General features: G+C 32.6%; 10 protein-coding genes across 18 annotated transcripts; 3 read left to right on the top strand and 7 right to left on the bottom strand.

The window, feature by feature from the left end:
- Window positions 1-8,227: 8,227 nt before the first annotated feature.
- Window positions 8,228-9,082, bottom strand: LOC110645140 (uncharacterized mitochondrial protein AtMg00810-like). The gene is made up of 2 exons (XM_058152102.1): window positions 8,775-9,082; window positions 8,228-8,594 (listed from the first exon to the last, which is right to left on the bottom strand). Exons 1-2 carry the CDS (start codon window positions 9,080-9,082, stop codon window positions 8,228-8,230), a joined length of 675 nt encoding a protein of 224 aa, XP_058008085.1.
- Window positions 9,083-25,186: 16,104 nt separating this feature from the next.
- On the bottom strand, window positions 25,187-30,098 carry LOC110645145 (transcription factor BHLH42). 2 transcript variants are annotated; one of them, XM_021798192.2, is made up of 7 exons: window positions 29,696-30,093; window positions 29,356-29,610; window positions 27,759-27,855; window positions 27,616-27,630; window positions 27,421-27,477; window positions 26,758-27,316; window positions 25,187-26,362 (listed from the first exon to the last, which is right to left on the bottom strand). In XM_021798192.2, the coding sequence occupies exons 1-7, from the start codon at window positions 29,797-29,799 to the stop codon at window positions 25,389-25,391; spliced, it is 2,061 nt and encodes a 686-aa protein (XP_021653884.2). In that variant the 5' UTR covers window positions 29,800-30,093; the 3' UTR covers window positions 25,187-25,388. The 2 variants fall into 2 exon arrangements, with proteins under 2 accessions (XP_021653884.2, XP_021653885.2); XM_021798193.2 differs by lacking the exon at window positions 27,616-27,630 and having other exon boundaries at window positions 29,696-30,098.
- A 34,489-nt stretch (window positions 30,099-64,587) lies between these two features.
- Window positions 64,588-66,936, top strand: LOC110638944 (aluminum-activated malate transporter 8-like). The gene is made up of 5 exons (XM_021789691.2): window positions 64,588-64,907; window positions 65,004-65,144; window positions 65,533-65,805; window positions 66,015-66,268; window positions 66,357-66,936. The coding sequence occupies exons 1-5, from the start codon at window positions 64,631-64,633 to the stop codon at window positions 66,675-66,677; spliced, it is 1,266 nt and encodes a 421-aa protein (XP_021645383.1). The 5' UTR covers window positions 64,588-64,630; the 3' UTR covers window positions 66,678-66,936.
- A 2,526-nt stretch (window positions 66,937-69,462) lies between these two features.
- On the top strand, window positions 69,463-70,260 carry LOC110638938 (antifungal protein ginkbilobin-like protein). The gene has a single exon (XM_021789683.2). It carries the CDS (start codon window positions 69,560-69,562, stop codon window positions 69,971-69,973), a length of 414 nt encoding a protein of 137 aa, XP_021645375.2. The 5' UTR covers window positions 69,463-69,559; the 3' UTR covers window positions 69,974-70,260.
- Window positions 70,261-71,976: 1,716 nt separating this feature from the next.
- On the bottom strand, window positions 71,977-77,014 carry LOC110638930 (protein trichome birefringence-like 11). 2 transcript variants are annotated; one of them, XM_021789673.2, is made up of 5 exons: window positions 75,889-77,014; window positions 75,083-75,221; window positions 74,832-74,977; window positions 73,530-73,688; window positions 71,977-72,826 (listed from the first exon to the last, which is right to left on the bottom strand). In XM_021789673.2, the coding sequence occupies exons 1-5, from the start codon at window positions 76,356-76,358 to the stop codon at window positions 72,445-72,447; spliced, it is 1,296 nt and encodes a 431-aa protein (XP_021645365.2). In that variant the 5' UTR covers window positions 76,359-77,014; the 3' UTR covers window positions 71,977-72,444. The 2 variants fall into 2 exon arrangements, with proteins under 2 accessions (XP_021645365.2, XP_021645364.2); XM_021789672.2 differs by having other exon boundaries at window positions 74,832-75,221; window positions 75,889-76,993.
- Window positions 77,015-93,514: 16,500 nt separating this feature from the next.
- LOC110638923 (F-box protein At2g27310) lies at window positions 93,515-98,224 on the bottom strand. 2 transcript variants are annotated; one of them, XM_058152710.1, is made up of 2 exons: window positions 97,621-98,224; window positions 93,515-94,652 (listed from the first exon to the last, which is right to left on the bottom strand). In XM_058152710.1, the coding sequence occupies exon 2, from the start codon at window positions 94,633-94,635 to the stop codon at window positions 93,541-93,543; it is 1,095 nt and encodes a 364-aa protein (XP_058008693.1). In that variant the 5' UTR covers window positions 94,636-94,652; window positions 97,621-98,224; the 3' UTR covers window positions 93,515-93,540. The 2 variants fall into 2 exon arrangements, with proteins under 2 accessions (XP_058008693.1, XP_058008692.1); XM_058152709.1 differs by having other exon boundaries at window positions 93,515-98,224.
- Window positions 98,225-98,375: 151 nt separating this feature from the next.
- Window positions 98,376-98,871, bottom strand: LOC110638922 (outer envelope membrane protein 7). The gene has a single exon (XM_021789657.2). The coding sequence runs from the start codon at window positions 98,757-98,759 to the stop codon at window positions 98,538-98,540; it is 222 nt and encodes a 73-aa protein (XP_021645349.1). The 5' UTR covers window positions 98,760-98,871; the 3' UTR covers window positions 98,376-98,537.
- On the bottom strand, window positions 98,376-103,273 carry LOC110638921 (small nuclear ribonucleoprotein SmD1a). The gene is made up of 4 exons (XM_021789656.2): window positions 103,021-103,273; window positions 102,840-102,916; window positions 99,815-100,006; window positions 98,376-99,627 (listed from the first exon to the last, which is right to left on the bottom strand). Exons 1-4 carry the CDS (start codon window positions 103,032-103,034, stop codon window positions 99,566-99,568), a joined length of 345 nt encoding a protein of 114 aa, XP_021645348.1. The 5' UTR covers window positions 103,035-103,273; the 3' UTR covers window positions 98,376-99,565.
- Window positions 103,274-104,351: 1,078 nt separating this feature from the next.
- Window positions 104,352-116,157, top strand: LOC110638935 (uncharacterized). 3 transcript variants are annotated; one of them, XM_021789681.2, is made up of 19 exons: window positions 104,352-104,434; window positions 104,602-104,726; window positions 105,207-105,345; window positions 109,592-109,740; window positions 110,292-110,375; window positions 110,465-110,527; window positions 110,817-110,948; window positions 111,044-111,241; window positions 111,899-112,018; window positions 112,496-112,545; window positions 113,231-113,393; window positions 113,504-113,641; window positions 114,096-114,218; window positions 114,320-114,418; window positions 114,919-115,008; window positions 115,101-115,185; window positions 115,427-115,557; window positions 115,645-115,784; window positions 115,868-116,157. In XM_021789681.2, exons 2-19 carry the CDS (start codon window positions 104,643-104,645, stop codon window positions 115,905-115,907), a joined length of 2,028 nt encoding a protein of 675 aa, XP_021645373.1. In that variant the 5' UTR covers window positions 104,352-104,434; window positions 104,602-104,642; the 3' UTR covers window positions 115,908-116,157. The 3 variants fall into 3 exon arrangements, with proteins under 3 accessions (XP_021645373.1, XP_021645372.1, XP_021645374.1); XM_021789680.2 differs by having other exon boundaries at window positions 104,431-104,448; XM_021789682.2 differs by lacking the exon at window positions 104,352-104,434 and having other exon boundaries at window positions 104,463-104,726; window positions 105,212-105,345.
- A 4,513-nt stretch (window positions 116,158-120,670) lies between these two features.
- Window positions 120,671-123,322, bottom strand: LOC110638946 (uncharacterized). Of its 4 annotated transcripts, none has more exons than XM_058152708.1 (6): window positions 122,989-123,314; window positions 122,674-122,877; window positions 122,186-122,245; window positions 121,583-121,744; window positions 121,058-121,141; window positions 120,671-120,943 (listed from the first exon to the last, which is right to left on the bottom strand). In XM_058152708.1, exons 1-6 carry the CDS (start codon window positions 123,016-123,018, stop codon window positions 120,836-120,838), a joined length of 648 nt encoding a protein of 215 aa, XP_058008691.1. In that variant the 5' UTR covers window positions 123,019-123,314; the 3' UTR covers window positions 120,671-120,835. The 4 variants fall into 4 exon arrangements, with proteins under 4 accessions (XP_058008691.1, XP_021645385.2, XP_058008690.1 ...); XM_021789693.2 differs by having other exon boundaries at window positions 121,934-122,245; window positions 122,989-123,276; XM_058152707.1 differs by having other exon boundaries at window positions 120,671-121,141; window positions 121,934-122,245; window positions 122,989-123,322.
- Between the last annotated feature and the right edge of the window lie 4,579 nt (window positions 123,323-127,901).

The following is a 127,901-nucleotide window of genomic DNA, read 5'->3' as shown; positions in this document are numbered from 1 at the left end:
TTGCATGGAGTGCCGTATCTATTGTATCGACAGAGATCCTAGGTTCACTTCTAGACTCAGGGTAGTCTTGAGAGCCCTAGGAACTAGATTGAACTTCAGTACTGCATTCCATCCACAAACAGATGGCCAGTCTGAGAGGGTAATTCGGATCTTGGAGGATATGCTACGGTGTTGTGTTATTGAGTTTTAGGTTAATTGGGATTCAAACTTGCCTTTGATTGTGTTTGATTAAAACAACAGATACCAATCAAGCTTTGTGATGCCTCCATATGAAGCTTTGTATGGCAGAAAATGTAGAACCCCGTTGTGTTGGGATGACGTGGGTGAAAGAAAGATGATTGGACCCGAAATTGTTCAACAAACTAAAGAGAAAATCAAGGTGATCCGAGATCGACTTAAGACTGCATCAGACCATCAAGTCCTATATTGATTTGAAAAGAAGGGATATTGAGTATGCGATGGGTGAGAAAGTTTTCCTCAAAGTTTCTCCTTGGAAGAGAATTATGAGATTCGCGAGAAAGGGGAAAGCGAGTCCTCGTTTCATTGGGCCATATGAGGTTACGGAAAGAGTGGGTCCTTTGGCATATCGGTTGGCACTACCTCCAGAGTTGGAAAAGATACATAATGTCTTCCATGTGTCTATGTTGAGGAGGTATCGATCGACCCATCTCATGTACTACCAAGAGAAGAAATAGAAGTGAATCCAGACCTCACATATGAAGAAGAACCCATAAAGATTACGGCTTATGAGGTGAAGCGACTACGGAATAGCGAATACCGTTGGTAAAAGTCTTTGTGGAACCATCATTCGGGCCAAGAAGCTACTTGGGAACGAGAGGAGGACATGAGGAGACAACACCCACAATGCTCGTAGATTGATACTGTAAAATTTCGAGACGAAATTTATTTAAGAGGGGAGAATTGTAACACCCCGTTTGCATAGCTGGTAGATTTCATCGTTCCTGACTGGTGTCGGACAATTAATAGGATTAGGGCCACACTTAAGACAACTTGAGAAGCCATAAACATAAATAATTAGTAATGTTTAATTAGTTAACTACAAATAAGAAAAAGCAGAACATAAGAGGTTAAAGCGAGCGAGAGTCACGGCGATGAGTGACCTCCTGAACGATCAAGTCGTTTTAAACTCAAATTTCAAACCGTAAAAGTGACGCTGCGGTCCTTAGGACCCTCATGAACACAATGGAAAGAGAAAACCACGAAAAGAAGCTGTTAAGCGGTCAAATAATTAGGTCGGGAGCCGGAAGAAATATTGGATTATTTGCTAACCGGATGAAGCGTGAGGGCAATTTGGTTAATTGACCCCGAGAGCTGACTCCTGACCTAACTGTCAAATAAAATCGGAGAAAAGAAAATTTCAGAATCGAGAATTAAATTAAAGAAATAAGAGAAAAAAAAAAAATAAATAAAAAAAAAAAGGAAAGCGGTTGGACAAGTCAAAAGTTATGACATCATGTATGATGTCATAACTAAATTAATAAATTGAATTAATTAATTTGGAATTAGTGGTCTTTCATAAGCAAAAACGTGTAAGGGAAAAACAAAAGAAAATCTCTTCTTCTTTCATCTTCCTTGCCACCCCATCTTCCTCCCAAGTTCCTCCATGAGTGGACTTCCATGTAAGCTTACTTTTAAGCTTAGTTTTCTTCACTTAATTCAAATAACTCCATTAAAAACCTCCTAGAGCTTATTGTTACAACTTGAGAAGAGGATTACAAGAAGAAGGAAGAGTTAAAGATAGGGTTTTGAAGCTTTAACAAAGGTTAGTATGTTAAATTGTTACTTTTCCATTCAAATGCATGTTTAGGTAATTAAGTGAGCTAATAACTTGATTTAAATGAAACAAATATGGGGAAAGAATTAAATTGAAATTTTGGGCAGCTTGAGAGGAGTGTGGTTTGCATGAATATGATGCAATTGAGTGAGTTTAGAAGCTTTACTTGGTGAAATGATTAACATTAAAATTATTAGAAGTAGTTAAATGCAAGAGTTAGTGAGATTAAGGTTTCAATGCTAGGGTTTATGGACTAAAATTTGGAGAAATGCATAAATGGCATGTTTAACCTATTGTGACATGAAATAATGATCAATTAGGACCAAATAAATTGGATGGGAATGGTGGAAAAATTAGCTAAATTCGTAGGTCAATGGTCATGCTGCTGGCAGCATGACCAAACCCACTTTGAAGGACCAAAACTCAAATTTTACAAGTCCAATTGATATTCCACCAATTGGAGATGAAAATAGACATAAAAGAGCACAATTTTCATTGAGGAACCATGACCAAAAACTGACCAAAACTTGGTGAAACAATTGACCAAAGTGAATTGATTGCAGGCTGCCCTGCACCAAAACTGACCAAATGAACAGTAACTGTTCATTTGGTCATAACTCGAGCTAGGTAGGTCAAATTGACCTGAAATTTTACCAGCAATTAGATATGATATAGACCTAAAACTTTCATGAAGAACACCAACCCAAATTAGGCCATTAACACATTCAAATCATTGAGCAAAGTTAAAATTACTGTACTGAAATTCTGCAGAATTTTCATTGAGCAGCAATGTTTGGAGGGCTATAACTCTCTCTAGAAAACTCGGATTTAGGCGATTCTTGAACCGATGGAAACCTAAGACATAGTACAACATTTCATATGAAGAAAGTGAGACCGAATTATGAACTTAACTTGATCAAACAATTGACCAAAGTTGGACCAAAAATCTGCCAGCACCTAAATTGCAGTATGAACAGTGCACGTGAACAGTAAACTTATTTTGGCCATAACTTGAGCTACAAAACTCCGATTGAGGTGATCCAAAAATGAGAATACACTTAAGACAATAAGGAACATTTTCTATGAAGGAAGTTTTGTCAAATTCCAACAGTAGATCGACCAATGGAATAGTGCAACTTCGGAAAACCAAAACCGAAAATTGGCAATTTTGCCAAAATGACCTAAGCTTTAAACAAATGACCAAAACCAACAAGTTTGGTGACCAAAATGTGGTATGTGGGTGAAGTTGGAGTTCCCATACCCATTAAGCCTTAGGAAGTCAATAATTTGACTTGAATAGTGCAGTGAATAGTAACCCGAAACACAAAATTTCGAGAACGTCGAATTTAACACGTTAGAGCTAGCTAAATGTAAAGTTAAGTTTATTTTGGATTTATTTTAAGTTCTAGTACTGAAACATTATAAAATTGTGTGTTTCAGTTGAAAAGAATATCGGGAAGGAACCCGAGGAACCGAGTCGAGGCTAAAGGACGACTCGTTTGAGGTTTGTGCACAACATATACTTTTATAATCATCTTTTGCATATCGTTTTAAATAATGTGAAATATTGGATTATGACATTATTATGATGTTGATCTAAATTGTTGAAAGTTATTATGTATATTTGAAAAGAAAATGTTTAGCAAATTGTTAAGATAAGTTTTGAAACCACAGTGTCATGACCACATATTTGAACACCTCACTAGCACGACTAGTGGGGGTAATTAGTTTCGAATTTTGATTCCTTCTCTGGAGAAGTGTTGAGGTGTGCCAGTAGAAGAGGATGTGAATGGATATCCATATATTTGAGCTAGCTAGCCTTGTGATGTGATTTCTCTTTAGCCTCTGGCTATTGAGATTCTATTTGTTTCGAATGGCATGATTTAACTGTGGGTTTTATGAAATGTGTTTTGATACTTTGAAATAAACTTGGTTTACATGTAAAATCTTACAATGCATGATTGTATTTAATTTTCATGTTTAATCAAATTTTTGAATGAATGTGCTTTAAGTTTTGCATAAAGATTATTTTAGTATATTGTGCACCATCGAGTCTTAGTACTCGTGATAGCTTTATTCTTTGTCGCAGATACTGAGATTAGAGGAAGCAGATCGAATTTCTTGAGGTGTGTGAAGTCATCGGTTTGAAGCCTTGGGTATAATTTATACCCTAATCAGTAAATACTTCTTTTGATGTATATATTGCACATAAATGTATGGACATGTAAAAATGGGTCTTGAGCAGCTTGTACACAAATTTGTATGAAGTTTGTAATAAAGTTTAGTTTGTGTTTCTTTTGATATAAATTTGTAAGGTTATGTATAAATTATTTTGTTTTTAATGAAATATGAATGATATTGATTGTGATATTTTGAGAATTATTGAACTTGTGAATTTTGATAAATTGATTGAGTTTGATTGTGAAACCAAGTAGTGGTTGAGAAAATCTTTTAGAAGTGCTTTTACAGTATTCAAGAACGGTTTTCTCAAAATACGAGAGAAACTCACAAAATTTTTATCAAATTTGCGGAAAACTAAAATGGCCAAAAATATTAATTAGTTTTAATTTCAACTAAATGTTTTAAATACTCATTAGAAATGCTCACCACTTGTCAAAGATAAGAAAATTGTTTTAAAATTCCTTGTAGGGTACTTAATGAGTTATCGGTAGGTGAAGTTCGGTAGTTCATTAGGTATTCTACGGGATCATGTTATGCCTTACAGAGGGGTAAGGTGTGACAATTGCATCTGCAGCCTGCACAGATACACACTGGTATCTGATCATAGTTTTTTATTTCATCCTATAACGTTTTGAGTCTTCCGAAATAGGACACGATTGGTTGACCTTCCTGCCTACAATTCGCCAGATCCGATCTCAGTTGCTGCATTCGTGGACCATTCCCAATCGAGAACCTCTATTTAATATCCTCCCACAGATCCTTTACGTTCTCTATGTGAGAGATGGTCGAGCGAAACGTCGGTTCAATGGTGTTAAACACCCAAGAAACCAGCATAGAGTTAACCATCCACCAATTTTCGAGTTCCAGTGAGTCATCTGCTGGTTGCTTAATAGATCCATCAATAAAATCATTTTTTTTTTGCCCGCAATGCAGTCCGCATAGCTCGCGCCCATTCTTCGTAATTCTCGCCCTTCAACTGAACTTGGATAATCAAGTTACCTGGGTTGTCATTCGAATTCAGTGTGTAAGAAGTATAAGTTTTTTTCCCTGATCCAGAACTCTCATTTTTCTTTTCATCAGTCATGCTCTGATACTATATAAAAGAATTAAGAAATTTTGAAATAAGAATTCTGATGTTTATTGCTCCAGAAATTAAAGATATATATAAAAAATTACAGCTAATGAATAGATTCCTAATTGAGCTAAACTATCAAAATTGTATCAGAATCATACAATTAAGAATAGATATACACACAAAAATTTCTAAACAAATACCCTAAATAAATACAAAATAAGTGACAATCAACGACTGCTTTTCCAATAATCTTTAATCACAAGCTACTCTCTCTAAAAGCGCCAGAGCCAAGTGAAGCTAATCTACTGCTCGTGCACTGTGCACGAGATGGAACAATTCGTCGCCGAGCTTAAGCTGTTGCACAATTACCAAATTAAGCATTTGGGATCCGATGCGAGGATTTGGGATATTGGATTGTCGTCCAGGAAGAAACTCTGCGTGAATGGACGGTTTTGGCGCCGCAGTATCGGGATTCGGTGGATGCCGCTTGTAGGAAGCTGACGGCGAGTTGGTTTTGGGCTATGGCCACAGAGAATCCCAATATACCGTCTTGTGAGTTTTTTGAGAACCACGAGAAGGCGGCTTCTGCAGCAGTGTTGCCGCCTGGAGTTTACACGCTTCCCATATTCCATTTTTACATGATGAATTTGACTTCGAGTCATTGAATTGTTTTGGGAGAATTTTGTGGGTATGAAATTATTCATTGTAGCATTTGTAATTGCAGCAGCAGTGAGTGTTATTTTTTTAGGCTTCGTTTGGAAAATTTCATTCGCAAAATTCTCACACAGAATCATTATCCCATATTTTGATACTATAATTTTAACATAATTTAATTAATTTTTTTTATCAATTATTATAATTAAAATAAAATTAAAAAAAATTATAGTAGTGAAAGAATTTTTTTTTTTGTAAATAATTTATTTTAAATATAAGAATTAAAAGAAATAATTGCTAATAGGGATTAGGAATGTGATGAACGAATTGCTAAATTTTGTTCCGCGGGATGAATGCCGGTGATAGGAAAACTGTTTACCTAGACCTCGCTATCATAGAATTGAAAATTTTTTTTCTTATTTCAAAGTTTTAGTATTTATCTCACATTTTCTTGGGCAAAAAGGAAAAAAAAAATAGAACTTGTTTTATTTCAATTTTTGAAATGGACTATTACCAGATTCTGTTGTGCAGAATAACTTCTACATTTTAAGGATTTGAGAACATCTATGAACTTTTTCTTTTGCTATAAAATAAATTTTTTAATCTTTGCAGATCATTATCAACAAGCAATAACAATCCCAATTTTGATGCATTTTAGGGAATTTATTATTTATCTTGGATATTCTCCAGTTATTCTTGACACATCTAATTGAATCCCAAATTCCAAGTTAGTCAGACATCAAATACTATTTCATCTAAACTTTTTGTGTTTCCACGGCTTCTGGATCTGAGAGCATATGGGAAGAAGAAAGGGCGGTGTCCATCCTTCTTACATATGGTGCACTTTGTAAAATGTGCTGGTTTATAGATACCAATACTTGCTTGATCCAAAGGTAGCTGGAATTATATCAAAGGAAATGCGAAAGGAGACTGTAGTTGTGTTTGATGAGGCACATAATATTGATAATGCTTGTATTGAATCACATAGCGTTAGTTTGATGAGCAAGACACTTGATGGGGCTTGCAGAAATCTCTCGAGGATAAACTCAGGAGATTGAGAAGAATGACTACATCCAATATTGATTTTGTTTTTCCAGTTATTTAAAAAATATTACAATTTCATCATCTGACATGAAGATGTATGAATACCTGGGCCTATAGACTACAATATGGCTATATATTTACTGCAGCATATGTTATGTTTTCATATTATCTGAAATATCTGTATATTTTATTACTTAGTTGTGCTGTGTGATTTCTGACCCAGATGCATGTAACTTGATCTAAACCTGAGAAACGAATGATGCATGTTTAATTTTGGAACACACGGCTGTAAATATACTGTTCTTGATGAATCACTTCATTTTCACTTTTGAGATTAATGTATAAATTTTTGGAATGAGTTTTTTTTCCTATTTTCTTTTTTCTTTCCACTTCAAGGTTTTCAAATTAATTATAAATACTTAAAGGTTCTTGCCTAAATTAATTATATATGTATAAATATTTTTGTTTTCTTTCCACTTCAAGGTTTATAATTTTTGTTCAATTTGTTTGACATGGTAGTAAGGATTAAGGCCACTGATGCTGGTAGGTTACATGCTGAATACAGCTGGCTTGTTGAGGGTTTACATAGCGAGGAAGCCTAGCTGGTACATGAAGCTAATTAAAACACTGAGCCGTCTTTCAAAAACCTACGCCTTTTCTTACAAAATCCTCTATTTTCTTATGTCTTGCTCCCCCAACTTGTGCGCACCCTCGGATACCTGGCTTGCAAACCCGGCCTTGCCTGATGATATCGGCATTTCCTGGCAACATTTGCCAACCAAAGCATTTTCTGCATGTCTCATGTAGATTGTTTCAATACTTGCCAGGGTGACTAGATACTAAGAATGTTGAGAAGGAAAGTCCTATTAGCTTGGTTGCCTCTTTATATGCCCATGCTGGAATTGACCAGAAAACATTAAGTTTTGTTATGATCGAGTATACTCACTCATGTTGACATTGGAAATATCGGATACAGATGAGTTCTTGCATATCCAAAGAATATGTGACTTTGCAACGCTTGTGGGGACATATACTAATGGATTTTCCATCATAATCGAACCTTTTGATGAGAGAATGTCCTATGTTGCAGGTTAGTGATCTTTCTTTCCTCATTTCATATAAATTTCTTTCATCTTGAGGATGCAAAACTAGCCAAACAGCTACAAAATAAGAAATAACAAAAAAGGAATAACTGGGAAGAATGTTTCTTCTGTATCTATTGAGTCACTACTCGTGTGTTTATATACAAAAGGGAAGAAAATTATAGACTGTACAACTGTGCTATAACTAACCAAAAAAATACAAATAAAAGAATTTCTATTTTCAGCTGTACAACAGAATTTAAAGCCTAATTGTACAAGAGTTTTCATCCCCCCTCAAGCTGGAGGCTGGTGAAGTTCAAACAGTCCCAGCTTGGACAAAATAAAATTAAAATTTTTAGCAGAGAGGAACTTTATGAAGATGCCTGCCAATTGGAGCTATGAGGGAGTATGAACTGTCATGAGAAACTCATCAATTATATGTTGCCAAACAACTTGACAATCTATATCGATATGTTTTGTTCGTTCGTGAAATGTGGGGTTATTACTGATGTGTATTGCAGCCTGATTGTCACAATGGAGTGAAATTAGAGTTTGCATTGGAATTTTGAAGTTAGCAAGCAGAAATGAGATCCATTTTAACTTACAAGTAGTGCTAGCCATGCTGCAATATTCGGCCTTAGCAGATGAACGACTTACGGTCGGTTGCTTTTTACTTTTCCATGATACAAGAGTAGAGCCTAAGAATATGCAGTACCCTGTGATAGATCTTCTGCTTGTTGGGCATGCTACCCAGTCAACGTCACTGTATGTAGTAAGATGAAAGGATGAGTTAGTGGAGAAAAACAGCCCCTTTGAAGGACATCCTTACAAATGTTTGAGAACTTGTATAGCAGCTTGCCAATGGGGAACTCTGGGTGATTGGAGAAACTGACTTAACTATTGTACTAGGTATGTAATGTCAGGCCTTGTAAGACCAAGATACAGTAATTTTCCAACAATCCTCCTATACTTTTCTGGTTCTAACATGAGGTCACCCATTTCAGTAGTTGAATGGAGGGATTTTGTCATTGGGAATGAAGCTGGTTTTGCATTTGAGAGACTAGCATCTTGTAACATGTCTAATATGTATTTTCTTTGGCTGATAAATAATCCATTAGAAGATTGGGCGAGTTCAATTCCTAGGAAATACTTTGCATACCCCATATCTTTAATTGTAAATTCATCATCAAGGAATTTCTTTATGGTTATAATCAGAACTTCACTTGTCCCAGTAATTAGGACGTCATCCATGTAAACCAGTAGAGCCAAAAATTCATTTCCATAGCATTTTGTGAATAAACAATGATCAGAGGTGCACTATGTGAAATCGAAACTTTTGAGTTTGCTAGTGAACTGTTTATTCCATTGCCTTCCTGCCTGTTTCAGCCTATAGAGAGATTTTACAAGCTTGCAAACTTGCCCATTTTGCGCTTTCATGTAACCCTCAGGTAGGGGAGAGCAGTTTACGGGTTAAATCGATTAACCGAACCGAACCGAACCAAAATTAGTGGTTTGGTTCAATTAATCAGTTTAACTAGTCCGGTTCGATTAGTACTTTCAAAAAGTTTCGGTTATCGATTATTTCGGTTCGGTTATCGATTATAATCGAAGAACCCAATAAAATCAAAATCAACACAAGCCTTTATTGATTTAAGCCCAACCCTTTCACACAACCCAGCCCATAATTGATTCCCTAACCTTAAACTAAAACTAAAATCCCTAACCTTTCTTCCCATCTGCCTACTGCTGTCTGCTGCCACTCAACTTTTCTCCCTCTTAAAACTAAAATCCCAAGCTTCCTCTTTATCTCTCTTCTTCCTTGCTTGTGTGTGTGGTGTGCATCTTCTTCGATCTTCATTCGAGGTGAGCATTCGTCTCTCAAAATAATTTTCTCCTGTATCCTAATTTTTATGTTAAGCTTGAATGCCATTAATCTATTCCCCTTTTCTCAACAATGACATTTACAAAATGATCATGCAGCCAAAGGATAAGGGGAAAACATCTTCATTGAAGGAGCAAGGCCTAAGATGTTTTACCCATAAGGAGGTATGTAGATTTCGCCAACATGCTTTTTTGAAATATTTTTTCATGTTGACAAAATTCTATTTATATATATTATTCTAATGACTAGGTTGCTAATTTGCATTCTTTCCTTGAGGATTTTCATTTTCCACAGCACATAAGCCTTAGACAACGGTATGTTATTATTTTCTCGGTATCAATATAGTTATATCAGGAACATAAGGTTGGCAGTTACCATTATCAATAGTCACTGGTGATCAACCAGTTTATAACTTGCTAACTAAGGCTAAGCAAGCCATGCAGATTAAGCATCATCTTTGTTGGACACATGTATAAATCAAGATAACAATATACTCGAGTAAATAAAATTGAAACCCTTTCCCAAAAAAAAAAAACAAAAAAAGATTATTGAAATTGATTTGATATAAAAGCAATCTAGAATCTCTTTGTGTTTATATGACACATATATCAAGTAGAAGTTGAAGCATTAGATTAAAAACCAAAGATATGTTAGTAGGGTATGTATATGTTTCTTGGCAACCTATGTAGGCTCAGGGTATTTTAATTTTCTATTGTTTCCAGAAAAAGATAAACTAATAATCAAATTTTGGCTACCATTTTGTGTTGTATTGTCATTTTTCCCCCTTTTTCTGAATTTGAATTAAAATAGGCCAATGGAATGGCATTGCCTTACCTGTGTGACAGTTTGATTGTTGTGAATATTAATTCTGTGGTTGATTTTCTGAATCATTTAACACTCAGCATACTAATCATTGAGTTGACTCTTTTAGTTAGGCTCTTATTTGTTATTTTGCTGTCCTTAATTAGAGTTTCGTCCTATTAAGTTAATCAAATCAACTAAGAAATAATAAAATTCATCCGAGCTCAATTAGAAGGATAATAGTAGGGTTAGTGGCACAAGAAGTTGAAATCTAAAACCACATGCATTTCCCTTTTTCTGATATGGAACCCACTACAAAAAGCTTAGAAAAAAAGTACTAGTTAATTAGTTGGCCCATAATCTATACTTTGAATTGTTTGTTATCATCTAACATGTGATGTTGGCTTAATTTTATTTTATGGACTTCTCATAACTCAAAGTTAACTTCTGCAGCTTGCTATGATGAGTGTTTAACTACTAACTGTCTCTTGCTTATTATAGCTGAATGTTATAATTAACTGATTATTCCTCAAGTTGGTCACTTTCTTGCATTTAATGCTTTTGACAAAAGCAATGGTTATAAAAAGTTGCTTATTTTGGGTAAAAGCTGGCCATGAATCAAATTTTGATCTTTATGAAAACCTAAATTCTTAATACTTATTAAAAGAAATTATAAATCAGTCATTGATATATATGAAAATTTATTAATAAATTACATATACTAATAATTTATATTATTAATGTGAATTGAAATTGCTCTTTCTATGGTAGCTTGTGCTCCACAATAATATTGATTAGAGTTCTAATGTTAATTATTTGTGTACTCTTGTAACAGTTGTACATGGATTCTAGTTCTAGTGGGCAAAATGACCCAATAAATATAATTGATTCCAATCAAAGTGAATAAGAAACTGCAACAAGTTCAAAATCAAAAGTGAAAAGAAAGCCAGTCATGCCAAGGTCTGCAGTTTGGGATCACTTCACCAAGTTTAAAACTGATGATGGTGACACCAAAGGCAAGTGTAATTATTGTAATAAAGAATTTTGTTGTGATCCTAAGAGAAATGGAACAACTGCACTTAGGAATCATATGAATATTTACAAAAAGCATCCACATGCCATTGAGACTAGGCAAGCACTATTGGATTTGCAACCAAATTCAAACAATGTAGAGGGTGAAGTAGGCACACTTACTACTTGGAAATATGATGAAAATGCAATTAGGGAGGCTCTTGTTTCCATGATTGTCATTGATGAGTTGACATTTAAATTTGTAGAAGGTGAGGGATTTCGAAAATTTATGAGAGCTATATGTCCTAAGTTTAAGATTCCCTCTCGTTGGACTATTTCACGAGATTGTTATTTAGTGTATGTTGAGGAAAGGTCAAAATTGAAGTCTTATTTGAAGAGAAATTGTCAAAGGGTGAGTCTTACTATGGATACATGGACATCATTACAACGAATTCATTATATGTGTATCACTACTCATTTCATTGATAATGATTGGAAGTTACATAAGAAAATCATTAATTTTTGTCCTATTACAAGTCATAAAGGTGATGCAATTGGTAGAGCTATTGAAACTTGTTTGCTAGAGTGGGGGCTAGATAAAATACTCACCATTACAGTTGATAATGCTAGTTCAAATGATATAGCCATTTCTTATTTGAAAAAAAAGCTTGCAAATTGGGGTGTCACTGTTTCTAATTCTGATTACCTTCATATGAGGTGTATGGCACACATAGTTAATTTGGTTGTCATGGATGGCTTAAAAGATGTTGGTGAGTCAGTGCTGAAAGTAAGGAATGCAGTGAGATACATTAGGAGTTCTCCAGCTAGGTTGAAAAAGTTTAAAGAGTATGTTGAATATGAAAAAATTGATGGCAATTCTTCTTTGTGTTTAGATGTGTCAACTAGGTGGAATTCAACTTACTTGATGTTGAATATAGCTGAAAAATATGAAAGGGCATTCGAGAGGTATGAGTCACAAGAACCTATGTTTAGGCTTGAATTGGGAGAGAATGGAGTGCCTAATTTTCATGATTGGTCTGAATGTAGGAAAATGGTTTAAATGTTATCTCATTTTTATGAGCTTACTTTGCGTATTTCCGGTTCTCGGTATATCACATCTAACATGTTTTTTGGTGAGATAAGTGACTTGGCTTTTATTTTAAATCAATGGGTGGATAGTACTAATATTGAGGTGAAAAATATCGGGGGCAGAATGAAGAAAAAAATTTGACAAGTACTGGGGGGATATAGATAAAATGAATAAATTGATTTATTTTGCCACTGTTATTGACTCTCGTGATAAGTTTGAATATATGAAGTTTCAATTTTGCCAAATGCATGGTGAAGAAAAGGGTGAGCAGTTGTTCTAGAAGGTGAAGTCATCTTTGATTGACCTATTTAATGAGTATAAGAAAATGTATCAAACTGATTGTGAGCAAACAAGTGATAACACTAGCTCACAGCTCTTAAGTGATAGTGGTAGTACAATATATCTAAAGCCCAAATTGTACTTGAAGCATCACTACAAGAAGTAAAAGTTAGAAAAAAATGGAGGTTTAGATTCAAAAACAGAGTTGGAAGTGTATCTCAATGAGGCAATTCAAGAGGACAAGGAAGATTTTGATGTCTTAAAATGGTGGAAAATCAATTCTGAGAGATTTCCTATCCTTAGAAAAATGGCAAGAGATATATTGGCAATCCCAGTTTCAACTGTTGCATCAGAGAATGCTTTTAGTACTGGTGAGAGAGTACTAGATCCCTTTAGGAGTTCTTTAACTCCCAGAATTGTGGAAGCTTTGATATGTGCACAAGATTAAACATGTTCCTTAAATTGTCCAATAAATGTTGAGGAAGATTTAGAGGAACTTGAAAAGTTTGAAGAGGGCATGTAATAAATACATGTATTTAGATAATTTTTATCTTTTAATATTTTCATTTTAATATGGATTGATTTTTTTTCCCATTATATAATTCAATTTTTGGTACTACTAAGTGTTGGCCTAACTCAATTAGGTAGATCAAATTGTTCAACCCCTACTCTTAACTCTTAGATGTAAGTTGTTTAAAGTTTTATATTATTTTATGCTTTCATTAATTATTATATATTGATTGTCTTTTTTTTTTATTATTTTGTTTGTGTAGGTTCCCAAAAGCTATTGCATGTTGCCTCTTCATTTGAGGATGTTTTTGGATTTGGTTGGACTGCTCAAAATCAAATTATTAGAGATTTGATGGATTTTAATATGGACTGTATTTAGCTTTTATCTTGTTGGAGATTTGGTATTTTATTATTATGTTGTTTTATGGATTTTAATAATAACTGAATTGGATTGTATTTAGCGTATGGTTGTGGTTATTTTAGCTTTTATTTCAATTATGTTTTGTTTTATGGTTTGACATTTGATGCTTGGATTATTATTTAGTTTAGAGGTTTTATACTTTTATTTATTTTATGGTTTATTTGGCATAGTGACATTTTATTAAATTGATTGTTTATTTGATGCCACACAATTGATTTTATATGAATTGTATACTATGAAGTGTGAACAAATGCAAATATGCAATTTACAGGTCAAGCAGGTTTGGCAATTGAAAAAAATTGAAATTTTGGTTTTTCATTAATTGAACCGAATCGAACTGATAATGATTGGTTCGGTTCAGTTCGGTTTTTCTCCAATAAACGGTTCGGTTCGATTTACAATTTATGAGATTTTCGGTTATCGGTTATTTTGGTTCGGTTCGGTTCGGAACCGAATCGAGCGAATGCTCACCCCTACCCTCAGAAGGCATCATATAAAGGTTTTCATCGATGAAGCCATGAAGATATGCATTATTTATATCCACTTGATGTATCGACCATTGTTTAGCTGGGGCGATGGCCAAGAAAATCCGTACAGTAACAATTTTGGCAACCGGAGAGAAGCTATCAACATAGTCAATTCCAGCTATTTGATTGTAGCCCTTAGCTACCAAGCATGCTTTAAATCTATCCACTGTGCCATCCTGATTATATTTGACACGATAAACCCACTTAAAAGCAATGGGTTTTTTTCTTTCTAGGAGACTTGTTAGTTGCCAAGTATTGTTTCTTTCAAGTGCTTTTAGTTCTTTCTTCATAGTGAGAACCCATCTAGGATCATCCTTAGCTTGATGGTAAGAGTATGGCTCTTTTATAGAAGACACATTAGCCATGAAAGCAATATAGTTATGGGCAAAAGTGGGAGCAGTAATGATTTTATTGAAAGGAAATGTCATACCTGTAGAATCACTGTCCTTGGGAGATGCCGCTATTGGTAAGGATTCTTCATTTATGATGTGGCCTACATAATCTTGTAGCCAAGCTGGTCATGTTGCATGTCTAGTGCTCCTCCGTAAGGGTATGGGCTGATCAGTGGGGGGTGTGTAGTGAGATGCAGGAGTAGTCATTTTGTGGTGGATGAATGCTTATGTTTTCTGGAGTACTATTGGTAGGTGTAAAAGTTTCACTTAGGGAGCTAGGTGACGTTACTGGTAAGGGAGTTTCATTCTCAGGAGCTGGATATTATGACCCTGTGGGAGAGTCATTTTTGTAAGGAAAGCTAGTTTCATGGAATACCACATCCCTTGACACAAAAAGTGTATGGGAATTGATATCATATATCTTGTATGCTTTATGGCCTGATGCATAACCAATAAAAATTCCCTTTGTAGCTCTGGGTTCAAGTTTTGTTTTATGGGGCTTGGTATTTGTGGCGAAATATAAACACTCGAAAACTTTGAGATGCTTGTAACTTGGTGATTTGCCATTTAGGATTGCAAATGGTGTCTCCCAATCTAAAACTGATGATGGTAATCAGTTTATTAAATAAACAGCAGTAAGTATGGCTTCCCCCCAAAATTTCTTAGGTAGGTTGGACTGGAAAAGAAGGGCTCAAGTGACTTGCAACATGTGCTTGTGTTTTCTTTCAACCACCTCGTTTTGCTATGGGTTATATGGGCAAGACCTTTGATGAAGTATGCCGTGTTCTTGTATCATTGCTTGATAAGAAAAATCGATAAATTCTAAGCCATTATTTGATTGAATAACTTTCACCCTCTTTTGAAATTGGTTTGTAACCAAGTGTAGGAACATAACTAAGTGAGCTAAAGTCTGTGTTTTATCTTTCATTAAGTAAGCCCAAGTTGCCTTGCTATAGTCATCAACAATAGTTAGGATATATTGTGCTCCAGTAAGGGTGTGGATGTGATATGGGCCCCATAAATCTATATGTATTAGCTCAAAAATTGCTTTACTGGTAATGGTGCTGGTAGGAAAAGGCAAACGTTGCTGCTTGGATAAAGGGCAGTTTTCACATGGCATAGAAGTTTTAATAGAGGAATGATCAATATATGGTATTTTAGGCAAGGTTGAATTAGATACATGACCCAAACGTTCATGCCATGAAACGTTGACATTATCTTGAACAACATTACACTCCTTATTTTGACCATAAGTAAACAAAGAAACATCCAGCTTATATAATCTAGCTCTTTCCTTTCCAATAGCAATAATCTCCCTAGTCCAGCGGTCCTGCAAGGTACAATGAGATGAGAAGAAATGAATAAGCACATCTATATTTTGGAGAAGTTTGCTCACAGACAAATGATTGTACTTAAAAGTGGGAACATAAAGGACATCTGTAATAGCAACCTTGGGATGCAATTTAATGGTGCCAATATGAGTGACCTTTTGTTGGTTACCATCAGGTAAATGTACGAGTGAGTGTTTAAGTGTTTTGTGTACATGAGAAAAGAGTTTCAAATCTGAACAGATATGGCCAGTAGCCCCAGTATCAATTATCCAGGTTGATGTACTCTTACCATCTTTACTAAGGGAACATAGGTTTAGCTTGTTACCTACAAAATTTGTACAATTAGTAATATTTGATTCAACTACCATCTTTTCCTTCATGTATTTTACTATTTCTTGTTGTATCATAGCTATAATATTAGGACTCCAATCAGGTGTTTGTGGTGGTGGATCAAAATTTTCATCATCCATCGGTGTCTCACAGGCTACACAAGCCTAGTTCTGGTTTGCTCATATCTGCTTAAGATCCTTGTACCAATTTGAGTACCCATGGAGCTTAAAGCATGACTCCTGGGTATGACCCTGCATTTTGTAGTGATTGCAATATCTGTCTTGTCACACCATACCCCTCCATAAGGCACGACATGATCCCGTAGTATACCTAATAAATCATTGAACTTCGTCTATCAATAATTCATTAAATACACAACAAGGGATTTTAAACAAATTTTCATTCCTTTTTAAGGTGGTGAGCAATGTTGGTAGGTATTAAAAACCTTTAATTGGAGTTTAACCACTTATCAAATATTTAAGCAATTTTAAATTTTTGCAAATTTTATAAAAATTTCAGCAGAGTTCCGTCTATAATTGGGAAAAATAAGTTCTTCAAAACCTGTGAAAACACTCTCAATAATTTCATATTTCTACCCCAACCTCCAATAAAATCTCAATTCAACACAGTCCAACCAAATTTCAATTCAAAATTCACAACTTAAAATATTTTCAAAATAATTCAATAAACTCAATAATATTACATTGAATTTAATTTACATACACAAGCCTTAATATACAGAAAGAAAATCCAAAAATAATATTATCACAGATTTAAGTGTACAACTGCTCATTTACTACATAGATACATATGAACAATATCATATTTACATCAAACTAAATTATAGGGTATAAAATAATACCCATACAAAAACTTCAGTGGAGTCCTTGTCAACTTAGCAGCTCACTCTGCTGCTTTTTCTTTCTCTTATCTGCGACAGCAAATAAGGCTATCGTTGAGTATTGTTTACTCAGTGGTGGATATGGAAATAAAATATTCATCAATATATAGTAATTCAAAGCCTTTCACAATCACATTTTACAAATTTCAAATCACATTTATAATACCATTTTGTCAAATAATTTATAAAGCATAGTGTTGCCAATCCATACACAACTTAGGTCATGACACAAAATTTTCAATCAATGCCGTGTTGTACACCACGATAAAGCAATCTCAACCCACTAATCGAAATCAATGAGGGAGGTGGCTAGCTAGTTATATGAGTACTCATCCGATCTCGACCTCAACTGACAAGCCAGAGAGGGAGGAATATAGTCGATCTCAACCCCGTAAACGGATGAGGAATATAATGATATTATCATGCTAAGTGTGAATCCGAAATCAATTTAAATCAAGTTATTCAAATATTTCACGCAAAACACAAATCAATTTCCCTTTTCAAATTTTCATTCATAAAATGGCAACACAGCAGTTCTCGAAACTCATAATTACTATAATTAATTCACAATGCATAGCTAAATAAGTTTTTAATTAGAAAACGATAAATTAAAGTTTATTGTGCACAAATCTGGAATGAGTCACCTCTAGACCTTAACTCACTTTTTCTTATCTTCCTTCTCAATTTCTTTTTCAAATGAAACACAAAATTTATAGTGTTTTAGTATCAGGTTTCATAATTAATCCAACGATTAATTTCATGCATACTTGGATGTACACCTAAACTTGCTTACAATGGAATTCTTTGAATTTGGTAAATTTGGAGTTACTATTCATTACACTATTCAAGTCAAAATATTGACTTTTTCATTCTTAATAGGTATGTGAATTCTAATTACACCCACATACCACATTTTGAGTGTCAAATTTGTTGGCATTAGTTGCCATTTTAATTTCTAAGTCTCCTAAGAGAAATTTTAAATTTTCAGTTTTGGATCACTATTTTCTATTGTTCCATTAGTCTAGTTACAGTGAGAATTTGGCTAACTTTCCTTCATCAAAGTTATTCCTTATTGTCTTAGATTTAATTCTCTTTTTGAATCACTCCATTTGGAGTTTTGTAGCTCAAGTTATGTTAATTTCAAGGTGGCTGGCCGGATTGGTTTTAACCCAGAATTCTGGGTACCAATTCTGTTCTGGCAGTTTTGGTGTGCCGATTGCGGCTCACTTTTCAGATAGGTTATGATCAGAATTTGGGTTTATATTCTCCATGAAAGTTGTAGTGCTATGTCTCAGCTTTCCATCGGTATAAAATTCAGGTCATTTGGACCTTCCTACACCAAGTTATGGCCAAATAAATAAATACTATTTATTTGGTCATTTCTATACAGTGGCAGTGTACCTAATCCGAGTTTGACCTAATTTTTCACTAACTTATTTTAGGGTAGGGTTTCCACACAAAAATTGTGGTATTATGTGTCTAATTTCATCCCCAATTAGCCTCACACCAATTAGAGTAGCAAAATTACAGTTTTGGTCCTAAACCAAGGTTTGGTTGTCCAGAATTGGACGTTCACCAATCCGAATTCAATTTCACTTCTCACCATTCTAATACACTCTGATTGGCCCTAATTGTTCATTTTGAGTCTCAATTAGGTCAATTTGCCTCAATTTCAAAAACTCCCAAAATTTTCCTCCAATTTGCAATGGCCAAGAATCCTAATTTCTCTACTTGGTTCAATTGATGAAATTAAAGTACATAATTCATACCTACACACTTAATTGAACTTGTATACATGTTTTATCAAATCAAAACACATCAACTCCTACAACCACCATGGCAGTCGAAATTCCTTAGGGTTCTAACATGCTTGATTTTGTTTCATTTTCTTCAAATTCTAATGTAATTCAACTACGTAAACATGAATTTAAATATACAATTGAAAACTAAATCACTAACCTTAAATGAAGCTTTTGAATCCTCACTTTTTCCTCCAATTCTTTCAATTTTCTTCCTTCAATTCTTCTTTTTTAGGGTAAATTAGAAGTTCTCTAAAGTTCAAGGTTAGGGATTGTGGGAGAAATTCAAGTTCTTAAAGCTTGAACTTACTCATCAATGGTGGAAATTTGAGTATAGAGAGAGAGAGCCAAGAGAGAGGGATGGCAATTTGAGTTGAAGAAGACAAAATGAAATTGTTTTTTTCTTTTTTTATTTTATGTGTATTTATCTCTATTTTGACCTAGTCAAATAATTAAGTAAATGGTAATTATTTATGATCTCATTTTGGCATCATTATGATGATGTCATTAATCTTATTTTTTTTTCTTTTTCCTTTGTTTTCTCCATACTTCTTCAATTTAAATCTATATTTTAAAATTTTAATTTCTTACATTTTATTGGATAGTTAGGCCAAGAGTCACCTCTAGGGGTGAATTGACCAATTTGTCCCTCGCCGATCTGATCCGGTTTACCAATAATTATGTATTTCTTTCGAAACCCTAATCTAATTATTTGACTTGATTTTCAACTCTTTTATGTGTTTTTCTCATTTTCACTAGTTTCGCAATAATTCTTAGGACTGCGGTGTTACAATGTCCTATACAAAATTAGGATTACAATTGACTTCGCAGTCACTTCCCGGTACGGTCACCCATCGCTGTGACCACCGGTTCATTTAACCTTTTATGCTTTATTTTTCTTATTTCAATTTTTCTTTCCGGTAATTGCTATTAATTTTTATTCTGGGCTTTTCTAGGTGACTTAAATATGGTTCTAATTAAATATGGTTCTAATTCTCTTAATTGTCCGCACTGACACCGATCACCGGAACAATGAAATATACAGAACTATGCATGTCTCCCTTTTCCTTCTTAGAGTATTTCTTGTTTTCATAGGCTATTTTCTCTATATCTAGTTCTTTGTTTTTCTTAAGTCTAGATCCCTTCACCATCATAGCACCAGAATGATTAAGTGCATCAGATACAGAATTTACCTCACGTTGCTTCTTAACACGGAGGACCATAGAATACGCTTTGTTGATGGTCAGAAGTGGTTCAATCAGCAAGATCTGGTTGCAAACATGGTCATAGCTATCATTTAATCCCATGAGGAATTGAATCAATTTATCTTCATTTTCCAGATCAAATACTGCTTTTGCAGATCCACAAGTACAAACAGGAAAGCTTTTTAAATAGGAAAGCTCATCCCAAAGCTTTTTAAGCTTAGTGAAATATGTCATCAATGACAGATTCCCTTGATTGAAGGAACTAATTTCGCGCTTGATTTGATAGAGCAAGGGGCCATTGCTCTCACCGAATTTTTGTCCAAGCTCAATCCATAGCTCATAAGCATTAGTTACATAAATAAATGATTCAACTAGTTCCTTAGAAATTGAATTTAAGATCTAGGATAATACCATGCTATTAACACACTGTCATTTCTCGAATGAAGGAGAATTGATATCAGGGGAAGGACACTTGCCATTGATGAAGCTAAGTTTATCTTTAGCTCTCAAGGCAATCATCATCGAGCGACTCCAGGATAAGTAGTTAGATCCATTTAAAGGGACAGTTACTGGCAACATACCGGGATGATCAAAATTATGGAGATAATATGGATCATTGGTTTGATCGGCAACAAGAGAGGTTTCACGGTGGCTACTTCCATTGTTAGTTTTGGAAGAGGTTTCTTCCTCCATGGAATGAGGTAGAAACTACAGTAGCAATTTATCAAACATAAGGAGGCCACTAGAAAGTGGCTCTGATACCATGCAAAACTAGCCAAACAGCTACAAAATAAGAAATAACAGAAAATGAATAATTGGGAAGAATGTTTCTTCTGTATCCATTGAGTCACTACTCATGTGTTTATATACAAAAGGGAAGAAAATTCTAGACTATACAGCTGTGCTATAACTAACCAAAAAAATACAAATAAAAGAATTTCTATTTCCAGTTATACAACAGAATTTGACGCCTAATTGTACAAGAGTTTTTAGAGGAACAATCTGTTGTCAGACTTTTTATTATTCCATGGGTGGTTTTTTTTATCAAAAATAAAAATTAATATTAAGAAATAAATAGAAGAGACAAGCTGTGGGATTTTGACCATATTTGTAGGATTCTGTTGAAACAGAGACAAGCTGCCCAATGTGTGAGCTGAATGATCAGGTGAAAGGCTGATTATGGGATGGTGATATTTGCTGATAAAAGTTGTGCATTTACATTGCTTCAACGCATTGATGTTTTTTTATTTTCCCCCTCCGTTGCAGATGTAAAAGTTATCCTTGTTAGACACACCCTATTTTTCGAAGCAAGTTTCATTTGCTTGGCAATGATCTTAACCCTGAATAGTTTTCTGAATAATGTCTTCATTATACATAATGAGTTAATAATTGGCCATCATGACAAAACACTCAAAATTGCCTAGTTGGATATACTGTCACATTTGCGTGTGATGCACACTTGAACTTGAGCACTAACACGGTTTGTATATTTCAATGAGGTTTGTCCTTTCATCCACATTTTATTTGTGCTTTTTGCGCTTTTGGTATAAAAAGAAAGCTCATGTATCAAAATGTATTCATTTTTAATATATTTTCCATCTTGAGCGCAGTTTATTTGGAAGATGGCTCAACCATATAATGGGACTGGCACTAGTGGTAGGAAAACCCTGTTGTTGCAAGACTTGGAGAAGATAGAGTGCAAGAGTCAGGAGATGTTGTTCTAAGGGTTTATTGCGACACAAGTTTACAAGTTTTCACTAAGATGTTCAGTTTGATTTGCAATCAATCTTTTTTCAGCATGAAGAGTCTGGCTTTAGATTGGCTGTGAGATTCGCTTTCAAGTTACACCTAGAAAAATTGTAAAAAAATTATCATGTGGACCATTGTACAAAATTCACCATGGTGCAGCGCTGTTGTGGACTGAAAACATGAGTAAATATCACTGACGGTCACTCAATTTTTAGGGTAATTACAGTAAAATTACTGAATTTTAATTTTTTTAAAAATAATTAAACTTTAATTTATTAAACAGTAAAATCACTTTAAACAGTTTTGTTAATAACTCCCGTAATGTGATGACATATTAATCCACGTGGCATTTTTATTTTTTATTTTGTTTTAAAAACTATTCTCTTTGATCAAATTTCTTTCCTTTTTTACCCAAAAATCAGCTTTCCTCGCACTCATTTATTCACGCATCGCTCAACACAACAGACTAGTTCATCTCTATCAATAACATTACAGCTCCTATTGGTAAACCATTCTTTTTCTCACTCTCAAAACCCATCTCCAATGCTATACTCCTCTACCCAATGATCCATTCAGACCATATGTAGAGTGTCTATTCTCCATCAGCTGAAGCAGAGTATTCGTCTTTCTGCAAGACAACAACTCCACCCACCATATTAAAGAAATGGAACTCCTAAAACCCTCTTTCTTGCTAAAGTTTAAATCCAAATATATGGACAAAGGCTTGCAATTGCAAGCATTACAATGCAGGCTATGCAATGCAAATTGATCAAAATGCCATTGAGAATGCATTGGATTTCCAGCCAAATCCCCCATGAGATAAGCAACCACCTCCTCCTTTTCTCTAAAAAAAATCCCTAAAAATTTGTTTAAGTAGCTGAAATATGAGGCCAATAAAGCAGAGAAAAAGGCCTCAATTAAAAAGCAGAAGACACAAGAGGCGAAGAGAAAGCACAAGGAATGGGAAGGAAACCCTCACCGGTGTCTCAGAAGAGGAGAGTTTAAAGCTTGTCAAGTCAAGAAGAGAGCTCAAGAAGGAAAGGATGTAGAACGGTATGAAGAAAGAGAAAGTAAGATCCAAAGGCTTATCATCTCTTTACATTGATGAATTTGAGTCCGTTTTGTCAAGAGATGAGATTTTTATGGTTTCATTTCTTAATCCAATGAAGGGGGCAATTGATGTGATTTATCAGTTATTTACCATGCAACCATTAAGAAAGTAGCATTTTATGCCGATGAATTTGGGTCTACTTTGTCAAGAGATGAGATTTTTTAGCTTGTACATCAAAGTCTTTAAGGATAAATTTTGACAACTGTCCCTGAACTTATCTAGTTGTAATATTACAGTCCCTCAACTTAAAAATGTAACATAAAACCCCATCAACTTTTAAATTTTACATAGTAAAATCCCTCTAACCTTCAATTACTAATTTTTCAGTTAGACGCTGACCTGGACAGTTCCAGCATGAAGTTTAGTCAATATTTCTCTGTTCTCTCTTAAGCCACGTGTAAATTGAATCATTTTTCTCTCTATAGAAAGAGAATAATTTTACACTTTGCTTAAGAGAGGAGAGAGAAATATTGACTAAGTGCCATGCGGGAGCTATTTACATCAGTTTCTAACTGAAAAATCAGTAATTGAAAGTTAGAAAGATTTTACTGTACAAAATTTGAAAATTTAGAGGGTTTTATGTTACATTTTAAAGTTAAAGGACTGTAGTATTATAACTATATAAGTTCAGAAACAGTTATTAAAATTTATCCCAAAAAGGTAAATGGAAAAAAGCAGAGATGTCATTACAATTGATTTTTTCTTCGTGATGTTGGGTATAGAAAAATTATAGCAAAATTTCTTCCATATATTAAGAGAATCAGCTTTTTATTCTGTTCATCAAATGAATATGCCAACAATTGCAATTGGATGGCAAGTAATATTGCAACAGAAAAAAACAACTCCACCCGCCTATACACTGGCCCATTTTGGTAGTTCCTCGACCCAGCTCTTCTTCAGTTCTAGACACTCAATCAACTTCTCCGTCAGTGCCCTTCCTCATCAACGCTATATATATTCCTGAGGTTGTTTTGGTTGTAGGTGAGACATAATTTTTTTCTTCTTATCTTTCTATTTTCTTTAAGCTTTCTTTTGTAAACCAAACTCTTGATCTTGCTAATTGGTTGATTCTTTCAAAACAACATTTTGTTGAAATTTTTGTCAATTTTTGATTGTTGGTTGTGTATTTGAGGTCTATTGATTTATTGATGGTTAACGGCAATTTTGGTTTTTTGACAACAATCGACATGGAGAATTTAGAGACAGAGGAAAATGACAGAGAGATAAATGAAAAAAACGAGGTTTCGAGAAAAAAGAGAATGGGTCTTGTGATTATGTTCCTTTGGTCAAATCTATCTTGCGTGGAGGAGAGAGGATGGATTTTTTAAATAAAAATGTCATGTGGATTAGCCATATCACTGCGTTGCCGGAATTATTAATGGAAACTGTTTAAAGTGATTTTATTATTTAATAAATTAAAATTTAATTACTTTTAAAAAAAATCAAAATTTAATAACCTTACTATAATTATCCTAAAAGTAGAGTGACCATCAGTGATATTTACCCTTTGAAGACACCTTTTGATTATCTCGTGCCGCGAGTCTCACTGGTCGGAGTAACGCCAATTTTGGTGACACGGAGTAGTGAGATTGCGGTGGAAAGATTCTTTCCTTGTACATGTACTTGTACTTGAAGAGACCCTAAAGTTTCTGATATTCGCGATGGCTGTACCTTATTGGACATCAGAATATGTTATTCGTGGTTTAGAGTACCTTTGGGCACCCGTGAAAGCCAGGAGGCATCAATTCCTAAAGCATCTTTACATCCAAAAGTTCAAAAAGTAAGGCAAATAAAAAGTGTTCTGATAGTCTGAGCACTTGCATACGTCGAAAGTAAACATTATAGCTATCCTTTTGATCAATTCGAAGGTTTCTTGCCCGCCTCTTTTGCGGAAAGTTTAGTTAAAAAAAAAAAAAAAAAACCTTGTAAACATCAATCTCAGGTATCCAATTGTTTCACTATACCCATTTCCATGTGGTGCTGGTTTCCGTAGGTTTAATTAATTATCTGGTTAAATGGAGCAGCAAAAATAATCTTGCATTTTTCATGGATACATGTTATACAATATAGATTACATTTCACAGATGACCATTTGGCCTCAACTCTACAATAATATGATACTAAAATTGTACATTGGCTACGTGAGATTATGATCATCACTAAGAGTCAGCACGTAAAATTATTAATTACTCTAAGCTAGTCCCAAAATAGAGAAAAATCAGTCATGGGGAATTATCTGACGTATTGCCCTCTTTACCTCTACAATGCTTACCTTCTTTCCAGCAACATTGTCCTTTACCTTAGCCCTCAATTCAGCCACAAACACCCCATTATTCAAAGATGACTGAACAGCCGTGGTTTCTATCCGAAGCTCCCTAAGCATTTGCATTATATCAAGTAACAGTCCCTCTCTGTACCCACATTGTATCTCTAGCAACGCATCGCACTCTATTATCGACACTTCTACATTGGTCTCTGCCTCCATCAACGCCGATGTCTCCACCGTCTTAGGCTTCGCGCAGCCACCACTAACCTCCACTATCCTTAATTTCCTCTTATCTGATCCTGGACCATTCCTAGCCCTATCCGTCACGGTGACCGTGCTTCTTTGTTCTTTCAAGCTAGACGTTCTCCGTGGTGGTTCTGCCAATCTTGACCGTTGCTCAATCTCCATATGTCGGTTACGCGCCTCCAATTCCTGAATCTTTTTACGGAGTTGCTTCACGTACTCGATGGTGTCCCCTAATATTGATGCCTTGTCCATTTTGGTGACGAACGGCACTAGCGACCTTAGTATTATAAACCTCTCGTTCAGCTTCTCTCGACGTCGGCGCTCGGCGAGCACGTGGTTGGCACTGAGCTCATCCTGAGGGGCGCCGCCCTTGCGGAAGCGATTAGCGGAGTCGCCATCACGTGACTTGGGTGAATTCTCTTCGCGGTATTTGTGGTGGAGGTAGGGTACGCTGAAGAGAATGTACTTGAGGAACCACTGGGATGTGCCCTCGACGGAAAAGTGGAGGACGTGATCGGAGCAGCGGTTTGTCCACTTAGTGAATGCTGATTGATTGGAGTATGAGAGGTAAGCGGCGGAGGATGATTCAGCCCACCGGATGCGCTGGCTCTGGAGAATGGCGGAGACAGTTTGGGAGTAGTGAGTGTCTTCCTGCGGCATCCCTTGGTGTGGAGGTGGTCCTGCAAATAATTTTATTAGTATTTTTAGATTAAAGTGATAATAAAAATTGAAAAGTTAGACAGATCCCAAAGACGCAGAGCAGTGGACAGGCGTGTAAATTCAAGCCCATTGGATCGCCATAGATTTTGTTTTGAATGCACACCAATACCTAAAGGTCGTGACTCTACGGGCAACAAAAGAGAGCGTGTAGTGCCTAGTCTAGCCACATGGTCACCGGGACCCACCTGCTACAATCTACTGAATCTAGTCGTGGCGTTGAATTTTCTTACACAAATGGCATTTTGTCTTTTAACTAACTAATTTTTCGAGATATGGGTCTCCTTACCTAAGTTCTTTCTGGTGATATATGCTTGCAATAGTTTCTTAAACACAACCCTAACTAACGGTCCATTACCTGCGGAAGGTGCTGCTTGAAGGCTACTACTCAGCGGGTCTTGCACCATCTCCCACCTCCGAGCCGACTCTGCTCTAAATGAGTCACCTCGATTCTGATGAACCGCCGGATTCTCTGAACCGATTAAATGGAAATCTGACTCCAAATTATTTGACCCATCGTCTGGTGATCCAAGCCTAATATCCTCGGACATCTCCAGTTGCATCAGTTCGCTTGGCTCTGCTGTTGTTACGGTTTCGGCGTTTTGTGCTTGCATAGCGACAGAGCGAGTGTTTCGACCTGTTTCGGCTTCTGAGTCAGACCCGTCTTCCTCTTCTTCGTCATCTTCTTCTTCCTCCTCCTCCTCATCGTCTTCGTCTTGTTTATCATTCGTACGAGGGTCTGTGGCGCCGTATATGGAAGGGATGGGGGGGTGGAAGTGGGGTTGATCTGATGAGGTGGCGGGGTTGGAAGTTGAGTGTTCCGAGAGAGCCGGTTTTGGTGGTGGGGGAAGAGGGGGATGGTGGTGGTCAATGAAGAAGCCCTTCACTTGTTGGACAAATCCAAGGTCCTCTTGAACCTATAGTTAAATGCCACCAGATTAAATTCCACCATTAACCAAAGCTTTCCGTACCCATGCAAAAGAAATCATCAAGAAAATTAACAACTATAATTTAGAATTACCTTCTCAGTTGTTCCGAGCTCCACGACACCATCAAGAAGGGGGATGCATACTACAGTCTGCCACCGTTACAGAAGCAAAATGTTATATATATGTCCAAATTAGGCAAACCATGCATAGATCGGAGAAGAAAGAAATTTGTTAAGGAAGCAACTAGCTAGCTACTAAAGGGGAAGCCGAGGTATAAGTAGATTAACCTGTATACGGGCACTCTAATGCGTTAATCATTTCGCCAACGTTGGTATTCAGAAATAAGAGAGAAAATATATAGTTAGAAAATTGAAGCTGTTATTCGCTATAACTAATAAGATATGATTTTAGAGTCTTGATGCGTATATACCTTGGCAAGAATAGCCCTAGAAAAAGTTTTGCTGTCAATCTCATTTGCACCGGTGAGCCACACATGCTGCCGTCGTGCATATGCCTTTCCCGGTAACCTACATGCATATATCATATATCATATATCATATATATAATTAACACCACACTCATATTATATGTGTCCATCAAATTTTTCAAGTGCTATATTTTATATGCAACAAGCGTATTTTTCACTTGATGCACGTTAACACTACTGCCACTAATAATAAATAAATACCATCGATAAAATATTGCATTAATTAGTCAATTCTCTATCCAAATCACTACTATACCCTTGATTAAATTAATTAATCTATCAATTAGTTTGACAATTAGATACATATCTATGGACAAATACAACATTCCGTGCATGAATATTGATAATAAATAACACCAATCCCATTGCTGAGCGTCAGATTGGTTCTATTCATACCCCAGATCCCTAGATTGGATATACAAATATTGTTTGATACTGGAATAGTCATAGCACTGCTAAGCACTAAACAGCCCTACATGGGCAGAAATCATCAATTGTTAGTGCAATTAGTAAGAGATTGGAGAAAACGAGGCAAAAGTGTATGGAATGAAATCATGGGGAAGAAATACTCAAGAAAGTTTTCGATAATTGCCATAGCACTATCTGCTTTAGAGCTCTCCAATGAACTTCGAAAGGCAATGGTTGAGTTTGTCTCTTTTTCCCAACAAGAAACATCCCTGGCAGGAAGAAGAAAAGAGAAAAGCTACAGAGACTACAATTGATAGTTTATTTAGCCATCTCGAGATAGTGGTTTTCGTTGTCCAACAACTACTCTAAGCAAAGTGGACTTCGGTTAACTTCTTTATGTGAATATCAGATGCTCTTCTGCCTCTTCATAGGAACAAGATGACAAGAAAGCCTCACCTAACGTGTTGTACAGGCAAAGAATCAACTTCCATAGCTACATAAACCGATAAACGAGAACAACTCATTTTTTTCTTCTCAGGAAATACATAAAGTCAAAACCATAATTTTTTTTTCTCGAAAGACTTGGTGAATGTGATGATTAGTCGATGATCACTATCCCTGATTATTCAAACAAGGCTAAATGTTATCTATCGTGCAATATATGCACCGTAACAGATCCCAACAATCTCAATTACTACTCTTCTGACCTGCCGCTCAATGGCCGCCAGGCCATTTAACTAAATGAAGGGGGGCGTTGTGGGATGGAGAGGCTACTCCATTATTAATTTTCTTTCACCTCTTCGTATAGGCAAACACTGAATTGAATTCCCAATAAAATAAATATCCAAGTTTCCTCCACGGGAAATCCTGGAATTCTTTATAACAAAAGTTCTCAGAGAAACAAAAAACTAATAGTGGGCTCTTCTGATACTAGCCAGTGAGAGTCAGTCTATATGACAGAGTGTAAGACAAAAGAGATCATTCACCCATATATTTTTCTATTTTTACTAGCGGGAGGACGAAGTGAGCTTTCGATAGAATAGGAAATTTACGTCCAAGTAAAGCGAGGGAAAAGAATCATGGAAAATAAAATGATGAAAAGAAATAAGCATCTTAATCCAGTTTAACTTACCCCACACCAGGAGGAAAAGAGAAGGACACACACATCAAATAAAACCACTCAGACTCCGTTAAGTCCTCCGGGGACAACGCTGCACAAGGCCTCCTTGCTGGCTGGTTCGTCTCTCCTGCTGACAATGACTCGTAAAGCTCTCTAAGCTGCTGGCTCCTTTGCAAAGAAGCCTCCTCGGCACTAACCTCCATTGGTTGCACTGTCTTTCTAGTCTTGATTGCTCCATTGTAATACCCATCTCCCCACACTAAGATCCTGAACCAAAGTCCATTCTCATTATAGAGAATTCTCCAGACAATACATAATATGAAGAAGAATTCTAAATTTAAGAAGAAATTACCCTTGCTGGGGACAAAATTGCCAGAAGAGACTGTAAGTCCACTGAACCGATTGCACCGCGGCCTGCAACATACCCTGCAAGCGGCTACTAGGCGGGGCAGCCATTCTTGCAATTAATAGTATGATTCTATATTCAAAATTGAGGGGGCTAAAAGGGAAATCAATGGGAAGTTTGCAAGATAAGTAAAAAGACAGAAAATAATAAAATCATTTGAACTAAAAATCAAGCAGTGATCAATCTCATCTGGAAAATGAAGAAAAGAAGGTAGGCCTTGATTTAAGCAAGAGAAGAAGGGAAGGTATAATAGCACTGGGCAAAAGCGCAGGTAATTGAGAGAGAGAGAGGGAGAGAGAGAGAGAGAGAGAGAGAGACAAAAGAAAGGGAGATGACTTTGAGGAGAGATAGTGTGAGTTGCCCAATGAATGCTTATGATTTGTAATGCATATTTTGGAGAGAGAGAGAGAGAGAGAGAGAGAGAGAGTAGTAGTTAGGGTTTAATTTTGAGAGATTTTAACGGAAAATGATGGGTTTTGACTGGTTGTTCTACCTGACATTTTAATCAGAATAGTGAGATTATAGCAGGGAGCGTGGGCCTGATTTGTTAGTTGGGTGGTTCTCCAGCTTTGCCACCGAAGAGCGCGTGTGATGACAGTTGAGAGTTTGAGAGAGTGAGATTTAGGTGGAGAAGACTGGGCGTTGGGATAGCACGGCAAAAATAGTTTCCACCAGCTACCAGAACTTCCTATCCGCTCATCAATGCTTCCTTCTCCACACCATCAAATTGCTCATAATTTAAACCTTTATAGATCATCTCTTCTAGTAGGCCAATGCTAGGGAAGGAAAAAAAAAAAAAAAATCCAACCAATAGGATACTTCAATTTCAAAATCGAAATTCAAATTTAAAATTTATAATTAATCAAATATTAATCAACTGAAATTCATTAATTAATTTACTCCGCATTTGAGTTTTGTATAGCAATTATAGAAATGATTAGATAATATTAATTAAAAACATATTAATAATTGATTAAATTATAATTTACTTCACTTATTAATTATTGTATACATATTTATTGTATTTAGTAAAACAAAAGATAAAATTAAAAAAATAATTAATATTTCTTGATCTTATAAATATAATAGATAATTTTAGATAAAAAAAAAATAAATACGATTAATAAAAATGGACAAATAAAGTAATTATTTTCAATATTTATTATATTGATGTTCCCATTCAAATCTTTCAATTCTCCAATGTTGTCAAGATATGTGGCATGAATTAATTAATGGTTAAAGGACGTCATTTTTAACTTATTAAGTGATAGAAGCTGCCCAACACAATTATAGTTAATTAGAAGATGAATTAAATCAAGTTATCTATTGGGATTATTTGATCCAATTTTATTAATATACTATTTTTTTTTTTAATACGTGTAGGAAACAACGATTATCAAACTAATTATCCAAGTATGTAAGTAATTACCTACATGAAAATTATATTACAATAAATTAAAAATACTACTATGGAAGCATACATGCCATTTAAAGTATACATTTCATCAACCTCCCATATTTTTAATTATTTTTTTTTAAGAGATGTATCTAGAAATAGCAAGAAAATTCATTAATGGTTAAATTGGAATTTTCAAAATCTAATTATTAGATTATTCATGGATGCTTTTGGCAATTATAATGTTCTATAGGTATTTATTATATACTAGTTTTCTTCCTGCATTAAATGTCAGCACTATTAGTCCAACATTATTTAATTTTAATTAGCTGCCACTGGCCCTATATGATAGGACAAATTAACTTTTGAATTTATAACATGTTTTTGATATTTTATATTATTTATAAATTATTATAAATTTTAGTCTCATAAATTAAGCTTTATAAGAGATGTCTTTTTCTACATGTATATAACTCTATTCTAATTTAATAATAATACAAATATATCTTGAAAGGATAGTATAAAAATATTTTATAATTCTATTATAATTTTAAAAATCTCTTCTTAAAAAAACACATGATTAGTTAATATTTACAAAATACTTGTTGTCTTTCTGCTCATTATATGATATCATTTAACACAGACAATGATGGAGCTAGAAAAGACTTCATTTATTTTTTCATTCATTAAAAATTTTGGTATGTTGCTTAGTATTTGGTTGAAATATAATTTAATTTGTATAAAATTTTATTTATGAAGTCTTACTCTCAAAAATGAGACTTATCTTTTTTTTTTTTAATATAGTTTTCAAGCAAACAATAAAATAACAAATCACACAAAATCGCGATAAAAAATAAGTTCAAATTCTCAAAAATTGAGGCAACAAAATATTATTGGTATAATTTTATTATTTTTTTTAAAGAAGAAATTAATGTTGTTGCCAACAATTATATGTTGCCACTAGAAAAAAAAAATTACATGCTGACAGGCAGTGGCTAACGGTTGAAGGGCCGAAAGCTAGGGTAATTATATATATATAATCAAGACTGTACATTTGTGAATATAATAGCCAATATAATTAATGAAATTTGATTGAAACTTGAAGTTCATACAATTTTAATGTTACGATCTAATCTATAGGCTGGACCGGCACTAGGGCTTGGGCCAGTCTAAAGCCTCTGATACCCGTAATAAACTTAACTATTCCTTAACCCAATCCTAAGGCCCATTTTAAACCCAATTTCAAGAATTCAACCGGACAGAGTTCTGCCATAATATGGACCATACAACGGGAAGTTTTTTACTCGCCCAACCTGTGAACACAATATATAATACTTTGGGGAGCTCAGCTCACCCTCCACATACTCATCATGTCATAAATCAAATGGGAGCTTAGCTCCCTCATCCAATCCAATCACACTCACACATACATGCATTTAATGTTCTTACAATTTCAACATAATATTATATTACAGTCCCAAATTGATTAAAATACTCCTAACACACGTAGAGTCTAAAATTTTGGCTAAATTATACAAAACACATTAGATATTACTAATTGACCTGCGAAGAAGAGGAGCAAGTTAGTCACAACAAGTAATCCTCTTGTAGCCTGAAAAAATAAGGTGAACAGGAGTGGGCGTTCGACTCAGAGAGTAAAATACCAATTTTAAATACAATTTCTATAGCTATCTAAAGCTAATGCATCCTAAGGAGTGGAATGCAACACCATCAAAATTTTCATACACATCACATCATAACAGCAAAAAGGCAATTTGAAGCATTCACACACCCAATAATGTTCAAACAGTATATATATGGGAGTTGATCCCCCTATACAGCTCTCTTAATCCAACCTCTGCTAGCGAGTGTCTCTCAAGCTGGACTTTCGCTTGATAAACCAAATGAGGGAGCCAGCAAGATCATCTCGAGCCATGCCTATCGTGACTTATCCATAAATGACCGGGTCCCAGCAAGTGTCTCTCAAGCCATGTCCACCCGTCTTATCCATATCTAATACCACACACCACATGCACGCCAACGCACTCACACGGCTCTAAATTATCATAAACAACATCTATGGCACTTCATCAATTAAGAATGCAATATAAAACGTGCCTAGTGTTTAATTACATAGATACATATTTATAAATGATGCATGGGCATGTCTGAACATATAATAATATTGAAATTATAATTAAAATTAATATTTTACTCACAGACTTGAACCGAGGTCATTGCGGTGACTGGGCGGAGGAGAAAGACTGTCCCGGCTCACCTGATAAATTTTATTGTAATTATTTAATATATTTGACTCAATATAAGTTTCAAAAGACCAAAAACGCTATAAATAATGCCGAAAATTTTGCAGAGTCTCCCCTATATCTAGGACCTACCCAACCTGCAAAAAGTCTTAAAATGCACTTCTATATCCACAAGTCACACATCCACAACTTAATCACATCACATGGCCCCTCCTGGGCTCATCAAAATAGTCAACAGCCACAATTTGAAAAATTAAAATTTAGTCCCTACAATTAACCTTTTTGCAAAAATTGCCCAAATGAGCTCTAAAAATTCTAAAACTTTGTCTCGCGGTCCTTAGCAATATTATTAAGGTAATGCAAAAGGAATTATAATTTTCTAACCTATCATGAATATTTTATAGATTTTTAATAGAAATCAGGCACTAGATAATTAAGAAAAAGTAAGATTCGGGTTTACCTATGCCAATTCCAACCTTGGGAATGTGTCTGGAACGTCTGAAAATGCTAGAGTAGCTTATAATTTCGACTCAATTCTGAAAGATAGCCTGCATGTCCGGCCCGAAATTACAAATTTGAGCAACTATTGAATTTCCGTGAATTAAAGGTACCTACGCGGAGCCCACAATACGGGAGTTAGTATATAATTTTGACGGAATTTTCTAAACTCATTTAATACTCGAAAAAATACTGCGAAATTTCGAGGAGCCTACCGAAAAATGGTGTTGAAAAAATTCGAAATGGGTATTAACTTAGTCCTCCAATTGCATTATAATTCAAACATTTATTAAAAATTTTGGTATGTTGCTTAGTATTTGGTTGAAATATAATTTAATTTGTATAAAATTTTATTTATGAAACTTACTCTCAAAAATGAGACTTGTCTTTTTTTTAATATAATTTTCAAGCAAACAATAAAATAACAAATCACACAAAATCGCGATAAAAAATAAGTTCAAATTCTCAAAAATTGAGGCAACAAAATATTATTGGTATAATTTTATTATTTTTTTTAAAGAAGAAATTAATGTTGTTGTCAACAATTATATATTGCCACTAGAAAAAAAAAAAAAATTACATGCTGACAGGCATTGGCTAACGGTTGAAGGGCCAAAAGCTAGGGTAATTATATATATATAATCAAGACTATACATTTGTGAATGTAATAGCCAATATAATAAATGAAATTTGATTGAAACTTGAAGTTCATACAATTCTAATTTTTTTATGGCACGCAAATTCAATTTTCCATCATTTAGTATTTTTCATAATGTATAATAATATTATACTATAACATATATATTAAGTTTATATTGTTGAAATGCAATTTTATAGTATTTATTTACATTCATTTTTATTATTTTTATTTTTATTACTAATTTTTAGTTGTTTTTATTTAATTATTTAGTAGAAGTATTATTTTATTATGTTTTAATTGGATTTTCATTGCTTTTGTGTAAGATTAGGAAAAAGTGTTGAGTTGAGGACCAAAGTTGCAATTTAGAGCATGCTAGAACAATTTCATGCGTGGAACTTACCTCTAAGCCGTGAGAATTGATAGATTTTCACAGACAGGCCATTAGATTTTCATAGAAAAAGAAGAAATAAAAATTAAGAGTTGAAGAAATTATTGTTGAAAAAGTCACAAGCAGGCTGTGCGATTTCAAGAAGTGCACAGCTTAACTATGCATGTGCTTTTTAATTCCTGTCTCATAAGTCACAGCCAGGCTGTGCGATTCAAGCAATGAGATATTGAAAACCTGGAGATTGAAGAAAAGACCCATTTGCTCTCCAATATTTTCAGAGTTTTTATTTCTCTTTTCCCTTATCTATTTTTGAATTTCTTCTCTAGAATTCATTTTATGATGATTTTGGGATTTTATTCAATTGAACTTGGGATTGCTTTTGATATTATGAGGAACTAAATTCTTGATTAGGTTACCTGATGTAACTTGACTTTAATTTTAATTTTAGATATTTTATATTAGTTTTCTTTATCAATACAATTATTTATTTGAACTTAATACTTTTGAGTATCAACTTTTATAGTATTTAATTGATTTCAATTCACAATTAGTACTAAGAAAGAAAGTTGTTGATTTGTGAATAATAATAAGCATCACAGGAATAATAAGTGGAGTGAGAGCAGAAACTTTGACCTATAGAATTTGGGGAATAATCATAGCGCTTAATAAATTAATTGAGATTCATTTTACTAGTGGGAAATAAAATTATAGGTGGAGTTAATATTTCTAATAAGTCCTGGGAGGAATTATTAAATAATTTAAAAATTTTGATCATTGTGTTAATAATTAAATTTGAATGGTTAGATAAAATAACTAGAATTAATAATTACATGAAGTGAAATCAGAATACCCTAGTATTTAATTTATTAAATTTTTACTTAGTTTTTAATTGTATTTTTTTAAAATTATTTTTAATATTTTATTATATTTATTTTCTACTCTCATCCAATTTCAATAGTTAGGGTATTGGTAGTGTTAGCACATATTTTTGATATATAAACTCAATATTCGTAAATTCATATTTTTCTGACTACTGAATTAACATATCATGTATATGAGATCTATTATTATGAAATTGTATTTTTATTTTAATATTTTTACTATTTTTGTTTATTTGCAATCATTTATTATTAATTTTATATTAAAAATTTTGATTAATATTACCATCAATGTTTTTAAACTATTCAAGCTAAAACCTTTAATACACTTATTTGTTAACAAATTTTAAGATTATCTATTATTTTTTAAAAAAAATAAAAATTTAAGAATATTTTATTTATATTTCATATATAACTCTTTGTAAAAAAAAAAAAAAAAACCTAAAAATATAAAATAATTTCCATTAATTAATAATCATTTTTATTTATAGAATTAACTAATAATAAAACTAAGATTAATAATTTTAATTTATTTAATTAAATTAAATTTTACTACTTTTCTTTTTACAAATAAACAATAATAAAATCATAAAATGTTTAATTAATGTATGTGCAAAGCATTTATTTTAAAGACTAGTATGTAAAGAGGGTGAACTAAGAAAGTTGATAACCTTAAAGTCATAGTATTCTTATGGAAATATAATGTACACCATGAACGAATTACTAAAGAAAGAAATTAAAATTTAATTATGGGAAAAGGAATCAATTTTCATTAGTACATACAACACTTACAATGGAATACATAATCCAACAAGCAATCACAATTACAAATCCCTTGGCATATATTTTCTTATGCATCCCTTTTGCATTTTCTTTCCTCTAAAATTAACTTTATTTTCTGCCTCCATCCATCATAGGTTCTTATACAAAAATATGTGTTCGTATACACTCAGTCAATTATTAATTAATATTTTAATTAAAATTGTAATAGATTTTATATAAAAAAATATATATAATTTTTATTAATTAGGGTCTTTATACATCTTAGTATAAGTAATAAATTTTCATTACAAATAAGCTAATTTCACATTTTTAAGAGAGTTTGATATTGTAATTTTTTATTAATTTAAATATAATTAAAAAATAAATTATTTGAATATTTAAAATTTTATAATTAAAATACAATACATTTAATTTGAAATTAATTTTTAATATTAGATAATTAATATATTTAAAATAAAGAATAATTGAATTATTATTATAAATATATAATACTCTAAAAACTTTCTTATAATTTTCCTTTAAAATATATTTTTTAGCAGCAATTAAAACTGTGGTAGACTCAAAATCGATGTGGAGGATTTGCTCCACCGACGCAAGCAAAACCAAAGCGTGTAAAATTTGGCTACGAAACCCATGTGTTGAAGATTGTGTTACGTGTCGGAAAGGCATCCAACCAAAAAACCAAAGTTCTTGATTTGCAAATTGCATTTCCTTTCTTATGAAAAAAGTCCAACTTGATTTTCATTTCTTCAGCTGCTATGAAACCAGGGCTTTGACTTTGGAATGGCAGATACTGCAATCTCCCATTGGATGGAGAAAGATTTTAAAATACATTCTAAATAAAGGAAAGAAAAATAATTTCTTCATCTATTTTAAAATATATGAGCTCCATATATTTTATAAGAGAGTATATAAACATTAATTGAATGCACTCAATAACTTTTCATCTACACGAGCCAATCAATCTATAATTGACAAATTTCAAAATTTCAATTTACAATCAATAGGTTATAGGTTTAAACTCTATTTCATCATATATTTATTTTGCTATACAAACATTCCAGCTGTAATTAATATGATTATGACGTAATATATATTGATATGGTTTGGGGCTTTTTTTTTTTTTTTTTGTGGGGGTGGAACTTTAAAATATATATTGATATGGTTTGGGGTTTTTTTTTTTTTTTTTTTTCAGCATGCACGTTCAAGGATGAGAGGCAATAGGCAAGTGCCTTCCAAAAATGAGACTACAAGTGCCTTCCAAGGAGAAGAGTGGGGGGTAGGAGAAAAGAAGTGGGTGTAGGAGAAAAGAAAAGCACAACCTTAATTTAAAGTAAGCATGCATGTGCAAGGATGAGAGTCAACAGGCAAGTGCCTTCCAAAAATGAGACTATCCCAAATAGGGCTGAGCAAAATTCGGTTCAAATTGAAATATCAAACCGAATCGAGTTAATTCGGTTCAATTAGTTCGGTTTTAAAATTTAATCGGTTTGGTTTGATTTTACATTATAAAAATTTTAGTTATTTCTATTTTGTTCGGTTTGGTTTTAAAGAGAAAAAATTGGTTAAACCGAACTGAAATGAATAGTAATTTATATATTCAAATAGAACCAAATTGAATCGAATTGATTTTTGAATTGATTTATTTTTATGAAAAAATTTTGAATTATATTTAATTATATATATATTAATTGTTTAATTTCATTGATTAATGGTTATTAGGTTAAAACCAAAGTCAAAATTAGATAAAATAACTTGACAATCAAGTCTAAATTAAAAAATCAATAAAAAATCAAAACTGATCGATTTAAATCGAACTGAATTAAAATAGAGTGTTTCGATTCAATTCAAATTTTCACTCATTTCGGTTCTATTTGATTTTTAAAATTTAAAATTTAATTTTTATAATTTAATTCGGTTCAGTTCGGTTCTACCCGAATGCTTTCCTCCCTAATCCCAAATGGTACACTGTAGAGTACATGCTACAGCACCACGAGAGCCGCTCTTATAACTTGTAGTACCATTATGCTGTTGCTATGCATTATTTTGTAGTGATTGCTTCTCTCGCTATCTACCTTTTTTCCTAACATTCTCACCTGCCATTCTTTCCATGACTAATGGACCACCAACTCACTCTCTGGCCCAACCCACCTATAATTCATACACCAAACACATAATTTTAACGTTCGCTTCATGCATCCTGCAGCCTACATCAACAATATAACTAAAACCTAAACAATCTAAGTACGAGAAAATTAAATATGAAAGGTTCTATAACTATTTCTTAATTATGCGATATACAACCATCTATCCTCTCATAATGCAATGAGGTAAAGGGGCGAGTCAATACCAATTAATGGAGGGTGACTAATTTCTAGTCATTTATAGTTACTAATAATAATTGGACTAGCAGACTCAGTCTAAGTACCAAGTACATTATTTGAATTTTTGATTTGAGTGCCCCTATAATGAAAATGGTTTTTTTTTTCATAAATTAAAAAAAAAATAAATTGAAAGATTGGATATTAATAAAAAAATACAATGCATTATCAGGGGTGTGCAGTTTTCGGTTTAAACCGAAAAATCGAACCAAACCGATTAATTCGGTTCAATCGGTTCGGTTTTAAAAGTTAATCGGTTCGGTTCGGTTTATAATTTTGATAATTTCGGTTAAATCGGTTCGGTTCGGTTATTTTCATAAAAAAATCAAAAAAACCGAACCGAAATTATTAATATATATAGGAAATCAAAAAAATCGAATCAAATTGAATCGAACCGAATCGAACCGAACCGAAATCAAAGGAAACCGAACCGAACCTAAAGATTTTTGAGTTTTGATTTCTAATTTTTTTTATTTTTTTGTTTTTATTATTTAGATTTAATGTTAAAAATATGAAATTTTATAAATTTCGGTTTGATCGGTTTAAAATCGAACCGAACCGAAATTTATCGGTTCGATTCAGTTCGATTTTCTCCTATCAATCGGTTCGATTCGGTTCGGTTTTTAAAATTTTTTATTTTCGGTTTTCGATTTTATCGGTTCGGTTCGGTTCGGAACCGAACCGACCGTTTGCACACCCCTATGCATTATAGTTTTTACAATATTTTAAAATTCATTATAAGAAAATTTTCATTTTGTTTCACCAAAATTTCCATTAATATAAGACTGATAAATTAATTAGATAATTTTAATTCATCGTCCCTTAATTTTAGAGATTGTTTCATTTTCTTTCATAAATTTTATTTTTATTTTAAAAATTTCTCTAATATGCTATAGCAACTTTATTATTAAAAATAAAATTACTCAAATATCCTTCCTCACGCCAATCATCTTTGTTTTTTCCCCTTTCCTTTTCTTTCCAATCCTTTTTACTTTTTTTTATTATTATTTTATTGTCAAGGCCCAAAATTTTATGTCGCGATCGGCGCATAATTTAAGTATTCTTAAATCATACAAGCCTTATCAGAGTATTTTGAATAAATATATTGTCACTTATTAACTCCAAAAAATAGATAAAATCCAAATAAACAAAATACTGAATAAATAACATAAATATCCCATAAGTAAACTACGGAATCTCTACAGATTTCAAATAAAAACTTAAATTGTTCGATAAACTAAACTAATTATTAGCACGATGAAACATGAATTCGGGCATATCATGAGAACAAATCAAAGATTGTCTCTCTCCAGAAAATAGACTGAATATTTGGATCAGCTACAAAATTCTACTGATCTGAAACAGATAACAGACAAAGAAAATGTGGTTTGAGCTAATGCTCAGTGAATGATAATTATAGCACACAACGGAATAGGAACAAGCAGACGCTTGATTAATTTCACCATAATTATCACAACCTAACCTATGGGCCGGATCGACACTAGAACTTGGGTCAGCCTAAAGCCTCCGAGGCCCGTAGTAAGCCTAACTATTCCCTAAACCAATTTCAAAAAATCAATCGGACAGAATTCGGCCATAACATGGACCATCCAACATGGAGTTTTTGACTCACCCGACCTATAAGCACAATATATATATATATATATATATATATATAACAATTTGGGGAGCACAGCTTACCCTCCACATACTCAAAACAATATTAATTCAAATGGGAGCTCAGCTCCCTCATTCAACCCAATGATCATCCATGCATATTCATATATCATGCTTACAATTCCAGTTAATTCATACGTAAGAGATCTAAATGAATACATCACTAATAATAATAATACATGCGGAGTTCTAGAACAGAATAAAAGAATAAAATATAATTAAATGCCGATAGTAGACCTGCGAAGAAAAGAGTAAGTTAAACTCAATAAAGGACCTCCTGTATCCTGGAAAAATAGGTGAACAGGAATGAGCATTCGACTCAGAGAGTAAAATACCAATTTTAAGTATAATTTCTATAGCTATCTAAAACTAATGCATCCTAAAGAGTGAAATGCAACACCTTCATAGTTTTCATACAAATCACATCGTAAACAACAAAAAGGGTAATTTCGAGCATTCACACACCCATATAATATTCAAATAGTATATATATAGGAGCTGATCCCCTATACAGCTATCTTAATCTAACCTCCACCAACGAGTACATCTCAAGTTGGACTTTCACTTAATAGACCAAATGCGGGAGCCAGCGAGATCATCTCGAGCCGTGCCTACCCCGACTTATCCATAAAATGATCGGGTCCCAGCGAGTCAAGCTCCAACTGCATCTACCCGTCCCGTCCATATCCAATATCACACACTACATACACGCCAACACACACACACTGCTCTAAATTACCATAAAATAACATTCATAACATTTCATCAAATAAAGATGCAATATAAAATGTGCCTAGTATTTAATTACATATATATATATATATTTATTTATTTATTTATTTATTTATAAGTAATGCATGGGCATACCTAAACATATAATAATATTGAAATTAAAATTAAAATCAATATTTTACTCACAGACGTTAACCAAGATCACTGTGGTGACTGGGTGGAGGAGAAATCTGTCCGGTTCACCTGACAATTATGTTATAATTATTTAATATAATTAACTCAATACAAACTTAAAAAAAATCAAAGACACCCTAAATTATGCCGAAAATCTGACAGAATTCCCTTTATATCTAGAACCTGCCCAACCTGCAAAAGAGCCCAAAAATACACTTCTATATCCACAAGTCACACAACCATATCTCAATCACATCACATGGCCCCTCCTGAGCCCATCCAAATAGTCAACAACCATAATTTTAAAAAATTATGATTTAGTCCCTACAACTAACTTTTTTTACAAAAACTACCCCAATGAGCTCTAAAAATTCTAAAATTTTGCCTCGCAGTCTTTAGCAATATTACTAAGCTAATACAAAAGGAATTATAATTTTCTAACTGCCCATGAATATTTTATAAAATTTTATTCTAAATTTAGCACTATAAAACTAAAGAAACTCAGAGTTCGGGTTTACATATGCAAATTCTGACGCTTGAAACGCATCTGAGGTATCTGAAAATGGTGGGTAGCCTATAACTTTGACCCGATTTCTGTCATGACCCAACCTATGAGCCGGACCGACACTAGGACCTAGGCCAGCCTAAAGCCTCTGAGGCCCGTAGTAAGCCTAACTATTTCTCATCTGAAAGATCTAAGATCAGACCTTGATCCATCAACTCATATACTTCTTGAATCAACTGTCTCTTCTCCTCTGATATGTGCGCCAAGCTGCCAAAATATTTTCTGCTCAAAGTATCTGCTACTACATTGGCCTTCCCAGGGTGGTACTGGATGGTACAATCATAGTCCTTCAGAAGTTCCATCCATCTTCTCTGTCTCAAATTTAAATTCCTCTATTGGTAGATGTACTTCAAACTCTTGTGGTCGGTGTATATCTCGCACACTTCACTATACAGGTAGTGTCTCCAGATTTTTAGTGCAAAGACTACAGCCTCCATTTCCAAATCATGGGTGGAGTAGTTCTGCTCATGCCTCTTTAGCTGCCTTGAAGCATAAGCCACTACTTTTCCATTCTGCATCAAAACACACCCTAAGCCAACTCTAGAGGCATCGCAGTACACGATATATCCTTCACCACTCATCGGTAATGTCAACACAGGGACAGTGGTTAGACACTCCTTAAGCTTCTGGAAACTCTCCTCACAGTCATCTGTCCAAATAAATGGAACATTCTTCAGAGTTAACTTAGTTAGGGGAGCTGATATCCTGAAAAAATCCTGCACAAAATGCCTATAGTAGCCAGCTAGGCCTAGAAAATTCGCACCTCAGTGACTATTATAGGCCTAAGCCAATCAGTTACAGCCTCAATTTTCTTGGGATCCACTTCAATGCCTTCACTAGAAATCACATGTCCCAAGAATGAGATGCTTTCTAGCCAAAATTCACATTTTGAAAATTTGGCATATAGCTGATGCTCCCTCAAAGTCTGCAATACCATCCTCAAATGCCACACGTGTTCTTCCTCGGTCCGAGAGTATACCAAAATGTCATCTATGAATACGATTACAAAACGGTCCAGGAATGGCCTAAACATCCTGTTCATCAAGTCCATGAAGGCTGTTGGTGCATTAGTGAGTCTAAAAGACATCACTAAGAACTCATAATAACCATATCTTGTCTTGAATGCTGTTTTGGACACATTCTCATTCCTGATTCTCAACTGATGATAGCCTGATGGTAGGTCTATCTTGGAAAAGAATCTAGCTCCTTGGAGCTGATTAAACAAATCATTGATCCGAGGAAGTGGATACTTGTTTTTCACAGTCACCTTGTTCAGCTGTCTATAATCAATACACAACCTCAAGGACCCATCTTTCTTTCTCATGAATAGAATAGGAGCGCCCCAAGGTGAAGTGCTTGGACATATAAAACTCTTGTCCAAAAGCTCCTGTAGTTGCTCCTTTAGCTCTTTCAATTCTGCTGGTGCCATCCTGTAAGGCGGCTTTGATATGGGGTTTGTACCCGGAACAACATCAATGTAGAACTCTATTTCCCTTCCTGGTGGCAACCCTGGAAGCTCCTTAGGGAAGACATCCATGAATTCTCTGAAAACAGGAACATTTTTCATGTTGACACCTTCTACAGATGTATCTCTTACCAATGCCCAATACCCTTGACATTCATGCCTCAACATTTTTTTAGCACTAATTGCTGACACCAAATTATATGGAGCCATGCTCCTGTCACCATCAAAGCTAAACTCTTCTATACCAGGTATGTGGAAATACACCTTTTTGTTCCTGCAGTCTAAAGTGGCATAATGAGTTGTCAACCAATCCATTCCCAAAATTACATCAAAATCCATTACTGGTAGAGGAACCAAGTCTGCTGGGAGGATCCTTCCATCCACTACTACTGAACTACACAGAAAAATCATATCTACATCTATGTTGTCACTAAGTGGGGTAGCTACAGACAAAGGCCATTCTAAGTTGTAGGGTTCCTACCCAATCTCATGGAAAACACTGGGGAGACAAATGAGTACGTAGCACCCGGATCTATAAAAACACGAGCTTCATAGGAATAGATTAGAAGAATACCTGTCACAACTGCATTGGAAGCCTGAGCATCCTGGTGGGTTAGGGTGAAAACCCGTGCTTGACCCCTACCCTGCATTGCAGAACCCTGATACTGACTTCAACCTCCTTATCTGCCTCCAAATCCACGTCCTTCTTGTCCTCGGCCCTGTTGGCCACTGAACTGACTGCCTGACATGCTAGAAGCACCAGGATAAAACTGACGAGGAACATTTACAACAGAACCCTGTGACCCCATCTGTGGCCCTGTTTGACCCGGTTTTGTAGTGATTCCAGTAACTTATCTGCTCAGCTTGAAATTATACATCTGGACGACGGTCGAATTATCACAAAATGAAAGTACCTATGCAAAGTCCACAATACCAGGGGTTAGACTAAAATATTTATATTTACATATAAAATAATTATTTAAAAATTAGGAGTGTTACATTCTTCCCCCCTCTTCCCCCCCTGCAGAAAATTTGTTCTCGAATTTTACACAAGACAGAATAAAGAATTATAAGATTACACAGTAGACAAATATGGGTACTTATTGCGCATGTCCTGCTCTGACTCCCAAGTACACTCTTCTACCGATTGGCTCCTCTACAAAACCTTAACCATAGAGATCTGTTTTGACCATAACTGCCTCATCTGAAAGTCCACTATGGCTATTGGCTACTCTCGAAGGTTAGGTTTTCCTTCAACTCCATTGTATCGGGTTGTAACACATGGAAAGGATCAGGTATGTACTTTCTAAGCATGAAAATGTGAAACACTGGATGGACGTGAGAAAGGCTTGGCTGTAACTGAAGGAATGAAAGTGTGAAAAACATAAGTTTATACCATTGAATTCAAAAATTTTCACCTAGGGTCACATGCATCATGCAAGATTTATTTTTATCTATTTGATTTCAATGATAAATAAAATATTTAAACTCTTTTAATATGTTTTTGGATTTGTATTTGCCATTTAAGATTTTAAAATTAATCAGATTAATTTTAGAACCCTAGATTAAATCAAGAACAAGTACACTAACCTCTTGATGCACTGTAGTGTATTTGTGCCTTTCAGATGCGTCTTCAGGACACCAGATATTGTCCCTCTAGCTTGTCCACACCAAGAACACCTATGGTAGCCCTTGAATAGCTTCTAAAGCTTTTTCTATTATTTAGAAAATCAAGTTCTGCCTTTTACGAGATTAAAGATGTAAACAGGACACTAGAAACAATTTCTAGTATTTTTAATTTAAGAGATTGTTTGTTAATCTCTTGAAAAGATGAGAGAAGAAGATGAAGAGAAGGGAACCTCTTGGGTGGCGGCACCAAAGGGAATAGCTGCTGGTTTTGTTATTTTTTTTTTCATAACAACACTTATACAGCTAGGTCAACATATTAAACCCTTACCACATATCACCCTCTGGTTGGTTCTAGGTTTAATTGACCCAATCACATTGTGCCAAGTGTCAAACCTATATTCAATCTTAATTTTAATCATCTTACATGATTAAAAGACATTTGGCAAGCTTATGTGTAGTGCAATGTGTCACCATTTCATGATGCCACATATCACCCTATGAAATGACCAAAATGCCCCTGTGTCTTAATTTTGAGTTCTCAACCCAAAATAATTATTTCTCTTCTTCTAATCAATTTATATTAAATATAAATTAATTAATTAATCTCTATTAATTAATTTCTCATCAATTAAATTCATATTTAAACACTTTAAATATAAATTTAACTTATACTATACATCCAATAATCTAGATTTGGTTTCAAGTCATGCTAGGGACTTTGCAATCTAATTGCAAACCAAACCTATTTAATTAATTAATTAAACTCTTTAATTAATTAATTAAATCATATTTAATTAGGTAATTATTTGTGCATGTGTGTGACTTACTAGGCTCATCACTAATTGGCAATGAGACATGATATCAACTTTTAATATCATCAGAACTCTTTCTTACCATAAATGATTTCTCTAAATCATTTTATGCACCTCATAGACCATGGCTAACACCTAGCATAGCATGCCATGGCCACCCAATTAGTAATAAGGTTTAACTTAAATGAACCTATAATCATATGTTACCATGCACTAGAATCTCTCTGTTACAAAATCCCAACTCAAGCTAGAGTCATGGTTTATGTCAAACTCCATTTGTTATGAATATTATGTTCTCTTTTAATTCTAGTTCTTGATTAAAAAGATTTTTCTCATCAGAAACTCTTTTCTGATTAAATCTATCTGTCCTGGCCAGGAACTTGAAACATCAAGAACAATTAAATGAACATAGGATTTTATCTCTATTTACTTAGAGGAACAGATTCCATCTTGATTAACACCTACCTCCATATATAACTAGTAGGAGCCAACACATGCTCATACACCCATAAATAGTACAAGTATGAAAGCAGTATCAAACTCAAACTACCTATATACAAGATAACTGTGCTATCTTAAGTCTAAAGATTATATGCACTGATATGATTTATGACAATTCATTGACAAGAGTAAACTCCATGTGCTTGTCATAAGTGTCACTGGTTCGGCCTACTTATCATTTATAAGTGCCTATCATATTTGTCATATAGCATGAGACTCACCATTTTATCTTATTTATATCTCATATAAATAACTTGGAAACAAACATGAATACATTCTTTCTGGATAAGTCATGTCTTTATTATGAAATATCCTCGATTGTGAATCTATTTATGATACTTTGTACTAGAAATACTGTCACTCATATTCTTAACAACTTAAAAATAGAATTTCTAACAAAATATCAATGGACCTTTTCTATTACACATAAATATCTTATGTAAATGGAAAAGTGGAAATGCCTTTTATTAATAAAAATATGTGCAAGATACATACTAAATGATATGCTCTAGGGCATACTACTAACAGTAACTCCAACTGGTCAGCAACTGTTCCAACCCTATCAATGACCTCAAAAGGTCCTATGTATCTAGGTGGTAGCTTGCCTTTCTTCCCAAACCTCATGACTCCTTTCATTGGGGAGACCTTTAGGAATACATAATCACCCACTACAAACTCTACATTTTTTCGCCTAGGATTCACATAGCTCTTTTGTCTAATGTAGTATCCTAGCTATCATCATCATTTCATAGCGAAACTCATACCTCAAACCACTCCTTAATCTTTTTCTGACATCTTCAGTACTCACTATACCTTCACTGTGTTTGACTTGATATCTCATAACTTCCATCATCTTTAGTGCTTACCTCTCCTTCATTGTGCCCTAATGTATCTCTTAGTGACTTTAGTCCCCATACCTCTGTTTCAACAATCTCTGCTTCCTACAGATATGACTTATGTTCCTTATCCTATAGTATCCTATGAGATGCTTTCCTGTAGCACCTATCATAGGTATCTTGTTCGATATCTTTACTTGTCCTATGGCCCCATTAGTCAACACTGATGCATCTTCTCATTCTGATAATACTTTGAATTCCCAATTTACTTGTGTCATTACTAAGGTCCTCAAATCAACCCCTGTCCATCCTATGCAACTAGTTATGTAGAGCTCTATCCAAGTGTTAAGTGTTCATATTCTATCTATTAATAGTAGAAAGTGGGCTGGGCCTCTTCTCTAACCTAATAAAAGTCTATGTATTCCTAAGCCATCTAGTCAAAACAACTTATCATATCCTAATCCTTTTCTGAAAAGAGAGTTACTTGCCTTCTGCTTGAAATTTCTTACTATCTGACATGGTTCCTGACACATTGGTACTTAAATCGAGATTTCACTACTCCTTGAATCTATCATCTCACCATAACTTGTTTTAAACATGCCTTATTGTGTCCCTAGCATACTTATTCTTCTTATTCTCATTATTATAACAAACTTTATCGAGCTTTTCTCCTGTCTTTTGAATCATATCCACTTCTTTTTTCTGTTTTGCTTTTGTTAACATCTTTCCAACCTACTGTAATTTTTTTTAACCTTTGTCCTCTCTCACCCTTATGCCTTTCCTTTAAAGATATCCATCCCAACATCTACTTTGACTTTTTTTTTATCTCTTAGTCCTGTCTTGATTACTAGTTCCATTACTTATGGGATTCTAACCTTACGATTTTCTCCTATCAGCACATCTTTCATATTATGTAACACTTGTAATTGACCCTAGAAAATTCTTTTTGTGTCTCCTTTCCTAACTTAACCATTAGAACATTATCATTCTCTACTACCCTTTGTAGGAAATTGCTTATCATAGTTAGATAGGAGCCCTTGAAACTATAAGTTGCAGCTGAACTAACATGGTTGTGGGAAATGTGTGCTAGGCTATAATTTTGGTCAAGATACTTTACGTGTTCATTCTCCTTAATGCAACCACACATACTGCCCACGGCTCTCCAGACTTCAACCTTAAAGTTACCCATTAGCAATAATTTCATCCATTAAAACTTATTCATAACTAGCTCTTCCTCTAACTTATAGTTTAGAAGGGTTGCGAGTCCTGGTGACTAACTTAACTTAATTCTGGTCACTACTCTGATCGTCCTTTCATACATAACATCAAGTACACGCTTACGGTCATTTTCTTTTTAAGAATAATGTGTACAGACTGGTGCCTATCATGTTCTTAAATACTAGGTCCTCACAACATTATTTCCCTTGCTTATGTAGACTTCTAGAGCCAAAGGTATGATCTAAACTTGAAGAGAAGGAGAAATCTCCTCCTATTAACATCAACACACCATTCATGTCTCTTGGTCTTCTCCTTGAAATTTCATCATCTCTATATAAAATATCAACTACAGTAATCCTTCTATTGTACACCAATTTGCCTAATATATCATCTTAAGATTTTCTATTTCCACTTGTACTCCATTTCTACCTTTTTATGCCTACCTTAATTCTTTTGCATCCTTATATTTTACTGTATTCAAGAAAATACCTCTCACTAATAAACTCTTCCAAAATGGATTCCAATCACGCTTACTATCATAACTCTTATCCTTTTACTTCTCAGTGACTTGTGATTATCACTCATATGTATCTCTTTCTGCTCTATCTTCTTCTGTCGTTCCGTCACTCATTTTCATTCATGTTTCCTTATAAAGTGAACCTATTGGTCATACTAAAAATGTTGACCTAAACCTTGATCGCAGACCCCCATAATTGCTATCTCACCACCTCTACTCAGGTGTTGAGACTATGTGCCATTTTCCACCATCCTTTTTGTTCGTCATGCCTATTTGAACCATTAGGTTTACTTTTATTTAACTTACAATTTATTAATTCACTCCTTTGCCTGATAGGACAGTTTAAAACACTATTGCACATCTTATAACTTTCGCTTGCTCTGTTTGCATTCCTCAACTAACTTTCCTCATACTGTTAGAAGTCTAAATGGACTTATCCCATTGCTACCTACTCCATCTTGGAAATAGGAATAGACAAAGTTTGATCCATATCCTATAACTCTGAACCCCATGTTTTGGCTCCTGACACTGCTCGAACCATGACTTGTTCTAAGTCTTACACTTTTGGATTCTATATCTTGGCAGCTATCCTCACTCATGTACCCTCGTTTTAGGTTTTCTAATATTTCCTTTCAGTTCATCCTATTTACCTTGCTTAGGATGACACTTTATATACCTTATATCACACTTTGATCTTTCTGACCTTGTCCTATTTTTTACTATTTAGTTTGCTCTTTAATTCATCTCTTTTATCTTACCCAAAATAGAACTTGACTATTTTATTCTTTAGTGCTACTCTCTTTCTTGATCTGACTATCATGTCAGAAACTTATATCCCTTTACTGTCTCTATCAAGTTATCAACACCTTGATGTTACTCAAAATTGGTGCTCTAACCACTCTGGCTAGTACTTCCACTGTCATTCGAATTTCTCTCTTGCTGCATCTAAAACCAACTATCAAAATTTTCATTTCTATATTTCCTTTTATTTATTGATATTTTATGACTTATTTTTGCTGACTTGCAGTCATTGTCCTTTCATTTGTTTAACTCTAAACTACCCTCTAATACCTCAAAGAGGGAATCTACAGGATCCTTTTTTTTCCCCTTACTACTCCAAAGCTTTTCATCCATAATGATCTGATCTCTTATGATCCTTCCAACAAAAATTGTACTCTTCCTAAGGGGATACCTGACCCACTATTTCCTATCACACTACAGTCCCATTTAGGACATCAGTCCACAGATCGCTATATTAGTGGTACTCTTATGTCTCTCCTCAGAAAACATTACCATACTCTACAGTATAACTGATTGCAAGAGAGGTATTACCTCAACCCCATTACCACGACTATATAAAGCTATTTGCTTCTTTTTATATTGTCAACCTTCCTAGAATGTCATTTCTCAGGCTACGAATATTATTCATAACCTCCAATCTCTTTAGGGAGTAGAGTCATACTTACGCTCCAATGTCATACGAAGGAGGTGTTATCTTCATTAAACTTTAGGCAATACATCCACTGTAATGCCAACACTGCCAACGATCTCATACTGGAGACCAGATGATCCCACCAAGTAGGTGTCACCATTACACTGTAATCATACTAAAAACCTCTAGTCTTATGCCACTTATACTCTAACTCTGCACTCAAAGGAGGATAACTAAGTCAATGACTTTAGTTATCACCCAACTGCAACCTTTGGTGTTCATTCTCTAGGGTCTTAAACTCTAACTAGGAGTTTTCCTAACTCTTCTGAAGAAATAAAACTCTTTCTTGACATAATTGTACCAAAACAAAGGTTGTTTACAAACACCCTAATCATGGTGCACCACGGGGAAGCATGTAGCTCTACACATTAATCTCATATCGGCATTATAATCTGCAACTTACAGTACAAACATCGAGAATATTCTATAGTTACTATGGTACATCCTGACATACTAGATCTCTTGATCTCTTATCTCTCTTGAATCTACTGATAGCATGAACTTACTATGACTAGGCTATCCACCGATGACTGCCAGCAGTGGTACCCTCACTCTCACTTAGGGTAACTATATTGCAAAAAAATCACCTTTATGTCCTCTTGCCTTGTAACCAAATAGACACGCCACTTAAACCCATACTGACAAAAACATAGTATTTCTTGGAGTACGTATCCTCATGGCAAACCTCAACATATCTGCTAACTCTATTTACATCTCTACGTACTTCACGAAAACCAAGACACTAACTGAAACACTCTTATATTACCTGAGGTATAACGCAGAAGTTAAAAATAAGGAGTTACAGAAGAAGACGAAATAGGATTCTATACTCCGTATGTGAATGCCTAACTAGACTCTTCTTAAGCCTTAGACATGTATTTCCCATGAATCTGGAGCCTAAGCTCTGATACCATAATTGTCATGACCCAACCTATGGGCCGGACCGACACTAGGACCTGGGTCAGTCTAAAGTCCTCGAGGCCCGTAGTAAGACTAACTATTCTTTAACCCAATTTCAAGAAATTAGCCGAACAGAGTCTAGCCATAATATGAACCATCCAACGGGGAGTTTTTGACTCACCCAACCTATAAGCATAATATATATAACAATTTGGGGAGCACAGCTCACCCTCCACATACTCATAATAATATTAATTCAAATGGGAGCTCAGCTCCCTCATTCAACCCAATGATCATCCATGTATACTCATATATCATGCTTACAATTCCAGTTAATTCATACATAACATATCCAAATGAATATATCACTAATAATAATAATACATATGGAGTTCTAGAACAGAATAAAAGAATAAAATACAATTAAATGTCGATAGTAGACTTACGAAGAAGATAGTAGGTTAAACTCAATAAAGGACCTCCTGTATCCTAAAAAAATAGTTGAACAGGAGTGAGCGTTCGACTCAGAGAGTAAAATATCAATTTTAAGTACAATTTCTATAGCTATCTAAAACTAATACATCCTAAAGAGTGGAATGTAACACCTTCATAGTTTTCAAATAAATCACATCGTAAACAACAAAAAGGGTAATTTGGAACACTCACACACCCATATAATATTCAAATAGTACATATATAGGAGCTGATTTCCTATATAGCTCTCTTAATCCAACCTCTACTAGCGAGTACATCTCGGGCCATACTTTCACTTAATAGACCAAATGCAGGGGCCAACGAGATCATCTCGAGCTGTGCCTACCCCGACTTATCCATAAAAAACCGAGTCCCAACGAGTCAATCTCCAGCCATGTCTACCCGTCCCGTCCATATCCAATATCACACATCACACGCACGCCAACACATACACACACTGCTCCAAATTACTATAAAACAACATTCATAACATTTTATCAAATAAAGATGTAATATAAAATGTGCATAGTATTTAATTACATAAATAAATAAATATATGTATTTATTTATTTACAAGTAATGTATATATATTTATAAGTAATGCATGGGCATGCCTAAATATATAATAATATTAAAATTATAATTAAAATTAATATTTTACTCACAAACATTAATCGAGGTCACTGTAGTGGCTGGGCGGAGGAGGAAGGCCGTCCCGGCTTACCTGATAATTACATTATAATTATTTAATATAATTGACTTAATACAAGCTTAAAAAGAACTAAAGACACCCTAAGTTATGCCGAAAATCTGATAGAGTTTTTCCTATACCTATGACCTACCCAACCTGTAAAAGGGCTCAAAAATATACTTCTATATCCACAAGTCATACAACCATATTTCAATCACATCACATGGCCCCTCCTAGGCCCATCCAAACAGTTAACAACCATAATTTTGAAAAATTATAATTTAGTCCCCATGACTAATTCTTTTTACAAAAACTACCCCAATGAGCTCTAAAAATTCTAAAATTTTGCCCCGCTGTCCTTAGCAATATTACTAAGCTAATACAAAAGGAATTATAATTTTTTAACTATCCACGAATATTTTATGAAATTTTATTCTAAATCCAGCACTATAAAATTGAAGAAACTCGGAGTTCGAGTTTACCTATACCAATTCTGACACTTGGAATGCGTCCAGGGCTTCTGAAAATGGTGGAATAGCCTATAACTTTGACCCGATTTCGAAGTAATTCTGACAACTTATCTGCTCAGTCCGAAATTATGAATCTGGGCGACGGTCGAATTGCCACGAAATAAAAGTACCTACGTAAAGCCCACAATACCAGGGGTTAGACCAAAATATTTATATTTGTATATAAAATAATTATTTAAAAATTAGGGGTGTTACAATAATTTTTCTATTCATTAAAATCATGTTTATGCTATTAAAATCATTAGTAAAATAATTTCATAAAACATATATATAAAAGAAATTTATTCAATAAAAATTTTATGGTACAGTACACCAGGGTGATGATACCCCACATTACCAAAGGCCAGATGGCAAGCGCACTATCAGATATTAGATACCTTCCTCCTCCTTTACAGATATCAATGCATATGATATTAATGTAAACCATAAATTGTAATGATACATGACTCAACAATGCAACCTAATACTGTAATAGTCCATACGGTGGGGCCAGATAACAGATATAGATATTGGGCATAAATACCAATTCAAAACAGAAAATCAATTTGTACAAAACAATCAAAATTCACAAAAAATTTCAAATAAAAAATAATAACTGATAATGTAATTTCAACAGTTTATTTCAATAATTTCAGAGAGTCAATAAGATCAAATCAATCTCAAATAAATTCAGTGTAACACATCGATAAATTTTATAGTCAGATATCAATCAATATAAAGACACTAAAGGCCTATTCCCGAAATCCTAATGGCTTTAATGCAGAGATAATTGACAAAATTAATTATTTAATCAAAATCGGAATAAAATTCAATAATAAAATAAAACTCTAGAAAGTTATATGTAAAATAATTATTAAAATATTGATTTAAAATTTCATTTAATAACAAATTTAATGCTAAGAAATTTTAAAAGGGACTAAAACGGTGCCATGTACTATAATTACCACTCATCTAAAGCCTCCAAAATAATAGTTAGATTCAATAAAAGAGACAATTTCAGCTGACATATTGAATAGTCGAATCTCCTACATATCCAAAATGTAGCAAAAATTTGATCAACCTAACTAATATGACAAACCCATTGAATATATATAAAATTTTATTTTGAAATCAAAGTTAATAATAATAATAATAATAATAATAATAATAATAATAATAATAATAATAATGAAATTAATAAAAATAGATTAATTTAAAATATATATATATATAAATAAAGTAATATATTATATATATATATATATATATATATATATATATATATATATATATATATATAATCTAAATTCAAGGTTTTTTTTTTGTCTCACAGTAATCATGATCAACTCAATTCAATACCAATGGTCAAAGAAAAAAAAATAAATTTTTAGAGTAATTGTAACAACTCAAGGAAAAAAAATAAAATCAAATTCATCCATTATTGAATAAAGAATGAGAATTTTGACCTTAAAAACATAATCGAAGGTGATGAATAGAGAAGTAAGAATTTAGAAATTTTATGCGCACATCAGATTATAAATCGTATATATATATATGATGAAAATACATGTTAAGAGTATTTAGTATAAAATAAGGTGATAAATAGGCTTTGAGAGTAAAACTTAGCAGAAAGAGATAATCATGGTATATATATTTCAAGAATTCTATCATGTGTAGAATGAGATAAGAGTTGTTATTGAACTGGATTGTTCAGATTACAGATATATATTTAATTTTAAAAATAATATATATAAATAAATAAGCAGACAATCTAATAAAATATTTATTTTTTTTAAATAAATATATTAAATTATCATTAACTAATTAAAATAAATAAATAAAATATTGAATTTCCATATTTATTTTTCTGGCTCTTCCTTGTTTTGATAAGAAAACAAGTTTCTTTCCCTCTTTCCTTGTCCTGTGAAACTCCCTCTCCCTCGTGGAGTTCTCTCCTCGCCATTCACTCCTCGTCGTCCATCGCCTACTCCACAAACTCAACAAAAGCTTAAACCCAATTACCAACTAGATTCTTTTGCTTCCTCCACAGCAGCTCTGTAACCATTTCTGCCGCTCAACTCCACGTAACTGCTATGAGCATTGGCAAGTCTTCCTTCAAGAAGCGTCAACTCCACCCTTATACTTCGACAACAGATGACCATGTTTTTCAACACTGGATTTGTTTCTTAATGATGGGGGTAGTTTCTATTCTAAATTATCCTCGTTGATCAGTCTCCTTTTAAGCGAATGCTGAGTCCTGCAACAAGAATTCACACGCATTAGCTTTGGATTAAAAGAGGAGGATGAGTCAAGAAATGTAAAGATCTCAGTGTTGAAACATAATCTAGCCAACTGGGCATCTTTAATTTGGTGCAGATGCTGCTCCTCCACGCTACATCTATCTCATAATATAATAGATATGCAACATTTGAGATGACCTATGGATAGATTTTGTCGTAGTTGAATAGTTGAGAAGTTGCTTTGGAATGTCCAGTCTGTTAGATCGATGTAGTTTTATTTTGAATATTTTATTAATTATTAATGGTAATTTTTTAATTTTATCAAATTATAATTCCAATCTGTGTGAATATTAAAATAATTAAAATTTAAATTATTAATAATTATTATTAATAAATAGAAAATATAAAATCATAAATAAAAATGATTAAAATTAAAAGAATTTGAATTAAAAGAAAATAAACGGTGATTTCATAATGATAATTTCTCTTTATTCATTCAAAATTTTTTACTTAGTATACCGCTTTCTAAATTAGGTGTATAGGATGAATCCGCTAGCCTGTATTTAGTTAAAGGTGTACATGCTAAATTTTTACTAGTATTTAAATTAATAAAATTTATTTATTTGTAAAAAAATGCTAATGCATATTTTTATTATAAAAAATTCATAAATTTTAATTTAATTTTATAATAAATCCTTTGACATACATTGGCTTAATTTTAAATGAATAAAGAGAGATGAAAATAAAACCACTCTCAAAGCCAATCGATCAGCTTAGTTTAATTCAATGGCTGTCCTAATAAGTTTTCCCTAGATTTTATATTTGCTTACTTATAACCTCATCACAATTAAGTTAGTTTAGTTTAAGTTAGCTCCTTTTGACACATGCAACCAATATATTTTTCCCAAAAGAGATAAAATTATAAAAATAAAAGAAGAAAAAAATTAACCAGAAAAAAAGAAAAAAAGTCTTATGAAAAGAAAAAAAACCCACCATATTTGGTTGGATAAGCATAAATATAGTTAAATTGTATCCACTTTTTAATTCTTAAATAGGAGAAGAAATAGAATATTGGCATTTTTATGGGGAAAATGAATATATATATATGCACTAACAGTTATTGGCTAATTGGCTAAGATAAGGGGCAATACACATTAATGCTTTTGAACTTGCAACAATCTCCTTGTCTTACAAAACAAACGTGAATGCCATTACTTAAAATCTTTTTCATCACTAAGCTGTAATGGTAATGTAAATTAAGGACGAGGGAGCACCACATCATTCTCATTTGTTTTTATTAGCAACAGGAGCAGCGCATGGTTAGTGACTTAGTGGACTCTCCACTTAATCATTTATCTTCATTTTATACATAGTTTTTTAGAAGAGATATATATATATATATATATATATATATATATATATATATATATTTTTTTTTTATTTATTTATTTATTTTTCCCGTGGATTGAAAAGTTAAGAGTAAATAAGACTTTCAAATGTTAATGTAGTGGACCATATTGACATATTTTCCACTTTGCTTCCATCCGAAGATCAGATAAGAAAAAATTAATTAAACCAACAAGTGTTGAATGCAACAGTAAAATTTATTAAATTTAAATTTTATCTTTGAAAAAAATATTATTAAAAATAATAATTATGAACTCCGAAATGATTATTTTTTTATAAGCTGAAAAATAAATGTAAAAGATATCATGATATTAAAAAAAAATGAAGATAGCAAGTAATTAATAATATCTTGCATATCTTATAGGCTATAAAATAAAATTTTACTTTATAAATTATAATTAATTAAATTTAGTCATTGACTTAATATTAAAGTTTTTTAAATTTGATGCTTAATTATGATAAAAAACTCGTTTATAAACAAAGAAAAAGAAAGTTTCTTACTTTCTTAATTCATAGAGATATGTACTTCAACACGTTGCTAATCCACCGAAAGCAGTGAAAAGTAAGAAAATTAACCAGAAGCACGTACGTCTTGTGGGCAGCAGCCCCAATAACTCTGACATGAACAAAATTACTCCAAAATATAATAAATACAAATATGACCATTTAATAATAAATAATAAAAGTGATTATTATTCTAAGAAAATAAAAAAATAAATAAAAGTGATTCTTTCAGATTATATATCCCAACATTTTCACAAAATAACCCTTCCTTTTTTCAGTTTTTTTAATTTTTTATACTTGGGGATACGGTGTGTGTAGTAGTGGTCAGGACTCCAGGGCTTCTGGGCTACCCATTTGTGGATAACAATTTCCCACTCTTCGCCTGCCATATCTCTTCCTCAAAGGCAACAAATTAAAGACTGATAAATTAATTCATTAATGTTTGCAATAAGAAAGAACCGATAAGAATTAACTTAATTGGTCATCCCAAGAATGATGGTTGATGGCTATATATAATGGATTTTAGACTCTGAAAATGAAAATGGTATACATTTCTCCCACCCCACAATCCAATGTTAGGACATCGATCTCTGAGCAATACCATTTTGCAATAATCATATTATATAATTAAGCATTAGAATTGATGTGTTGACGCTCGTAAAGATGAGTCCAAATACAAGGAAGAGATTGTGCGCGGAAGACTTATCATATAAATTACATACTGACCTAACATCGCCACTAAGCCAATAGCTGCTAATTCGCCATTATATAATAAATTAAATTCACTTTCCTGTTCATACATCGTTGATGTCGACGACGATAGGAAACTAGCGTCGTTTTCATGCAAATGACAAAAAAATGGAAGGGTTAGGTATCGGGTGTTGCTTTATTTTTGTTTTTCTCTTTGTAAAAGGTAAGTGAGACGAAGTACGGATTGATTGCCGTGGTACGGACTTCGACAGTTGGTTAAGCGGACTCATGTGGTGGCCACTTCCCTCCCTTCCCCTCCTCCCCCCCCCGGCGCCCCCCGCCCCGCCGCTTCTGCTTACAAATGCCTCACGTCAGGATTTTCCTCAAGTTTAACTTTCAGCGCTGCACGCCCCTCAATATCCTCCCTCTATAGTCTCATATCAATCACGTAAATTCTTTGTTATTTTTATTTTATTGAATCCCATGCAGTTGTTCTTCATATTACTCGACACAAAAGGGGAGGGGTAGGTGACATGTAAGTTCATCCACATAATAATAATCCGTCGTCTTCATTGCATATATGATATGATATGCTAGCAGTTGCTTTGGTGATCAGTGAGTTTGTTAGGTAAATATAAGCAGAAGCAAATAGAATGTAGTCTTTTTTAGGCAGGTTTTTGTCAACGTCAGCTGAGTATGTGCTCCTAATTAATTGTAAATGGGAAAGCACTCATAAATTTTTATTTATTTATTCTTAATAAAAGTTGACGCGTGTGGTTGTGGGCAACCATCCTTAACGCGTGGAAATAGTGGAAAGGTACAATGGTCGTACAATAAAAAAGAAACTAAGATTTTAAGAATCAGACATGCTCGTTACAGTACCAACTTTAGAGAATAGCGATTCCCATTTGACAATTGCCAGGGTCCTTAATTCCATTGATTTGTTTTTTTTGATATTATCTGGGACATCCCATTTCCTACAGTCCTTCCACAATACAGATGAGTGAAAAGATGAATCACTAGTTATATATATATATATATTAAGGGAGATTGGAGTTGAGGAAGCTCAGGTTGTCAAATCACAAACTCACACTACCATCGAGCTAGATAGGGTAATTTAATTATTGCGTTACTTTGTTTTACTTTTCTTAATGTTATCGCTCAGCAAATAAAAGAATCTAGTAGTGTAATAAGGAAATTTAGGACATTTCAGTGATCCATCAATAATAGGGAAACGGGATATACAAAAAATTTAAATAAATATTTAAGAAATTAATGACAAATATCATCACGTAACAAACAATAGAAAGTGGTATAACGTGAACAATCCCACTATGGCAACTAGGTGGTCTCACTTTCCTCACAATCATCACTAAAATATGTATTTTCAAAACTTTTATCTTATTATATTGCCCTCCACTCATTCATTTTTTGACCCAATGCGGACTTCTTTTCATACTTATTGGTGTTTTTAAAATCAAACTCATCACCCAAGTGATCAATCAGTCGATTAATTGATTTATCAGTTAGCAAGATTATGTGAATTGACTTAATTAGAAGGTGTTTAGTTAATTTGATTTATAAGCCAGTTAAATTTATTTATAAAATAAAAAATTATAAATTTAAAAAATTTACTTAAAATAAATTAAAAATCAAAGTGAGAATACCTTATTTATTATTTATCTACTTATTTTAAAATTACTATTTAACTAAGTAAAGAACTATATATATATATATATATAAAGAGGAACATTAATTTTACTCAAATTGCCCTTCATTTTTTAAATTAATTATTATTATATTTTTATTATTAAAATTAATTTTGATATTTGTATAAATTAAAAATTTCTAATCCTATTTATATTTAACTTTAATTAAATATAAAATTTTATAAGAAGTAATTAATTAAAATATGAAAATAAAAATAATATATTATTTATCTATTTGTTATTCATTAAAATATAAAAACAAGTATTTATAGCAATAGATAAATAATTTATCACTAATAATGCATATTAAAGACAACAACAGACTAACCCATATAAATTCATTATTAATATTATTTAGCGACACAAATATGCATCACTAGTAATTTTAAAAATTAATGCCTCTCAAATATAATTGTCGCTAATCTTTTAGTGATAAAAAATTTATTGCTAAATCCTTTAAAATACAAATTATGCAATATTCTATATTGTCTCTAATAACTTTTAGCGACAACATGTTTGTCACTAGATACCTAATAATTTTATTTTTTTAATATTACGGTAATTAATATAAATTAAAATTTTAATATTATTTTGATAATAATTCTACTTATACTACAAAATATATTATAATTCATAATATAGTAATTCTATAATTATAATGTTAATTCATTAAAACTTATTTAATTTATTTTAATAAGATTAATAAGTAAATAAATAAATATATATTTATTTATTTAAATAAAAATTTAGTGTTAACTACATATTAAAATTAAAAATTTTAATTTTTAATTGAATTCAAGTAGATGAACTACATATTAGTCATAAATTTATAGCCTTTTTTTAATTATTTATATTGATAAAAATATTACTTTAATCAAACTTATAATTTATTTCATTTTCAATAAGAATAAAAATAAATAATTTTATTTTCTCAAATTATTGTTTAATATAATAAATTAAAAATATTTTTTATTGAAAATTTTAATGAAATTATTATAATTACATTTTAATTTTGACTAATTTAGGTAAATAGAATGAAACTAACACTAATTTTATAATTTTACTAAAATAACTAAAATTTAAATAAAATTAAAAAAGTGCTTAGAATTTTTCTAATTAATTAGTCCTATTTTCAAATTAATTTTATTCTTTACATCAATAAAATATTATAATATATAATTATATTAATATTTTTAAAAAAATTATATTCATAAAAATTATTTATTCTCTATTTGGATAATTAATTGTTTAAAATAAAAATAAATTTTAATTTTATATTAAAATATAATAAAAAATCATAATATCAAATTTAAATGCTTATTCATTTCAAATTTTTATTTATTTATATAAATTTTATATTATCATTTAATGGTTAAATGACTACAAAAAATTAAAATCTTTATAAATTTTTTCAATTTTAGCCAAATTTTTAATTTTATCAATTTAATATTAAACTTTAACATTAGTTTCAATTTCAACAATTAGCCTAATTGAATTACTTAATTGACAAAAACAAATCAAATATTTGCATATATTATTAATATTAGCTATTTTTTTTTATTTTTATATCAATTTTTGCCATTATTCTCAAATTGATATAAAATATTCTTTTAATTAATTTATCTATTGTTTTGAAAATTACAATTACATTTATATTGGTTTAATTATTTGTTCATACTTTATTTTTAATTTTTTTTTTGCTTTAAATTTGAAATAAAATGACAAAAAATCTGTGAATTAAAAGTATAAGTAAAAAAGAAAGAGGGAAAAAAATAAAAAATTAAGATAATAATATTAGATATATTATTCATTTATTATTTTTTATTAACATGCAGTTTGTTAAAATTAATAAAAATACTAAAATTATTGTATAGATTAATAAAACTAAAAGGAGTAGCTAAAATTGATAATAAATAAAAAATTTTGAATTAGTTTTACCAATTGATGTGTTAATTATTTTTAATTAATTTTATTATTAAAATTGAAACCATTTGAAAAGGTTTATGATTATATTGATATAATCAAAATTTCTTACTAAAATTAATAATTGAAAAAAAAGTTTTGATTTTCTTTTTGTCTTTCAATATTATCTAATTATGTAAATATATGAGTATTTAGAGTTATATTAAAGAATAAAATTAATACATATTATATAATTATAACAATGTATTTTCAAATTACATAATTTAACTTTTCATCAATATGTTTACCATATATTATTTTTTATTTTAAATACTTCAAATTTTTAATTTTTAATTTACCTTATATATATATAATTAATAAATAATAAAAATTCATTCAATCATTAACCTAATTTTTTTACTTATAGTGTTGTATTCTTTTATAATAATTAATTAATAAATATAAAATTATGAATGGAAGAATTTACAAAATGATAAAATTATTTTATAATTTTTTAATTTACAATAAATAATATTAACATATTAAAACATTAGTCTTAGTATAATTCTTATTTCAAAAAATACTTATATAGATAAAAATCATAACTCAAAAATAATTTTATTGATAGTATATGATAATATGCAATTTAAAGACTTAATATTAAATTTTTTTTTTCAAATTTTTATAATTATAAATGATTTTTTTAACAAATTTTGCATGATTTTAATTTTTTTTTTTAAATCTATAGTCAAAATTGAGTTAAATCAGTTAACATAATGTAATTATAATTATTGATTTCTCTTCTAATCATAATTTTTACTATTAATTTATTTCAATTTTCACTGCTCACTAAAAATAATTCATGTTAAATCAATATATAAAATTAAAGATATAAGTAAAAGAATTAAAAAAAATCATAATTGTTATCAAAAGGTAATTATTATTCTAATATTTTTATTTTTATTGTTTAAATTCAGTTATTACTTATTTATGTTTTATTTATTTGATTTTATTAGTATTTATATTGAAGTAATAATCTTTGATCTTATAATAATATATGAAAAATTAACAAAAAGATTATATGAAAATAAATTAAATCACGAATAACAATTATATATCTTTTTGGTTAATTTTAATTAATTAAATTACTTTTAAATACTTTTTAACCAAATACATAAATTATTTAAAGTTATTTTTAAAGGAAATTATATGGTTATTTGATTTCATATAAAGTATAATTACTTTGTTATGAAAAATGAGATAATTTTACTTAAATTTACCACTCATCTTATTATAAATTTTCGTTAAATAATTCTTTTTTCCACAAATTAATTAATTAAGAAAATTTTATTAACTTAACAAAAAAAAAGTTTCCTCAAATAAAAAAGCACATATAATTTTAAAAAAAAAAAACTAAAGGATGAATTGTATATGGTAAATTTTGTTAAAAAATAATAGGAAGAAGTTTAGGTTTATCAAATATTATTTATTAGATTTTTAAAAAATATTATATGTTTTTTTACATGAAGAAGCTTTATTTTTTTCATTAAATTAATAAAATTTCTGTAATTAACTACCTTACAGAAAAAATAATCATTTTACAAAAATCTTATGAGATAAGTTGTAAATTTATATAAAATTATCTTATTTTCCATAATAAAGTAATTATACTTTGTATGAAATCAAGTAACCATATAAGACACTTATTTTTAAGTAATTTTATCAAACAAATAACTACTTATTATTAATTTAATTTATAAATTAAAAAATATATTTTAAGTCAAAAATTAAAAGTAAGTAATCAAACTACGTAATCTCTTAATTTCATAAAAAATAAATAAATAAATAATTTAAAAAAAATAAAAAATGATATATTATTTATTTTTAATAGAAATTGAAAAATTAGAAAATAAATCGAACTATAATTATTAAATACTAAATTATTTTGTTATCGACTAATGATGACTTTTTACTTAATCAATTTGAAATTTGGGTTCTTTTTATTTGCAAAATACTGATGTTTACTACTACATATACAACAATTATATACATTTAAGCATGATTCAATTAGTGTTAATATTTATTTTGCAGACATATTATTTTTTAGGAGATTTTAAAAAAAAAAAAATAAAGGAAAAGGGTTTAGGCAGTGATACCAGAATGACATATGTTACTTATAGACCTATTAACCCAACTTGAATACTTATGGACAAGTAAACAGGGCACGATGGGATGATCTTAAAAGAAGAATCACTTACCAAAATCTCCTGCAGGAAATGACATAGGCAACAATTCTTGCCGCCATTTTAGCCTGACAAGATAAAAGAAATGGAAATGCTTGTTGCAGAGATTAGTTTGGTGTACTTGTGTCAAGGTCCATGATCTTATACCTTTGGGCCACTGGAATTGCATGCAGCACCATTTGTCGCCTATAATGGAATCATTTCGAAATCCTACTTTCTATGACTTTGGTGGACTCAGATGGTTGTTTCCAATTCGTATCAGTTTCAATTCGTACAAACTTGAAAATATTAGCCTATACTATCTCAGCAATAGATACATTATATATGAACATTGATGGGTATTGAGCATTACACTACGGTGTTGCGAAAAGACCATTCTCCACGTTACTGTAACAGAAGGTACGCTTGTGTTCTTCAAGCGTGTTCCACTAGGGTCATTAAGTTTTCACAATTTATCCAAAAAAAAAAAAATCACAATATATTGTTCTAGATAAATGCACAAACGAAGTCAGGGTTATGAAAAGTTTTTATCGGTTTTAAATAATTTCATGCTCTAAAACTATATATTATTTGTGCGAAAGGCCTGTGACCACACTTTGGATATTTTGGAAAAAACGTCAGTCTTTCCACTACTTTCTACATTTAGAGGGAGCTATCCATGTAGTATATATACACATTGGGTTTATTCTCCAACTCATATCAACTACCAACGACAAATTAAATTAAGGGAAATTAGAGAAGGGAGAAAGTGGCAAGGCAAGGCAATATGGGCTCAACTGTGATACCTATTCCTGATGAAGAAGGGATTTCTGTCGTCCAACAGAAAAAGAAATCCCAGTTTTCTCTTTTACCCATTATTTCTTTTCTTAGAGAAAAGAAAAACAAGCATGACATGAGAAAATGGATTCACAGTATCAAGGTCGGAGTTGCTCTCGTCTTGGTTTCTCTTCTCTACTTCCTTGACCCTCTCTACAAGGAAGTTGGAGATGGTAATGCCATGTGGGCTATAATGACTGTTGTTGTAATCTTTGAGTTCTACGCAGGTTTGTTATTTTACTTATCCATGCTTTTTATCGGTATTAAATAGGAAATCTTTACCTTCTATGGTGAGTTTGATCCTTTTTAGATAACATGTTTAGGTGCTACACTTGGCAAGGGCTTAAATCGTGGAATGGGAACTATACTAGGTGGTGGATTGGGATGTTTAACAGCAACTTTAGCTCAAGAAGTTGGTGGGATTGGCAAGTCCATTATTGTTGGCACTTCTATGTTAATATTTGGTAAGATTCAATCCAAAAATCTCTTATGGTATTTTTTTTTTTACCCAAACATTGCATTAATATCCTGAGGCATAAAGATTCATGAGCTGCTGCCCTTCTCCTCCTAGTGCCGTGTCTTTTCACCAGTATCCTTGTTTTCTCTCTCCGTGTTCCAGAATTTTTGGAATTTTTTTTCTTTTTCTTTCCTTAGTTAGCTTAGTGGCCACTTACGCATTATGCGCGCATTTTGGCCATTTCCTTTTGTTTTTTTTAATCAGTTTTTCCTTCCGCCTGAAGTAGCTCTGTTGGCATGCGATACCACATTATCAATATATGTATATATATATGCAAGTCCAATATTAATATTCATATATAACACATTTTGAAAAGTTATGAATATATATTTCAGGTGGAGCAGCAACATATTGTAGATTGACTCCAAGCATTAAAATAAGATACGACTATGGAGCAATGATATTCATCCTTACCTTCAGTCTAGTAGCGGTATCTGGTCTGCGTATTGACAAGGTCATTGATATAGGGCGTGAAAGGCTGTTGATGATAGTTTTGGGTTTTGTCATCTGCCTTTTCACTAGCTTATTCATCTTTCCCATATGGGCTAGTGACGAGCTTCATGATTCTACCATCTCCAAATTCGATGCCCTTGCCACCTCTATTCAAGGTAAATTAAACATGCATACCAATTTAAATTTTAATTCTTGCAACCTACTGAGTTGTGACTTGATTTACCTACATTTGCTGATCACAATAATACTCCTTTCTAAGATTTGCAAATTTATTATGTCCCATATCTTTTTTCATCTTCATTATGGTCAGTATCTTTTTGAGGGTAAAAGTAGAAAGGAGTATAAAATGGCCCTGGTTTTGTAGGATGCTTGGAGGAATATTTTAGACTTGACAGTGAAAAGGAAAGTAAGCCAATCGCCAGCTTCAGCAAATGCAAAGCGGTTCTCAACTCCAAGTCCAAGGATGAATCCTTGGCAAATTTTGCGAGATGGGAACCATGGCATGGTAAATTTGGGCTATCTCACCCTTGGGAGAAGTACCTAAAGATAGGAGAGGAACTTAGAGAATTAGCAGCTACCATTCTTTCACTTAAAGCTTGTCTTGAGTCCCCTAGAGTGGTAAGTTGATCAACTTTTATTATTATTTATATATATCATTTGAATAAATTCTCCAATTATATGATTTAAATTTTGTTAATTAATATAGCGCTTGCAAACTCTGAGACAATCGATCAAAGAACCATGTGAAGTGGTGGGGTCATCACTGGCATCGACTTTAAGGGAGCTTGGAGAAAGCATCAAGAAAATGAGAAAATGCCAGGCGGAAATACTAATAGTGCCAAAGTTGAAATCAGTGAGAATAGAGCTGAGTAACGTCACATCTCCTTCCAAGTTGGCACAACTAGAAAATGCTGATGGACTAGCAATAGCAAGCTTCGTGTTCTCTTTGATAGGCATGGTGGAGAAGCTGGAAGAATTGGCGAAGGAGGTAGAAGAACTTGGAGAACTTGCTCATTTCCATAGCTAATTGAAGGGTAACCATATATTTATAATATATCGCAAAGAACCATTTGCCATTTTGGGGCTTTGGTCAGCGTATATATGCATATATGCATCTGCCTAAGAGAGAAGTTATTAAAAAAAAAAACAAAATACCTCTTAAGTGTACTTGAGAAATTATCTCGAGAGGGATCTAGGAGGGCTTATTAATTATGACTTATGAGTATTAAATGGCGAGGAATATGCTACATCATATATGATGTTGTATACATATCCTGTAAATTTAATTAATGATAAATTAATTACTCACTCTATCTCATTTTAAGTGTTTTATAAAAATTAAAAATATATTTAATAATCTCATTTTTATAAAATAATATTAATTAATTAAAATAATTTTATATTTAATTAAACTTAAAAAAACGTAATAAAAAAGAAATAAATGCATGAAAATTTATGATGGAGTACATAGCAAATGGCATTGCTTTTTGGCAATTAACTAAATAATTAATATAATAATTTTTCTACATAAAAAATTATATAATATTCATTAAAATATCTAAAAATAACATCAAATTTAATAATATTATTTCTAATTTATAATAAAATTAATAAAAAAATTTGTATAAAAAAATTACAATTTATAGTTAATTAAATATAATTTACACTCATTAAAATAATTTTTTATAAAATTTATTATTAAAATTATAATTTTTTATACAAAGAAAATATATTAAATGAAATTTAATGGTATGCACCCATTAGAAAAACATTGTTACTAATTATCAATAGAATTTATATCTCTTAAACAATTATTTTGTGCTCCTGCAATATAATCTTCAACAAACATCTTATTTTCGCCTGATGAAGTTTTTAATAATATAATTTTCTTATAATTAATTTTAAAAAAGTTTAATAACATTCGTTATTTTATTAAAAATTATTTACTATAAAGTGAAACGTAAAATATCAAAAGCATGTTAAAAATAAGTCAAATACGTGTAATGAATATTTTCCTATTTTTTGTAAGACAAGAGAGTTAGTGTGTCCGAGACATGTTGAGTAGGCATGAAGCAAATATCTCACACTGCATATATAGTTTTCATCACATCATACCATTGCAACTTAAAGGTAAATAAAAAGAAAAAGAAGAGTAGGGGATCAAGCGAGCAGCAATTAGACTAGAAACATTCAAAGGTTTAGCCATGGAGTCTTTGCCTTAATTAGGCCCCGGAGTATATCAATAGTGGGTGAGTGGAGAGATGAATGGGCACTAACTTTAGGACATACTTTGAGAGATTCATGACTTGTAATCATCAAACAAGGAACCACCACAGGATTCAAACTCAAGATTGCATGCTACTTCCTCTCATAAAGCCATATATATTTGAAGATTGAAGTGGTGGAAGCAAAGGAATCTCCATTCCACACACCTTCAAAGCAGAGGCGGTGGGAAGGTGGGCAAGTGAGGCCATGCCCCCCAACCCTCCTAAAATTTTCTTTTATATATATATATTATTTTATTTTATTTTAATTATAAGGTCTTTCAAATAATTTTAATTATTTTATTATATTATAGACAATGAGAAATATTTTATTTTTTTATTTTTATTATATATTCAATAAATTTTTATAATATTTTCACCTTCAAAAAATTTTGTTTAGTTTAACTATAGTTTATTGTGGTATTTTTTAAATATATATAACGTTAACTCTTTTAATATATATACAAGCAATGAGTACAATTAATTATTTTTTAAATTAATTATATATATAATTTATTAATTATCGGAGCTAAATATTTTATTTAATTAGTCAATTTTAAGTATGTGAATATATATAAATTTTAATCATAATTAAATTAGAAATAATTATAAATAAAAAATTTTAAAAAATGTAAATTTAATAATTAAGAAATTTTACAATTATTTTAGTACATTAAAATAGTAAAATGATAATTACGAATTAAGAGTATTTTCTTCTTATACATACATATGCTACCCAATAGAATTTAAACATAAAATGTTTTTATGTATATCTCAAATTTTTATGTATTATTTAAAATATGAAAAACAAAATTTTATAAATAAATTATATAAGTTTTTTATAAAAAAAATTATATGGTTACTTTAACTATTTTTTATATATATTATTTCAAAATATAAAATTGATACTAATTTTATATTTTATATAAATTTTAGTGAAAATTTTTTAAAATTATTAAAAATAATATTATCTATATTTTAAAAATTTTTTATAAAGTTAAGCGATCAAGCGATAATAATAAATAATATATTACAGTATTAGCCTCCTCAAAAAATATTCTCTGGCTCCACCTCTATTTGAAAGGCTTTAAATATTAAACGAGAATGTATATATGATAAATACATTTTGATAATTGATTATGATGATAGAATTTATATAAAAACTTGAACTGAGACAAAAACTGTCTTAATTAAAGAGCATGTCTTGGTGGCCTCATATCAACCATTCTTTTTATTTTTTTTAATTAACTTTCATTAAAATTTAAGTTTGAAATGTCATAATTTTAAAATATTTTAATATTATTAATTTAAATTTTATTATTATTATTATTATTGATAAGCTTCATAGTATTCTAATTTACATGCTAATCAAATGTCAAAATTTTCAATTTGAGAAACAGCTGTTTAATGTGCTCAATTTTTTCATGGATATATAAAGCAATGATAGACAGCCACAAGCACTAGAGAGAAATTTTTGAAAAAGAATAAAATTAAATAGCACTAACAAGAAGAAGACAAAAGGCAATAATACATTTATTATGGAGTTGCTGGAGAAACCAACAAGCACTCGCATTTAAAAGTCAAGGAAAGCTTCATTTCTGATCAAAAATCAAAGCAAAACCGAGGGAGCAAGAGGAATAGACACATGGTTCTTCCTCCAAAACTGGCAAAAACAATCATATTAGCATTCATTGGCTTCTTGATGTGCACTATTACTGTTAGAAGCGTTCCCAATACAAAGGTGCTTACTGTTCTCTGCAACTCTGGAGTTTACTCAAAGGGTGATCCTTTTGGCATAAGCCTAAGCTATGTTGTTGAAGAACTAGAGATTGTGACCCCCACAAGCAAGAATTATGACTACTACAACATCTCTCCTTATCCAAATGCTTTCGCGTATGGCCATGCTGCTTGCAACCGAAATCTCACTACTTCAGACTGCACAACTTGTCTTGGTGCAGCTAAAACAACCATGTTTTCCACTTGTCAAAGCAGGATTGGAGCTCGTTCGGTGCTCTATGATTGTACAATTAGGTATGAGCAATATCCATTCACTGATTAATGAAGCATGTTTCTGGGATAATAACAGATAGATGGGATTTTTTTTGGTTGGTCCAAAGATGTCAAGTATCTGCCACAAAGTGAATGTGTCCAACCTTATCTCCTTAAATGGTCTCATTCATATTCTAGTTTGATAAGGTTTTCTTCCCTCATTCTAGCCTTGTTTTTGTCTAATTTTGGACTCTTGTAGAGGGAAAGATGTATGTCTGTCTGTCTGTGAATTGAGTAAAGATGATAATAATAATAATAATGATAATAATAATAAAGCTAATGGATGATTCCGTGAGAGCTCAGGAGACGCTGAAGAAATTCTTTTCACTTGGAAATCTGCAGCTTCTGCCAACGCAAAAAGATTATTATGCATTTTTTTTAATCTTCAATTGTATTATTTGTTATCCACTAATGAATCTAGGCCCAAATACCATTCTGGTCCCCCAGATAAGGACATGATTGCTCCAACAAGAGACTATAACCAGCAACACCTAATCCACCAACAATCTACGGACACAGAGGGACTGTGATTTTAGTTCAAATTTCGTACAGATTTTTCAATCTGGGAATTGTTAGCTAAATCCACAGTGTATTTGAATTCAGCAATATGCAAAATAGATATTTTTATCTTCAAAGACGAAACATTAAAGCACGCGGATCGATCATAAACCAAACCAGCAAACATCATCACTATCATCATCAAACGTAATGCAATTAGTAGGAAATATCTCGTACTACAATTTTCCTGAATGATATAATATGTATGCATCATGGGTTGTCAAAGCAACGAAATTCCTTGAAGGAAATAGCTAGCTAGGCAGCTCCATTTAAAAATTGGAATGACGCTAATGGCAGAACTGGGCTTACCACTGGAAATGCGAGATTTTGAACATCTTCAGGCTTACAGTTTTCCAACATTTAGAAAAGCAAACTTACAACTCGATTTGTTTTGTGAAATATAATTTATATATATAAATTATTTTTTTAAGAAAATTTTTTTTAAGAAAATTTTTTTTATTATAATATTAAATTAATGATACATGTTTATATCATGTATCTAAGGATTTTCACATAGTTAAAATTTATAAAATGATTTTTTCAAGTATTTTTTTTTAAATTGACTTAATTTTTTCTTTAATTTAAAAAATATTGTTTGATAATTTCTTTCAAATACCTGAGCGCTGTAAAATTATATTTTAAGAAAATATTTTTTAGAAAATAAACAAATCATAAAATTTCAACATATTTTCCGATTGCCTAATAAAAAGGGATTCTGGAAAAGAAAACCAACAAAATTAGCAAGCAGTATATTTCAAGTTATGCCAAGGTGCAGAAATAGAAAAACTGAGTCTTGCCATCCTCATCAACGTCACCATCACCTAGTTGCTATACCCAAAAAAAAAAAAAATCACCTAGTGCAACCTCAGCGCTCCTTGCTTCTCACAAGCCAAATCTCATCAATTTGACACAAGCATTATGGATTAACTCCCATGTCCCAGTGTCTACAACTTTAAAGCAAGTGAAATCTGCAAAGCAGACGCCTAAATGGTTGAGATTTGGAGCTATGAACTTGTGTGCTAAACAAATGTGACCGCCTGTGGGCAATTAGGAAAGATAGTCAAAGGTGCAAGTTACTCTCTCAGATAGGATGGTAACCAGGCGAGGTGGGGCTGGGTTTTGCCATTTATGTCCCTTCTCCGCTAGGTATCGCCATCGGGGCGGGAAGAAGTTCTCCATTTTAATTTTTTTATTTTATAGTAATTAAAATATATTCTTTTATAAATTATCATAAAACAATATATAAATTTATATTAAAATTTATATATTATTAAATTATTGTTAAGAAAAAATAAATTATATAAATAATATATTTTACAGTAAAATAATTTTTTATATCTATATAACCTAAAATTATAATGTATAAATATATTTTTATGCAGCTCAGGCGTGTGCATGAGAAGTCCAAGAAAAAAAGAAGCATAATAAAAAATAGTAAAATACTAAGCTAGAGTATGCACAAAAAAAAGGGGCAAATTTTACTTCTGAAATTTCACTATTTGCTATTACATATACAGTGCACAAAGTGTCATAATCAACATTGTTTCTATTTCAATTCTCCTTTCCAATGAAATGAACTGAGTAACAAGAATAAACATGCTTGTGTATACCCTTTCTTGACTGTCAAACTTGCTTCATCTGTACTACAAATATGTGCTGCCAAGATTCCCTCACTGTCCTCCTGATGCCTATTAGGCTCATCTGCTTGCTGACAGATCACAATCATGGTACATTAGAGGGACAGAAGATCATCACTAAAACTACCATAACTTGATTATTTGCCAGTGGTGTTATGGCAAACTATGATTAGCCAAATAGAAACCAACTCTACAAAATGATGATTTTGCTGGTTGATGTAAAGGACCTGTGTCCTTTTGTCTACATATTAGTCCTTTAATCATATTGGAAAAATCAAAAAGCTTTCTATACCAATGACAGTGGAGATTGAGAAGATTCTGTTAATTTTTGTGAATGAACAGACTCCCGCTTGAGAAAAAGTGCATAAAGAAGCTCATTCCAGGAATCAGGGACACCAGGCAAGCACCAATGACTGCAGTCCTGGCGATGGAGAGCGGCTGGGCCAATGCCCGGCTCTAGATAGTAGACAGATGCATGGCCATCCTTTCTCCGTTCAGACATATTTGTAACATTCAATAAAACTAAGTTCATCACATGTGATTCATTTGAATACTTTAATAACTCATCAAAAAGTATTTTGAAATGGTAGTCTGATGAACTCGGCAATATGCCTAAGTCTGGAAGCTTTTCCAAGTGACAGCTACCACCAGTCTTCCAGTCGCCACCTCTGTTACATAACAGGTTAGTTGCATGATGATGATAATATAACTTCTATAACATCTTGGGACAGGTATAGGATGAGAATATGTAAAGGCATTGCTAGACCCGGCCCCAGGCCAGGTCAGAACTGGACCAAAACCGGTCAAAACTATGATTGACTTCAATCATGACTGAATTGGACTGGAATTGGCCAATTCAATTCAGGGCTAAAACTGGATTTTTTTGCATTTAAAAAATTAAAAAAAATGGACCATTGGATTTGATTAAAACCTGACCAAATCAGGTTGAACCAAGAGGGAACTGTGGAAGGACCTTGAGGGCCAGTTCAGGTTCATGCTCCTGATGAACAGGAACCAGCCCATGACCAGCCCTAGGTATGACTTCAAAAGTCTGTAGACCTCCTAATTCTTCATTGTGCCAGATGAAAGTGAGGAATGAATTAAGGTTCACCCCCACAATCACAACATTACATGATTTATATGTTTTGTTTAAAAACTTTATAGGGTCCAGTCCGTGGTGATGATGTAAGCATTCATAAAATATATGGCAGTTCAAATATTTTAGTGATAAGTTAATTATGAATAAATCTTGAATTGCTTAAAGGATATATTTATGTCATTGTCTCTAAAAACCAAGTCAAACTGATATACCATGTGAGGAAAATTAAAAAGACAGTTTCAGACAAAGAATAAATTAATAATGAGACAAACCTGAAATGAACAGGAGCATAGGTTCGAAAGAGGACTTGGGTCTTGCTCACATTTATTTTGCTACGTATCCAATCAATCAAAGTTTCAAGTGATCTTTGATATGCAGTTTCAACACTCATCTCCATCTTTACCTCCTCCCCCTCTTGGAAGTAGCAACCCCTAACACAAAGCCAAATAGTAAATATCATTAATATAATCATGATAGGATGAACCAGCATTCCAAAAAATATTATCCACACGAGTGATAACCTGTGTAATTTCTGTGCACTTTAAAATCTCAATAATGTAGCAATCTTAAGACTTTTAAGAAGATCTTATGAAGACAAATAAAGGTGATTGGGAAAACAGAGCAGTTGAGCAGAAAGCAGGAAAACAGAGTTTCATCCATTCCCTTCCTAAAACTGAAGAACAGCAACAAACAATTTGTAAGCCAGCTTATTGTTAGTTTCACTCGTCATGATAACTCATTCTGATTTCAGTTCTATTAAGCTCGTGGCTCGCCCACTATTCCTCCTATGATCTTCATTCAATTGGGTTCACAAAGAGAGGTATATGTAGGTATTATTCAATTCATTTCCATTTTTGTGGAGAATGCATAAATGGCAATGTCAGGATGCAGTGGCATGAGGTGTACAGGTGGTGATACCAGAACTGTGGCAATGGTATTGGTGATGATAATGGGGGTCATGAATGTACGTGATGTCCATAGTAGCAAAATTAAGAATATGGTAGTATATATTGCTGTTGAGAAGAGCTGTCAACTGGTTGATAATACATTAGCATAGTGAAAAAGAAATATAGAAAGATTCTTCTGCTCTTTCTTTTCTTTTCTTTTCTTTCTGAAGTTATTCTGTCTAGAAAGTATAAACCTAGTGAAATCTTATCTAGTTGTGAATGTCTTTATATCCCAATAAACTCAAGCATGCGTACTGTAAGGATACAGACAGCATGTGGCCTTGGGCATTGGGGTTTTTCCTTCTTTAGTAACAGGGTAAATGGGATTCAGTTAGATTCCTAGTTCGCAATGAACAAGCAAAAAAATGAAAGCAATAATGTTTTTGGTTCTTCACCCTCGGCACCCATCTAGAAAATGGACATTCCTTTGGCAAACTTAAGGCCCAATTTTTATATTGAGCAGAAGCATATGCTACCTAAACAAGTAAACATCATATATATCTCTTTGTAACTCTTTTAGTGAAATAATGCATTCACAAGATATTTTCCTCAATATCACCCTGTTAAGGGAGCATGGGACTAGAAAAATAAATAAAAAGGAAGAGGTATTAGATAGGTTGTGTTTACCCTCTTATGGTCTTCTCATAATTCCACCAATGACCAGAGTTAAAAATCAACACATCTGCATCTCTCCACTGTGGGGAAGTCCAATCCAATTTATCCACTCTTAAAGTCATCTTCACCTTTTTTGGGGCTCCGGCTGGAGGCCGGCCCTGGTACATTAGAAATGGAGCTCTGTAATATTCAACAGTGCAATTATAGTCCTTGAACATGAACGCTAGAAACCCTTTATGCTTTGTGATTGGGCTCCCATTCACCTCGTATATTGAAGAATTGTCAGGAACAGCAGTGGCAAGCATACAGAGGAGGGACTGCCATTGGTTTCTTCCAATTGAATCCCCAACAAACACAAGCCGCCTGTTCCTTAGCTTTTCTAGCATTACCTTTGCATCAAATCTATTCTCAAGGAAGAGGATATCAAAAGAAAGTTAAAAACCAAACAGACAGCTCAAGGAGGGTAAACACTATTTTAAAAATTCAGAGCAAAGAAGGTTTAACAAAAATAAAGGTTGTCTGATAGAAAACTACTACACTCGAGGTTTTCCAACTGAATGACAAATTCAAATTCCCTTAGAACAAAACTTTTTCATTAATTTAAATTGAAACTATAAGAATTAAACCAAATATATTGGATGCAGCATATCAAAGAGAAGAGAAACATCAACAATCAAGAACATAAAGCATGAATAGGGACAATAACTAATCCACAAATCATCATTAACGAAAAGCAAAGTAGCACCTTCCATGAAGGAATCAGAGGAAACAGACTGCACGATTAGAAGTTAATTTACAGGCAGTAATCGATCATTAAAGAAAATAAAATTAAACAATGGTCCTTTTTGTAGCTGGAAGAAACTAAGGCAAAGATGCATTTAATTCAAACTAATGGTACAACTGTTTAAATTGGCAGCCTGTCATCTGTAGCAAACCAAATACATCAATTAAAAATAAAAGCACAAAATGTTAGTCTCCTCGACTCCAGAGTTCCTCAGCTACAAAATAAATTAAAAACCGAAAAGATAAAATCAAATAGATGGATCAAATTTAAAGGAAGAAACGATACCTCGGCAAGTCACATTGATTGGGTTGCCAACGCCACTTGGTGTAGAAACTATCAGGCCTTCCATTCTCTAAACACCTAAACCCGCCATCCATAAAGGAGCAATCTTTACTCTGATACAATGGATAACTATCGTCCCAAATCCAGTTCCCATAAAAAATATCACACCCATCACCGCGCTTATCAAGAAATCCTGGCCGTCCATTATCAGTATCCAATTCTGCTGAAGAAGATGGAGTAACCAGTCCCAGCAAAGAGAGTCCATGGTACCGCAGGCCACGAGTGACAGACCGGTAATCCAAGTAGAAGAAGCAGCCAATGAAAAGGAGAGTGACCAGAAAGAAACCAATAATGCCAAGAGAGGGCTCAAGCGGGTTCAAGCGTTTGAATTTCTTAAAGAAATCCAAGTGGGTCATTGTGTCCTGGTGGTGTTGTGGAGATGCGGTGTTGCTGCTACTGTTACTCTTGGTCATGTGTTTGAAAGAACAAAGATTGAAGGATATTGTATTGGGTTCAAAAACGTTACGAAAAAGCTTTCTTTAAAAATGGTGGGTCTAAAGAGAGAGGATTAGAGGAGGTGGGGTATCAAAGACAGCAAGGAATTAATGGCAAAAACCGGTGTTTTCATTAAAGGGTGATTGTCCAGATAACGAAGAAAGTGAAATAATTACAGCATTTAAAACATTTTTCACAGAAAAAGAGAGGTGGAAGGTCTGGTAGACAGAAGCTGGGCGATGAACATGAAGATGAAATCAATTCGGCGCAATTTAATAAAGCATTCAATGCGTTTCAGTCTGAGCTAATCAGCATTAGAGGAAGAGAGCGAAGGCCAATACTTGGTGATGGGCATGATGATAATTAAAAAACAGAAGGAAATAATGTTATTTCAAGCAAAAGAAAAACTTGATCATGAGAAGAAGAACGAACAAGATTTGTGCAGCCAAAAGCTTGAAGAGCTCCCAATGGAGCAGCAATTGGAATCTATTCTCCAGTCAATAGTGAATACGTCGAGCAGATAACAGACACAAAAAGTTTGAGGTAATGTGAATGTGACCGTGGTTGATGGAAAGTGGCCTAATTTAAAGCCCCGACAAATAACACGCACTCGGCCTTCAGTGGACAATTATCACTTTGACGAAATTGGCCTTCCATCCGATTCGCTAATTATAGGGGCGCGTTTGGATTTCCACTGCACTCCTTCGTCCTTCCCCTCAGTCCTCGCGCTTGATTAAGGTTTTGATTTTGAGAAAAAAAAAAATTTTTTTCTTAAGAAAATTAAAATATTTATTTTTATACAAATAAGAAAAAAATTATAAAAAAATGTGTTCATCGTTTAATAATATAAAATAGTTTTTTATTTAAAAATTTAAAATATTATTTATATATTTATAATTAAAAAAATTTTAAAAAATTAAAATATAAACACAAAACTTTATTTTATATATTTTTAATTTTTTTTAAATTATTTCATTTCTTCATAAATGAACAAAACCTTAAAAAAAGAACGACTTCGCGTGGTATTTTGGATCCTTCAAAAATGGTGCGGGTCGGGCTCCGAAAGACCCAGCTTTCATTTCTGAGTGCTGCGGATGAGAGCCCTGTGCCTTTTATGTCCTCTAGATTTGCCTCATGCTCCAGCGCGAAAGGGATGATACCACCGCATCTACTCGTAAAGTTCTGCAATTTCCATGCTGATCCGACCCGACCCATATCACGTTAAAAAGAAGGATCTTATTTATTTTCCAAAACATGGCTGCATTTCACAAGTAATTAAGGTAATATTCATTTATTTCATTTTTTTATTATTTAATTCGAAGTTAATACCTAACATATTTTAATTATTAGATTAATATTATAAATTTTTTTAAAAATTATAAACTTATTATAAATTTCAACATAATTAGAATTTATAAAAATTGTGTTTTCAGTAAAAAATAAAATAAAAAACAATGAACCAAACATGGCCTAAGCTAATTGATGAAAGAGACCGCTCCAAATACCAATTACAGAAGAATCTTATCAAATGAGATCATTTAGCAGAATTTGACAGCATCTCCATACAAATTTAAGAAAGTTTAGAAAATCTTTCCATTTATAATTATCTTAGTTTATCTAAATCATAATTACTTACTCTAATTTTCATTTGTTCTGATCTAATTTACCTTTTTTAGTTTTTTTTTTCCCTTTTTCTTCAGTGCTTTCTTAGATGTCATCAGCAACTAAATTTAAGCATTGACAGATATTTTTCACCATCAGAGTTGATTGCTACAAAGATCAAAATAAAGGGAGAAATCATGGACCTAAGGAATCAACTTCCTAAAAATTCAACTTTTGTTTTCACATTTCATGTTTCAATTTTTTTTTCAGTTGTCCATTAAATTTGAAATTTTTTATACTTTCATTTTTTATATTCATTTTATTATCATAAAATCTCTTAATTTTTATAAAAAAAAAATATTATATAAAAGCCCTTCAACTTTAAAAGCAAAATTTCTCATAACAAAATTGCATCATATCTTCGACTAATCAACGTTGTGACATAAAAAATAAATAAAAAAAAATTAAAGTGTCATATGAAATTCACAATAGTCTATCTCATACAATCTCTATCACATGTCTATTAATTTTACTCAAAATTTCATAAATTATATTTTTACTCAATTAGGGATTGGGCCATTATATCACTTGAAATATCCACAACAATTGAAACTCTATAATTTCATATTAAAATGCATAAATGAAATAAATTTAGTATAACAAATAATTTCAAAAAAAAAAAAAAGAAATCAGCTTTAAAATTAGAAAATTTATCTAACATACTTACTCCATATTTTTTTACATCAAAAAACAATTTTCAAACCTATTTGACATTGAAATTTAAAGGCTAAAAAAAAATAATTTTAAATGCTATAAGAATTTTATGTAAATTTTTTTTTTTAAATTGAGTGATTTTTATGTAATATTTTTTTAAATTAAAAGACTTTATAATAATAAAATGAAAATAAAGAATAAAAGTGTAACAAACTCTAAAGTCAAGGGATACATTTAAGATATATAAAATAATTGGGTATTATTTATTTCTTTTGACTTTTTTGGTACATTAAAAAAAATTTAATAGGAATAAAAATAACTATTAATTTAATGACATATTATTTAGCTAATAAATAAAATTTCTTTCTATGTAGTGTGATGATAGTTATGTATTAATAATAATAATACATTTAATTATAAAATAATAATACGAATAACAATAGCAACTAACTGAAATAATCAAAACTATTGTAGGTTGGTGGTATTGCCCTATATGGAGAAAATAGTCAAACCCATTTGTTTATTTATGAAAAATAATTAAGATTTTATTAATTTGGATTAGCAATTGACATTCTAACGTTTAATCGCCAATATAATTTAGTCTATTTTAATAAATACGATGGATAAATATATTTTTATAATTTCCGATATTTTTTTATTTAATTATATAGCCATCTAGAAGCTTACAACTATGGAAGGTAGAACTCAATTGGAGAATTGATTTTTTTTTTAATATATATATATATATATATATATATATATATATTCACATGTGAAACATTATTTGAATATATCAAAAATAACAAGCTATGAATAAAAAAAATGAATATAATATAAATATGAGAGAATGTGGAAGGTTTGGCACAGTCGGCAAGAATAAGGCAATTCTTAATTAAGTGTTGAAATTCGCAATTCACATAAACTATGGGGTTGCTCTCAATTTTCATGCCTTCCTAATTAATTTACTTATATAGAATAATATTATAAATATTCTCTCTATCTCATAAAAATTAATATTTTTTTTTATTTTTCTTAAATTATAAGTCACAATCTTTTAAATTCGTAACTTATTTATTAATTTATTAATATACCTCTATTTAATATATATTAAAAAATAAAATTTATTAATTTTAAAAATAATTTAATAATATAAATTATTTATTTATAATAAAGTAAAATAATTTGAGGCTCAAATTTTAATTTTAAATTTATTGAACTCTCAATCAAAAGTATATAGAATTATTTAATATTTTTTTTCTTCCTTTAATATTTCCACTGAATATCCACCATCTATACTCAATGAATTTAATAGTAAACAAGAATGGAATTTGAGAAAATGTGCATATTTTATAAGTTTGTGTGTCAAATGTCAACTGATCAATGATTAGGAAGAACATTCACTTTTCTGCTGCCGGAACGTTCTTGTCCATACCAATCCCTACTTTCAAAACAGCTTCCTCAAACTAAATGATTGATTTGAGAAAGAGGGATTGTAGTGCTTGAGATGGTGAGACTTTCACAGAGATAAAAGCAATTATATTTTATCAAGATAATTTTACTCACCATCCATTAGATGGTGATTTTAAAATTTAATCTGTATTTAAAAATTCTCTCAATTTTGATTTAGTTATAATCATTATGACATATTATTGAAAGTTTTTAATTTCTAAGTTAGACTTTTCTCTCATCGGCATTGGTTGTTTCTCCTACTTCTCTCACTGGCTCCGAGACTCTAACCCCTATCTCTTATAGCATTTTTTTCACTAGAAGACGAAAGAATCTCACAACCCCTGGAGTTAATGGGCGAGCAATAGGGCTCGTTTGATTTTGATTGTAATTTATTTGATGAGTTTGAGTTGTGATTTTGGATATCTGTTTGTTGAATTTTATTTTCTATGATATATCGGTTGAGCTTGCTTTGAATTTTTTTGTGATTTTGGGTGAGTAATTTAGCTGTGCGTGTGTGTGTGAGAGAGAGGGAGAGAGTGAGAGAGAAATGCGAAATAGAGAGCCCCAGTCCCACTCGCAGCATTCAATCATGCTAAGCTCATTATAATCAAATCGTTTCAGTATAATTTCAGTGAAAAAGGGCAATAGCTTATCACAGAAAGCAGAGTATTATTCAGATGGACTTTCAGGTGACAAAAACTATCAACACAATGGTTTCTATCAAGAAAATATGAAAAAAATAATTTACATTTTATCATATCCGGACATGCCACAACAAAAGATATCCACTCAGTTCTCATCAAGAAGCATCAACTAGGTAAGGCTGACTAACAGTTGGCTCCAAAAAGCAACAAGATAATTCACCAGACCCTTATGACAAGCAATAAAACAAAAATTTTACCATCGGCCTCTCTCAGAAGCAACACACTGAGACTGGGCAGTTGAACAAAGAAATAAAATTACAAATCTATCAAACCAGAGAAAAACATAAATTTACAAAACATACCTCAAAAGTTCGTGTATCCTATATAGTATATAACCCATATATATTTATTATTTATTATTATTTTATTTTAATTAGCTTACAATAATTTAATATATTTATAAAAAATATATATTTTTTATTGGATGATTTGCTTATTTATTTTTAGATATATATATTATTTTTGAAATTAAATATATATCTGCAATTTGAACAACCCAGTTCAATAATAACTCTTATCCCATTCTACACCTAATAAAACTCTTGAAATATATATATACCCTAATCATCTCTTCTGCTAAACTTTGCTCTCAAAACCTGTTTGTCACCTCTTTTTTCTACCAAATACTCTCGACAGGTATTTTCATCGTCTTTTAATTATTGTTATATATATATATATATATATATATATATATATATATATATATATATATATATATATATATAAATATTTAAAAATTTACGATTTATAATCTGATGTGCACAGAAAATTCTTAAAATTTTATTTCTCAATTCATCACCTTCGATTCTATTTTCAAGGTAAAAATTTTCGTTCTTTGTTCAATAATGGGTGAATTTTGATCTTATTTTATTTCTTTAAATTGTTACAACTATCCTAAAAAAAAAAAAAATTCTTTGATCATTGGTATTGAATTGGGTTGATCATAATTATTATTGAACAATAATTGATTATTTTATATATATATATATATATATATATATATATATATATATATATATATATATATATATATATTTGCGGATTTGGATCTGTGCATGTGGGACGAATGGCTTGCGGATTTGCGGTGGAGGATTTGTGCATGTGGGAGGAATGGTTATACTGATTGATATATATATATATATATATATATATATATATATATATATATATATATATATATATATTATATTTTATTATTATTCAATCAGTCAGTTGAAATTATCTCTCTTCCATTGAAAATAGCTATTATTTTGGAGGTTCCAGGTGAGCAGTAATTATAGTACATGGCACCATTTTTGTCCCTTTTAAAATTTCTCAGCATTAAGTTTGTTATTAAATGAAATTTTAAATCAATATTTTAACAATAATTTTATATGTGATTTTCTAGAGTTTTATTTTATTATTGAATTTTATCTCGATTTTTATTAAATAATTAATTTTGCCAACTATCTTTCCATTAGACTCATTAGGATTCCGGGAACAGGCCTTTAATGTATTTATATTGATTGATATTTGACTATAAAATTTACCGATGTATTACTGAATTGATATATATATATATATATATATATATATATATATATATATATATATATATATATATATATATATATTATATTTTATTATTATTCAATCAGTCAGTTGAAATTGTCTCTCTTCCATTGAAAATAGCTATTATTTTGGAGGTTCCAGGTGAGCGGTAATTATAGTACATGGCACCGTTTTTGTCCCTTTTAAAATTTCTCAGCATTAAGTTTGTTATTAAATGAAATTTTAAATCAATATTTTAACAATGATTTTATATGTGATTTTCTAGAGTTTTATTTTATTATTGAATTTTATCTCGATTTTTATTAAATAATTAATTTTGCCAACTATCTTTCCATTAGACCCATTAGGATTCCGGGAACAGGCCTTTAATGTATTTATATTGATTGATATTTGACTATAAAATTTACCGATGTATTACTGAATTGATTTGAGATTGATTTGATTTTATTGAATTGATTTGAGATTGATTTGATTTTATTGACTCTCTGAAACTATTGAAATTGCACTATCAGTTATTATTTGCTATCTGAAATTATGATTTTGATTGATTTGTATAAATTGATTTTCTGTTTTGAATTGGTACCTGTGCCAAGTATCTGTTTCTGTTATCTGGCCCCGCCGTGTGGACTATCACGGTATTAGGTTGCATTGTCGAGTCATGCATCATTGCAGTTTATGGTTTGCATTAGTATCATATGTATTGATATCTGTGAAGGAGGAGGAAGGTATCTAATATCTGGTAGCGCGCTTACCATCTGGCCTTTGGTGATGTGAGGTATCATCACCCTGGTGCACTGTACCATAAAATTTTTATTGAATGAATTTATTTTATATATATGTTTTATGAAATTATTTTATTAATGATTTTGACAGCATGAGCATAATTTTATTGAATAGAAAATTTATTGTGAAATTAATCAAGCGTCTGCCTGTTCCTATTCCGTTGTGTGCTATAATTATCATTCACTGAGCATCTAGCTCAAACCACGTTTTCTCTGTCTATTATCTGTTTCATATCAGTAGAATTTTGCAGCTGATCCAAATATTCAGTCCATTTTCTGGAGAGGGACAACTTTGATTTGTTTTTATGGTATGCCCGAATTCATGTTTTCTCGGGTTAGTAATTAGTTTAGTTTACTGAACAGTTTAAGTTTTTATTGAAATCTGTAGAGACTCCGCAGTTTACTTATGGGATATTTATGATGCTTATTCAGTATTTTGTTTATTTGGATTTTGTTTATTTTTGGGATTTGTAAGTGACAATATATTCATTCAAGATACTCTGATAAGACTTGCATGATTTAAGAATACTTAAATTATGCGCCGGTCACGGTTCAGAATTTTGGGTCGTGACAAAGTTGGTATCAGAGCTCGGTTGAGGTCTAGTAAACTTGCGGAGCATAGGATCCTTAACGTCTTTTCAGTTTATCATTGCTTTAGATGTTTGCGTCCTTCGTACCTTCTCACCTGTCTTAATTTGGCTCACATTTTCAAATTTAATGCTTGTTTATTAAAATGAATAGGTGCCTGGGTCTGTTAGACGTAAGAGGAGAACTAGGGCCAAGGGTCTTAATGGTGCAAACCTTGATCCAACAGGGGAGGTACCACCTCAAACTATTAATCAGACATCTGAACAGATGCCTGTGGCTAAGACTGGGGCACAGCCATTCCTTTGTTTCTCCATACTTTTCCATGATATTTAGTACACCACCTACTCTGTTAGAGTATCCTTTATCTGTATCAACACCTATGAGGAACGCAATAGGCACTGATATGGTGTATAGGGGATGTATAGTTCACATTGGAGATAGGAAATTAGCTACAGATCTTATTTCTTTTGATATATTTGAGTTTGATGAGATTTTAGGCATGGATTGGTTAGCCACTTATCACGTTTCATTAGATTATCATAATAAAGTTGTACTCTTTAAAATTCCTGGGGAGGCAGAATTTCAATTTCAGGGAGATCGTAGTATGGCCTCTAGTAATCTTATCTCTGTAGTGAGTGCTAGACGATTATTGCGAAAGAGGTGTAAAGGCTATCTAGCTTATGTTAGAGATGTTTAGGTAGAAGGTGCAGGTTTGGAGAATGTTACAGTGGTTAAGGAGTTTCCTGATGTGTTTCCAGAAGATTTATCAGGTTTACCCCCGGAGCGAGAGGTAGAGTTTGGTATAGACTTAGTTCCTGGAACTGAGCCCATATCTATGCCACCTTATCGTATGGCACCCGCAGAACTTAAGGAGTTGAAGGAGCAACTACAGGACCTACTAGATAAGGGGTTTATTCGCCCTAGTGTTTCTCCATGGGATGCTCCTGTGTTATTTGTACGGAAGAAGGATGGGTCTTTGAGAATGTGCATTGATTATAGGCAATTGAATAAGGTAACTGTGCGTAATAAGTATCCTCTTCCACGCATAGATGACCTGTTTGACCAACTTCAAGGTGCAAAGTATTTTTCCAAGATTGATCTTCGATCTGGGTATCATCAATTGAGGGTCAAGAAAGAAGACATACTCAAGACAGCCTTTAGGACTAGGTATGGACACTATGAATTTCTTGTAATGTCTTTTGGTCTTACCAATGCTCCGGCCGCTTTCATGGATCTCATGAATAGAGTTTTCAAGCCTTTCTTAGATCAATTTGTTATAGTGTTCATCAATGACATTCTAGTGTACTCAAAGAGTAAGGAGGAGCATGAACAGCATTTGAGAATTGTCCTTCAGACCTTACGAGAACACAAGATATATGCCAAGTTCTCAAAATGTGAGTTTTGGTTAGATAGTGTGGCTTTCCTAGGCCATACAGTATCTAAGGATGGGGTGTGCATTGATAAGAAGAAAGTTGAGGCAATGCTTCATTGGCCTAGACCCACAACTGTGTCAGAGATTCTTCGTTTCTTGGGTTTAGCAGGGTATTATAGACAGTTTGTTCAAGACTTCTCTCGTATTGCAGCACCTTTAACTAAGTTGACACAGAAGAATGTGAAATTTCAGTGGTCTGAGGCTTGTGAAAAAAGTTTTCAGGAGCTTAAGACTCGTTTAACTCTGACATCGATGTTAGCCCTTCCATCTGGATCAGGGGGTTATGTAGTATATTGTGATGCTTCTAAGATTGGTTTAGGATGTGTTTTGATGCAGCATGGACGGGTTATTGCATATGCTTCTCGTCAGTTGAAAAGGCACGAGCAGAATTATCCAACTCATGATTTGGAAATGGCAGCAGTAATTTTTGCTTTGAAAATCTGGAGGCACTATCTGTATGGTGAGACTTGTGAAATCTTCACTGACCACAAAAGTCTTAAATACATATTTGACCAACGTGATCTTAATCTTAGGCAAAGGAGATGGGTAGAATTACTGAAGGATTATAATTGCACCATACAGTATCATCCTGGAAAAGCTAATGTAGTGGCTGATGCTCTAAGTAGGAAGTCTTCTGGTAGTTTAGCCCATATATCTACCAAGATGAGGCCTTTGATTGGTGAATTACATGAGTTGCTAGATCAGGGAGTAGAGTTTGAAATCATAACTGGATCACTCTTAGCACATTTTCGAGTTAGGCCTATCTTGATTGATCGAATTAAGGCTGCTCAAAAGAAGGATTCTCAGCTGTGTGAGATTATAGATAATATTCATCAAGACCAAGCTCAAGGATTCATGTTGAATGATGATGGAGTTCTTCGTTATGGCACTAGACTTTGTGTCGCCAACGTTGATGAGTTGAGAAGAGAAATCATGGAGGAGGCACACCACTCTGCTTACACAGTACACCCAGGTTCAACTAAGATGTACCGTGATTTAAGGGAGCATTATTGGTGGGGTGGCATGAAGAGGGATGTTGCAGACTTTGTTGCTAAATGTTTGACTTGTCAGCAGGTTAAGGCAGAACATCAGAGATCATCTGGGTTACTTTAGCCATTGCCTATTCCTGAGTGGAAGTGAGAGCATATTGCCATGGACTTTATTGTGGGTTTACCTAGTACACGAGGTGGTTACAATGCAATCTGGGTGATAGTGGACAGATTGACAAAATCTGCTCATTTCCTTCCTGTGAATACTACATACAAACTTTGCTAAACTTGCACAGTTATATATAAACAAGATTGTTAGTCTTCATGGAGTTCCAGTTTCCATTGTCTTTGATCGTGTTACTTAGTTTACTTCTCAATTTTGGAAGAAATTCCAAGAAGCTTTAGGAACACGAGTAGACTTTAGTACTGCTTTTCACCTTCAGACAGATAGACAGTCAGAAAAGATAATACAGACGTTAGAGGACATGCTTCGTGCATGTGTTATGAATTTTGGTGGTTGTTGGGATCATCATTTGCCTTTAGTGGAGTTTGCTTATAATAATAGTTATCAGGCAAGTATAGAGATGGCTCCATACGAGGCATTATATGGTCGAAAGTGTAGGTCACCGGTTTGTTGGGATAAAGTTGGAGAAAGAAGGCTTACTAGACCAGAGTTGATACAATTAACTTCAGAGAAGGTTCGACTAATTCGTGATCGACTTTTGACTGCTCAAAGTCGACAGAGAAGTTATGTTGACCCTAAGCATAAAGATGTAGAATTTATGATTGGTGATCATGTATTTCTGAGAGTTTCCCCTATGAAAGGAATCATGAGGTTTGGGAAGAAAGGGAAGCTTAGCCATCGTTTTGTTGGTCCATTTGAAATTTTGGAGAGAATTGGAGCAGTTGCTTATCGTTTAGCCCTTCCACCTGGTTTTGCACATGCACATCCAGTTTTCCATATTTTTATGCTTAGGAAGTATGTACCAGATCCATCTCATGTTTTACAACCTCAAACCATGCAATTTAGGTATCACACCTTACCCCTCTGTAAGGCATAACATGATCCCGTAAAATACCTAATGAACTACCGAACTTCACCTACCGATAACTCATTAAGTACCCTACAAGGGATTTTAAAACAATTTTCTTACTTTTGTTAAGTGGTGAGCATTTTCTAATAGGTATTTAAAACATTTAGTTAAAATTAAAACTAGTTAATATTTTTGGTCCATTTTAGTTTTCCGCAAATTCTATAAAAATTTTGACAGAGTTTCCTCTGTATTTTGAGAAAACCGTTCTTCAAATACCTGTAAAAAGCACTTCTAAAAGTTTTTCTCAACCACTACTTCGGTTTCACAATCAAACTCAATCAATTTCACAATCATTTCAATAAATTTCTCAAGTTTAAAATTCAATAGTCCTCAATGTATAGTCAATCAATTTCATACATTCATTTTTTTTTTAAAGATAAAAAACATCATACAAAAATTTACATTAAGAAAATCAAAACTAAAGTTTATTACAAATTTTATACAGATTTTGTACAAGCTGCTCAAAACCCATCTTCACATGTCCATACATTTCTGTGCATTACATACATCAAAATAATATTTACGATCAGGGTATAAATTATACCCGATAGCTTCAAAGCAGAACGATCCTCAATCCTCAGCAGCTCAGTCTGCTGCTCCTCTAGTCTCTGTATCTGCGACAGCAATAGAAGCTATCGCTGAGTACTAGGACTCAGTGGTGCACAACATACTAAAATAATCTTTATGCAAAACTTAAATCATATTTATTCAAAAATTTGACTAAACATGAGCATTAAACACAAAACATAAATTATGAGATTTTAATGCAAACCAGGTTCATTTCAAAGTATCAAAACACATTTCATAAAACCCACAGTTAGATCATGCCATTCGAAACAGATAGAATCTCAATAGCCAGAGGCTAAAGAGAAACACATCACAAGGCTAGCTAACTCAAATATATGGATATCCATTCACATCCTCTTCTACTGGCACACATCAACACTTCTCCAGAGAAGGAATCAAAATTCGAAACTAATTACCCCCACTAGTCGTGCTAGTGAGGTGTTCAAATATATGGTCATGACACTGCGGTTTCAAAACTTATCTTAACAATTTGCTAAACATTGCCATTTCAAACATACACAATAACTTTTAACAATTTCGATCAAAGCATCATAAATAATGTCTCATTTCACTTTTTCAAACCATTCAAAATAATATGCAGCAAATAATTTACAGAAATTATACGTTGTGCACAAACCTCAAACGAGTCGTCCCTTAGCCTCGACTCGGTTCCTCGGGTTCCTTCCCTATATTCTTTTCAACTGAAACACACAATTTTACAATGTTTCAGTACTAGAACTTAACATAAATCCAAAATAAATTTAGCTTCACATTTACCTAGCTCTAACGTGCTAAATTCGACGTTCTTTAAATTTTGTATTTCGGGTTACTATTCACTGCACTATTCAAGTCAAATAGTTGACTTTCTAAGGCTTAATAGGTATGGGAATTCCAACTTCACCCACATACCACATTTTGGTCACTAAACTTGTTGGTTTTGGTTATTTTCTCAAAGCTTAGGTCATTTTGGCAAAATTGCCAATTTTCGGTTTTGGAGTTCTAAGTTGCACTATTCTATTGGTCAATCTACTGTTGGAATTTAGCAAAACTTTCTTCATAGAAAATGTTCCTTATTGTCTTAAGTGTATTCTCATTTTTGGATCACCCCAATTGGAGTTTTGTAGCTCAAGTTATGGCCAAAATAAGTTTACTGTTCACGTGTACTGTTCATGCTGCAATTTTGGGTTCTGGTAGATTTTTGATCCAACTTCGTTCACTAATTTGATCAAGTTAAGTCCATAATTTGGTCTAATTTCCTTCATACGAAATGTTCTAATATGTCTTAGGTTTCCATCGGTTCAAGATTCACCTAAATCGGAGTTTTCTAGAGAGAGTTATAGCCATTGAAACTTTACTGTTCAAATGGCAATTCTGCAGTTTTGCAGGTTCAGTAACTCAACTTTGCTCAATAATTTGATTAGGTTAATGGCATAATTTGGGTTGGTGTTCTTCATGAAAGTTTTAGATCTATATCTTATCTAATTACTGGTAAAATTTCAGGTCATTTTGACCTTCCTAGCTCGAGTTATGACCAAATGAATAATTACTGTTCATTTGGTCAGTTTGTGCAGTGGCAGACTGCTCTTAACCAACTTTGGTCAATTGGTTCACTAGGTTTTGGTCAGTTTTTGGGCATGGTTCCTCAATGAAAATTGTGTCATTTTATGTCTATTTTCATCCCCAATTGGTGGCATATCAATTGGACTTGTAAAATTTCCGTTTTGGTCCTTCAAAGTTGGCTTGGTCATGCTGCCAGCAGCATGACCATTTACCCTACGAATTTGACTTCTATTCTAACAATTCCCACACATCTCCTTTGGTCATTATTGACCATTTTTCTCTTCACAATAGGTCAAAGTCATCATTTATGCATTTCTCCAAAATTTGCCTCAAAACCTAGGTTTCAAACCCTAACCACACTAATTTATTGTAATTAACTAATTCAAAGCATATAAACACAATCTTTCAACTCATTCAAGCATTTTAACATGTTTAACTCACTCAAACTCATGCAAATCACTCTCCCCTCCCTGCTGGACGAATTTCAGTTTAGTCCCTCATACATATTTTTTTTCATTTTAAGCATATTACAAGCTAATTCAAGCTAAAAACACAACAAGTAAACTAATCTTGTACCTTAAATCACTAACCTTTGTGTAGCAACTTCTAACTCCCCTTTTCTCTAATTTTCTTTCTTCTTTTCTTCTTTCTTTGATGACCAATCTTCTTCTCAAGTTGCCTAGACAAGCTTTAACTATGGTGGCTTACTTTTGTATGGTGAAATCTTATAATATGCAAGCTCAAAATTGAGCTTTAATGGAGGTTTTGGTGTGGGAGAGAGAGAGTGACGTTTTTTTGAAGAAGACTTGTGTTTTATTTTTTTTTTCTTTTCTTTTCTTTTGTCTTTTATCTCTTTAGGAAGACCAAAAATCCATTTAATTAATTTATTAATTATATGACTTATGGCATCATGCATGATATTATGCATGATGTCATCTTCCTACACCTTTTTAACTTTTTCATTTTCTCTTTTTTTTTTTCTTTTTTCTATTAATTCTTTAATTTAATTCTCAATCCCGAAGTTTTCTTTTCTCCGATTTTATTTGACAGTTAAGTCAGAAGTCAGCTCTCGGGGTCAATTGACCAAATTGCCCATCGCCAGTTCATCCCGGTTTGCAAATAATTCCCTATTTCTTTCGGTTCCCTGACCTAATTATTTGACTGACTTAACAGTTTTTTTTCATGATTTTCTCTTTTCCACAGTGTCCATAAGGGTCCTAAGGACCGCAGCGTCACTTTTTACGGTTCGAAATTTGAGTTTAAAATGACTTCGCAGTCGTTCCCGAGGAGATCACTCATCGCTGTGACTCTCGGCTCGTTTAACTTCTTATGTTCTGTTTTTCTTATTTATAGTCAACTAATTAAACATTACTAATTATTTGTGTTTATGACTTCTTAAGTTGTCTTAAGTGTGGTCCTAATCCCCTTAATTGTCCAGATCGACACCAGTCAGCGGAACAGTGAAATCTACCAGGCTATGCAAATAGGGTGTTACATTAGGGATGATATGTCATATGAGGAGCAACCAGTAAAGATTTTAGATCGATAAATTAGGAAACTCTGGTCTAAGGAAGTGGCTTTGATCAAAGTCTTGTTGCATAATCACTAAAGTAGTGAGACCACATGGGAGGCAGAATCTGAAATGTGAGCCAAATATCCTCACTTATTTGATTCTTCAGGTTAGAATTTTGTCTATTCAAATTCGGGGACCGAATTTTTTTTAAGGGGGAAAGTATGTGGAAACCGATATACATTTATTATTTATTATTATTTTATTTTAATTAGCTTACAATAATTTAATATATTTATAAAAAATATATATATATATATTTTATTGGATGGTTTGCTTATTTATTTTTAGATATATATATTATTTTTGAAATTAAATATATATCTGCAATCTGAACAACCTAGTTCAATAATAACTCTTATCCCATTCTACACCTAATAGAACTCTTGAAATATATATATACCCTAATCATCTCTTCTGCTAAACTTTGCTGTCAAAACCTGTTTGTCACCTCCTTTTTCTACCAAATACTCTCAACAGGTATTTTCATCGTCTTTTAATTATTGTTATATATGTACATATATATATATATATATATATATATATATATATATATATATATATATATATAAATATTTAAAAATTTACGATTTATAATCTGATGTGCACAGAAAATTCTTAAAATTTTATTTCTCAATTCATCACCTTTGATTTTATTTTCAAGGTAAAAATTTTCGTTCTTTGTTCAATAATGGGTGAATTTTGATTTTATTTTATTTCTTTAAATTGTTACAACTATCCTAAAAAAAAAAAAAAAATTCTTTGATCATTGGTATTGAATTGGGTTGATCATAATTATTATTGAACAATAATTGATTATTATTATATATATATATATATATCAATCAGTATAACCATTCCTCCCACATGCACAAATCCTCCACCGCAAATCCGCAAGCCATTCGTCCCACATGCACAGATCCAAATCCGCAAATATATATATATATATATATATATATATATATATATATATATATATATATTATATTATTATTTAATTTTTATAATTCTCTTTTTTCCTTCTTATATTTTGGGTGTATAGGAGATTTGAATATTTAATCAGTCAGTTGAAATTGTCTCTCTTCCATTGAAAATAACTATTATTGTGGAGGTTCCAGGTGAGTGGTAATTATAGTACATGACACCGTTTTTGTTCCTTTTAAAATTTCTTAGCATTAAGTTTGTTATTAAATGAAATTTTAAATCAATATTTTAACAATGATTTTATATGTGATTTTCTAGAGTTTTATTTTATTATTGAATTTTATCTCGATTTTTATTAAATAATTGATTTTGCCAACTATCTCTGCATTAGACCCATTAGGATTCCGGGAACAGGCCTTTAATGTATTTATATTGATTGATATTTGACTATAAAATTTACCGATGTGTTACTGAATTGATTTGAGATTGATTTGATTTTATTGAATTGATTTGAGATTGATTTGATTTTATTGACTCTCTGAAACTATTGAAATACACTATTGAAATTGCACTATCAGTTATTATTTGCTATCTGAAATTTTTTATTGATTTTGATTGATTTGTACAAATTGATTTTCTATTTTGAATTGATACCTGTGCCCAGTATCTGTTTCTGTTATCTGGCCCCGCCGTGTGGACTATCACGGTATTAGGTTGCATTGTCGAGTCATGCATCATTGCAGTTTATGGTTTGCATTAGTATCATATGTATTGATATCTGTGAAGGAGGAGGAAGGTATCTAATATCTGGTAGCGCGCTTACCATCTGGCCTTTGGTGATGTGGGGTATCATCACCCTGGTGCACTGTACCATAAAATTTTTATTGAATGAATTTATTTTATATATATGTTTTATGAAATTATTTTATTAATGATTTTGACAGCATGAGCATAATTTTATTGAATAGAAAATTTATTGTGAAATTAATCAAGCGTTTGTCTGTTCCTATTCCGTTGTGTGCTATAATTATCATTCACTGAGCATCTAGCTCAAACCACGTTTTCTCTGCATTATCTGTTTGGATCGGTAGAATTCTATGGTGATCCAAATATTCAGTCCATTTTCTGGAGAGGGACAACTTTGATTTGTTTTCATGGTATGCCCGAATTCATGTTTTCTCGGGCTAGTAATTAGTTTAGTTTACTGAACAGTTTAAGTTTTTATTGAAATCTGTAGAGACTCCGCAGTTTACTTATGGGATATTTATGATGCTTATTCAGTATTTTGTTTATTTGGATTTTGTCTATTTTTGAGATTTGTAAGTGACAATATATTTATTCAAGATACTCTGATAAGGCTTGCATGATTTAAGAATATTTAAATTATGCGTCGATCACGGTTCAGAATTTTGGGTCGTGACAACGAGGCAGGCCCAAGCGACTCATGCTACTTCTGGAATGGTCACAGTTAGTTACTTTATACAAAGAGGATTTTGTCCTCGGATATAGAAAAAAACGATCAGTAACTTTTATTAGCTATGGCAAAATTCAATTTTACATCTGAAAGGTACACAATTAGTCTGTTAGAGCATTTTCAATTAATTAGCATTAAAATAAAAGACGGCATTTGTATTTCACAAAATATAGTAACATAATGTGAGGAAAGCAGCAATGCCACTTACGATACAAAGTCTATCTATCCTGCTTTCATTCCTAATCTTCTCCTCTTTTAACTCGCCTTGCACTTTTGAGTACAAATGGCAAGACTCCAGAACTTCACTGTAGTTTTTGCTCCTACAGCAGCTTAATGCTTTTTTGAGAATAAGCAAACTGTTCCTTCCGTTAACATGAGCACCTTCCATGTCTTCCAACTGCATGCTTAGCTCTGTTAACTTGAGAGTTGTCTGAACACCCTCTCCTGTGTGAATTACTCTAAACTTCATTATGAGAATGCATTCTACTACCTGACATGGAAGAATGTCTTTTGCAGAAAGAACAGATCCAAAGCGTATTACAAAATCCTTGTCCGTTGGCCAATGCCTTTGCCCATCAAGAGGGCTCCAGCTAGAAAGATTAGCAGCTTGCTTAATTTTTTTGTTTACAACAATCCAACTAAACCGGAGTCCATCACAAAGCGCTCTCCATAGTTTTCCATCCTTTCTTTCTTTCTCCATGGATAAAATTGGTGGCAGACCATCTGAAACTGAGAGGAAAACTTCACCTTCACTGTCAACATCCCTGGCTGCATACGTAAGAAGATCAATTCGAAATGGGCAGCTGTAAAACCAACCATTGAATCCATTGGCATTAGGAATTCCCAACAGGACTTTTGAACAGATTGCTTTATCTTTGTACCTGATATCAACAATTGAGACAAAATCTGATGGTGAAATACTATCGAATTCATCTATATCACCATAGTATTCAGCCTCAGTCCATTCTTCAGGGTACTCCGGATGGTCATTCCATTGATATTCTAAAACTTCCTTGTTAACAATAAGTGGGAAACAGTCTGCATAAAACTTTCTGAATCCACCAATTGATGTTATTAGATTTTTGACATCGACCCTATTTGTTGAAGGCCACATAGAAGAACACACATTTTCCCATAACTTTTCCTCTTTTGAGATGGAGCAGAATGCAACACATGCACATGCTGCACTTGCCAATGTTGGGCCATCAAGACGCCTCAATATGTCATAGAAGATATCACTGTTTAATGATGCCATACCCTCAGCTGGTGCAACTGACATAGCCAGTCCCCTGAATGATTAGATAACCAAAAATTTGTGTATGCATATAAAATAACTGTTCAATAGAGTTCATCATGAATAAATAAAAAAAACTTGGTCTTGTCAATCAGGTATTATGTCATTGTTTTCCGACTCCGGTACAACTTTCTTTGCATTTAACTTTGAAATATTCCAGGAGCACTACAACATGCTATTGGTTCTTGCTGAGCAAATTAACAAATAGGCACCACAAGACATGTCTTCATCCCAAAATGCAAAACAAACAAAATAAATCAAAGCTCATTTCAACAATGCTTTTTTCATTTACAATTGTTCTTACTAACCCTAATATTGATAGAAATTCGAAACACGCATGGACAATTGAACTGCAACAATTATAGGCATACCATTGAAGGGAATAAATTTGGTTTCCATTCTTTATGGTAAACAAGATTTCACTATAGTGGCTTCCTTGCAACTCTACAATGTTAAAATGCATATTCAAAAAAAAAAAAAAAAAAAAATCCATTTAAGAATGTATTGTCACTTTGCTTGGATCTATTTAGCCTATCTCAAGGATTGCACCAAAACTTAAAAGTCATTTGCTCAAATTGATGGCGCTGCATTGACAAGAGAAAATATTCAAATAAAGAAAAGAAAATAGAAAGAAGAAGAAGATTTGAAATGGCAGGAAGACATACACCCAGAAACATAATACGAATGAAGGATCTGTAGCCAGCTTCAAATACTTGGGACCTAAATCTCCACTGAGCTGAGCTGAAAACCCAGAATCACAACCATTCAACCGCAAATGATTCTGGCCATTTCTCAAAACACAACTACAAGTGCAGAAAGACTAGAACCTCATGCATCTGGGGTTGAAAAGGACAACTTCCAAAGTCTAGAAAAAGCCGCGAAGGGACACGATTCACAAATACATCTTTCTGAATTTGAGAAAATATTGCATGTTTTTCACTTCTTCTCAGACTATGAAAACACAAACACAAAGGCTTCAACAAGTTCCCAGATAGGTTTGCCGGGTGGAAACAAGTCTTATCTTGCAATTTTTCATTGTGGACGTCTACTGGTATCCACCAAACCCACACCCAAACCCAAAATAGAAAGATCATATGCATGCAAACTGATAAGGGTTATGCTATGTAACCTAGATGTATATCATATTATCAGTAACTAATAGATGAGATAGGCTAGCTAACCAACTCTATCTGTACACATGCTTATATACTCCTCAATACGGCACACGAATGCAGCCTGTTATTCATACTTGAGCCTAAGTTTGGTAGGAGGCGTTTGGAAAAACCTTCATTTTGTTGTTGAGAGAATCTGAAAGAGGTTTTTCCATTTTCCAAACAGAGCTAAAGTATTTCACTAATCAAACTAACTAAGGGCAGCAGGTATAGAGGGACGTTCTATATTTCTATGGAAGATTAAGAGAAAATCAATACTATAAAAATTATACAATTTTGAATGATTTTGGTTTCGGAAAAACAAAATCTTTACATCAGCGAAAGCGCAGTAATCAACTAATCATGTACTCTGAAGCATTAAAAAAAAATGTCTTGCCAAAACAAATAACATGACATTGATTACAAACAAAATAACAAACTTCACTTCAAAAGAGCAAGTCATAACACATCACATTTTAAAACTCCCGCAACATGGCATGTGATGGGCTTGGTCTGCGTGATCAACTCAAGTACCGAAACTCAGTACTCATTAAATGATCATTCCAAAGGGATCAAAAAGTTGAGAATTCAAAACTTCTACGTTCACATTTACCCCATCAAAACCAGCACAATGCATGACAGAGAGAGAGAAAGGAGTAGACGCACCTCCGAAATTAACAATCATCAGCCCAGATGAAACGAAAACACAGAGAGCAAAACGTAAAGGCAGAAAAATAGCGCAAGGAAAAGAAATAAGAGGGAGATTCAGAAGGCAAAAGCGAAGATTTTTGAAGGAGAACGAAAAATAAACGATCAGGTTACAAGTCACTTTCTGGAAGTGGCAGTGTTTAGCTGGCTTTCTTAAGGATGTTTGTTTTAATTCTTTTGGAGTTTTCGAGTATTGTCTTGGGGTTTCTGCTGCTGCTGGTTCACCTCTGATTTACTTATTTTTAGTGATTTTCAATGGAGCTAGCAAATCCTGACATGTAATTGCAATCCTAATTATCTGCATCTATACATTTTTTTTTTTAATTTCACAGTGCAATATTCTATTTCCCTCTCTTTTTTTAATATAATATAAATCGAACGGAAAACCTTCTATTTATCTTCACTCAAATTGATTGAAGATAATATATACTAAAAAGAATTTTAAAAAAATAATAATTGAAGATAAAACTTATTCATCACCCTCACATGAGAGAAATTTTTAATTAAAAAAGAAAGGAGATGAGAAGGATTATTTTATATAGTATAACACGCATGTGAATATATATGCACTTGTATTGAGTTGTCCACATTAAGCAACACAAAAAGAATCTCTAAATAGATTTGTGTGTGATAATTATGGCCAGAAAAATGCCTTTCCACATTAAATGATGGTAGACTCTTGAAAGCATATATATTTGACAAGTACATTATCAAATTGTTTAAAAAAATAAAAATAAAATTTTTATGTTCTTATATTGCTATATAAACAACAACAATCAAAAAAATTAATTAAAAAAAAAAAAGGAAGATCGTAATGGCTTACGCAAAGCAGCAAAGAATGACCGTTGGGAAGTTCAATTATAGCTTTCACATTGTTAGACAAAGTAGAGAAATCAGCCAAACAAACGGATCTTCAAGGATTACTGCCATAAGCTTCACAAATTTCCATGATTTCTTTTTAAAAGATTTCCTATTTTGCTTACAAGTCACACCTAAGGCCCTTGTAATCATCAGTAATAAAATTAAAAATGCAAATAATTATCTTCTCACAGCATTTGCAATTGCAATCGAACAAAAATATACATACTTGGATAAGTCCTAAGAGTGAGAGATCTAAGGCAAACCAACACATTTGAATGTGATATGAGCTGCAGGCATCCATCAATTTTAATGCAAATGTTCAAAAGTTTTGCCACGCTGTTTCAGACAATGAAAATATCATGTCTATCACAACAATCTAGTGATTGGAGAAAGAGACATGAATTGAGCTGGAAATTGGAAATGGAATCTCTACTCTCTCCACAATCCACACTGCAAGTCAAAGCTTAAAAAAGGGTCGGAGAAAGCCTTAGGTGACCTAATCAGGGGGGAGAAATGTTTAAATAATTGGGGATTGGAGTGAGGGTTAAAACTTAAAACTGACATCACACCTATACTTCCCATGTCAATTACCAATTTACCATCCATTGATGGGAGCTCTAGTTGCTGGCGACTGGTGAGGTGCAATTGGGCCACTTGACAATGGTATGCATACGGTTAGAAAGCTACATGCCGTCAGCTTACTATCAAAGCACATAATTTTTTTTCCCTAAATAATGGATTAGTTGCATCAATGACCTGCCACCTTCCACCTGCCATCCCCATAAATGAACTAAAACCTTTTGTAAATGTGCCAGCCTTCCTGCTGTAATCTCTGATTAAACTCATTTCTTAATCACTATAAAACTTAGGCGCAGTTGGAAAACCAGAAACTATGAGGATTTTTTTTTTTTTTTTTTTAGGATTGGAAACGGTACAAAAATGTAACACGAATTGGCAGTGGAAAAAAAAAATCAAAGGAAGTAGGTGAAATGTGATCGTGATTGATAAAATTCGAAATTCATACAAACATAGTCCCGATTCAGAAACACAAGTTTTACTTTTAGCTACAAGTTTTACTTAAATTCCTAAAGCCCCTTTATTTAAACCTACCAGCAAATACTACTCATTGCTCACCAATCACCATCATATGGCTGCTGGTTTTTCGTCGGAGGCGACAGCATCAAACGGAGATTCTTCGCGAGCAGACTCATCCTTCACATCGTCTGGATCGCGGTCGGGGTCGGACTTGTCCATGGCCGCACGAGCCTTGTCCAGAAAGGGCTTGAAAGCCATCTCAATCGCCAGCCATCCGAATGCTAGAGCTCCAAAAACGACTATCGCTTGTTTCATCGGCTTCGTTCCCATCTTCAAATGGTCTCTCTATTCCGCCGCTTCGTCCACCTCCTGCACTTCTTTTTCTAGCTTTTGACGCAAGAACGCTTACACAGTTGCGCCCCACTTTAGGAAGTGGGCCGCGAATTTATATATGCCATGGGGTACCGATAACGTAGAACCCGCGTGACAAAGATCCGCGTGCACCAAGCTATTTGTTGGTCACGCGAATTGACAGCCAATATTGGCTTATAGATCAGAAATATCATTGTCTAAAGAACCAACATATGTTATCGTTTGCAAGTAATTTCAGCTGTTCAATTGGAAAATCATTACTTGATTAAATAGGAGCACCCATTTTTTTACAATCTGCAATGGCGTTGAAACTGAATCTCAAACCAAAGAAATCAAAATCAGAATCATCTGATCTGTTTGAAATTTCAGGCTTCTTATTCAAGCAGTTGAAATTTGTCTATTTGGATCATCAGCAAAGAAAAGATTCAGAGAATTTTGGATCATCTTCAAGAACACAAAATTCCACGAAAATACTGAATCGAAATCAAATGCTCGATCCATCATAATCATTGTGGTATAGCTGAATACAAAAGAAAGGAATAATATATCATGAACTCATCAATTCCCAACTTTCTGCTAGCAATAGAAGAAATTCAACGAATAAGAAAATCCTTAGAATCTGCAAGTTAGCCTGCAAAAACGAACTGGGTAACAACATAGAAATAGCATTCTCTTAATTTTCCTGACTTTACCAACAAATTCTCCTTACAACATAGGTGTTTACATAACTAGATGCCACAAAAATTAGAATTAGTGCAATCCAACTAGCGGCCTCTACCACGTCCACGACCCCGTCCACGACCCCGACCACGGCCCAAAGGCCTCCCTGCATTTCAAGAAGCATTAAAACCATTAGTATTAGAAAATATATAAGAGTTGAAGTTTGTGTGCCTTTTTTTTTTTATTTTCTTTTCTATGGGGATTGGGGGGGTGGGGCCAGGGGGGATTGGACATCGTGCAGAAAGTGACATCAATGTAGATCAAGAAGTTGAAGCTAAAGAGAAGATGGCTACCAGCAGTTGGCTTCTTGGGTTTGACCCTAGGTGTCTCTTCAACCAGCAAAGTCTCAAGATTCAAGCTGTCAGGAAGTATATAATATCGAATATTGTTTCCCCTCACACTGAGATGATCTAAAGTTACTGGATTTTTCCCCTTTAGTGTTAATTTCACAGTCTTCAGATGAGTATTCATACTAATATCCACACCTACAATAAGCAAATCAACCAGTTTTTTTGAGCATTTATCCAGTAAAGATTATTTTCAGTATTCAATTGCAGGAAATATCTAAGTTATCTGAAAATAACTTTTTCTTAAAGCACTTGCATTAATCAGGGAAAAAAGAAAAATGTATTATGTCAAAGCAAGAAGTATCGCTTGCTCTTGACAAAACATCTACAAGAAAAAGAAAAAAAAAAGGCAGAAAATTGACTATAATTGTCAGGATTGCATATGAAGAGCAAAACAAAATTCTTGTAGTAGTGCAAAAGGTTTGCACAGACCAATCATATGCTGCTGAGCTCACTAGCAATAGGCCTTTGGTTACCATGGTTGAGAGTATAAAACTTGCCTATGTGCCGTTCCTATCAAAACTTAAGCTGATTCACTGGTTCAGGAGGATTGAAAAATGCTTAGCCTATATGAAAGCATGAAACACTGCTTACAAATCAGGTTGTTGATTAAAATTGAATGACAAGGCAATGGACTTAAAATGTATACTTATCAAAAGAGTGTAGGAAACAAAGCCATGAGCCATCATGTTAATGTTAAGAAAAGACCAAAGAAGCTTAGTTATAAGCACATTTCAGAGGAGATGTACATTCCCAACACCAGTATATTATTTGATGTACAATTTCAAAATCAGTATATTATTTAATGAAAATGTGGAACGAAAACATTAGGAAAATATATAATCAGAGTAGTTAATTAATTTTCCACTGATGAGCAAGAGAGGCAAGAAAACAGCATCTCCACACCAAAAGATGCGAAACAATTATTAAGGATAATCTGATAATGGTAGACATTGATCTCAACTGATGGGTCTAATAATCAACTTTCATAAGAATATGTGATGATGGTAGTTTTAAAAATGAGAACATCTAAAGGAAAATGCAGACAATGTGCCAACATATACTTTTTTTTTTTAAAAAAAAAAAAATCCAAGTAATATATTTAAGACTGACATGCATTATCCACAAGACAAAGTTCTGCATATCAACATGATGGTGATGGGTATGACACCTAATATTGTAATTGTCTATTTAGTCAATAACATCTCAGAATCTTAAAAACCCCTTATACACACACACACACACACACACACTAAAATTGCTGAGAAGACCAACTTGTATGTATTCTTTTAGCAAAACCTCGAGTCCAAAACTTACTATATATATATATATATATATATATAGAGAGAGAGAGAGAGAGAGAGAGAGAGAGAGAGAGAGAGAGAGAGAGAGAGAGAGAGAGAGAGTAAATACATAGGAATATCTTAGAAATACTCCAGTATTAAATACATTTTAACACCTTAGAAATCATCCATTATTTCTATATACATCAACAAAATCATAGTTATTTCCTAAGGCGCAAAGGCCTAAGGCATAGGCGTGCACCTGAATGTGACAAGGCGCAAAAAAAGTAAAATTTAATTAAAAAAAAAAGTTGTGGCTCTATTTAACCAAACTTATCAAAATAACAAATTTACAAAGCATTAATAAGTATAAAAAAAATATAAAATAAATATAGACTTTACCAATAATATTACTTTTTTAGAACTCGTTAGAAAATAAAATAAACTCAAATTTTGGACATTAAAAAACAAACCCTGTATTCTTGATATTTACAAACAAATCCAAATAGCACTATTAGTGTTAGAAAAATGAGAAAAAGCAATTTTAGATAACCTAGAGATAAAGGACCTCAAAAACATGTAAATATTTATTTTCTTTAAAAATAGATGGCAAATAATCAAGAAATAAATTACCTAAATAGCTACTTAGTGTCTTTAAAAAAAATAATAATAAAAGAAGCAATATCCGAAAAATATTGAAATAAAGGACCCACATAGCATTGTCAATGGCATTTAAAAAAGGCTATTTTAGTTAAACTAGAAATATAAGAGTCCAAAAAGCAGTTAAAATGAGACAGATAAGAAGAGAACGTTGAAAACAATGTGTAAGGAGAGGGATTAAAAGGAACACGAGTGCTGAAAATAGAAATATGAGAGGTTTGCAATCTATGGTGTGGTGGCTTTATGAGATTTTGGTGACTAGTTATCACTAGTGATACCAATTCCAAAAACTTTAATTTTGGTAAATCAGCAGATTTGGGATTGATTGACAGTTTTTTTTGCTTATGAAAGTGCTCGCCGAAAGTAGAAATTAAAAACGTGCGTCTTTCTAGAGCCTTGCGCCTAGAACAAGGTGCAAGCCTATGCGCATAAGGCAAGAGGCCTTTCTCCTCTATAGGTGCTAGTGTTGGAGCCAGCCTTGAGCGTGAGGTGCGCCTTTAATAAATATGAGCAAAATAATATATGCATTATCCATATAACAATTAAGGATAATGACTGATGGAGTTTCATTCGTGGAAGATACGGTGCCCATTTACCTAGGGTGAGGATGTAATTTAAATTTTGAAAAGCACCCACTCCATGTTCTAGGCCTGTGATTTTCAGTTTCAATTATGTAGCCCAAAAAAAACAAAGAAAAAAGAAACAGAGAGAAGATGCCAAGAAACTTAACATACTGCATCAAATTTATTTTTAAAACTCGAATTGCCTCTTTGACACTGATCACACTTATCCTAATTTCCAACCAACAAATGCTTCCAACTATGCATCTACATAAATGAAACTCGCCACGGATTAACTCGCCAGTATTACCCTAAATTCATTATACTTTTAAACGAAGACACAAGCATAGGGATGCCAGACATGAATAAATACATGAAAATGCCTACTAATAACCAGAAATACTAATTAGTGTTCAACAAAATCCTAGGCGCAAAAAAATGCAGAAATGGCGTTAGAGAGAAAGAAACCTGTAATGGTACCGTGAACAACGGTTCCATTCTTGAGCTCAATTGACACAGTCTCGTTGTTCAACTTCATCAAAAACCTGAAAATGTGGAAGAAATAAAATAAGATAATTTAATTAGATTATCCTAAACTTAAAAGGAAGCATAATAGATTCATAAGCAAAAATTAAAACCAAGAACGTACCTTACAAGCTTCATTGTGGACTATGAAGGAGAAATCTAGAGCTTGAAGAGGCACTGTGAAGGCTAATCAAGAAAGCGGGGGAGGAGAGGAGGACGGGACCTTTAGAAGTGAAGGATGCATCGTTTATAGACTGTTCTTAGAAAAAAAAGGGGTTTCGAGTTCATCTAAACGGCATCGTATCCACAACTGGCCTGATTTTCTAAACAGTCAAGACCCCCTCGTAGTTTGGCATCGCCGAGCGGCTCAAGCACCAAAGGGGTGGACCGAGGGAGAAATTATGATGCAAAGCAGATATTTTATATAGGATGGCAAATTAACAATAAATAAATAAATAAATATATAATTATAATTATTGAATTAAAAAAATTATTTGATAATTATAATTTTTTAGAGCCTATTTATATATATATACATTTCTTATTGGTTTGTTAGTTTATATAAAATCATATTAAAATATATCATATTATATTTGTTACTTAGGGGAGCCATTATACGTTATGAAATTTTAAATGTACCAAATCAATTGGATTTTATGTTTGAATTGATGAAATTATCCTTGTAACTTTCATTTAAATAAATACATCTCTTATTTTATTTTATTTTTCATTTGACTCACTAAATATAATAATATTTAAACAATTTATTTTTTACTTATAATTAATTATATTTAAAATTTTGCATTGTTAAATATTTATTAATTATTCTTTTTAATTTTTATCTCTTTCATTTCTCAAAGTATCTTTTCATTTCTCGACAACTAAAATAATTAATTTGACTTTATATGTTAGAGTATTAATAAATGTGTGTGTATGTGTATATATATATATATAATATTGATAAAAATAAATTATGCAAATCGTGATTTATTATATTAATTTTTGACAGCTAGATTATATTTTGATTGAAGATAATAAATTGAAAATTTTAATAATCGATTATTTATTTAATATAATTAAAATTTTAATTAAAAGATTAATTTTTTAAAATATAATATAATGAACATAATTTTATAATGCCTTAAATTGAAAATTGAAAAGTTTTAGAATTCTTAATAGATATAATAAAAAAAATTTAAATTGAAAATTGAAAAGTTTTAGAATTCTTAATAGATATAATAAAAAAAATTAGATAATTATTATTTTTTTCATTTGAGATAAAATTTTAATAGTTAAAATTTAAAAATATTTAAGTAAAAAAAAATTAATTATTAATAGGATGAGTTAATTATTTATATAAAAAATATAAAAATAAGCTATACCATTTTTAAATATTCTATATACATATAACAGGGGTGTTGTTGTAATTTAGTTTATTCAGAATTACACTTGTGGTTGTCGTCTGACGCACGCAAACAAGGACGTGATGGACACTTAAAACGGGTTGACGTTTGGTCGAGACGGTGTGCGATTACCTGGTAAACTTTAAACTGTATGAGATTTTCTTTTTAATTCTCAATCGACTGCAAATGTTCATTAATTCAATACGGAAATCACTATATATAGTCATAAACTCATTGAGCTCGATTCTTCTAGTTGCAGTAGATGCAATCTAATTCGCATTGGTTTGTTGATGCTTGAACAGAATCACAATTTCAAGCAGATACCTAATTTAGTGATTTCACCATGGATTCAAATGGCTCCGGGCAATCCAAGAAGTATGAAGAGATTGCGGACAGAGTTGCAGGGCCGGCGCATGTAGAACCAGCAGTAAGTACTCAGTTTCCCCCGTCTTGGCTTGTAACTTTCCCTGCAATTTATTATTATTATTATTTTTTTCTTTTGGGATAGTAACATTGAAATTTGAAGGTTTCTTTTCCAACTTGTTTGATTGAATTCTTTGCCAAGGATAAAAAGCTTTACCGTTAGCCTAAACAGCTTATTCATTAAATTGGAGATGTAGAATAATTTTATTTCATTAAGCCTATACAGTTTATCTCAACCTCTTATTTATTTATTTATTTTTATTATGCATTAGTTCCTGGACGTGTGACTTACACTGTTAGGGCATATGTGCAGACTGCAGACACAAAATATGGATGTTGTTGGCACTTGTAAACCTAATTTATTTATTTATTTATTTAAATTTTTTTTTTGTCATTTAGCGTTTATACACAGTTCTGAATTGTTGAGACAGGAGAGATCCTGGTTTTGTTTATGATTACTGATTTTAAGTGCTTTATGCCTTAGGATAGTGAAGGAAGACAATGGAGGACAAAAAGGAAATTCCCAGGCGAGGGTCAAGTGCATATCTCTCCCTCATTTATGAATGATCGACGATTTAAATTTGGAAACAGTGGATCCTATGATGGAAACGTGCTTCCCCCTGGTAGGTCATTTGCTGTTTTAACATGCATGAATTTGGTTCAATATATTGACAATATGTGCTCAAATCAGTGAATTCCATGGTATTATGTAATGTTGGATGTGATACATTTTGACTCCATAATAGATCATTACAGGGATTGTTCTTAAGCAGACAAGCTATGGGAATTAAACATCAGGGTTGGGATGCCTCTTTACTAATTTTTAGCTGTTTCTATAGGGATTTTCTCTAAACCTTGAACCTTAAATCCCAAGTTTTAAAATTTATGCTGAAATCCTTTAGGAAAACTACAGTCGCTCTCATAATTTTCATTTCTAATGGTTATTAATAAAAAGTCTAACTCCGCCTAGGTAGTTTACGCTTAATCGGTCTCAAGCCCGGATAAAGTAGGAGGGTTGCTGTAGGTGACAACTAGCGTAAAAATTTCATCACATCTTATGATATGGATTCAAATGAAATAAACGTTGGAGCGTCCTCTACTTACGACGCGCTACATCGGAGTCTGGGTGTAGTGAGAAATATGCAAGGGTGTAGAGCGTTAACCGAAAGTGATGCGCCATGCCGGCGCCCGAGTGTGGTGTTAAATGAGCAAGGGTCCCCACATCATGGACAGGTGTGAGTAAAGAAGTTAGTCCATAGGATAGATAGTAGAACAATTAGTAGAATAGAACACCAGATAGGCATAGAGAACAATAGAAGATATCATAGAAGGAGATCAATTAGGAAGGAACATAATAGGAGGAGAATCAGGGTTGGTACTTAGAATATTTGATCACTTACAGGAAAATTAATGGAGCTTGTGGATACCTTGGAAAGGAGAAGGGTGAATATTGCTTGCATTCAGGAGACTAAATGGGTAGAAGATAAAAATAAGGAAGTGGGTAATTCAGGGTACAAACTGTGGTTTAACGGAAAGGAGAGAAATAAGAACGGTATGGGCATAATCATAGACAGGATGTTGAAAGATGCTGTAATAGCTGTGAAAAGAGTAGGAGATAGAATTATATTAGTAAATCTAGTACTAGAAGGAGAAACAATAAATGTAGTTAGTGCTTATGCCCCACAAATAGGACTAGATAGTGAGAGTAAATAAAAGTTTTGGGAAAATATGGATGATCTAACGCAAAGCATACCAAATAAATAGAATGTTTTCATCGGTGGAGATTTGAATGGACATATAGGAAGTGATAGGCAAGGCTATGAGAATGTTCATGGAGGTTTTAGATTTGGCAACCAAAATGAGGAGGGAAAAAGTATTCTGGATTTTGTTATGGCATTCGACCTAATACTAGCATATACCTACTTTATAAAAAGAGAGTCACATTTAGTGACTTTTAAAAGTGGGCAACATAGAAGCCAAATTGACTTCCTCTTAACCAGGAAGACAAATAGAGCTCTATGCAAGGATTGTAAGGCCATTCCGGGAGAGATTTTAACACGTCAACATCGGTTAGTGGTCTCGGATGTCAAGTTTAGGAACAATTCAAGTAAGGTTAGAAGAAATAGTGTAGCTCAAACAAAGTGGTGAGAGTTCAAAGAAATAAAGCAAGTGAAGTTCAAAAATGAGCTTCTTGAGTCCAAAGCATGGAAGCTGGATATGAAGGCCAATGATATGTGGATATAGATGGCATCAATGATTAGAGAAGTAGCTAGAAAAGCACTTGGAGAGTCTAGAGGACATGGACCACCCTCAAAAGAGAGATGGTAGTGGAATGAGGAAGTACAAAAGGCAGTGAAGAGAAAAAGAGAATGGTATAAGAAATTACCTAAGTGTGATAATAATGAGGCATATGAACAGTACAAGATAGCAAAGAAAGAAGCAAAAAAGGCAGTTAGTCAAGCAAGAGTGCAGGCCTTTGAAAAGTTATATGAGAAACTTGGAACTAAAGAAGGGGAAAAAGATAGTTATAGATTAGTAAGGAGAAAAGAAAAGAAATGTTAAGATCTCAATCAAGTTAGGTGCATTAAGGATAAAGAAGGAAAAGTGTTTGTGAAAGATGAGAACATTAAAGAATGATGGAGAAATTATTTTGATGATCTCTTTAATAATAGTCAAAATAGTAATAGCGTGAATATAGACTACAGATCAATAGAAAAGAATGTGAATTATACTAAAAGAATAAGATCTTTAGAAGTAAAGGAAGCACTTAAGAGAATGAAACTGGGTAAAGCCTGTGGACTCGATGGAATACTAATTGAAGTGTGGAAGTATTTGGGAGATATGGGAGTGGCATGGTTAACTAAATTGTTTAATAAGATTTTAAATTTAAAGAAAATGCCTGATGAATGGAGGAAGAGTATTTTAGTACCTATATTTAAAAATAAGAGACATACAGAGTTGCTCAAATAATAGGGGAATTAAACTTATGAGCCATACTATGAAGTTGTGAGAGAGAGTTGTTGAACATCGACTATGTCATGATACTTCTATCTCTCCCAATCAATTTGGCTTCATGCCTGGTCGTTCAACTATGAAAGCGATCTTTCTCATCAGAAACTTGATGGAGAAATATAGAGATGCGAGGAAAGATTTACACATGATTTTTATCGATTTAGAGAAGGCTTATGATAGTGTTCCAAGAAATGTCTTATGAAGAGTGTTAGAACAAAATAGGGTATCTATTAGGTACATACAAGTGTTGAAAGACATGTATGAAGGAGCAACTACTATTGTGCTTACAGTATGAGGAGACACGAGATTTTCCTATCTCAGTTGGATTACACCAAGGTTCAGCTATAAGCCCTTACTTTTTTACATTAGTTTTAGATGAATTGACGAAACATATACAAGAGAGTATCCTTTGGTGCATGATGTTTACGGATGATATAGTTCTGATAGATGAGACGCAATAAGGAGTTAATAGAAAGCTAGAGTTTAGGAGAAGTACTCTAGAATCAAAGAGCTTTAAGTTAAGTAAAACGAAGACAGAATACATGCATTGCAAGTTCAGTGAAGGCCAAATTGGTGATAAGGAAAGAGTTAGTTTGGATGGAGTGATACTGTCCCAAAGTAATCACTTTAAATATATCGACTCAGTCCTTCAAGTAGATGGGGGATGTGAGGAGGATGTTAGTCATAGGATTAAAGCCGGATGGTTGAAGTGGAGACGTGTCATGGGAGTTTTATGTGATCACAAGATTCCCAATAAGTTGAAAGGAAAATTTTATCGTACAACCATATGATCGACCATGTCATATGGCAGTGAGGGCACTGAAGGAGTCGTATGTGTCTAAGATAAGAGTTACGAAGATGAGAATGTTAAGGTGGATGAGTGGCCATACTAGACTAGATAAAGTCGGTAATGAGAGTATTAGAGAAAAGGTAGGAGTGGTACCAATTGAAGATAAGTTGAGAGAAGGGAGATTGAGGTGGTTTGGTCATGTGAAGCGTAGACATATGGAGGCTCCAGTTAGACAAGTAGAGTACATTAGGGTAGAGGATAGGAAGAAAAGAAGGGGTAGACCTAAAATGACTTGGGGGAGAGTAGTACAACATGACTTAGAAGCATTATACATTTTCGAGGATTTAACCCAAAATCGTTTAGAGTGGAAAAAGAGAATCCATATAGCCGACCCAAATTTTTGGGATAAAAACTTAGTTGAGTTGAGTTGTATTAATAAAAAGCCTCCGCTTTTATTGGATGGAGAGAAGATTCTTTTTTGAACTTGGTTCTGCATAGAAAAAAGGTACATGGTAAAATACAATTGTATAGGAGTTGCAGAACTTTGTTCTGTATAGGCAAAAATAGGCGCAACAGAATTCCCACTGTCATCATCTGCTAGATAGTTTATTGAGTCCTTCCTTGATTTTGGCTCATAGTTAAGTGTTGTCATTTGCGACAATATTTAGAAAATTATTGTATATTGCCATGAGTGAGATCTTTCCTTTATTATCAACTCCCTCTCAATACTATCTATGCAGAAGTTCCAGTACTACTCCAATAAAGAATTAGTTTTTGGTGAGATCCTTTGGCTAATTCATATATTTGGCTTTCTTGTGGTTCCTCTCATTTTGGTTCTTTGTTTAAGTTTTTCTTTTTCTACCTCCCTCTTTTCAATACTCGTCTAGACAATGACGTGGTGGTTTTTATGATCATATCATGTGCGAATCAATGCCATCGTCTCTGTTAACAATTTGGCAGAGGCCCTGGGTTTATGTTGTCTGATATATGCGAACTATGATAATGTGTGACTCTTTCCCTTGTTCTGTATTTTGTGTTCATTATATATATATTTTTTTCTTTTGCAGGTTGGTTAGATTGCCCTGCATATGGTCAAGCCATAGATTGTATAATTCCTTCAAAAGTTCCACTTGGTGAGTCCTTCAATCAATACCTTCCGAGCAAAAGATACACACCCAAACATGTGATATATGAACAAAGACAACTTGGAAGAGAAGTGAGTAAATTTACCATGAGTTCAGTACTTATATTCAATGTGTTGGATGCTAAAATATCTCCTCTAATGATGCTAATATTTTTTCATAAGATTGGAAAGGAGAAATACTAAGTGCACAAGAAGAAAAAAAATGTCAGATGAATGATGAGTTGATTGTATTTGTTTGTCCAATATCAAATGACTCTTTTATTGTATTTTTGTGGCATTATTGATGCTCTTTAAATATCTTTTCAGGAATGTTAAGTGACAGTTTTCTTGTATGTAGCACAAAAATCTTTTTCTCCCTAAAGTGGTAAACATTAGGGAATAGATGAATACATATTACTAGTCTCTGTTATTAAACAACATCACATGGAAAAAGTGAATGAGAGAGGGAGAGTGGGAGGCATATATGCTTCGTAGTGCATGCAACAGCATTTCCAAGGAATGTCAATGACTAATTTTTTATTTTTCCAGAACGGGTGCATGTAATTGCTTCACACATATTTTCTGTAGTGATTCTTAATTTCATAATAATTAGTGTTTTTATCTTTTTCTTTTTTTCTTTCCAGCTTGGTTTAGTGATTGATCTAACAAACACTAATCGTTACTACACCTTATCAGCCTGGTCAGAAGAAGGAATTGACCATATTAAGGTTTGTATCTAAATATTCAATTTAAATTGTGTTTTCACTACTGAAAATGGATCAAAACCATATCTTATTACATAACTTGCTTGTGCCAGATTAGATGTAAGGGCAGGGATTCTGTACCTGATGATGCGTCTGTAAATAAGTTTGTCTATGAGGTAGGTTTTTTTATCATAGTAATTATGCTTCCCATAGAAAAAAATTTTGCATGCCTTTTCCTCTGATGTTTTGCATTGTATTAATTATCTTTTGACCTCATTGCTTACTTGACAATTTCGTGGTGGTATGAGGAACCATCTCTTGGTTAGTGCCTGGAATGATGGATCGATAGCTATTACTGGAAGAAAGGAGCCTCAGTCCTCCTCCTCTCCCCTTCCCCAGCCCACCCACCGCCCCACTCCTCTTCCTCCATAATTCTGATTCAAACTTTTTGCTTCTTCTTCTTAGGTTTTACAATTTCGCTCCCGAGTGAGACACGCAGAGAAATATATTCTTGTCCATTGCACACATGGTCATAACCGCACAGGTTATATGATTGCTCATTTTCTTAAGCGTACAAAATCAATTTCTGTCACTGAGGTAGGTGAATTCATTTTCACATTTCCAATTCTTGACTAATCTAATGTACAACATTTAAGTTGATGTTGCTTTTATTTCAACTGTCTATTATACAGGCGATAAACATATTTGCTGGGGCCCGCCCTCCAGGAATTTATAAACAAGACTATATTGACTCATTATATACATTTTATCATGAAGAGAAGCCAGAGTCAATTGTTTGCCCTCAAACTCCGGAGTGGAAAAGATCTTCTGATCCTGACTTTTACAGTGAAGCTGTACAAGATCATAATAATGGGGCAACTCCTTTGCTTGTATGTATTGTCTGAAAGTATAATTTAGTTTCCAACTCCTATTATGGGTTTTTGTTTCTGGTTATTTGTTTGTTTCATAAACTTACAAATGCTTAGTTGTCATTTGGATGCCTCATGTCTTTTAGCAGGGATGGACTTGGTCTTACATCAAAGCCTTTTTATCATTCCTAATTATGCTCATAAAAATATTTACCTTCATATATGTTTTGATATTGCAGCCTTTCTGATAGTACTTCCAGAAGTAAGAAGTGATGAAAATGATAATATTAGGCAAGTTAATGTGGCCTAGGAAATATTTTACTAATGTAATACAGCGTTTACTAAGAATGGTAATCTAGTAGTTTTACTTTCGTCATCTAGTATACAGCGTTTGCTAAGAATGGTAATCTAGTAGTTTTACTTTCATCATCTTGTAACACTCAGAATGGTACTGCATAATATTTCCTTCTGTATTCTATACTGTAATACAAAATAAAACATTTAACTGTCATCAAATTCTGGAAGTTGAAAGTGGATTTGTTTGCAGTGCAGCTCAAATTTTTTGAAATTGGAATCCCTGGCTGTATAGCATCTGTTGTTGCTGATGTGCAAATAATGCTTTTAAGGATTTATGTGGCTGTGGACAATTACAGAAACATTTTCTTTCATAAATATTAGGAGAATTGCAAGCGAGATCTTGAAATGACGAATGATGATCTGCTGGGAGATGTGGTGTCTTTTGACCAACTACAAGCAATGCGACAAATCTGCTATCAATTACTTAAATTAGGACTTCCGGTTAGTTCTTTGACAAGCTTCCTATTTTCTAAATTCTTTATTCTACTTGTTTTGTTATGAAATTTGTCGTTTTTCTATATTTATATAGATTTTTTATTGAAGAATTTCGAAATGCTTTATTCTACTTATTTTCAAATAAAATTTATTATTTATCACTGAAAATTAAACTCACTCTTCTGCATAGAATCCTTCAATAGTCTGTTCATAGAGGTAGGTGATGGATATTTTAGATTTAACTTAAGATGTATAGTTTATAGTTAACTATGCCATATGTTTGTCCAGGCATCAGTGTGAAGAACTTTAAAATTACTCAAATGTAGCTTAGTTAATCCAAAACTCACTTGAATCTTGAATTTGTGATATACAAGGTGCAAAATCTCAGTTGCTTTCTAATGCTTCTTTTTTGCACTAGGTTATGGTCAACATTTCTATTATGATTTGTGCTCACTTATGCATAACCTATTTTCTGGTATTCAGGCAAGAGGAAATCCACAATTTCCTGGATCACACCCAGTTTCTCTCAACAGGTAAGATCCTTTATAGATTCTACAGTTGTAACTCCAACAATCTGATCTCTTCAAGTTGCATTTGGTTGGTGGTTTAGATATATCCAGCAAATCCTATTTATGATTTGGTTGGAAGAAGTAATTTATTGTTGGCTTGGTTGTGTCTGAATTTCTTGTTTGTAATCTTTGCAGTTTAACTGCAATTACTCACTTCCTTTGCAAAATGGACTCAAATGTATTATTAATAGTATTGAAAACTGAATTTATCTAGCAATTCTGAAACTGTTTTGACCTGTTTTGTCACATTAATTGTCTTACTCGTGGTCAATCTATCCTGGGAAGAAGAAAAAGAAAATAAAAAGTGTGATTGGTGCTGCATGAATGTAGTGATTTTTAATATGAGAGCTACTATATATATATATATATATATATGAATTTTGTAGATGTAAAGAAGACGGCAACCATGTCCTTTGCTATTTTATCAATCCTTACAAGAAATTGGCTAAATATTCTAGTTCACTTTTTGTCCAAAACAGGAAATAGAAAAATTATTCTGTTACCTGTATGAATTATATTGTTATATTGTTTTACCCAAATGATTAAAAGCGCCAGGTATATGGTGCCTCTGTAGTGTATTCTCTTTCACGATTCCCTGATTTTGAAGTATCATTAAAAAACGTTGTGTCTTTCAATGTGTAATATGCAGAGACAAATTACAGCTCTTAAGACAGCGATATTATTATGCCACATGGAAGGCTGATGGAACGAGATATATGATGCTAATAACTAGGGATGGATGCTACTTGATTGACAGGAATTTTTACTTCCGAAGAGTTGATATGCGGTTTCCATGCAAACACACAAATAAGGTGTGTCTATGAAGTCTTGAAAGGAAAATGTCTTATGATTCTTACATGCAGCATTTTTGACAGATAACATCTCTTGTTCTTTGCCTCTCTTCCACTTCCTTTCCTTTTAGGGTGTGCCTGATCAGATTCACCACTACACCTTACTAGATGGAGAGATGGTTATTGATACCGACTCTAATACACGAAAGCAAGAGAGAAGATATCTCATTTATGATGTGATGGCAATCAACCAAGTGTCTGTAGTGGAGGTTAGCTTAGCTATGAAGTGCTTGCAAGCAAGTCTTTATTCAGGCTTTCTCATGTGGTTTATTTTACTCATTGGCAGAGCCAAAAATCTTTTTCAGCAGTTCAATAAATCAAAATTCAGTTATAAACCAAAATAATTCTGAATGTATGGGTGGTCAATTGGTAAATATAAAGTTTACATTGAAATGGAAAAATGTTGGTGGGTTTGATGCGCTTTTCTGGTGGTTATAGAAAGTGGTTTCATTGGACATTTTGCTAATTCATGAACTTCACACAAGATGAAGAAACAATGTTGGTTTTTCAGAAGCAGCCATTTTCCACCTCTCTATGCATCTCTTTTAGCTTTGAATGGCAACTTGTAAATTAATGAGGTTTTTTTTTCCCTAGGCATTTTATTTTCGATATTATCTGCTTAGATGTCATCTTCTAATTACTAATAAGATATATTTTTTGCAGCTGCCCTTCCATGAGAGGTGGAGGATACTTGTTAAAGAAGTAATTGAACCTCGAAATTTGGAGCGAGAGTCTCTTTCCAAGAGCGTGAATCCATACTATAGATATGACTTGGAACCATTTAGTGTATGTATTGCTAAAACCACAAATGGTTAGATCCCATCTATTTTATTTACAGAAGTTGCGTTTTCTGGAAAACTGATTTGTAAGTTTTAACTTTTTATCAGGTGAGAAGAAAGGACTTCTGGTTGCTTTCTACTGTCGACAAGCTTCTAAAGCAATTTATTCCTAGACTTTCACATGAAGCTGATGGTCTCATATTTCAGGTGCTTAAGAAGCAGCTTGAGTATAGGGACAGTCAAATCAGTTATACCTAGTTAGGAATAACAGAGACCAAATAATGAACTGCTTTACGAATTACTGAATCTGTCGGGATCTCCACTTGCTTCTGTTTTTGGTCAATCTCTCTCAATCTCTAACTCCCTTCTCTTCCCCCACCCCACTTCTTTTCCTGCTTTTTCATTTTTTCCATATGATCTGTGGTATAAATATAGATCACATGAAAAAGGAAATTGGGGGATGAAACCGATTCCGGTTAAGTTTAATTCAATTTTACCAACCTGCAGAACTTCATGATGATGTTTCAGCAACGTTGTTCAACTCCTGTTAGTCAATGCTGTATTAGCACAATTCAATTGCTGTAAAACTTTTCTTTATGTTGCACTAACCATTCATTTAGCAAGTGTAAAATGCTTATATGTTTATTATGATGGAGCCTTCGATATATCAAGTGGAGCAGATACTCTTAACTGTTTTGCTTTTTCAGGGATGGGATGATCCTTATGTGCCCCGCACACATGAAGGGCTTCTAAAGTGGAAATATCTTCATATGAACTCAGTTGACTTTCTTTTTGAGGTTCGACTGCTATTTTGTTTTGTTCATTAGACAGAAATATATTTGCTTGCTAACATGATTAGTTCAACATAATTGATGTATATTATTGACAGTTGGGAGTTCAAAATCAACAACTTCTTTTTCTGAATGAACGTGGAAGAAAGAAGCTAATGGAGAGAAATAGAATTGTCTTTAATGGTGGGTTTCTTTTGCTTCTATATTCCACTGTTTGTCAACAACAATGTACATGAATGTATCTTGCAATTTATTTTCCAACTCTCTGTTCCTGAAAAAATTTATTTGATTCATTTCTTCAGGTATGTGTATATGCATATTCTTTTTTAATTTTCAGTTTCATGATGAGTTAAGGTGCACTGCAGTTGTAATAATTGCCTGATTCTAATTATTTGTCTGACATTTCATCTCATGTGACTGGCAGATGTATCAGATCTGTCTTCGTATGTAGGGAAGATCATAGAGTGCTCTTGGGATTCTGAGAGGCAGTTATGGGTCTTTATGCGGATTAGGGCAGACAAATCAACCCCAAATGAGTTCAATACCTACAAAAAGGTTCAGTTGCATTGTTGCTTTTGCTTCTCTTGATGTGTTTCTCGAATGCTTTGAACAAATAAAAATCAGTTGTTAACTTATAATTAGGTAATGCGGAGTATAAGGGATAACATTAATGAGGAAGTCTTGTTCAAGGAGATTGATGAGATCATTCACTTGCCAATGTATGCTGATAGAATTCAAAATGATATTAAGGCTCATCAACACAGAGTTTCTGCTCAGCGCAGGTGATGGTTGATTAACATGAATTTTGTTGTCAGTAATTGTCATGCATTTGAAGCGCTCCCTGTTTGGTTTTCTGCCCAATCAGAATCAAGTTACAGAATATGGTCTTGGGCCACAGACGGTAGCTGATATGTTACAGAAAATTCTACACTTTAGCTGATTGGCAATAGTCAGCTCAAGGTTCACTGTGTATTTTTTAGCAATATACTTATTCATTTGTTCCCTTTTATTTCTTCTATTTATTTTAATTTTTGTTCATTAGAGGCTACAAATGCAAATAAGAACTTGTCTATACTTGGTCATTTTTGCTATTGTTCCTAGAGTCCCTCTATTGTTTTGTGACCCTCTTCTCAATAAAGCCCTTAATTTTTCTCTTGTTTTCCTGCAAGTAATGAAGTTCTAGTATTACTAAATTGTATGGGGTAGACAAACGGAGAAAAGGTAGAGGCGGGAGCTGAGCATTGAGTATTTGAGTTTCCCTCACGGCCGACCCCATAGATGAGTATTGTTAGTGCTGATAACCCTACAAAAAGAAATGTGAGGGCAACTGGATTTTGTCATGATCCATTCAAGAATGTAGGTTTTCCTCTTTACCTTACCGAAGTCTGAATTTTGGATGATCTACCCTTAAGTGGTTGCATAAAGAAATAATCCATAAAAGGCCCTGCTACTAATGACTTGCTCTCCAGCGAGACAGAAAACAAAGAAAAGGAACGGAGCACTTCTTTTATCTGGATCTGGGCATACACGGAAGATGTTTTATTACTTGCAGTTGCATTGGTAAAGTTAATGACTAGCTGGTTCAACTTGTCTATTTACGATACGACATGACACTGGAATACTAGCCTGGCTAACACTCAAACGTAAGTACAAAGCTTCCTGACCCTTTCTTCTCACTCGCCAGTTATCTTGGTATAAGATGAGCGCTGAGGACAAATATTTTTCTGTGGCTGCAACATTAGCTGATCTTTCACAATGCTGAAACATATAACTTCTTCTTCTATACATAAACCTGCAAAAGCAGAGGAGAGCAAATAATGATCGGGATGGAACTTAGAGCTTCATACGACTCGATTCATTTCAATTGCTTATCTTGACTAGTCATCAAATTTCAATTAAAAACAGCACAGGTATCATGAGAGTAATAGCACCTTTATACTGATGAGATCGAAAAATGTTACCTTGAAATTTGCACCTCACATTTCTTTATGTGGGATTGGAATTGCAGCGATCTTGCTTTTCGGGTTCTCATAGTTTCTTGGCTAGCCTTCTGCTGTTGAGAAGAAGCATCCTGTTGTGTTCACATAGTTACGTCCAGTTCAGAGAACCATAATTTTCAGTAAGCATTGCGATGCTTAATAATGGGTTCCGTAGAGAAGCCACGAATAGTGTGGATATGGGGTTGTGGAAGGCAAATTTGCCATTGAGGTGTCCAATCAGAAGAAATTATAACATGTACTTTTGAAATAGTGCTTTCAATTCCTTTAATTAGCGGAAGGCTCCGAGCACTATTATTTAGCAGGAACTCTTGATTGGCAGATTTGTCTAAACTAATTCTTCCATTAGGCTTCCTCAGTTTGAACAAGCAAACCATGGAACATATATAGCATATCTCAGACCCTTTTTAGGGAAAAATTAGCAGATGTATTAAACCAAATCATGTGGGGATAACAGGAGAGTTAGGAACCAACTCTTAAAAACTAGGTTGAGAACTTATCGTGGTTGCCAAACAATGAGGATAGCGTTCGCCTTCAGTTTATTGCACTTTCTTCCTCAAAATATATATTACTTGGGATCTATTTTTATATATTATATTCTAAATAAATATAACTTAATTAATTTATAAAATTATTCAATTTATTATTAATTAAAATATATAAAACTAAATAGGTTTAAACAGTATTTGAATAATAATAGAATTTAAGATGAATTTAAATATTAGTCAAATTCTGTGAATATTCTGTCCATGGTGACTTGTTGTTTACCCTCGCCTAATTTGAATCCAGTGGGTAGCACCGTAATATCTTTCTGCCAGCACCCGTCCAATGAGTATTACATAAATTTGACCAGCATCAAAGTCAACAGAAAAGCTGTTGAATTCCACATCTTACAGCTGGCCATCAACGAGAATGGGTTTGGAGGAACGAAGCTCAGACACCGACACTTCGTATGCCACCTTAGAACTTAGATAGCTCTATTTGCAAGGCTTTTGTCAGGTAAATTTTATTGGTAGTGTTTCAATTTAAGAATTTATAATAATAATGATTAATAAGGATCTTAAATATATTTTTTTTAATTTAATAAATGTAAAATTGTGATTTTTAGTAATCCATTTTAAATTATTTTTACTGATATAATATATATATAGAATTAAAATTTTTTTTCTCTTTTTTATTAATTTATATAATTTTTATCTACTTTTATCGGTTAATTTTTTAAAATTATTTTATCTGAAGTTATTTACTATTTTAAAGATATTATGATATATTAATTTTTTTTATTTTATCTTTATTCTTATTAAATACAATATTTATTTTTAAAATTTTTTTATAATTTATTTTAATTCTTATATTTTTTAATTAAATAAAATTAAAAGTAATTTATTTAAATTATAAAAAATTTAATTATAATTTAAATAATTTAATTATTTTTTTAATTATCATAAAAAACAGATTAAGTTAATACTTATAAAAAAATATTAATTAATTTTTTTTTGAATATTTTTATTTCTTCCCACCCTCTTTCCCTGCGTCTCTTCTCACCACCCCCATCCCACCACCGCCATTGAAACTCCTTGCAGATTTCTCTCTGATAACCCTCTTTAAAAAGCTCATCAAGATCCATCAGAAAATTTCCAAAAAAAAAAAAAGACTTTTCAAAGGAAATTGATTGTTAAATGCAAAAAGAAAGACAAAAAGAAACAATTGGGCTTTGGCAGCCACTTTCTCTGATAAATCCAAGCCAAATATGATGCTTGAGCAAAAAGAGGAAATAAAAAGTCTCCGTCACATGTAAAAAAATAAAAAAATAAAAAGCAGAATATATTTAAGGCCAAGAAGTATTACATTGGTCAGGAAGTTCAAAGCAGGAATATATATATATATGGGAGAAATTTTAGGCACACGATGTTAGTGAACGTGAAAATTAAGTTGATATTACTTGGTGACCCACTTGGCCGAATAAGGAGTCAGAGTCCAAAGGGAGAAAGATGGTGCATGAAAAGATAGATTTGGGAAAGAAAGGGGGAAGGGAACAAACAAAGAGAGAGTGATGGGTGGAGAAGAAGACGAGAGGCAAGATTTGATTTGACGGCATAAAAATAATAATTCTAATTTGCTTTTAAAGATTAGTGACACGTAGAATTAATAGAGAGGGAGGAGAGAAAATATAAATTATATTAATAAAATAATTTGAAAATTAATTATTAAACGTGGTAAGAGATTTTATGTTAATTAAATTAAAAATAAGAATTTTTTAATAAGCTAAATTCAAATTTGAGTTAGGTAATGAGTTGATTGGCTTTTATTTTCTTCATTGGAAATTTTAAAGAGAATTCACTTGGAGATTTGTTCAATCTAAATTATTGCATCATTACCTTAGTCCGCAAACTTGGTTATGGTAAGATATTATCGTAAAAACCTGTAATAATAATAATAATATAACATAATTGTATCCTCTGGGCCTTCTCCTCAAACCATCTATTGCCACTACTCAAAATCATGCTGACAAGGAAGTGACTTTTTTATTGCAAGGCCACATCCATCACTACCATTGACACATGCATCAGGACCATTCTGCACTTCAGGTTCATGCAAGTTGTCCATAATGATCTTCACAAAGTGGCCATCAGCATGGCTTGTTCATCGTTGTCTTTGAAAATCATCTTTATGTTTCTAGATTGGGTTAGCTGTGACTCTTATTCTTGATCTTCCAAGTTCTACGGGTACTGCAAATTGTTTTGACTCCATATTTCATTCTGCGTGTCTGCCCTTGGTGCTTACCTACCAAATTACAAAACCTTCTGTACCGAAACAAATTTCACTGCTGTATCTTTCTTTCTGGGATTAAACTTACCATGAAGCCTCGGTAAACGTTTATTAACCTTCTTTTGACAAGGTTCACGCTTCATGTTCATTTTCAAAAACACAGTTCTGCAATAACAGGCAATGATCTTTTTCATGTTTGGTCTAGTTTAAACCTAAAAATTCAATCAGTGAAGAACTTTTCTATATATATATAAATTAAGCAAAAACCTGAGGAGTTACTGAAACATGATCCATCGGAAATGCCTTTGCGGTCCTTTTCACTTGCAGCCTCAAAACTCCCTGAATGCTTTTTGTTAATGGTCGTTCAGAACTTCAGATTATTTGAGAAATTAAGGAGAGCAGAGCATATGCAGATAAGAATCTTTTTCTTACACAAAGAAATAAATTCCTGATTCATTGTCAATTAAAGATGACTAAGAATTGTTACATAAGAAATTTAATGCCGCTATCGGCATTCCATATGCGAATAAAAGCTTTGATCCTTTTCATTAATGAAACTTGGGATCGTCCAAGGGATGCTCTGATTTTTAACAAGAAATCCAGATTTAGCTTTCACCACAAAATCAGACCAGATTTTCTTAAAGAAAGGAAAAGAAAGTGTTAAATTCAATTATTCCCAGTTGTTTTAATTTAGTCATACATGTTCAATGTAAATGGAAGTATCTCCAAATCTAAACTAGAAGAAAGCCTTCCATATCATTAACAGCTTTCCCTCTCTGCACATTCAATGAACGTTCAATTTTCCACTTCTCGGTGGTGCCTGATCAAAATAAACAGTGGGAGTAACACATCACTTACAAAAATTTATTGTGTGTGTGTGTGTGAAGGGAGGGAAGGAGGGAGAGAGAGAGTGCTGCATATGCCATTACAAGTCAGTCAAAAGTTGTCCAGTGAAAGATAAATTACATGGTAATACAAAAAAACAATCGAGATTCAGCAGGGATCATCAATTCAGCGGTTCCCATTATTTCAATCTAGTAATACATGCAGTGGAATAACTCCAGAATCTAAACTAAAAGAGAGCCTTCCATCACAGTACGAGCTTTCCCTCGCAGCAGCACTCTCTGCTTCTGCTCATCCAAATGAATGTTCAATATTCCACTTCTCGGTGATGCCTGACCAAATAAAACAAATCTGAGCAATATGCAATTTAGAAAAACTGTGTTCATGTTGTTCTGCATGAACATTTGAGACGGAGAGAGATGGCAGAAGCAAAGAGGAAAAGTTACCGCATAAGCCATAAAATCACACTTTCCAAGCTTTTTGCCCCAGTAGGGGGCTAAAGCGCAATGTGCACTTCCACAGACAGGATCCTGAAAAACATGACAAATGTTTGCTGATTCAATTTCATTTACTAGTTTCAGTACCGAATACTGATTTTAGCATTACCACGCCTAGATCAACAGGAATCCAGTGATGAAGAGTTGCTCAAAGAGTTACCAGAACAGAAACTAGAAGGCATACAAGGAGCAGTCTTTACACTAGTTAACCCTTCTTTCTTGAGGAATTTGAGATTGAAATTTTTTTCTTAACTATTCCATTTTGGTGTATCATATTCTAACAGTTTGCAGGACTTGACTCCCATGAAAATTTTGTACGAGCTGGATAGTTATTGACTTAATGTGAATGACTTTAAATACTTCATTAAATTAGCAATAACCTTTCCATTGCAATCGAAGGAATGTAAAAAATCAATTAGCAATTGTAAGTAGTACACTACTGCAATAACCAAGATCAAATGCCAACATATTTACCTCATTGATTCCAAATTTGGGACAGAAAAATCGACTATAAAAGTCAAATCCAGACCCTGATGGAGCAACCCCAGAAACAATTATCCCCCTTCCAGGACAATTTAGTATCTCATCAAACTGTGGCTGTAATTCTGTAACAGCTTTAGCAGATGGCAAGACAACCTACCGAAAATGTGAATATTCATTTAGGTACAGAAAAACATATGCTTTAGATACAATGACTACTATATTCAGGTTATGAAACATAGTAATGTGATGGTTCTTGCCAGTCATGCTCCGTGAATATTACTCTCTCAAGAAAAAGGAAAAGAGATGCAAGAAATTTAAGAGGAAAAGGATGGGACGTATTACAAAGAGGTCATCTGCACCAGTAGTCCTCTTGATATCAATTATGGAAGCGCCATTCAGGGCTTTAGAAATCGACACAAGATCAAGAGAGTTGAATTCAGTAGTTGGGACAGTAGGAAAATCTAATTCAATAAGAAAACACTCTTTTGCTTTGCTATTTTGATTACTCAAGTCATCAGTTCTGCTGATATCAGAAACCCTCTTAGCAGTTAGGATACCAGATAGTGTAACAAACTCAATAACGTTAGAAGTTACCAATCCATTAGAAAAGAGAATGTGTGAAGCAGCTAGCGTTGCATGACCACAAAGCTTAACCTGCAAAAGGAATTGGTATTTCAAAATTTAAAATAGCTCTAATGAATCAAGAATCTGCAAATAGAAATGGCCCAATTGAAGAAACAAACTAATCAATCAGAAATGAAAGCATAATGATTATTACTAGGTCACTAGGGTTAAACCAAAAATTTCAGCTAGCAATCAAGAGCTCAAGAATAAACGCACTTCCAAGTGTAAGCATATATAAGTAAAGCCAGCCTCCTCCATCCAATTGATCGTCGAATAGTTTAGACAAGACGAGAAGAACACGCAACAACAAAAACAAAATCATAGAAAAATGAAGCAAAACCCAAAACCACAAACGTTAACCCTAGAGAGAGAGTAAGAATTGAGAGTCGTTGAACATTCAAGTAAATCATCAGAGAAACAATTACTACATATGGGAAGAGGAAATTAGAGTACCTAACCTCAGCAACAGGAGTGAACCACCTAAGATGGAACCTGGGATTTGAATTGACAGTATCGGGGAGATTGATGGGAGTCAAATAGCAGGTCTCGGAAATGTTGAACTCGGCAGCCACAGCTTGCAACCACTTGTCATCTTTCTCTTCCTCTAAGAAACATACTGCTGCTGGATTTCCCTTGAAAGCGGAATCGGTGAAAGCGTCCACCTGATCAAAAGTCAAAACCGATTCACACCAACTTAAGAATTTAGATAGTGTTATAGAAATTGTCTGTGCATATCAAGAGAAAGAGAGAAGAGAGAGAGAGAGAGGGGGTACCACAAAGCACTTGACGAGTTGTTTCCCCATTTTACAGATCCTACCTTATGAACTGGAAAGAAAGTTGCGATCTTGAAGATCCCCTTAATTACTTAAAAACACCAACTTTTTATGATTATTAGCACTCACGATTTTCTGGGATGATTATGAATAATTTATTCAAATTTCTACTATTTTCTTAAAACGAAATTATATATAATATAAAGAATTGTATGAGCTTTTTTAATTAAGTCAACTTTTGAAATTCAAACTATCACGCATTCATAAAAACAAAAACATCAAATTCGTCGGTTGAATAAGAGAATTAACGACCTATAATCAACCTCTCATTGGTTGATTGGAAACATATTTGTACGTTCAGATGCTAGCTTCAGCATGACAGAAGCTAGAGGTCCATAAACTCCATGTCATAACTCATAAATAGTACAAAGCGATTGAAGTGTTACGATTTCAGTGTTCCGCATGGATCATGAAGAGTTCTATTTATAGCCATAACTTGGAGCTTGTGCTGTATAATTAGATCACCAAACACATTCCATGCATGGACATTTTCAGAAAATGAGACATGATGATATTTGGAAGATCAACCAGACCCACTTTCTTCTCTTTTTCTTTTTTTTTTTTTTTTTCTCTTTTATCATAGTTGCCTTCAATAATAATGACTCTGTCCTTGCACTTGGACACTATTGACACCAAGTTGTAAAACTACACAGAGAAATCTCATTCTGCATAGCACTTTGATTTCATATGGTGAAGAAAAGATGAGAAAATATATGCATTAAGTAATCATGCAATCATAATTTTTTTCCCCCTACAATTATACCATTGTCTGCAAAACAATAAGCTAAAATGGCTCTTTGGATTGCTTTATATAAACAAGGGCCCAGCCCTTTACTTCTATAACTCTCAAATGCTGGTCTCATTGTCCAGCAATGGGTTCAATTCGGCACAATCAATATGAGGGCAGGCCCATTGGCCCAAAGCACTTTTATTAATACTTAAGCTATTGGGTGTTATTGTGATCAGAGACGATGATGATTGATTGAATACTCAAGAAAATCACTGGATTTGAACTGAATTGAATATAATTAATACTTGTTTCAACCCTAATTAAAATTTATTTTAAATTATCTGAATATGTACTAAATTTAATTATTATTATTATTAGAATAATATAGAGTCCATTTAAATTTATATATTTTAATAAATAATTTATAAATTTAATAATTTTATAAAATATTAAAATTGTATTTATTTAAAATATAATATATAAATATTATTATAAAAATATATATTTTATATTTTATTAATTATTTATATAAATAAATTTAAATAATGGATATCCAAGGTATTAAAATTTAAACTTATTTGAATCTAATATAAATATTATTTCTTCAATTAAAATTTGTTTCAAATTTATTTATTTATTTTTTAAATTTAACAGTTCATTAATAATCATAATATAAGTAAAATATAAACTTTTCAAAAGAGAAAAAAAAAATACAAACACAAATAATTGAAAACTTTTGTATACATATTATCTAGGCAAATAAGAATAATATTTCAAGTATTAATTGATCCATTTTCATTTTGAACAATAAAAGAAGCTTTCTGTAATATTACTCTTTCAAAAATTTGTTATTTTTGTAACTTGCAAAAGGGTTTAAACCACAAAATTTAAATAGAAAAATAGGTTGTACTGTTAGGCTCTATTAATAAAAAATCATTACTCATATAGCAACGGGGGAGCATGACATTGATATTAAGGGAGAATATCAAATTCAATTTTAATGAATGCAGATTTAATAAAATAAATTAAGATTTGTTCCAAACATATATAAATTTCAGAGTTTATTAAAAGGAAGAAGAAAATAATAAAAATAATTAAAAAGAAAACAATATAAGGGTAGCCATCAATGAAAAACTCATCGATGGCCACCCAAATAGAAGATCTAACGAAAAAAAGAAAGGAAAGATAATAGATATTGATAGAATAAAGCTCAATTTTTGTCTATGTACTTATTGAAAATGTTTAATTTAGTATTTTTAATTTTTTATTAAGTTAGTCTAAATATTTTAATTTATATTTAATTTAGCTCAAAATTTTTAATTTATATCCGGTTTAACTTAAAATTAAAGAATGTGCAACTCACTCTTCACTTAATGTGTGAATAGTGAGTTGATTTATTAACTTGATGCATTTATTTCCTTATGTCATTGATGTATTTATTTATTAATTTTGTGCATTTATTTCTTTCTGTCATTGATGTTCTTCAGTATATTTGAGAAAATGGTAGTGATAATCCATAAAGGGCTGAAGCTATTGATTTGTAAGATATTATAAATCGATTTGAATTTGTCTTTGTGTTGTATCTTATGAAAAAAAATTTAGGAATCACATATAAGTTATCGCAAGTTTTACAGATGAGGGGTCAAGATATTGTAAATGCTATGAATCTAGTTAAAGTTTCAAAATGTCGTTTACAAATAATAAGAGAAAATTGTTGGTATTATGTAATGCCCTAAATTTACAGACCGTATTCAGTATATTTCAGTGAAAAACCAAATATTGAATATAGTATGTAAATTGGATTAAATGAGTGGTTAAATTAAAAATTTGAAAAAGATGCTTATGGACTTTATTACAAAATTTATGAAGTTTGGGGGAAACAATTAAATTTTTTCTAGTTTAAAATATAATTGAGTTTAATTAAAATCATTAAGTATAATTAATTAAGTTAATTAATCACCGATTAAAAGGTGGAAAAGTGGACAAATAGCAAAGAGACGCATGGTTAGAGAGGAAGATATCTACGAGCATATAAAGCAAAATTATCTTCTTCCTTCATCTTCATCCAACTGGCCATCTCTCTCTACACCTCCATTTTCTTTCACCCAAACTCAAATATAAACCCTAATTCAACAATCTAAGATGCTATTTTGTGATGGAATTAAAGGAATTGAAGAATAAGCCATGAAATCAAAGTGAAAGTGAAGAAAGAATTCAAGATTTGTGAGCTGATTCAAGGGGGCAGAATTACTGGTGGAACCAAGGCGAAACATTGATTTGGCTTCGGGATTTTTGATGAAAAGTGATTACTATTGGGAATAATTTGCTGGAATTAAGTTGAGGTAAGTGTTTGTCAAATTTATTAGCAAAAATTATTACTTTATGCATCATTGAATGTTAACCGCCAAGATAGTATATCCAGTTAGCAATCTGTATTAATTTGGCTATAAGTTGAGTTATAGAGCTCCAATTGAGATATAACTCTTATTACAAGTTATGAAAATTACGGGTAACGCTCCCAGTTCAGCTGTTATGCTACCGGATTGGGGGTTGTTACAGATTCTTTGTTACCTGAGGTGTTGAAATTTTGTGGTAAATATGATATAGCTGTATTAGATATGGAGGATGTCTATGTGGCTAGAGGGAGATTAATGTGTAGAAGTGAAGAAATGATAAATCTTCATCACTATCGTGTTGAGTTATTTTATTATGTGATTAATATGCAGTTTCAAGAACTTAATAATTGATTTGATGAAGTAAATACAAATTTACTTTTATGTATGGCATATCTTGATCCTAAGGACTTATTTTCTGCATTCGATAAGGACAAATTGATTTAACTCATAAAATTTTATCAATGTGAATTTTCTCCAATTGCTCTAATTGAATTTGAATCTCAACTTGAGAACTTTGTCTTTAATATGAGTATGGATAAGAAATTTTCTGAGGTGAGTAGAATTGGAGGTCTTGCTGAGAAGATGATTGTTATAAGAAAGCATATTGTTTTTCCTTTGATGTATTTGTTAGTCAAATTATCATTAATTATATCCGTTGTTACAGTCACAATGGAAAAGAGCTTTTTTCTGCAATGAATATCATTAAGAGTTCATTTCGTAATAGAATGAAATACGAACTACTAAATAATTATTTGATGACTTACATTGAAAGAGATGTATTTATAAATATTGACAATAAAATTATTATAAATATATTTCAGTTAATGAAAAATAGATGATAATTATTGTAATTTAATTGTAATAATTTATTAATATTTTTTTAAGTAATATTTTTATTAATTTATATTTATTTATATATATTATTTTTATAAATTATATATTTTAATTTAGATCCCTTAATTGAATTCTTGGCTTCACACCCATAAAAATTTATAAAATGAAAAATTTAAAAGTAGCGGATGCTATGATTTCCAATTGTACTGGTGCTTCTGGAATCTGCTGTTTGCTCCTGCACTTACACCGTGATTTTTTATCCTCTGGCAGGCCACCGCTTAGTAACTCAATTATTAAATACTGCCAGCAATTTTTCATTTTGTCCTTCCAAGCCATATCTCTAGCACTGCAGGACAATTTATAATTGATAGTTATGACAATATTCTAAGCATCCGATTCCCTCTATGTTTTGTCCTTGTTAGATCATTGTCTGATTGATTTCATTTAAATAATTTATGCAGTGCACAAATGGTATATCAATTTTTTAAAAAATAAAAATATATTTCATTGAGAATAATTAAAAACCACATGTTTAACAATTTAATGTTAATCCGTAAATTTATTTTTATTTATATTCGATTTATCATGATCAATAATAAAATTTATTTATCAAATAAGTGAATTTTCAAGTTAAAATTTTGATTAATATGATATTTATGGTTATTATTACTTATATAATTGTTATTTAAATATATATATATATATTTATTTATATTATTATAAAATTATAATGATAATGATTTGCAGCACTAACCTAAATTTGCGCAGTGGAGAGGATGGTATATTAAATTCAACTACAAAATTTCAATAGTTGAATGATTAAATTGACATCTTAAGAATGCAATTTGTAATTATATTTGACCCTTGTGAGATTAACATCTGAAATGATGCCA

This window comes from Hevea brasiliensis, chromosome 9 (assembly GCF_030052815.1).
Source record: "Hevea brasiliensis isolate MT/VB/25A 57/8 chromosome 9, ASM3005281v1, whole genome shotgun sequence".
NCBI lineage: Eukaryota > Viridiplantae > Streptophyta > Magnoliopsida > Malpighiales > Euphorbiaceae > Hevea > Hevea brasiliensis.
Note: the sequence above shows the minus strand (reverse complement) of the source record. Positions and strands in the feature narration are given on the sequence as shown.

Excerpts from the sequence above, each read along its gene's own strand:
- LOC110645140 (XM_058152102.1), bottom strand. The coding sequence starts at position 9,082 with ATGGATGACGTCCTAATTACTGGGACAAGTGAAGTTCTGATTATAACC. Across the intron at positions 8,595-8,774 it reads AGGATTGTTGGAAAATTACT|TGACGTTGACTGGGTAGCAT; the intron begins GTATCTTGGTCT and ends TACTACATACAG.
- LOC110645145 (XM_021798192.2), bottom strand. The coding sequence starts at position 29,799 with ATGGCTGCCCCGCCTAGTAGCCGCTTGCAGGGTATGTTGCAGGCCGCG. Across the intron at positions 27,856-29,355 it reads TCTTTTCCTCCTGGTGTGGG|GTTACCGGGAAAGGCATATG; the intron begins GTAAGTTAAACT and ends ATATGCATGTAG. Across the intron at positions 26,363-26,757 it reads TCAAGCAGCACCTTCCGCAG|GACCACCTCCACACCAAGGG; the intron begins GTAATGGACCGT and ends AATTATTTGCAG.
- LOC110638944 (XM_021789691.2), top strand. The coding sequence starts at position 64,631 with ATGGGCTCAACTGTGATACCTATTCCTGATGAAGAAGGGATTTCTGTC. Across the intron at positions 65,145-65,532 it reads CACTTCTATGTTAATATTTG|GTGGAGCAGCAACATATTGT; the intron begins GTAAGATTCAAT and ends TATATATTTCAG. Across the intron at positions 66,269-66,356 it reads GTCTTGAGTCCCCTAGAGTG|CGCTTGCAAACTCTGAGACA; the intron begins GTAAGTTGATCA and ends TAATTAATATAG.
- LOC110638938 (XM_021789683.2), top strand. The coding sequence starts at position 69,560 with ATGGTTCTTCCTCCAAAACTGGCAAAAACAATCATATTAGCATTCATT.
- LOC110638930 (XM_021789672.2), bottom strand. The coding sequence starts at position 76,358 with ATGACCAAGAGTAACAGTAGCAGCAACACCGCATCTCCACAACACCAC. Across the intron at positions 75,222-75,888 it reads AATCAATGTGACTTGCCGAG|ATTTGATGCAAAGGTAATGC; the intron begins GTATCGTTTCTT and ends CCTTGAGAATAG. Across the intron at positions 73,689-74,831 it reads TATGAGAAGACCATAAGAGG|GGGTTGCTACTTCCAAGAGG; the intron begins GTAAACACAACC and ends GCTTTGTGTTAG.
- LOC110638923 (XM_058152709.1), bottom strand. The coding sequence starts at position 94,659 with ATGTCAGTTGCACCAGCTGAGGGTATGGCATCATTAAACAGTGATATC.
- LOC110638922 (XM_021789657.2), bottom strand. The coding sequence starts at position 98,759 with ATGGGAACGAAGCCGATGAAACAAGCGATAGTCGTTTTTGGAGCTCTA.
- LOC110638921 (XM_021789656.2), bottom strand. Across the intron at positions 100,007-102,839 it reads TGTTCACGGTACCATTACAG|GTGTGGATATTAGTATGAAT; the intron begins GTTTCTTTCTCT and ends TGCTTATTGTAG. Across the intron at positions 99,628-99,814 it reads ACCCAAGAAGCCAACTGCTG|GGAGGCCTTTGGGCCGTGGT; the intron begins GTAGCCATCTTC and ends CTTGAAATGCAG.
- LOC110638935 (XM_021789681.2), top strand. The coding sequence starts at position 104,643 with ATGGATTCAAATGGCTCCGGGCAATCCAAGAAGTATGAAGAGATTGCG. Across the intron at positions 109,741-110,291 it reads AAAGACAACTTGGAAGAGAA|CTTGGTTTAGTGATTGATCT; the intron begins GTGAGTAAATTT and ends TTTTCTTTCCAG. Across the intron at positions 110,949-111,043 it reads AATCAATTTCTGTCACTGAG|GCGATAAACATATTTGCTGG; the intron begins GTAGGTGAATTC and ends TCTATTATACAG.
- LOC110638946 (XM_058152707.1), bottom strand. The coding sequence starts at position 123,018 with ATGGGGAAACAACTCGTCAAGTGCTTTGTG. Across the intron at positions 121,745-121,933 it reads CTGGTGCAGATGACCTCTTT|GTTGTCTTGCCATCTGCTAA; the intron begins GTAATACGTCCC and ends CATTTTCGGTAG. Across the intron at positions 121,142-121,582 it reads CCAAATTTGGAATCAATGAG|GATCCTGTCTGTGGAAGTGC; the intron begins GTAAATATGTTG and ends CATGTTTTTCAG.